The 144179-nt window shown below is 41.2% G+C and overlaps 1 protein-coding gene across 2 annotated transcripts; it reads right to left on the reverse strand.

Moving 5' to 3' along the window:
• Window positions 1–41740: 41740 nt before the first annotated feature.
• On the reverse strand, window positions 41741–109723 carry syt14a (synaptotagmin XIVa). Of its 2 annotated transcripts, none has more exons than XM_031830533.1 (8): window positions 109681–109723; window positions 95243–95395; window positions 91395–91610; window positions 76406–76677; window positions 66427–66483; window positions 65651–66100; window positions 64802–64991; window positions 41741–42707 (listed from the first exon to the last, which is right to left on the reverse strand). In XM_031830533.1, the coding sequence occupies exons 2-8, from the start codon at window positions 95340–95342 to the stop codon at window positions 42394–42396; spliced, it is 1599 nt and encodes a 532-aa protein (XP_031686393.1). In that variant the 5' UTR covers window positions 95343–95395; window positions 109681–109723; the 3' UTR covers window positions 41741–42393. The 2 variants fall into 2 exon arrangements, with proteins under 2 accessions (XP_031686393.1, XP_031686392.1); XM_031830532.1 differs by having other exon boundaries at window positions 64802–64994.
• Between the last annotated feature and the right edge of the window lie 34456 nt (window positions 109724–144179).

The following is a 144179-nucleotide window of genomic DNA, read 5'->3' on the forward strand; positions in this document are numbered from 1 at the left end:
TAATTTTGCTGGAACCTGCCAAGGCAGCAGCTAATGGGGATCCATAATAAATGCAAATACAAAATACAAAAGTATTTGTCATCGTCAATACTTATCACAATCAAAAAGTCATAATTATTTCTAAACTCTGCCTATTTCCACAATGTATCTTATTCAAATGTTATTTCAAACCTAACCCTAACTAATGAAGGCCAAGTTTGATGCAATGGTCAACCAGACCTTCTGTTCATTTGGGGGAAGTGTCTGAGATTAGGTGTAATGCGAATAACATGACATCACTTTAGAGCGTGTGCCATCCTTCAGCATAACATGTCACCCTTTATAAAGCACATGTTTATATCATATTCAACATAGTAGGATATGTCACACTTGACATTGGTGATTATGTCACACAGTTATGCAAAATGATGAACCCTTTATAAAGCATGACACACGGATATAGATGCTTTGTAACACATTTATGTAGTGCTTATGAAGGCATTATGAAAGATTTATAAAGCATTTATAAGTTGAACGGCATTTAAAACGGGACCCAATTATCTGTAAGGTTCCTCAGTCGAGTAAATTTCAAGCAGTGATTCGTCAAAAAGGACCAAGGAGCTTTTCCAATGTCTCAGTAAGAAAGGGGGGAAAAACAGACACTGAATATCCCTTTGAGTGTGGTGAAGCTATTAATTAGGCTTTGAATGGTGTCCAACTAGTCATTACAAAGATACAGCCGTCCTTCCTAAATGAGTTGCTGGAGAGAAAGGAAACTGCTTAAGGATTTTACCAGTAGGCCAATTTTAAAATAGCTACAGAGTTGAATTGCTGTATTTGTATTTAAGGATCCTCATTAGCCTGCTCCCTGACAGCAGCTACTCTTCCTGGGTTCTAAACACAATAATGTACTTACATTACACATAAAACAAAAGATAAAACAGTACATCATGTAACATTATTACACCACTACAACACAAAATGCATCATACCACCATACAACAGTATTCAAATATACGTGTGTGTAGAGTACTTGTGCTATAGCGCCTGTGTGCGTATGCGTGTGTCTGTACCTGTTTATGTGTGTCTCTTCACAGTCCCCACTGTTCCATGAGGTGTATTTGTATCCTTTTCTTGTCGGATTCTACTGCTTGCATCAGTTACCTAATGTGGAATAGAGTCCCATGTAGGCTGTGATAGTAGAAAACTGAAGATGGATCAACAACATTGTAGTTACTGTACAGAATATTCCATGCAACCTGTTTGCAACAAGGCGCTATGGTAATACTGAAAAATATGTGGCAAAGCAATGTCCTGAAGACAAAGTGTTCTGTTTGGGGCAAATCCAACACAACACATCACTGAAAAAAATATGTAAGCATGGTGGTGGCTGCATCATGTTATGGGTATGCTTGTCATCGGCAAGGACTGGGGGGGGTTTCAGGATAAAAAGAAACAGAATGGATTTTAGAAGAAAACCTTGTTCAGTTGTAGGGCGGCCCAGCCCCTGAAATGACTCTTATCAACTGTATGCAACGATTCTTCTGTTTTATCTTAGGAATACTGTAACGATGTTCGTCTGAGGAAGAAGCAGTAAACCAAAGCGCAGCATGGTATGTGTTCATATTTCCTTTAATTAACTGAACACTAAATACAAAAGAACAAGAGAATAAATGAAAACTGAAACAGTCCCGTATGGTGCAAACACTGAAACGGAAAACAACTACCCACAACCCATAGTGGGAAAACAGGCTGCCTAAGTATGGTTCTCAATCAGAGACAACGATTGACAGCTGCCTCTGATTGGGAACCATACCAGGCCAAACACCTAGAAATATAACACACAGAACCAAAACATAGAATGCCCACCCCAACTCACGCCCTGACCAAACTAAAATAGAGACATAAAAAAGGGACTAAGGTCAGGACGTGACAAATACTGCATTATTATTATTTTTGTCACACCTCTTGGTAGCAGAGGTTATGTTGTCTTTACAATTTAACTTTACAGTACCCTATTGGTCAACAACTCAGATTTGAAATCCAAATAAGTCAGATGTTATAAAAGTGTCTTAGCTTCATTGTCTCTTTCTGTTCTTTGTTCCTAACATGCTGGTGAGATATTCTCTCTTTCTTTCTCTCTCATCCCCATGGACTCTTGGGGCATAGCCTTTTAGGCAATGATTTTTTTCTCTCTACCTCTCTGACCATACCTATAATAATGTATTGTAATGCTACTTTTGTCTTGTAACTTAAGCGTTATGCCTTGTATAATGTCATCATTCATTTTATAATGATATTAAATAATACTTGAGTTTTGCATTTTCTTCTCATTACAATTTCTTGATCTTAGTCAGCTAAATGCATAAGACCTGATTGCACTTGGTTTTACTATAATATTAAATGGAGTCAGAAAGTCATGTTTATCAAATGTAGATTGTTAAATTTGATTTAGCACTACACAGTCTGCTTTCCACCAGACACAGGGAGATAAATTAACCTTTCAGAAGTACAGTAACCTATGACTCAAAGCCAAATCTATACAGGAGTTGCTTACCAAGAAGACAGTGAATGTTCCTGAGTGGCCGAGTTACAGTTTTGGGACTTAAATCTGCTTGAAAAACTATGGCAAGACTTGAAAATGGCTGTCTAGCAATGACCAAAAAACAATTTGACAGAGCTTGAATAATTTAGAAAATAATAATGGTAAAAAATTGTACAATCCAGGAGTTTCAAGTTTCAAGTTTTATTACTCGTATGTACAGGATAGACATGGTATACACTGTACAACAAAATTCTTACTTGCATGCTCCTTCCAGACAATGCAACAACAATAAGAAATTGTACAAAATAAGAACATACACAATATATAGTCCAATATATATTATAGGGGGGGATTCGGTGGCAAGTGTTTAAGTTGTGCAGCACTGTGTGTGTGTGTGTGTGTGTGTGTGTGTGTGTGTGTGTGTGTGTGTGTGTGTGTGTGTGTGTGTGTGTGTGTGTGTGTGTGTGTGTGTGTGTGTAAATACACCAACCAAGTCGTATTCCTGATCGTAATGATGGTGAGTTGACGTTGCTCTTATATCGAATAGTTCCTTCCGACTGTATGTAATAAAACCTAAGATTACCTGGGGTAACAATGTAAGAAATAACACATAAAAAAAACAAAATACTGCATAGTTTCCTAGGAACGTGAAGCAAGGCGGCCATCTCTGTCGGCGCCGGAAGTAGCTCCCCTAGCTCCACAATGAAATAGGGTGCAGGCCAGGCAGCAGGCTGTTAGCCAGCCTGCCAGCTTAGTGGAGTCTGCCACTAGCACAGTCTGTGTCGTCAATTCAGCTATCCCCATTGAGACCGTGTCTGTGCCTCAACCTAGGTTGGGCAAAACTAAACATGGCGGTGTTCGCCTTAGCAATCTCACTAGAAAGAAGACCTCCTCCATTCCTGTCATTATTGAAAGAGATCGTGATACCTCACATCTCAAAATAGGGCTACTTAATGTTAGATTCCTTACTTCAAAGGCAATTATAGTCAATGAACTAATCACTATCATAATCTTGTTGTGATTGGCCTGACTGAAACATGGCTTAAGCCTGATGAATTTACTGTGTTAAATGAGGCCCCACCTCCTGGTTACACTAGTGACAATATCCCCCGCACATCCTGCAAAGGCAGAGGTGTTGCTAACATTTACAATAGCAAATTTCAAATTACAAAAAAAATATGGCGTTTTCGTCTTTTGAGCTTCTAGTCATGAAATCTATGCAGCCTACTTAATCACTTTTCATAACTACTGTACAGGCCTCCTGGGCCATATACAGCGTTCCTCACTCAGTTTACTGAATTCCTATCGGACCTTGTGGTCATAGCAGATAATATTCAAATTTTTTGTGACTTCAAAATTCACATGGAAAAGTCCACAGACCCACTCCAAAGGTCTTTCGGAGCCATCATCGACTCAGTGGGTTTTGTCCAACATGTCTCCGGACCTACTCACTGCCACAGTCATACTCTGGACCTAGTTTTGTCCCATGGAATAAATGTTGTGGATCTTAATGTTTTTCCTCATAATACTGGACTATCGACCACCATTTTATTACGTTTGCAATCGCAACAAATAATCTGGTCAGACACCAACCAAGGATCACCAAAAGCTGTGCTATAAATTCTCAGACAAGCCAAAGATTCCTAGATGCCCTTCCAGACTTCCTCCACCTACCCAAGGACGTCAGAGTACAAAAATCTGTTAACCACCCAACTGAGGAACTCAATTTAACCTTGCACAATACTCTAGATGCAGTCGCACCCCTAAAAACAAAAAACATTTGTCATAAGAAACTAGCTCCCTGGTATACAGAAAATACCCGAGCTCCGAAGCAAGCTTCAGAGACTGAAGTAATATTATATCTCTTGACACATTGATGAAAATAATCATGGCCTCTAAACCTTCAAGCTGCATACTGGACCCTAATTCCAGCTAAACTACTGAAAGAGCTGCTTCCTGTGCTTTTATTAAATGTTTATTTCACCTTTATTTAACCAGGTAGGCAAGTTGAGAACAAGTTCTCATTTACAATTGCGACCTGGCCAAGATAAAGCAAAGCGGTTCGACACATACAACAACACAGAGTTACACATGGAGTAAAACAAACATACAGTCAATAATACAGCAGAAACAAGTCTATATATGATGTGAGCAAATGAGGTGAGATAAGGGAGGTAAAGGCAAAAAAAGGCAATGGTGGCAAAGTAATTACAATATTGCAAGTAAAACACTGGAATGATAGATTTGCAGTGGAAGAATGTGCAAAATAATGGGGTGCAAAGGAGCAAAATAAATAAATTAAAAAAATACAGTAGGGAAAGAGGTAGTTGTTTGGGCTAAATTATAGATGGGCTATGTACAGGTGCAGTAATTTGTGAGCTGCTCTAACAGCTGGTGCTTAAAGCTAATGAGGGAGATAAGTGTTTCCAGTTTCAGAGATTTTTGTAGTTCGTTCCAGTCATTGGCAGCAGAGAACTGGAAGGAGAGGCGGACAAAGAAAGAATTGGTTTTGGGGGTGACCAGAGAGATATACCTGCTGGAGCGCATGCTACAGGTCGGTGATGCTATGGTGACCAGCGAACTGAGATAAGGCAGGGCTTTACCTAGCAGGGTCTTGCAGATGACCTGGAGCCAGTGGGTTTGGCGACGAGTATGAAGCGAGGGCCAGCCAACGAGAGCATACAGGTCTCAATGGTGGGTAGTATATGGGGCTTTGGTGACAAAACGGATGGCACTGTTATAGACTGCATCCAATTTGTTGAGTAGGGTATTTTGGAGGCTATTTTGTAAATGACATCGCCGAAGTCGAGGATTCGTAGGATGGTCAGTTTTACAAGGGTATGTTTGGCAGCATGAGTGAAGGATGCTTTAATGCGAAATAGGAAGCCAATTCTAGATTTAACTTTGGTTTGGAGATGTTTGATGTGGGTCTGGAAGGAGAGTTTACAGTCTAACCAGACACCTATATATTTGTAGTTGTCCACGTATTCTAAGTCAGAGCCGTCCAGAGTAGTGATGTTTGACAGGCGGGCAGGTGCAGGCAGCGATCGGTTGAAGAGCATGCATTTAGTTTTACTTGTATTTAAGAGCAATTGGAGGCCACGGAAGGAGAATTGGATGGCATTGAAGATTGCCTGGAGGGTTGTTAACATAGTGTCCAAAGAAGGGCCAGAAGTATACAGAATGGTGTCGTCTGCGTAGAGGTGGATCAGAGATTCACCAGCAGCAAGAGCGACATCATTGATGTATACAGAGAAGAGAGTCGTTCCAAGAATTGAACCCTGTGGCACCCCCATAGAGACTGCCAGAGGTCCAGACAACAGACCCTCCGATTTGACACACTGAACTCTATCAGAGAAGTAGTTGGTGAACTAGGCAAGGCAATCATTTGAGAAACCAAAGCTATCGAGTCTGCCGATGGGGATGTGGTGATTGACAGAGTCGATAGCCTTGGCCAGATCAATGAATACGGCTGCACAGTAATGTTTCTTATCGATGGCGGTTAAGACATTGTTTAGGATCTTGAACGTGGCTGAGGTGCACCCATGACCAGCTCTGAAACCTGATTGCATAGCAGAGAGGGTATGGTGAGATTCGAAATGGTCGGTAATCTGTTTGTTGACTTGGCTTTCAAAGACCTTAGAAGTGCTTGGCCCTCCTATGTTGAACATAGTTAACGGCTCTCTATCCACCGGATGTTTACCGAACTCACTTAAATGTGGCAGTAATGAAGCCTCTCTTGAAAAAGCCAAATCTTGTCCCAGAAAATATAAAAAAACTATCGGCCTATATCGAATCTCCCATTCCTCTAAAAACGCGCAGCAACTCACTGCCTTCCTGAAGTCAAACAATATATACAAAACTCTTCAGACCCCATCATAGCACTGAGACTGCACTTGTGAAGATGGTAAATTACATTTTAATGGCTTCAGACCGAGTCTCTGCATCTGTCCTCGTGCTCCTAGACCTTAGTGCTGCTTTTGATACCATCGATCACCACATTCTTTTGGAGAGATTGGAAACCCAAATTGGTCTACACGAACAAGTTCTGGCCTGGTTTAGATCTTATCTGTCGGAAAAATATCAGTTTGTCTCTGTGAATGGTTTGTCCTCTGACAAATCAACTGCAAATGTCGGTGTTCCTCAAGGCTCCGTTTTAGGACCACTATTGTTTTCACTATATATTTTACCTCTTGGTGATGTCATTCAGAAACATAATGTTAACTTTCACTGCTATGCGGATGACACACAGCTGTATATTTCGATGAAACATGGTGAAGCCCCAAAATTGCCCTCCCTGGAAGCCTGTGTTTCAGACATAAGGAAGTGGATGGTGGCAAATGTTCTACTTTTAAACTCTGACAAAACAGAGATGCTAGTTCTTGGTCCCAAGAAACAAAGATATCTTCTGTTGAATCTGACAATTATTCTTTATGGCTGTACAGTTGTCTCAAATAAAACTGTGAAGGACCTCGGCGTTACTCTGCACTCTGATCTCTCTTTTGACGAACATATCAAGACTGTTTCAAGGACAGATTTTTTTCCATCTACGTAACATTGCGAAAATCATAAACTTTCTGTCCAAAAATGATGCAGAAAAATGAATCCATGCTTTTGTCACTTCTAGGTTAGACTACTGCAATGCTCTACTTTCCGGCTAAGCAGTAAATAAACCTATGTTAGTGCTAAACACAGCTGCCAGAATCTTGACCAGAACCAAAACATTTGATCATATTACTCCAGTGCTAGCCTCTCTACCCTGGCTTCCTGTTAAGGCAAGGGCTGATTTCAAGGTTTTACTGCTAACCTACAAAGCATTACATGGGCTTGCTCTTACGTATCTTTCCGATTTGGTCCTGCCGTACATACCTACATGTACGCTACGGTCACAAGACGCAGGCCTCCTTTCTGCTCCTAGAATTTCTAAGCAAACAGCTGGAGGCAGTGCTTTCTCCTAGAGAGCTCCATTTCTATGGAATCGTCTGCCTATCCATATGAGAGACACGGACTCGGTCTCAACCTTTAAGTCTTTATTGAAGACTCATCTCTTCAGTAGGTCCTATGATTGAGTGTAGTCTGGCCCAGGAGGTGTGAAGGTGAACGGAAAGGCACTGGAGCAACGAACCGCCCTTGCTGTCTCTGCCTGGCTGGTTCCCCTCTCTCCACTGGGATTGTCTGCCTCAAACCCTATTACAGGGGTTGAGTCACTGGCTTAAAGGTGCTCTTCCATTCCGTCCATAGGAGGGGTGCGTCACTTGAGTGGGTTGAGACACTGATGTGATCTTCCTGTCCAAGTTGGCGCCCCCCCTGGGTTGTGCCGTGGCGGAGATCTTCATGGGCTATACTCAGCCTTGTCTCAGGATAGTAAGTTGGTGATTGAAGATATCCCTCTAGTGGCAAAGTGGGTTGGGTTATATCCTGCCTGTTTGGCCATGTCCAGGTGTATCGTTGGACGGGACCACAGTGCCTCCCGACCTCTCCTGTCTCAACCTCCAGTATTTATGCTGCAATAGTTTGTGTCGGGGGGCTAGGGTCAGTCTGTTATATCTGGAGTATTTCTCCTGTCTATCCGGTGTCCTGTGTGAATTTTAGTATGCTCTCTCGCATCCTTCAGATCTATGGGCGTGAACCAATCGCTGGGATGCACCTACTGTAATAGCCAGCGAAGTGTGGGCATTTTGACCTTGCAAACGTTGAGTTGCTTGTTTACAACATGCAAGTCCAGGATGGGACATAAATGCTCCATCACTCTTGGGAACTAAGAAGTACCGGCTGTACCAACTGCTCTGTACTTCTGACACGGAAACCACCCAAATAGCCTGCTTTTTGGGTGGTTTCAAGACAGGCGCTAGGACCTTGTGGACCATTGATGTAATGATGCCACAAAAGGAGTAAGCACAGCGAACTGCAAACCCTGCCTTCTTGTCACCGTCTTTATAACCCATGGTGAAACTGCTCATGCTCGCCATTGAACAGAGCACACTGCCAATGTCCCATATGTGACCCGTTTCAGGAAACAAGGTGTATGACGCAGGACATGAATTCTCAGGAGAGCTATTTGAATGTTTTTTTTTTATCAAATTGCATTTATTGGCAGAAATGCCTTCTAGAACATGTGAAATTTCATGAGCCTTAATAACAAAAGTGTATGCCATCTGTAAATACAAATACAATACAATTGATCATGGACGACGGACCTGGTGCCTTGTAAGGATCCGTTGCAGAGAGGGTAAGCCACAGAAAAAGGGAGAAACCTTCCCACTAGCCAGGAAAATATTAAATAAAAGTAACAAATCATTAAAGAGTAGCAGTAAAATAACAATAGTGAGGCTATACACAGGTGGTACCGGTACAGAGTCAATGTGCGGGGGCACCGGCTAGATGAGGTAATTAAGGTAATATGTCCATGTAGGATGAGTTATTAAAGTGACTATGCATAGATAATAACAGAGAGTAGCAGCAGCATAAAAGAGGGAGAGGGGGCTAGACTTGGAACTAGACTTGGAGCTCCGCTACCGCTTGCTGTGCAATAGCAGAGAGAACAATCTATGACTAGGGTGGCTGGAGTCTTTGACTTGTGGTCGGAGGCCGAGCAGTTGCCATACCAGGCAGTGATGCTCTCGATTATTCAGCTGTAGAACCTTTTGAGGATATGAGGACACACGCCAAATCTTTTCAGTCTCCTGAGGGGCAATAGGTTTTCTCGTGCTCTCTTCACAACTGTCTTGGTGTGCTTGGACCATGTTAGTTTGTTGGTGATGTGGACGCCAAGGAACTTGAAGCTCTCAACCTGCTCCACTACAGCCCAGTCGATGAGATTGGGGGCGTGCTTGTTCCTCCTTTTCCTGTAGTCCACAATCCTCTCCAGTCTCTGACCTCCTCCCTATAGGCTGTCTCGTCGTTGTCGGTGATCAGGCCTAACACTGTTGTTTCATCGGCACACTTAACGATGGTGTTGGTGTCTTGCATGGCCGTGCAGTCATGAGTGAACAGGGAGTGCAGGAGGGGACTGAGCACGCACCTCTGAGGGGCCCCTGTGTTGAGGATCAGCTTGGCGGATGTGTTGTTACCTACCCTTACCATCTTGGGGCGGCCCGTCAGGAAGTCCAGGATCCAGTTGCAGAGGGAGGTGTTTGTCTCAGCCTCCAGTATTTATGCTGCAGTAGTTTATGTGTCAGGGGGCTAGGGTCAGTTTGTTATATCTGGAGTACTTCTCCTGTCCTATTCGGTGTCCTATGTGAATCTAAGTGTGCGTGTGCTAAAGAGATGGAGAAAACACCTGTTTCCGGATTACATCTTCAAACTAAGGGCAACCATGGCATGGCATCCATTACAGGGAGAAGCGTCCATCATCCATTTTTATGGAACGGTCTGCCTACCCATGTCAGAGACGCAAACTCGGTCTCAACCTTTAAGTCTTTACTGAAGACTCATCTCTTCAGTGGGTCATATGATTGAGTGTAGTCTGGCCCAGGAGTGGGAGGGTGAACGGAAAGGCTCTGGAGAAACGAACCGCCCTTGCTGTCTCTGCCTGGCCGGTTCCCCTCTTTCCACTGGGATTCTCTGCCTCTAACCCTATTACAGGGGCTGAGTCACTGGCTTACTGGGGCCCTCTCATGCCGTCCCTGGAAGGGGTGCGTCACCTGAGTGGGTTGATTCACTGATGTGGTCATCCTGTCTGGGTTGGCGCCCCCCCTTGGGTTGTGCCATGGCGGAGATCTTTGTGGGCTATACTCGGCCCTGTCTCAGGATGGTAAGTTGGTGGTTGAAGATATCCCTCTAGTGGTGTGGGGGCTGTGCTTTGGCAAAGTGGGTGGGGTTATATCCTTCCTGTTTGGCCCTGTCCGGGGGTGTCCTCGGATGGGTCCACAGTGTCTCCTGACCCCTCCTGTCTCAGCCTCCAGTATTTATGCTGCAGTAGTTTATGTGTCGGGGGGCTAGGGTCAGTGTGTTATATCTGGAGTACTTCTCCTGTCCTATTCGGTGTCCTATGTGAATCTAAGTGTGCGTTCTCTAATTCTCTCCTTCTCTCTCTCAGAGGACCTGAGCCCTAGGACGATGCCCCAGGATTAACTGACATGAAGACTCCTTGCTGTCCCCAGTCCACCTGGCCGTGCTGCTGCTCCAGTTTCAACTGTTCTGCCTTCTTATTATTCCAACATGCTGATCATTTATGAACATTTGAACATCTTGGCCATGTTCTGTTTTAATCTCCACCCGGCACAGCCAGAAGAGGACTGGCCACCCCACATATGCTCTCTCTAATTCTCTCTTTTTTCTCTCTCTCTCTGAGGACCTGAGCCCTAGGACCATGCCCCAGGACTACCTGACATGATGACTCCTTGCTGTCCCCAGTCCATCTGACTGTGCTGCTGCTCCAGTTTCAACTGTTCTGCCTTATTATTATACGACCATGCTGGTCATTTATGAACATTTGAACATCTTGGCCATGTTCTGTTATAATCTCCACCCGGCACAGCCAGAAGAGGACTGGCCACCGCACATAGCCTGGTTCCTCTCTAGGTTTCTTCCTAGGTTTTGGCCTTTCTAGGGAGTTTTTCCTAGCCACCGTGCCGCTACACCTGCATTGCTTGCTGTTTGGGGTTTTAGGCTGGGTTTCTGTACAGCACTTTGAGATATCAGCTGATGTACGAAGGGCTATATAAATAAATTTGATTTGATTTGATTTGATTTGATGATGATGATGTATGATGTAAGATTTTCAGATATTGCACGTTTCTAATTTTGACAAAGTGGTTTCAATTCAAGCTAAAGTGTATTGTTAGCTAGCTAGCTAGCTAATGAGCTAATGCTAACTTACGTGTATGACGTTATTATTCGTATCCAAGAATTGTTTGCTTTGCTAGTTAGAGCCTAATGTTAGCTAGCTAACATTGAACCTGGTTGGTTAGCTCCCAGCAGATTCATGCAGGGTAGTAATTGTCATGATTTGGCACTATGTTTATTTTTGTTGAACTAGATAAAGTTAGCTGGCTGGCTCGTTAGCTTACGTGACATGCGTGATCTTACACTTTGTTTACCTAGCTAGCTTGTTACATGTCTTAAGCTAAAGTGTACTGTTAGATAGCTAGCTAACGTTAGCTGACTGGCTCTCTAGCTAACATTACTTGTATGACATTATTATTCATATCCCAGAGCTGTTTGCTTTGCTGGTTAGAGACTCATTTTAGCTAGCTTACATTGAACATGGCTGGTTAGCTCCCAGCAGATTAATTCAGGGTAGTAAACGACATGATTTGGTAGTATGTTCGTTGTTGTTTAACTAGCTAAAGTTAGCTGACTGGATCATTGGCTAACGTTACGTGACATATGTGATCTTACACATTGTTTACCTAGCTAGGTTCGTTGTTTACCTAGCTAGCTATCTACATGTCTTAAGCTATTGGTAGTATTCTATGGCTTGGGATTATAGTTCACTATTTAGCTAGCTACACGCCTAAACTAAAGACCTCAAGTTAATGTTTGCTGTTAGCTAGCTATCTTTTTCTCAAGTTAGGTGGCTGGCTAGCTAGCTAACATTTAGTGTATGAACTGTGTGTAGTGATATCTCAGAATGCCATTTCACATCTATTGTATAATAAGGTTAAATATTTGTTTAGGCCCTTTGATTTTACTAAGGACATGCCACTGACTTTGAGTAAAGACAGAGTTTCTATGTATGTGGATGACTCAGCACTATACACGTCAGCTACTACAGCGACTGAAATGACTGCAACACTCAATAAAGAGCTGCAGTTAGTTTCAGAGTGGGTGGCAAGGAATAAGTTAGCCTTAAATATTTATAAAACTAAAAGCATTGTATTTGGAACAAAACACTCACTAAGCCCTAAACCACAACTAAATCTTGCAGTAAATAATGTGGAAATTGAGCAAGTCTAGAGGACTAAACTGCTTGTAGTAACACTATATTGTAAACTGTCATGGTCAAAACATATTGATGCAGTAGCAGCTAAGTCTATAATAATGCGATGCTCTGCCTTCTTAAAAACACTATCAACAAGGCAGGTCCTACAGGCCCTAGTTTTGTTGCACAAAAACGGACTTAGGAAAATTGCAGTTGGCTCAGAACAGGGCAGCACGGCTGGCCCTTGAATGTACACAGACAGCTAATATTAATCATATGCATGTCAATCTCTCCTGGCTGAAAGTGGAAGAGAGATTGACTTCATCACTACATTTATTAATGAGAGGTATTGACATGTTGAATGCACCGAGCTGTCTGTCTAAACTACTGGCACACAGCTCGGACACCCATGCATACCCCACAAGACATGCCACAAGAGGTCTCTTCACAGTCCCCAAGTCCACAACAGACTATGGGAGGCACACAGTACTACATAGAGCCATGACTACATGGAACTCTATTCCACATGAAGTAACTGACGGAAGCAGTAAAATTAGATTTAAAAAACAGATGAAATAACACCTTATGGAACAGCGGGGACTGTGAAGCAACACAAACATTGGCACAAACATTGGCACAAACATAGGCACGCACGCACACGCACACGCACACACACACACACACACACACACACACACACACACACACACACACACACACACACACACACACACACACACACACACACACACACACACACACACACACGCACACACACACACACACACACACAATAACATACGCACTAATACATACACATGGATTTAGTGGTGGAGTAGGGGCCTGAGGGCACAAAGTGTGTTGTGAAATCTGTGAATGTATTGTAATGTTAAAAAATTGTACAAACTGCCTTAATTTTGCTGGACCCAGGAAGAGTAGCTGCTGCTTTGTCAGCAGCTAGTGTGGATCCATAATTAATAGAAATACAAAATACTGTATCTGATCTGGCAGACTTACCAAACACAAATACTTCATTTGTAAATTATGTCTGAGTGTTGGAGTGTGCCCTGGCTATCCGTCAATAAAAATAAAAAATAAAAAATTGTGCCGTCTGGTTTAATATGAGGAATTTGAAATTGTTTAGCACTTTTTCCACCACTGGATGTGGCTGGGGGTTATAGCATTTCTTTCACATGAGCCATCAATTTAGACAAGTATGTCTGGGTAAGATTCATCTAATATTTATATAATCATTTTATCTGGACACTTTCTGTTTACCTGGGATTTTTTCCTTATTGTAGTCTGCTACCACTTTTAGTCTTAATCTTTACTACACTACTCACTGTTTAGCATATGGCCTCACATGTGCATCCTTAAAGAGATGGGTGGGGCTGGTTTAAGAGGGTGTGAATAATGCTGAAATGGGTGTAGACAAAGGAGAGCTCTCCAGTAGGTACCAAAAATATTCAAAGGCCCTTTTCTCAGTGAGTGAGTTTACAAGTTTATCAACTTTCAAAGCAGAACTACTTTCCCATTGTTCCTCAAAAATGCAGTGTATAATATACCATGTTGTAGCTCTGAGTCTCTTCTTTTATTTAATGTAAAAAAAAATAAGAATCAAATTTTGCTACGTAAGACCGATTTGAGCCGCTCAGTCACATATTATCTCCTGAAGGGGCAGAGCGCCACCCTGAGGACTGGGATCATTAGTTAATTTTGTCATGCTTGTTTTCATATCCACCACTCTTGACAACCGTGTGTCTGAAATTGGGGACGGAACTGTGTTTATTTTGCCCACAACTGGACAATACCGCACTCTCAATACCCCTGAACACTGAGGAACCTTGGGTAGAAACTCTGTGTATTCGCGTTACTGCTGTTCTGATTCCCGGCCCACAACGTTTACTTCGGCAACCAGTAATGTGCCCCCATTGACCAAGCCACTTGATGGGTGTGGAGTCAGACGCAGAGAGCAGAAGGTAGACGGGAGAAAACGCTTTAATGTCCTCAATCACAGTAACAGGTACAAACATGGGTGAAGCCCAAAACACAGGCGCAACAAACCCAAAACCATTGTTACAAAAATACAGGACAGCGAAAACCCAAAAGTCAACACCACTAACGTAAACCCCCAGACGCTCTATAAAAGCCTTCCATACTCGGGATGTATACTGGGGACCCCGATCAGAAACGATATGCTCGGGCACCCCGTAGTGCCGGAAGACATGGGTGAACAGTGCTTCCGCAGTCTGTAGGGCCGTAGAGAGACCGGGCATATCGTTTCGGGATAAGACGGAAGGACTTCGAGAACCGATCCACAACGACCAGGATCGTCGTGTTCCCCTGAGACAGGGGAAGATCCGTAAGAAAATACACCAATAGATGGGACCACGGCCGTTCTGGAACGGGGAGGGGTTGTAATTTCCCTCGTGGCAAGTGCCTAGGAGCCTTACTCTGGGCGTACACCGAACAGGAGGAGACATAGAATCGCATGTCTCGCAACAAGGTAGGCCACCAGTACTTCCCTCTAAGACCTCGCACCGTCCCCGAAATACCCGGGTGACCTGACGAGGGTAGACTATGAGCCCACCGAATCAATTGATCACGAACAGCGAGCGGCACGTACCTACGACCCCCCGGGCACTGTGGAGGCGCAGGTTCCTCCCTTAGTGCCCGCTCATACTACCAGCTTGGCAGCCGGAATGATTGGAGTAGGATCGCTGGACCGGTAATCAGTGTCGTATAGGCGGGAGAGCCTTAGTATTGAGGGAACCTGGTTGATACGAGATCGTAAAACGAAATCAGGTGAAATACATGGCCCACCTTGCCTGACGAGGATTCAGTCTGATCGGATATACTCCAGGTTACGGTGGTCAGTCCAGATGAGGAAAGGGTGCTTAGGCCCCTCAAGCCAGTGTCTCCACACCTTCAGGGCCTTAACCATGGCCATCAACTCCCTATCCCCCACATCATAATTCCGCTCTGCTGGCCCGAGCTTCTTTGAAAAAAAAGCACAGGGGCGGAGCTTCGGTGGCGTACACAAGCTCTGTGAGAGCACAGCTCCAACCCCAGCCTCGGATGCGTCCACCTCTACTATGAATGCCAAAGAAGGGTCCGGATGCGCCAACACTGGCGCATTGGTGAACAGCGCCTTCAACCGACAGAAAGCTCCGTCTGCCTCTGCCGACCAATGCAAACGCACCGCCCCCCCTTCAGCAGTGAGGTAATAGGAGCCACTACTTGACCAAAGCCCCGGATAAAACCTCCGGTAGTAATTGGCAAACCCTAAGAACCGCTGCACCTCCTTTACCGTGGTCGGAGTCGGCCACGAAGGCCATTTACGCACGGCCTTGAAGTGGTCACCCTCCATTACCACCCCCGAGGTGGAAATGCGATAACCCAGGAAGGAAATGGCTCATTTGGAAAACTCACATTTCTCCGCCTTCACGTACAGGTCATGCTCCAGCAGTCGCTCAAGAACCTTGCGCACCAGAGACACATGCGCGGCGCGTGTAGCAGAGTAGATCAAGATGATGTCAATATATACCACTACACCCTGTCTGTGCAGGTCTCTGAGAATCTCATCAACAAAGGATTGAAAGATGGCTGGAGCATTCTTTAACCCGTACGGCATGATGAGGTACTCATAATGGCCAGATGTGGTACTAAATGCGGTTTTCCACTCATCTCCCTCCCGAATACGCACCAGATGATACGCGCTCCTGCGGTCCAGTTTTTTTAAAAACATTTTTTTACCTTTATTTAACTAGGCAAGTCAGTTAAGAACAAATTCTTATTTTCAATGACAGCCTAGGAACAGTGGGTTAACTGCCTGTTCAGGGGCAGAACGACAGATTTGTACCTTGTCAGCTCGGGGATTTGAACATGAAACCTTTCGGTTACTAGTCCAACGCTCTAACCACTAGGCTACCCTGCCGCCCTTCACGAGTTTCGTGAAGAATCGCGCCCGTGAAAGGATGTGGTTAACTAAAACCCACAGTGATGGAATTTAGACCTCAATAACCAATACACGAACGCAAACCACCTTCCTTTTTCTTCACAAAAAATAAACTCGAGGAGACGAGTGACATGGAGGGCCGAATGTACCCCTGTCCCAGGGCTTATGTCTCCATAGCCAACGTCTCCTCCTGGGACAAAGGATACACGTGACTCCTGGGTAGTGCAGCGTTTACCTGGAGGTTTATCACGCAATCCCCCTGTCGATGGGGTGGTAATAGGGTCTCCTTCTTCTTACTGAAGGCGATAGCCAAATCGGCATACTCAGCAGGAATGCGCATGGTGGAAACCTGGTCTGGACTCTCCACCGTTGTCGCACCGATGGAAACTCCTACACACCTGCCTGAACACTCATCAGACCACCCCTGGAGAGCTCCCTGTCTACACGAAATCCTAGGATTGTGTATAGCCAGCCAGGGAATGCCCAGCACCACCGGAAACGCAGGTGAATCGATAAGGAACAGACTAATCCGCTCCTTATGATTCCCCCGTGTAATCATTTCCAGAGGAATCGTGGCCTCCCTGACCAGCCCTGACCCTAACGATCGCCCCCTAAGGAGTGCATGGGGAAGGGGGGGTCTACTTTAACTAATGGAATCCTCAACCTCTGGGCAAGTCCGCGATCAATAAAATTCCCCGCTGCGCCTGAATCGACTAGCGCCTTATGCTGGAGAGAGGGGAAAAACTTCAGGAAGCAAATGAACAAAAACGTGACCAAGGAAGCTCTGGGAGAGTGTGGTGCTGACTCACCTGGGGTGACCGAGGAGTGTTCTTCCTGCCCTCTCGACTCCCAGGTGGACTCCTCCAGCACCGACCGGAAGTGTGCCCTCTCCGGCCACAATGGGGAGCCTCCTACTCCGGTCTCCCTAGATGCAGCACCTCCTAGCTCCATCGGGATGGGAGCGGGGGGGCCAGGAGGTGGAACTGACAGGACCCTTTCAGAACGTCCGCGAGCAGCCGGCAGATGGTCTAGCCGGATTGACATGTCGATCAGCTCATCCAAGCTGTGCGTAGTGTACCGACAAGCCAGCTCCCCGTGGACGTCCTCTCTTAGGCTACACCTGTAATGGTCTATCAGGGCCCTGTCGTTCCACCCCGCTCCAGTGGCCAAGGTCCGGAATTCCCGTGCGAAGTCCTGCGCGCTCCTCGCCCCCTGCCGGAGATGGAACAACCTCTCACCTGACGCTCGGCCCTCCGGAGGATGATCGAACACGGCCCGGAAACGGCGGGTGAACTCCGGGTAGTGGCCCCTCGCTGAGTCGGGCCCGTTCCAGACTGCATTGAACCACTCCAGGGCTCTACCCGTCAGGCAGGAGATGAAGACACTCACGCTCTCCTCGTCCAAGGGAGCCGGCCGAACGGTGGCCAGGTACAGCTCTAGTTGTAACAGGAATCCCTGGCACCCCGCCGCCGCTCCATCGTACTCCCTCGGAGGCGTGATACGCAGAGCACTTTTAAAAACAAGCATACATAAAACTTAAAATCCATACATGCACATTAATAAAATCATTGAGGATAACACACAATAAATTCAGGGACTTATTTCCATTGTGTTCCTCTTGACACAAGATGGCTAGACAAGATCAAACGGCAGTGAAATAATGAAACAAAAGCATAGAAGAAGAACATCTATCTCATCATTCCAGTTACATCATAGGGGTTATTCATATGGGCACAGAAGACATCAAACATATTTTTACTTTATTTTTAAACCTGTCCAGAGTAGACGTTGTTTTTATAGGCAGAGGCAACTCATTCCATTATGAGGCTCCAGTATACAAGAAAGTACCTTACCCAGCATTACTCCTGAACCTGTATAAGCACACATCAGCAACACCTGATCTGGTGCTGTGATTGTGTGCATCCCTAACATGAGGAAAGTAATCACTTAGATATCTGGGCGCAGGACCATAAATACTCCTGTAAACCAAACCTAGTCTAATCTGGGACACCATAGCCTCAACAGGCAGCCAGTTTAGTTCCTGAAAGCAGCTCCTGCCTATGTGAGTACGTAGACTCACCTTCAATACTACCCTGATCAGCTTATTCTGGGCTATCTAGAGCTACCCCTTCATAAGTTTAGAAATTGAATGTTTCTCGGAGGGTATTGTTCTATTTCTGAATGTTTTTTATTTTATTGTGTATATTTTCTTTCTCAGGTCACCACTGGTCTCAATTTGGCTGAATAAATAAAAGTAAATCATTTTATATACAGTGCATTCGGAAAGTATTCAGACCCCTTGGCTTTTTCCACATTTTGTTATGTAAGGGAATACCCCCCTGAAATGGACAAAAATGAATGGGAAAACATTGGCATCGGACAAATCATATACACGATGTCCAATACCACCCAATTCGGCGTTGATTCATGCAAAGTGTATTGCAAATGGCAATTGCCAGTTGTAACACTTTAAAAATCCAACAGGTGGTGAGTGCGTTCCACCTTGGTTTTCAAATTGGAAATGTAACCCAAGTCAACATCCAAAAGCAACATTTTGAAAAAATGATTTTTTGGTCAAAAACGTATCACCCCTTAAAAAAGTGCTTTCTGGACCGTTTTTCGAAATTCTTTCGATTTTTTTTGTCAATTACACATGTGTAAGAACTGTATGAATATACTTTTGTCCAATTTTATTAGCATATTTTTTTTTTTACAATTTTACATGCGCATAAGTAATATGTTTTGTCCATTTGCAATAAGATTTCATAGGAAGTCAAAAGTCAAAAATTGCAAAATTGTATAAAACATTTCACACACCCCTAAAAAAGTGCTTTCTGGACCGTTTTTCAAAATTCTTTCGATTTTTGTGTCAATTACACATGTATAAGAACTGTATCAACATACTTTAGTCATATTTTATTAGCATATATATATATATTTTTTTAAACTTGTGCATAAGGGATATGTTTTGTCCATTTACAATATGATTTCATAGGAAGTCAAAAGTCGAAAATGTGAACTTTTTTTAAAAAACGTATCACCCTCGTAAAAAAGTGCTTTCTGGACCGTTTTTCGAAATTGTTTCGATTTTATGTCAATTAATCATGTGTAAGAACTGTATGAATATGTATGAATTACTTGTGCATAAGGAATATGATTTGTCCATTTGCAATATGATTTCATAGGAAGTCAAAAGTCACTTTTTTGGGGGCCAAATGTCACACTCAAAATTGACTGGCCTGATGAACTCGGGATGGCCGGGCAGTGATAGTTGTTCCTTTCCATCACTCGTTGTGTTGATTTCATCATGTCTATTTGGTGATGTTTTTTTCACTATAGAATCATATTGCAAATGCACGTGAATTTGCAATATGTTTCAATGGGCATTTACCATCACGAATTTGACATGCTCAAAAATCCTGCAGAAATGCAAAATTGACTGGCCTGATGAACTCGGGATGGCCGGGCAGTGATAGTTGTTCCTTTCCATTACTCGTTGTGTTGATTTCATTATGTCCATTTGGTGATGTTTTTTTCACTATAGAATCATATTGCAAATGCACGTGAATTTGCAATATGGTTCAATGGGCATATTCCATAAGAAATCTGACATGCTCAAAAATCATGCAGAAATTCAAAATTGACTGGCCTGATGAACACAGGATGGCCTGGCAGTGTTAGTTGCTCCCTTCCATCGCTCGTTGTGTTGACTTCATCATGTCCATGTTTTCTCACTTTTGCAAAGTCACTGTGCATTTGCAATATGGTTCAATGGGCATTTACCATCACGAATTTGTCGTGATCAAAAATCCTGCAGAAATGCTAAATTGACTGGCCTGATGGACACAGGATGGCCGGGCAGTGATAGTTGTACCTTTCCATCACTCGTTGTGTTGATTTCATCATGTCCATTTGGTGATGTTTTTTCACTATAGAATCATATTGCAAATGCACGTGCATTGTTGTGCAACTGGTAACCCAAAAAATTTAAATAAGGTTGTAAATGCATTTATCGGGACTCCTATTGTCCATGCCCGCTATGGGAGTACCCTACTACGGCCCTCTATCCATGGGGGCCGTCCTGAGTGCTTTATGGACTGTTTAAAATAGGCACCTGGTAACCCAAAAATAAAAATATGGTTGTAAAATGCATTTCCGGTCATTCTGATATTAATGTCCGCTATGGGAACACAGGATGGCCGGGCAGTGATAGTTGTTCCTTTCCATCACTCGTTGTGTACACTTCATCATGTCCATTTGGTGATGTTTTTTCACTGTTGAATCATATTGCAAGTGCACGTGCATAAGAAATTTGACATGCTCAAAAATCCTGCAGAAATGCAAAATTGACTGGCCTGATGAACACAGGATGGCCGGGCATTGATAGTGGGTCTTCTCCATCGCTCGTTGTGTTGATTTCATCATGTCCATTTGTTTATGTTTTCTCACTTTTGCAAAGTCACTGTGCATTTGCAATATGGTTCAATGGGCATTTACCATCACGAATTTGTCGTGCTCAAAAGTCCTGCAGAAATGAACTCGGGATGGCTGGCCAGTGATTCTGGTTCATCTCAATCGCTCGTTAGGGTTGATTTCAGAATGTCACTTTGGTGATGGTACCTCACTGTTTAAACATATTGCAAATGGACAAGAGACACCAGCAAGTCACCGTCCATTAGTCAATTAGATATCATTCTGACACCAAACTGCTAAAAACTGACACCAAACCCACTTTTTCCAACTCGTTTAGTAGCCAACTATCACATACTTCAGAGCTGGCCCAAAATTCACAACGCCTTCGGTTCAAACCATAAAAAAACCATAAAACACGTAGTTACGTTCTAGCTGCGGGTCCAATTCTGATGTTATGTATAGGCCTAGCTGAGGCGACCCCGAATCCCAAGTTTCGGCTCGATAGGTCATTTGGTGTCCGAGCAAAACCCTAATTGGTGCTGAAAATCCACTTTTTTCCATGACTTGCGACGGGGTCCTTGAATGAGCTATCGGACAGAAACGTTGGGGTCCGTCTATATGGGCCGAGACGGTCGCAATGCACCTAGTCTTGTGACTCTGGGACATTTCTAAATGTCGTCATTTTCGTGATGCAAAAATGAATTGAAGTCATTGCAAATGTACGAGGCTGTTTCTCGGTCCGAGAACCTTCTAGAGCCACGTAACTCACCACGACCTATCGACCTGAGGTCTAGAACAGGATTCTAAAGTTTCGGAACTCTAGGTCTGACGGTTCTTTAAAAGTTCCAACAAGGTTAACTAATGCAGGCAGTGTATGTCTCTACGCATCCCAATACGTCCCTCATTCATAACCCATATAGGCTTCAGGTTGAATTTAGGGGTGCATGCAATGTATTCCTATGGGGAGAGAAGTCAATGCAAACTCTTTGAAGTAAACACCTTATTTTACCTATTAAGGGTTAATGCCACACGGTCAAGGTTAGGCTTGCACAGATCGGGAGGACCTTAGGAACATTCCTGTGGTTGAATTGTCCTTCTAAACCTAACGGTTCCGCCGCTGTCACCCAAAAGCAAATGATGTTATGGGGCAGGCTTCATTTTGGGCCTACTTTTCTCATGGTCGGTGCGCTCAGACCGAGCGAGCTACGGTCAAGCGGGATATGTCGTTGAACTCGGCACGGCCTAGAGATTATGTTTATGCCATTGCCTGCTCCCTGTGTCTTTCAGCACCGCACTTTTTCACTCCATCCTTGCTGTGTGTGTGTGTGTGTGTGAGAGCTTTTCTTTGACATCTGTTGGGAGAAATGACTGATTTACAGTTCAGGAGGGTTACCTAGTCACACATATGAATTTTAAAAAATATGTGACTTTTTTAACCCTTCAAAACAGACAGTGTGACCCAATTAAAGGCACTTCCGGTTGGCACAGGAAGCTATAAGTAAACACATGTCTTGATTGACATAGCCACTTACAGAATCCTGAGTTTTAAGTCTTTAAGTTAAGAATTGACTGATCTACACAGGTTTGAATACAGTGATTTTCATAATGACAGGTTATGTGTTTCAAAACACTTTTAGGGTGATTTTAACCACTTCCGGTTGCTTCAGGAAGCTTAGAATTGACACAGGTAGACCTCATAGTGGTCTGATGGACTGTCATAGAAGACAGGTCTTAACCCACATAGGCTTCAGGTTGAATTTAGAGGTGCATGCAATGTATTCCTATGGGGAGAGAAGTCAATGCAAACTGTTTGATGTAAACACCTTCTTTTAACTGTTAAGGGTTAATGCCACACGGTCAAGCGGGGTGTCTCGTTGAACTCGGCACAGTCTGGAGACTATGGTGATGCCATTTTTTTGTGTTGATTTCAGAATGCCATTTTGGTGATGGTCCCTCTCCGTTTAAACATATTGCAAATGTACAAAAGTCAACTAGCAAGTCAGTGTCCGTCAGTCAATTAGATGTCATTCTGACACCAAACTGATATCAATTGACACCAAACCCACTTTTTCCAACTTATTTAGAAGCCAACTATCACATATGTCAGAGCAGGCCCATAATTCACAGCGCGTTCAGTTTAAAACATAATAAAAATGTAAAACACATAGTTACGTTCTAGCTGCGGGTCCAGTTCGGACATTATGTGTAGGCCTATGTGAGGCGACCCCGAATCCCGAGTTTCGGCTCGATAGGTCCTTCGTTGCCCGAGCAAAACCCTAATTGGTGCTGAAAATCCACGTTTTTCCATGCCTTGCTACGGGGTCCTTGAATGAGCTATCGGACAGAAATGTTGGGGTCCATCTCTATGGCCGAGCCGGTTTCAATGCACCTAGCCTTGCGTCTCTGAGACTTTTCTAAATGTCGTCATTTTCGTAATGGTCAAAATGAATTGAAGTCATTGCAAATGTACGAGGCTGTTTCTCGGTCCGAGAACCTTCTAGAGCCACCTAACTCACCACGCACTATCGACCTGAGGTCTAGAACAGGTTTCTAAAGTTTTGGAACTCTAGGTCTGACGGTTCTTTTTTAGCTCGAACAAAGCTAACTATTGCAGGCACTGTCTGTCTCTACGCACCCCAATTACGTCCCTCCTTCCAAGTTGTGTGTCTGTGTGATTTAATTTTCCTTTGAAATTTTATGGGAAAAATGACTGATTTACAGTTCATGGGGGTTGCCTAATTACACATATGAAGTTTTGGACAGATCTGACTTTTTTAACCCTTCGAAACAGCCCCTGAGACACCAATTATGGCACTTCCGGTTGGCACAGGAAGCTATAAGTCAACACATATCCTCATTGGGGTATGCTTTTACAGAATCCTGAGTTTTAAGTCTTTGCGTTAAGAACTGACTGAGTTACACAGGGTTGAATGCACTATGTCTATCAAACTGCAGGCAGGGTATGGATATACACTTTTAGGGGGATTTTAACCACTTCCGGTTGGTCCAGGAAGCTTAGAATCGACACAGGTAGACCTCATAGTGTCTTGATGGACTGTCATCGAAGACAGGTTCATAAGGCATTATCATAAGGCACCCACATAGGCCTCAGGTTGAATTTAGCGGAGCAGGCAATGTATTCCTATGGAGAGAGAAGTCAATGCAAACTGTTTGAAGTAAAACACCTTCTTTTAACTGTTAAGGGTTAATGCCACACGGTCAAGGTTAGGCTTGCACAGATCGGGAGGACCTTAGGAACATTCCTGTGGTTGAATTGTCCTTCTAAACCTAACGGCTCCGCCGCTGTCACCCAAAAGCAAATGACGTTGTGGGGCAGGCTTCATTTTGGGCCTACTTTTCTAATGGTCTCTGCGCTTAGACCGAGCGAGCTACGGTCAAGCGGGATATCTCGTTAACTAACTCGGCACGGCCTAGAGATTATGGTAATGCCATTGCCTGCTCTCTGTGTCTTTAAGCACCGCACTTTTTCACTCCATCCTTGCTGTGTGTGTGTGTGTGAGAGCTTTTCTTTGACATCTGTTGGGAGAAATGACTGATTTATACAGTTCAGGAGGGTTACCTAGTCACACATATGAAGTTTTGGAAAGACGTGACTTTTTTAACCCTTCAAAACAGACAGTGTGACCCAATTAAAGGCACTTCCGGTTGGCACAGGAAGCTATAAACTCATATCCTGATTGGGGTATGCCTTTACAGAATCCTGAGTTTTAAGTCTTTAAGTTAAGAACTGAGTTATTTACGGAGGGTTTAGTGAGTGTGTGTTATTTCAGAAAATCATAGAAAATCACAGAAATCTCGCAGAGCTCCGCAGCACACTTTAAAAAGATTCGTATGAACACCCTGCAACTGGATCTGTAAAAACACCTATCTTTGAACATCACCAATTTGTCAATGTATGATTTCTCTTAAATGACGATAGATAAATGGCTGGTTCTTTTTTTATTGACACCGGAGGCTCCTTGACTTTGACGTGAAGTGGAAAAATAATTTCTCTATTTTCATTTTGGACCTTTAATCCCAGAGAATGGCCATAACTCAAAAACCGTTGAGGCCTAGACGCCATCTTGTTCGGGGCCAACTGCCCATTATGCCAAACCTACGCTCACCGAGTTTCGGCTTCGAAATATTTTCAGTTTTCGAGATAAGGCCCTGTCGTGATTTGTGATGTTTTGTCCAATAGCAATATGATTGCTTATGTCCTCTTGTGGGATTTTCCGGGACAGCGGAAAAATGACCAAAATTTGATTATTTTATAAAACGGAAACCGAATGTCCGACAAAGTTCATTTGACGCCATCCGCGAATTTTACAAACGTTTTCGGACATCTAGTAAGGGACCGTACATTTGCAATATGGAGTTTCTCACTAACCATACAGCAAATGTCAAAATGTTCCCTTAAGGTATGTTACAACACCGAAGGGATGGTGCCAAGTATCCTACAGACGTGGCACTTAGCCATAAGCCCAAAGAGTTCAATCTTGGTTTCAACAGACCAGAGAATCTTGTTTCTCATGGTCTGAGAATCCTTTAGGTGCCTTTTGACAAATTCCAAGTGGGCTGTCATGTGCCTTTTACTGAGGAGTGGCTTCCATCTGGAAACTCCACCTGTTTGGTGGAGTGCTGCAGAGATGGTTGTCCTTCTGGAAGGTTCTCCCATCTCCACAGAGGAACTCTAGAGCTCTGTCAGACTGACCATAGGGACCTCAGACTGGGGCAAAGGTTCACCTTCCAACAGGACAACGACTCTAAGCACAGCCAAGACAGCGCAGGAGTGGTTTCAAGGACAGTCTCTTAGTCCTTGAGTGGCCCTGCCAGAGCCCGGACTTAAAAATCTGATCGAACATCTCTGAAGAGGCCTGAAAATAGCTGTGCAGCAATGCTCCCCTTCCAACCTGAAAGAGCTTGAGAGAATCTGCAGAGAAGAATGTGAGAAACTCCCCAAACACAAGTGTGCCAAGCTTGTAGCGTCATACCCAAGAAGACTCGAGGCTGTAATCACTGCCAAACGTTCTTTAACAAAGTACTGAGTAAAGGGTCTGAATACTTATGCAAATTAAATATTTAAGTTAAACATTTTTAATAAATTAGCAAAAAAAATTAGAAACTTGTTTTTGCCTTGTCATTATGGGGTATAATGACTCACTAAAATGTATTAAATGATCAGAGGCAGTGAGGATGACCAGGGATGTTCTCTTGGTAAGTGCGTGAATTTGACAATTTTCCTGTCCTGCTTAGTATTCAAAATATAATGAGGACTTTTGGGTTTCAGAGAAAATGTGTGGTACATTAAAAAGTGCATTATCTTATTTAGGAATGTAGTGAAGTAAAAATAAATATGGTAAAAAATATAAATATTAAAGTAAAGTACAGATACCCACCCAAAAATAACTAATTATAAAATATTTTAACTAAAGTACTTTACACCACTGCAAACCCACCCTCCCGAGGCTGGCGACAACAGCCAGGCATTGTCAAAACTTGTAAAGAAAGTTGTTTATTTTGATGGACGGGGGAAAGATCCATTTATCGTTTGGAGAAACAACTTGTAACTAATTACCTATTGGTAACCATCTGGATGTCACCGTGACATGACATTTAGCTAACATACCTGTGCTCAGGAAGCACGACAAGCTGTTGTGAATGACCAGTGCCACTGGTGTTGAATCAAGGTGAACACTGAAGTCATTTGCTTCCTGCAGCTGTTTCACCTTCCGCTGGTGGTAACTAGCGTGGCCAATTGTTTCCAGCACACTATTTGGAGAAGGATAGCAGCCTACATGAAAAATAACTTGTAATATTGGTAGTAACAACCTCAACGTCACAGTGATAGTCTATTGCTCAATGGGGGGAGTATGCTCTGCAAACTGAGGCACAATTTGTCCCGCAGTATGGAGAGGGAAGTAGCTATCTAGCAAGTATAGCCAATATCAGGGTGACAGATAAAGCACAGTTATTGCAGTGATTTTCACCCCCCAAAAATTTATTACTCCATTCAAAACAGAATTATTCTGAACCTGTTGATAATGCTGCCAAATATTTTACGTTGAACAGGAAATTACGGTCTTGTCACGACTTCCGCCGAAGTTGGTGCCTCTCCTTGTTCGGGCGGCGTTCGGAGGTCGACGTCACCGGTTTTCTAGCCGCCACCGATCTATTTTTCATCGTCCATTTGTTTTGTCTTTATTGTACACACCTGGTTCCTATTACATTATTAGTTATTCCCTATTTAACCCTCTGGTTCCCACATGGTTTTTGTGCGTGTTTGTTCTGTGTTTAGCGGTCACAAATATATGGTGAGCTGGATTGTTTTCCCTACGTGGAATTTATTTTATGGTCGTCTTGAATAAAGTCTGTTATTACTCATCCTCTGTGTCCTGCGCCTGACTCCGTTACACCTGCTGCACATCGACCCATTACAAGTCTTGGGACCAAGCCAAGACCTCATTGGTTACATTGATAGAGGTCAATGCGATTGAGTATCGATTGTGTGGATTGAGTTGTATCGGCAGAGCCTACCTCTGTGACCGTCCTCTCCTTATAATGAAAAGCTCATCTCTCGAATTGAAGAGGCACATCACAACATAGCTCGAATGTTATATGCACTTGACATAATCGTTGGCACCGCTTAATACAAGCATTGTGATTTAGACATCCGAGGTGTGCTTATGTTGTTTGTAACTCGACACAGCCCATTCCTAGCACCAAGTTTTCATTATACAATGTTTCAATTATATAGTTGAAAAAAAAGCCATAGTCCTGGAATATATGCCCTAGCATGCTTAATGGAGAATCTCCATTGAAATAGCTTTTTATGATAGAATAGGTGTATTCGGTGTCCAGAAAACCAGCCGGTAAAGTAAGAAATCATTTAAAGGGATGTCCTATTGAACATATGATATTGTATCTAATGTAGGGGAAGTAGGGGAAGTTGAATGAATGGGCTGCTGCATAAGATAACTCTAAATGGTTAAACTAGTGAGAAATATATGTGATTATTGAGTCTGTTTCCTTCATCCTAAATTAAGATATTTAATTATTTTTGCCATGTCTAATGAATGTATATGATGCTACTTTTCATGATGTGGACAGTATGTGTTATACAAGCTGATGTTTGAACACATATAATTGGGCAGAATTACACATCCTTTTTACCTCAGATATGTAATGTTAGCATAAAAGTTTATAGTCAACACAATGACACAAGATAAATAGCTTAATATGGATCAATATCTTTGTTTTGTTTTTACTTAAATAGCAGCCTACCATTGTCAACAGCGATATCCTATGGCGGTTGGTAATTCGTTGAAGTTAACAGAAAAAAGTGGTTTGTTCTGTTTTCCTTGAGAAAAGCCTCCCGAAATCAACATCTGCCAATCCAAAATATAGAGATAAGCATTCTACAAGTTCTAATCTAACCAACCATATATAGTTTATTCCAAGTTACAGGACGTGCAACCTCATCTCTCTCATCTTGCACAATTGTCAATTTTTGACATTTGGCTATTTATCAATATGTCTTGTCAAAAGGAAGCAGCGACAGCATCATTTTCAACTTACCTTTTAGAAATATAAATGGAACTTTCAACATTAATTTCCAATGGTATTGTACTTATTCAGGTAAAAATAGCTGAAATAGTGTAACACTCAATGAGTGAATGGGTGTGGAGTCAGGCGCAGAGAGCAAAGGATGCGGGAAAAAACACGCTTTAATGTCCAAAATCAAAAGAACAAAATAGTATTACCCAACACAGGCGTAACTATAAAAACAAATAGTACCCTTAGGTAAAATACCAGGACAGCGAGAAAACCCAACAAAACACTAACACCTCTCACAAATACAGAAGAACAAGCCCGCACAAACAAAAGCGGGCTAAACGAACTTAAATAACCCCACCCTAACAACCAAACAATGAACAGGTGAAACCAATTAGACAAAACCAAATGAACACGGAACAAAGGATCGGTGGCAGCTAGTAGACCGGCGACGACGACCGCCGAGCCCGAACAAGAAGGGGAGCCACCTTCGGTAATATTCGTGACAGTACCCCCCCCCCCCCCCCCCCCGCCCCCCGACACGCAGCTCCCGCAGCGCGCCGGCGCCGGCCTCGGGGACGACCCGGGGGCCGTGGCGCAGGGCGATCCGGATGGAGGCGATGGAACTCTCTCAACATAGATTCCCACCGGGACCCAGCACCTCTCCTCCGGACCGTACCCCTCCCAGTCAACGAGGTACTGCAGGGCCCTCACCCGGAGTCCAGAATAGCTCGTATCGTGTACGCCGGGGACCCCTCGATGTCCAGAGGGGGCGGAGGGACCTCCGGAACCTCACCTTCCTGCATGGGACCAGCTACCACCGGCCTGAGGAGAGACACATGAAACAAGGGGTTAATGCGATAATACGAAGGAAGTAATAATCGATAACAAACCTTGTTTATTCTCCTCGGCAGGGCAAGCGGAGGGGCAGGTTTCGGGTCGAGAGCCAGACCCGGTCCCCCGGTGCAAACACGGGGGCCTCACTGCGGTGACGGTCAGCGCTCTTCTTCTGCCGTCCACTTGCCTGACGTAATGACTCCTGGACGGCCCTCCAGGTCTCCTTAGAGCGCTGCACCCACTCCTCCACCGCAGGAGCCTCAGTCTGGCTCTGATGCCATGGTGCCAGGACCGGCTGGTACCCCAACACGCACTGAAACGGTGACATGTTGGCTTAGTGAATTCTGGGCTATTTCAGCCCAGGGGATGTATCTCGCCCACTCCCCTGGCCGGTCATGGCAATACGACCGCAGAAACCTATCCACCTCCTGGTTCACTCTCTCCACTTGCCCATTACTCTCCGGGTGATACCCTGAGGTCAGGCTGACCGAGACCCTCAGACGTTCCATAAATGCCCTCCACACTCGGGAGGTAAACTGGGGACCCCGATCAGAAACAATATCCTCGGGCACCCCGTAGTGCCGGGAGACAGGTAGGGAGACCGGGCAACGGGATAAGACGGCAGGACTTAGAGAACCGATCGTCGTGTTTCCCTGAGAGGGGGGAAGGTCAGTAAGAAAATCCACCGATAGATGGGTCCACGGCCGTTGTGGAACGGGGAGGGGTTGTAACTTCCCTCGTGGCAGGTGCCTAGGAGCCTTACTCTGAGCGCTCACCGAACAGGAGGAGACATAGAATCGCACATCCCTCACCAAGGTGGGCCACCAGTACTTCCCCCTAAGACCTCGCACTGTCCTTGAAATACCTGGGTGACCCGACGAGGGTAGACTATGAGCCCATCGAATCAATTGATCACAAACAGCGAGCGGCACGTACCTACGACCCTCTGGAGACTGTGGAGGCGCAGGTTCCTCCCTTAGCGCCCGCTCGATGTCCGCGTCCACCTCCCATACTACTGGTGACACCAGCTTAGCCGCCGGAATGATGGGAGTAGGATCGATGGACCGGTCCTCAGTGTCATAGAGGCGGGACAGCGCGTCGGCCTTAGTGTTGAGGGAACCTGGTCGATACGAGATCATAAAACGAAATCTGGTGAAATACATGGCCCACCTTGCCTGACGAGGATTCAGTCTCCTAGCTGATCGGATATACTCCAGGTTACGGTGGTCAGTCCAGATGAGGAAAGGGTGCTTAGCCCCCTCAAGCCAGTGTCTCCACACCTTCAAGGCCTCAACCATAGCCAACAACTCCCTGTCCCCCACATCATAATTCCGCTCCGCTGGCCCGAGCTTCTTCGGAAAAAAAGCACAGGGGCGGAGCTTCGGTGGCATACCCGAGCGCTGTGAGAGCACCGCTCCAACCCCAGCCTCGGATGTGTCCACCTCTACTATGAACGCCAAAGAAGGGTCCGGATGCGCCAACACTGGCGCCTCGGTGAACAGCGCTCTCAACCTACGGAAAGCTCCGTCCGCCTCTGCTGACCACTGCAAATGCACCGGCCCCCCCTTCAGCAGTGAGGTAATAGGAGCTGCTACCGGATAAACCTCCGGTAGTAATTGGCAAACCCTAAGAACCGCTGCACCTCCTTTACCGTGGTCGGAGTCGGCCAATTACGCATGGCCTTGACGAGGTCACCCTCCATGAAACCCACCGTGATGGAATTGAGACCTCGATAATCAATACACGGACGCAAACCACCATCCTTTTTCTTCACAAAAAAGAAACTCGAGGAGACGGGTGACATGGAGGGCCGAATGTACCCCTGTCCCAGAGCTTCCATGACATATGTCTCCATAGCCAACGTCTCCTCCTGGGATAAAGGATACACATGACTCCTGGGGAGTGCAGCGTTTACCTGGAGGTTTATCACGTAATACCCCTGTCGATGGGGTGGTAATTGGGTCGCTTTCTTTTTACTGAAAGCGATAGCCAAATCGGCATACTCAGCGGGAATGCGCACGGTGGAAACCTGGTTTGGACTCTCCACCGTTGTCGCACTGATGGAATCTCCTACACACCTGCCTGAACACTCATCAGACCACCCCTGGAGAGTTCCCTGTTTCCACGAAATCGTCAGATTGTGAATAGCCAGCCAGGGAATCCCCAGCACCACCGGAAACGCAGGTGAATCGATAAGGAACAGACTAATCCGCTCCTTATGATTCCCCTGCGTAATTATCTCCAAAGGAATTGTGGCCTCCCTGACCAGCCCTGACCCTAACGGTCGACTATCTAAAGAGTACACGGGAAAAGGGGGTTCTATCTTAATTAACGGAATCCTCAATCTCTGAGCGAGTCCGCAATCTATAACGTTCCCAGCTGCGCCTGAATCGACTAGCGCCTTATGCTGGAGAGAGGGAACTAATTTAAGGAAACAAATTAATAAAAACATGTGACCAACAGGAAACTCTGGGAGAGTGTGGTGCTGACTCACCTGGGGTAACCAAGGAGTGTTCTGCCTGCCCTCTCGACTCCCAGATGAACTCCAGCACCGACCTGAAGTGTGCCCTCTCCGGCCACAACTGGTACAGGAGGAGCCTCCTCCTGCGGCCCCTCCTAGCTCCATCGGGATAGGAGCGGGAGGGTCAGGAGGTGGAACTAACAGGACCCTTTCAGAACGTCCGCGAGCAGCTAGCAGATGGTATAACCGGATCGACAGGTCTATCAGTTCATCCAGGCTGAGCGTAGTGTCCCGACAAGCCAGCTCCCTGCGGACGTCCCCTGCGGACGAGCGCCGAGCGCCACCTGAACAAGAAGGGGAGCCACCTTCGGTAATATTCGTGACAAATAGTCCAAAAACATGCTGCAATTGATTTATTTTGATGATATACCAGAAATCACCAAAATGGGTTTGCCCTGCCTACTAATGTCTTGGTTAATGTTCTAAGAATGGACTGAAAGTATATACAAAATTAAACACTAAGACAAAGTAGTTGTGTTTGATGCCATAGAAATCCTTTTTTAATCAATAAAAATCATAAAATACATTCTTACAAATCAAATCTGATCTCTAGTACACAGGTAAGTACAGAAGTACATTTACACACAGTGACACAAAGTCGTAGTAATTCCCAAGAGAAAAATGTATAGAGCCGATCGAATCGGTGGTATAGGCAGTTTTTTAAAAGCAAGAAAATGAATCAAAAACTGAATTAAAACTTCTATGTAAATCAACTAATTGACAAAATAATAATAATGCAAAGCATATAACATACCTGTAAACATGTTACGTTTCAAGCCATGGTAGTGTGAAAGATTTACAAAAAAGGGTGCCAAACCTAAATGTTTTCCATATTTTACAGAGTCACTGTGCTGTGTCCTTTGTGCTATCAACTGCCAGCCGTTGCACTTTCTATGCACCACCAGTGCAGTGGTGGAAAAAGTACTCAATTTTCATACTTGCGTAAAAGTAAAGATACCTTACTGGAAAATTAGTCAAGTAAAAGTGAAAGTCTACTTGAGTAAAAGTCTAAAAGTATTTGGTTTTAAATATACTTAAGTATCAAAAGTAAATGTAGTTATTAAAATATACTTTAAAAAAGTACAAGTACGAATAATATAATTCCTTATATTAAGCAAACCAGACGGCACCATTGTCTTGTTTTTATTTATTTACGGATAGCCAGGGTCACACTCCAACACTCAAACATAATTTAAAAACAAAGCATTTGTGTTTAGTGAGTCAGCCAGATCAGAGGCAGTAGGGATGACCAGGGATGTTCTCTTGATAAGTGTGTGAATTTGACAATTTTCTGTCCTGCTAAGAATTCAAAATGTAATGAATACTTTTGGGTGTCAGGGAAAATGTATGGAGTAAAAAGTAAAGTACAGATACCCCAAAAAACTACGTAAAGTAGTAGTTTAAAGTATTTTTACTTTAGTATTTTACACCACTGCATAATGCATTATTAATAGTTTATAGTGACTTACAGTATATCACTCCATGCTGCATTATGAGCCCAAATTCCAAAGTGAATTATAAGACTATAAGCATTCATAACACCTTTTATAAAAACATATAGGCCATCAATATATTCAGAAAGAATTACATTCTGCATTCTAAAAACGTTATATACGCTTTTATCACAGTTTATGGCTCCCTATGGCAGCATGTATACTTTAAATACCTATAAATGCATTCGCATTGCGTTACACACAGGCGGGTTGTTGAGTGCAAGACCCTGCAGGCTAATTCAGATGTATCTGTTGTAATGCTGGTGAAAATCTGTGAATTCTGTCATAACATGACACAAGCAGATGTCTTCTTAGTTGATATTTCTTTGGTAACAAAACATTTAGGTCAATGGTGTTATCATTCGGAATGTCTGTCAGTGTCTGACAAAATTTGCTGACACTAGAACTTGTCTAACAATTATAAAATGTATAGGAAATGTTTGAAAGGTGTATCATCAATGTTTCTCATGCATTGTAATAACAAAGTGTGCCATGGGATTTCAGTGCTGGTATTTGTGGAGTCTAAAATTTGAGTAGAGTTTTTTTACTAATCTAAGTAAAAGCCTTCTTGAACTGCATTACTGAAATTTGATCAAATCCTACATATATGTTGTTTACACACAGTAAATAGGCAAATACCAGTATTAACTGTGCAAGTGTGTACATACAGTGGGGCAAGAAAGTATTTAGTCAGCCACCAATTGTGCAAGTTCTCCCACTTAAAAATATGAGAGAGGCCTGTAGTTTTTATCATAGGTACACTTCAACTATGACAGACAAAATGAGAAAAAAAATTCCAGAAAATCACATTGTATGATTTTTTATTAATTTATTTGCAAATTATGGTGGAAAATAAATATTTGGTCAATAACAAAAGTTTATCTCAATACCTTGTTATATACCCTTTGTTGGCAATGACAGAGGTCAAATGTTTTCTGTAAGTCTTCACAAGGTTTTCACACACTGTTGCTGGTATTTTGGCCCATTTCTCCATGCAGATCTCCTATAGAGCAGTGATGTTTTGGGGCTGTTGCTGGGCAACACAGACTTTCAACTCCCTCCAAAGATTTTCTATGGGGCTGAGATCTGGATACTGGCTAGGCCACTCCAGGACCTTGAAATGCTTCTTACGAAGCCACTCCTTCGTTGCCCGGGCGGTGTGTTTGGGATCATTGTCATGCTGAAAGACCCAGCCACGTTTCATCTTCAATGCCCTTGCTGATGGAAGGAGGTTTTCATTCAAAATCTCACGATACATGGCCCCATTCATTCTTTCCTTTACACGGATCAGTCGTCCTGGTCCCTTTGCAGAAAAACAGCACCAAAGCATGATGTTTTCACCCCCATGCTTCACAGTAGGTATGGTATTTTTGGATGCAACTCAGCATTCTTTGTCCTCCAAACACGACGAGATGAGTTTTTACCATCTGACCATATGACATTCTCCCAATCTTCTTCTCTCTAAATGCTCTCTAGCAATCTTCAGACAGGCCTGGACATGTACTGGCTTAAGCAGGGGGACATGTCTGGCACTGCAGGATTTGAGTCCTTGGCGGTGTAGTGTGTTACTGATGGTAGGCTTAGTTACTTTGGTCCCAGCTCTCTGCAGGTCATTCACTAGGTCCCCCCGTGTGGTTCTGGGATTTTTGCTCACCGTTCTTGTGATCATTTTGACCCCATGGGGTGAGATCTTGCGTGGTGCCCCAGATCGAGGGAGATTATCAGTGGTCTTGTATGTCTTCCATTTCCTAATAATTGCTCCCACAGTTGATTTCTTCAAACCAAGCTGCTTACCTATGCAGGTTCAGTCTTCCCAGCCTGGTGCAGGTCTACAATTTTGTTTCTGATGTCATTTGAAAGCTCTTTGGTCTTGGCCATAGTGGAGTTTGGAGTGTGACTGTTTGAGGTTGTGGACAGCTGTCTTTTATACTGATAACAAGTTAAAACAGGTGCCATTAATACAGGTAACGAGTGGAGGACAGAGGAGCCGCTTAAAGAAGAAGTTACAGGTCTGTGAGAGCCAGAAATCTTGCTTTTTTGTAGGTGACCAAATACTTATTTTCCACCATAATTTGCAAATAAATTCATAAAAAATCCTACAATGTGATTTTCTGGATTTTTTTTCTTCTCATTTTGTCTGTCATAGTTGAAGTGTACCTATGATGAAAATTACAGCCCTCTCTCATCTTTTTAAGTGGGAGAACTTGCACAATTGGTGGCTGACTAAATACTTTTTTGCCACACTGTATGTGTTAAAAATGGCAATAGGATTGGGGTGTTACCTCATAAAAAATATTGACATCTTGAGAGACTGCCACTGGATGATTGAAACATTTGGTGGAGGACTGACACTTTCACTCTCGTCTTATTCTGGACAAGAAGCCTACACCTCTGATTGAAAAGCTTTGCTTTGATCAGACCAAGTCATTTCCATGCACCAGAGAGAGAGAGAGAGAGAGCGAGAGAGAGAGAGAGAGATAAAGAGATATAATGTATAATGTGTTGGCGTACTGTGGGACTTCTTGTGGAAGTTGACTTGACATATTTACCTTTCTTTTTTCTTTATCCTTTTTTGGGGGGGGAGATGGGGGTTACAAGCTAAAGAACTGTACAAGAAATACACATTGCTACTCTAAGTAATGCTGACAACAGCACTTAGAGACAACATCACAGTTAGCAATAACATTCCCCCCCAGACATTTAGTTTTTATTTATATTATTCAATTCCCTACAGCATCTTATTTTGACAACAGCAATAAAACAAGAAAAGTGTGTTGCTTTGCTCTACTGTTCAACTGTTAAAATTATTTATCCATATATAAAGAAATAAATCAACTAAAGTGTTTGAACAACGTGTGACTAAAAACAACTTATCACAGAGCTATTTCCCACTATCAATACAAAAATAGATCAACATTTTCTTTAATTTATTGTATACAGGATATAACAATCAAGAAGTGAGAAGTATCTTTGCTGTAGTCAAATAGAACAGTTAAGTAGTGGAACATATACAGGAATTGTGATACTCCACGTACCAGCCATACCAGTTGTGCACTTTGAAATGTAATGCAAAATGATTTAATTCTGTCCGGAGTGATCGGTAGTTTCTTTTGTCTACTTTATTAAGTTGGACTTTTCCTTTAAGTTATATGCTTTTTGCAAATTTTGCCACTGTAACATTGCGTGAGAGTTGTGTATGTGCTCCATTTGTCCTTTACCCCTACAAGAAAGCTCACTGGACTCCATTGGCCTTTGAATGGATCTTACACCAACAGGAGGATCAATAACGGGTAGAACAAGAGCTATGGCCCAATTATCTCTCCTCCCAATGTGTGCACTTGTTCACTTCCCTTCAATGAATTGAAATGAAATGACTCGTATAAGAAATATGGTGGAAACTCCCACTAGCCCATGTCTCCACCAATCCAATGCTTTTATATTTGTCGGAAGTAGTAAACAACTGCGCGCTTTAGGAGAAAGGAGAAACCTAGAGTGTACGGCAAGTGAATGGGATTCTTGTTGTGCCACCACAGCACACAGCACCAGGGGTTAGGGAAAAGATAAATAATAAAGAACAGATGAGTGACAATGCTATATTAGACAGACAACGGTGTGCAATGTTGAATTCAACTGAAACGGTACTGAACAACCAGTTGAAAAGGGTTGAGATTATGGTGGCCCAGAGGGTGATTACTGTATGGTGCGCTGCACAAGGTTTGCGATGTGAAATGGTCACATCCATATTTTTGGACACAGCCTGGGATCAACCCACAGGGTGTAGTGGCGCCTCAACACTGCAACGCATTGTCTTAGACAGCTGTGCCTGGCACAGGTCACACCCATATTGATCAGGCCACACCTCGCCACCCCCACCAAACGGGTGCAAACATACCTCAAAAGCTGTTGAAGAACAGTGCACACCATTCAAGGAAAATATGTCGTTCAGTACAATCCGTCACACAACGTAGCAAATGTTGAAGCAAATTGAATGCAGGTACAAAGAACCAAGTGACACATCATTAGATAAGGCTGCTAAAGATCCCTATCCATCATCATTCAACGAAGGCTCAGAATTCCCTTGGTTTCGTGAAAAACTTGCTTAGTTGAAGGGCATGTGTGTTACTTGCACCTACTTGATTGACCACCAACAATTCTTCACAACTCCAATTTGCTATTGTTATTAAAGTAGAAGCTCAAATATCTCCTACTAATATTGTGCACTCAAAGCGTCACTTTTTGGTAATATGACAACACACATCAGGAGTGCTATTCCCCAAGCACTTCCAATTAGGAGATGTGTGGAGAGTACATGTGCAATTACATCTGGATCAAAATATGCCACCTTTCTAACTCCAACTCCCCACATACATTAGGCCAGTAACGTCATTGTGAGAAACAAGCAATGCTTAAAAGTTTAGACCAACCAGTCAGATTGGTATGTGAGAGTGCAGTCACTTAGCTTAGAGCAGGGTTCTCCAACCCTGTTCCTGGAGAGCTACGGTTCTGCAGGTTTTCGCTCCAACCCTGATTCTAATAACTAACTGGTTGATAATCTGAATCAGGTTAGTTACAACTGTGGTTGGATTGAAAACCTACAGGAGGGTAGTTCTCCAGGAACAGGGTTGGAGAGCCCTGGCTTAGACCATTCACTCATCAAGACAGTTTCCTCTTTTTCCATTGTTAATCCCGGTACAGGTACAACAGCTGAGACGAGACGGTTTTATGCTGTTTTAAAACAATGTTTTCTTGATCTGAGCAGTCTAGTTTTAGAACAACTCAAGTCGGCTTCTGGAGTTTCCAAGATTCAACATGTCAAACCTTGGCTAAAGACTTGAGATGAGACGGGTCTTTTTAGCCAATCAGAGAACAGTGTGCTGAAGTTATGTGTTTAGCCAAGCAGCTAGCTAGTTAGCCAAGCAGACAGCTAGCTAGCTGTTTTGCTGCAATCAGTTAGCCTAGTCTCAAAGTGGGCCCTGTTTCTGGTGCATGTATTTCATGATACTCGTTTGTTACAGCACCTTGCTACAACAAATTGCAATTTTGTTTCAAACTTTTATTACGTCATTGTAAAGAGGGAACGTTACCGTGGAAATGGCCTTAACCGCATCTCTTATATTCTTTTACCTGAATGCCCCATCTTTAGTCTGCTGTTCTACAACACAACATTTTAAAATGGGCTAGTTTTTCTAATCTTGCCTCTCATTATGTCGGCTGTTGTATCTGTACCGGGCTTTAGTCTGTTATCCTATTTATAAGCATGTTTATATAGGCATATTTGGATCAGATATTTCACTCTGGGAAAGGGACTAGGCAAGCGCTAGTCAGCAATCATCAGACAGCATGCAGTTTTTCTAAACAAGTTGCCACACTTGCTGAAAATTAGCCAGCTGTATGTTGGTCTTGACTCAAAGTGAACCTGTGTATAGTTGGTCCCATCTTTCATGAGCTCAAATCAAAGATCCCAGAAACTTTCCATACACACAAAAAGCTTATTTCTCTCAAATTGTGTGCACACATTTGTTTATATCCCTGTTAGTAAGCATTTATCCGTTGCCAAGATAATCCATCCACCTGACAGGTGTGGCATATCAAGAAGCTGATTAAACAGCACGATCATTACATAAGGAAATAAAAGGCCACTTTAAAATGTGCAGTTTTGTCACACAACACAATGCCATAAGTGTCTCAATTTTGAGGGAGTGTGCAATTGGCATGCTGAGTGCAGGAATGTCCACCAGAGCAGTTGCCAGAGAATTTAATGTGAATTTCTCTAACATATGCCACCTGAAACGTTGTTTTAGAGAATTTGGTAGTATGTCAAACCGGCTTCACAACCACAGACCATGTGTATGGCGCCATTTCTGCTAGCAGCTTGCTGATATCAATGTTGTGAACAGAGTGTTCCACGTTGGCGGTGGGGTTATGGTATGACCAGGCATAAGCTACGGACAATGAACACAATTTAATTTTATCGATGGCAATTTGAATGTACAGAGATACCGTGCCGAGATCCAGAGGCCCATTGTTGTGCCATTCATTTGCCACCATCACGCCATCATGTTTCAGCATGATAATGAAACACCCCATGTCACAAGGATCTGTACACAATTCCTGGGAGCTGAAAATGTCCCAGTTCTTCCATGGCCTGCATACTCACCAGACATGACACACTGCATACTCACCAGACATTGAGCATGTTTGGGATGCTCTAAATCGACATGTACAACATCCTGTTCCAGTTCCTGACAATATCCTGCATTGTGCTTACTTACTTTATCGTGTTCTTCTTATTTGTTATTTTTTGTATTACATTGTTATTGATTACTGCATTGTTGGTGTTAGAGCTTGCAAAAAAGCATTTCACTGTAGTTGTGCATGACATTAAAACTTGAAACTAGTTCTCTGTATCTGGGCCATTCTTGAATTCTGGTGGCATTTGGGCATGGAAAATATACTTATTTTTTATGCATTCTGGTACATCTTTACATTCTAAATAAACTAATATGGCAGCTTAATTACATTAAATAATATTGACAAATTATGAATACATTGGAACAATTTACTAAAGTGATATGATTCAATTTAGCTTACAATGTAATTTACCTTCATTTAAATTGAGTAACACCAATGGCATTTTGTATTTAGACATACTAGAAGGTTGTGATTAGCAGAGAATGCTCAAAATCCTTGTCTATCTTTGCATTGATCGATTTTCAAGGAATAACACCAATGGCATAAACTTTAGGGACACACTGTATTTGTTATTAATAAAAATAAAGGTATTTTAATAGCCTTGTTTTTATTTATCTATACAATATGTTAAATCATTTTGTTTACTTTCTAGAGTAATAATTGATCGCTATCTCTAAATCCCCAAAACATGTCACTACAACTCTACCAGGTCACTGCTTGGAGAAGCCTATTTGCTTGCCTATGTACAATAAACTATGCATAAACATAAAGTTCTGCAATATAAAGGACTTGCATTATATGTTATGATTGATAAAGAGTTCAATATAAAAAACATGTATGATGTGCAACTATTTGCAATTTTAAAGGGTTTTCATGGTTGCAAATGCAAGAGCCCAAATGCCACCACAATTCAAGATCTGTTCTTGATGTCAGAATGCAAGCTCACAACTCAAAACACACTGCAAAACACACTGCAAGTTTTCAGACCACTAGACTTTTTCCACATTTTGTTACGTTACCTTACTTAGCCTTACTCTAAAATTTATTCAATTGATGTTTTCGACTGTCTACAAACAATACCCCATAATGACAAAGAAAAAAGAGGTCTTAGAAATGTTTGCAAATGTATACAAAAATACAAAACTGAAATATCACAAACTACATAGGTATTTAGACTCAGTACTTTGTTGAAGCACCGTTGGCAGCAAAAGCAGCTTAGAGTCTTCTTGGGTATGACACTAAAAGCTTGGCACACCTGTATTTGGGGAGTTTCTACAATTATTCTGTGCAGATCCTCTCAAGCTCTGTAAGGGTGGATGGGGAGCGACGCTGCACAGTTCTTTTCAGATCTCTCCAGAGATGTTTGATCTGGTTCAAGTCCAGACTCTGGCTGGGCCACTCAAGGACATTCAGAGACTTGAAGCCACATTCAGAGACTTGAAGCGTTTTCTTGGCTGTGTGCTTAGGGTTGTTGTCCTGTTGGAAGGTGAACATTCACCCCAGTCTGAGATCCTGAGTGCTAAGGGGCAGGTTTTCATCAAGGATCTCTCTGTACTTTGCTCCGTTCATCTTTCCCTCGATCCTGACTAGTCTCCCACTAACTGCCGCTGAAAAACATCCCCACAGCATGAAGCTGTCACCACACTTCGCTGTATGGATGGTGCCAGGTTTCCTCCAGACGTGCAGCTTGACATTCAAGCCAAAGAGTTCAGTTTTGGTTTCATCAGACCAAAGAATCTTGTTTCTCATGATCTGAGTCTTAAGGTGTCTTATGGCAAACTCCAAGGGGGATGTCTTGTGCCTTTTTACTGAGGAGTGGCTTCAGTCTGGCCACTCTACCATAAAGGCCTGATTGGTGGAGTACTGCAGAGATGGTTGTCCTTCTTGAAGGTTCTTCCATCTCCACAGAAGAACTTTGGAGCTCTGTCAGAGTGACCATCGGGTTCTTGGTCACCTCCCTGACCAATTGCTCAGTTAGGCCAAGCAGGCAGCTCTAGGAAGAGTCTTGGTGATTTCAAGTTCTTCCATTTAAGAACGGATGCCATTGTGTTCTTGGGGACCTTTCAATGCTGCAGAATTTTTTTGGTAGCCTTCCCAAGATCTGTGCCTCGACAAAATCCTGTCTCGGAACTCTATGGACAATTCCTTGGACCTTATGGCTTTGCTTTTGCTCTGACTTGCACTGTCAACTGTGAGACCTATATAGGCAGGTGTGTGCCTTTCCAAATAATGTCCAATCAATAGAATTTACCACAGGTGGACTCCAATCAAGTTGTAGTTATTTCTGTTTTTTATTTTGAATACATTTGCAAATATTTCTAAAAACCTGTTTTTGCTTCGTCATTTTGGAATATTGTATATAGATTGATGAGGAAAAATGTTTATTAAATCAATTTTAGAAAAAGGTTGTAAATGTAACAAAATGTGAAAAAAGTCAAGGGGTCTGAATACTTTCCGAATGCACTGTAAGTACTTAACAATGCAAAAGAGCACTGCTATTGTCAAAACAGAATGTATTCATATTCCTCTCATTGTACAATTACGTGAGAGAATCGATGATTCATCCAGGTTTAGCATTAAACAGTGCAGATATGCAATACATACTGTATCTATCTTTGCTTCCCAAATACATGTGGAAACAATAGATGGAGCAGTAAGCACTTGAAGTAATATGATCTCTTTCAATTACAGCACAGATTTTGCACTGTAAATATTTCACCCAATGTGTCAAATTGTAAATGTATTGCAACCATGACAAGATGCTAGGACCCTGCAGGGAATTTCGTATCAGCTTTGACAAGTGTTCATCCTAATCAGAGACGATTTAAAAAATCTGGCATATTAAGTAACACTGTCAAGTCATTTGCCATCGCCTAGACCACATAACGCCACCCACCATGCCCAACCCATCAACCTAGTCCACATAAAGAATGTTTCACCTGAGCGCAGAGACCTATGGGCTTAGCCGTGCCCCTGTTCTCCATCCCTCTCTTCCTTCTTCTCAGCCACCTTTGCTTCCTCCTGTATTCTGTCGGTCTATGATTCCAACAGACTGTGCCACCGGCAGACCTGCTGTCCTTTGGACTCTTTCATCTGGGTCCAGTGAGTGAGTTCCTCCTCTCCAGAGCTGTTGAGGCCTAGCGAGATCCAACCGATCATCTCCTTGCGCTTCATGCTGCGCTTGTTGTACACGGAGAGGATGAGCGTCACGTCTGACAGCTGGAAGAGGGCAACCTGGAAGACAAACGTCTCCTTGTATGTAGGGTTGGGCTGGCCATGACAGATCGACGTCTTACACTTGGACATCTCCTGGCCCATTGAGTTCAATAAGGTCAGCTTGACATATGTATCTAAGAGGAAGAAATGGGGAGAATGATTAAGGACTAGAAACAAAACAATTCTATATCTCAAATGCTGAGATACAGTCCAAAAATAACAATTGTGTTCATTTTAGGAAATGCTAGCATTACATACTTTTTATTCAAATTAATGAGTTAGATTTCTTGAGGGGTGACAAATATGAAGAAAAAAAATGGGGGGGGGGGTACATAATAGAATAAATGGATAAGCTACAGCACGGCAACATGCAAAACTGAACATACCCCCATGGGAAAGCAATTACGGAAGCATAAAAAAATGTATTAAATCATATCACTAAAGTTATTCCTAGATCATTCCTTATTCAATTACCTCCCAGAAAAACAATGTAGGGATTCAACTCCAACTATTAGAAAGTGAATAGTCATCACTTACTTTATTTAGTATTTTATCTACAGGCAAAAAACCCTGAGACAACAACTGATGACATCCAAGGCTGCAAACCAAATTGGAAGAAACAGCGGCAAGCATAGCAATCACAAAGGCTTTGATCATGTTTCGCCTTTGGCCACGTCATAACCATTTTCCATAACGTTCCATATTTCTACTGCTGTGAATGAGTGGGTAAGGCATGAATTGACAGGGCTTTTATAATGATCAGTGCCATCTGCTTTTGAAGGCCTATACTGTAGCTCTTTGCCTTGAATTCAGGGGATCTCTTGCGCTCTTTGACACTACCAAAATAGACTTCTTTTTTTTTTTTAGCTTGCTGTAGAATGGCTTAAACTGTAAAACTGTTGGTGTCTTAAGAGGCCAGTCGTGGTGGAGAAGTTCTTGTACCATATTGTCAATGAATGAGAGGGGTTGTGACAGCTGATTAATGTGCCATTTCCACTCTACCTGTGCACTTTGCATACAAATTCAAAACATAATTCATGGCCTGACTGACTTCACAGCTTTTAGATTTGTCAGTGTATCCAGATGTTGCTATTTCTGTAAAGTCAATCACATCTGAATTTAGTCAATATTCAGAAGACAAAAACTCCCCAGAACACCTGCTGACCGCACAAATAAATTCCCATGTGAATAGCGATATACTGTACCATCAAATGAATGTAATAGAGCAATTACAATTACTTTTGGTTGACTGATGCTTTATTGTCAATAGATTTTCAGAAGCTTTAACTTCACTGGGAAAGCAATTACGCAAATCTCCAGGATTAAAATGGCTGTTCGTAACATATTGTAAAATATAACGTTACAATACTATAATAAAACAAAATTGTATGGAGAGACAGACAATTGTTATGAAGTACAGTGGGTTCCCAAATTGACACCTTTGATAAAGATAAGCAATAATGACTGTATAAAATAAATAGTTCAAATACTGAGCTATATTATATGCTCCAAAAATTGTGAAATTACAATGAACAAAAATATAAATGCAATATGTAATGTGTTGGTCCCATGTTTCAATAGCTGAAATAAAAGATCCCAGAAATGTTCCATATGCACAAAAAGCTTATTTCTCGCAAATTTTAAGCACAAATTTGTTTTCATCCCTGTTAGTGAGCATTTCTCCTTTGCCAAGATAATCCTTCCACCTGACAGGTGTGGCATATCAAGAACCTGATTAAACAAAATGATCATTAGAGGTGCATCTTAAATAAAAGGACAAGAAAGGCCACTCTAAAATGTGCAGTTTTGTCACACAACACAATGTCACAGTTTTGAGGGAGTGTGCAACTGGCGTGCTGACTGCAGGAATGTCCACCAGAGCTGTTGACAGTGAATTTTCTGTTCATTTCTCAACCATAAACCGCCTCCAACATCATTTTAGATCATTTGGCAGTATGCCCAACCGGTCTCACAACTACAGATCACATGTAAGTGTCATGTTGGCGAGGAATTTGCTGATGTCAACATTATGAACAGAGTGTTCCATGGTGGTGGGGTTATGGTATGGGCAGTCATAAGTTATGGACAACGAACACAATTGCATTTTATTGATGGCAATTTGAATGAACAGATACCGCGCCATTCATCCACTGCCATCACCTTATGTTTCAGCATGATAATGCACCGCCACATGCCGCAAGGATCTGTACACCATTCCTGGAAACTGAAATGTCCTAGTTCTTCCATGGCCTGCCTATTCACCAGACCAGACCTATTCATCCATTGAGCATGTTTGGGATACTCTGGTTTGACATGTATGACAGCGTGTTTCAGTTCCTGTCATTATCCAGCAACTTCACACAGCCATTGAAGATGAGTGGGACAACATTTCACAGGCCACAATCAACAGCCTGATCAACTCTATGCAAATGTCATGCTGCATGAGGCAGATGTTGGTCACACCAGATACTGACTGGTGTTCTGATCCACGCCCATACCTTTTTTTAAAGGTATCTTTGACCAACAGCTGCATACCTATATTCCCAGTCATGTAATATCCATAGATAAGGGCCTAATACATGTATTTGAATTGACTGATTTCCTGAAATGAACTGTAACTCAGGAAAATCTTTGAAATTGTAGCATGTTGCATTCATGTTTTTGTTCAGTATATATTATTTTATACTAATACAATTGCTCAGAGAAACAGATTTTGTTTAACAAGTAATACTTTTTTTCTCAAAAAAGGTTGGGGGCTAAATTATTGACACCCCTAAAACTTATTATAAATAAGTAGTCAAAAGCTTAGTATTTGGTCCCCTTTTCCTAGACTACATCAAGCTTGTGACTATAAAATTTTTGGATGCATTGCAGTTTGTTGTGGTTGTGTTTCAGATTATTTTGTGCCCAATAGAAATGAATGGTAAATAATACAATAACAATAATAATAATCGTACAAAAAAAAAGTATGAAAATGTATGCGGTCATTATTTTAAGTCACTCTGGTTAAGATCGTCTGCTAAATTACAAAATGTTTTAATAATATATTGTGTCATCTTGGAATCACTTTTATTGTAAATAAATGTGACACTTCTACATGAATGTGATTGCTACCCTGTTAATGAATAACCCTGAATGAATCGTGAATAATGATGAGTAAGACATTTACAGAGGGTCAAAGATCATACCCCCAAGACATGCTAACCTCCTCTGTTATTGGTAATGGCGAGTGGTTAGCATGTCTTGGGGGTATGATTTTCGACCCATACTCATCATTATTCACAGTTAATTCAGTATTATCTATAAGCATGGTAGCATCCACATTAATGTAGAAGTGTCTTATCTTACTTACAATAAAATATTATTTCAACAAAATATTTTACTCTGGGTAATTAAATGAGTATAAAATAATATAATTTCCCAATTTTTGGAGCATACAATATAGATCTGTACTTGAATTATTTATTTTATACAGTGATTATTGCTCATCTTTATCAAGGGTGTCAATAACTCCGGACCCGACTGTAGAATATGTGCCAAAAGACTGCATTGTTTGTCACCAAAAGCCACCAAAGTCACCAAAAGCAAAAAGTTGGCCTGAATTACTCTTAATATGGAGAAGCAAGCTATCATGATTCCCACAAGCCCACATACAATGAAAAAAAGCAGGGAGCAAGGCTCAGGGCTGGACGGGGAAATACATACATGAAAAATAACCAGGAATGGGGAGTAAGTGAAACACACACACACACACGCACACGCACACGCACACACACAGATACATATACTGTTCAAAGCTTTGAATTAGCAATGTTCGGTAGCACTTTATAATAACTCCACGTAATAAAGCATTTATAATGGATTAGTAAATAGTTTATTCCTCATTTATGTATCATTACTCCCACATTTGTAAATGTAGGTAACATAGTTATTCACACATTTAGAAACAACTTTTAAAATATTGAATAATGATTCATAAGAAAATTAATAAGATATTTACTATAGGTCCCTATAAACAATTTACTACTCATTAGTGCACTAAATCTAGCAGATTCATTACTCACCAACAACAGCTGCAAATTCCAATAAAAACTACAAAATGTTTTGAAGTTCACTTTCCTTGCTTTGTTTAACCACACTATCATGAATCAAGCAAAGGATTTTTGTGCGTCAGAGAGCAGTATTTATTTAGTTTCATAGAACAAACGTACATCGTATTCGGAAAGTATTCATACCCCTTGACTTTTTCCACATTTTGTTACGTTACAGCCTTATTCTAAAATTGATTCAATTGCTTTAGTCTTCATCAATCTACACACAATACCCCAATGACAAAGAAAAAACAGGTTTGTCTTCACATAAGTATTCAGACACTTTACTCAGTACTTTGTTGAAGCACCTTTGGCAGCGATTATAGCCTAGAGTCTTCTTGGATATGAAGCTACAAGCTTGGCACACCTGTATTTGGGGAATTTTTCACATTCTTCACTGCAGATCCTCTCAAGCTCTGTCAGGTTGAATGGGGAGCGTCGCTGCACAGCTATTTTCAGGTCTCTACAGAGATGTTCGATTGGGTTCATGTCCAGGCTCTGGCTGGGCCACTCAAGGACAGTCAGATTTGTCCCGAAGCCACTCCTGCGTTGTCTTGGCTGTGTCCTTAGGGTCGTTGTCCTGTTGGAAGGCAAACATTCACCCCAGTCTTGAGTGCTCTGGAGCAGGTTTTCCTTCAAGAATCTCTCTGTAATTTACTCCGTTCATCTTTTCCTCAATCCTGACCAGTCTCTACAGAGGAACTCTGAAGCTCTGTCAGAGTGACAATAGGGTTCTTGGTCACCTCCCTGACCAAGGCCCTTCTCCCCCGATTGCTTAGTTTGGCTAGGGGCCAGATCTAAGTAGAGTCTTGGTGGTTCCAAACCTCTTCCATTTAAGAATGATGGAGGCCACTGTCTTCTTGGGGACCATGAATGTTTCAGAAATGTTTTGCTACCCTTCCCCAGATCTGTGCCTTGACACAATCCTGTCTCGGTGCTCTAAGGGTAGCCTAGTGGTTAGAGCGGTGGACTAGCAACCGGAAGGTTGCAAGTTCAAACCCCGAGCTGACAAGGTACAAATCCGTCGTTCTGCCCCTGAACAGGCAGTTAACCCACTGTTCCTAGGCTGTCATTGAAAATAAGAATTTGTTCTTAACTGACTTGCCTAGTTAAAAAAATAAAAGACAAAAAAATAAGGACAATTCCCTTGGTTTTGGCTCTGACATGCACTGTCAGCTGTGGGACCTTATATAGACAGGTATGTGCATTTACAAATCATCTCAAAGATGATTAATGGAAACAGGATGCACCTGAGCTCAATTTCGAGTCTCATAGTAAAGGGTCTGAATACTTACGTAAATAAGGAATTTCAGTTTTTTATTTGCAAAAATGTATTTATGTATGTACAGTACCAGTCAAAAGTTGACACCTACTCAATCAAGGGTTTTTCTTTATTTGTACTATTTTCTACATTGTAGAATAATAGTGAAGACATCAAAACTATGAAATAACACATATGGAATCATGTAGTAACCCACAAAAGTGTTAAACAAATCAAAATATTTTTGTATGTTTGAGATTCTTCAAAGTAGCCACCCTTTGCCATGATGACAGCTTTGCACACTCTTGACATTCTCTCAACCAGCTTCACCTGGAATGCTTTTCCGACAGTCTTGAAGGAGTTCCCACATATGCTGAGCACTTGTTGGAAGCTTTTCCTTCACTCTGCAGTCCAACTTATCCCAAATATCTCAATTGTGTTGAGATTGTGTGATTGTGGAGGAAAGGTCATCTGATGCAGCACTCCATCACTCTTCTTCTTGGTCAAATAGCCCTTACACAGCCTGGAGGTGTGTTGGGTCATTGTCCTGTTGAAAAACAAATGATAGTCCCACAAAGCACAAACCAGATGGGGATGACGTATCACTGCAGAATCCTGTGGTAGCCATGCTGGTTAAGTGTGCCTTGAATTTTAAATAAATCACAGACAGTGTCACCAGCAAAGCACCTCCACACCATCACACCTCCTTCATGCTTCACTGTGGAAACTACACATGCGGAGATAATCTGTTCACCTACTCTGCGTCTCACATTTCCAACGGTGGTTGGAACCAAAAATCTCAAATTTGGACTCATCAGACCAAAGGACAGATTTCCACCGGTCTAATGTCCATTTCTCATGTTTCTTGGCCCAAGCAAGTCTCTTATTTTTATTGGTGTCCTTTAGTTGTGGATTCTTTGTGGCAATTCGACCTGATTCAAGCAGTCTCCTCTACCCAGTTGATGTTGAGATGTGTCTGTTACTTTTATTTATTTGAGCTGCAATTTCTGAGGGTGGTAACTCTAATGAACTTGTCCTCAGCAGCAGAGGTAACTCTGGACTTCCTTTCCTGTGGTGGTCCTCTTGAGAGCCAGTTACATCATAGCACTTGATGGTTTTGCGACTGCACTTGAAGAAACTTTCAAAGTTCTTGAAATTTTGCACCTTGACTGACCTTTATGTCTTAAGGTAATGATGGACTGTTGTTTCTCTTTGTTCTTGCCATAATATGGACCTGGACTTTTATCAAATAGGGCTATCTTCTGTATACCACCCCTACCTTGTCACAACACAAATTACTGGCTCAAAGGCATTGAGAAGGAAAGAAATTCCACAAATGTAGGCCCACCTGTAAATTGAAATGCATTACAGGTGACTGCCTCATGAAGCTGGTTGAGAGATTGCCAAGAGTGTGCAAAGCTGTCATCAAGGCAAAGGCTGGCTACTTTGAATAATCTCAAATATAAAATATATGTTTTATTTGTTTAACACTTTCTTGGTTACTACATGATTATGTATGTGTTATATGTCTTCACTACTATTCTACAATGTAGAACATAGTGAAAATAAAGAACAACTCTGGAATGAGTAGGTGTTTCCAAACTTTTGACTGGTACTGTATATATATATATATTTTTTATACAAATGCGAAAATAGTTGTTGCATAAGTATTCAGCCCTTTTGTCTTGGCAAGCCTAGTTCAGGAGTAAAGTTTGGCTTAACAAAATCACATAATAAGTTATATGGACTCACTATGTGTGAAATTATAGGGGTTGACATGATTTTGAGTGACTAAACCTTTCTCTGTCCCCATACATACATCTGTAAGGTCTGTCAGGTATTTAATACCAAGCACATATTTAACTACAAAGACCAGGGAGCTTTTTTGAAAGCCTCATAAAGAAAGGCAGTGATTGGTAGATGGGTAAAAATAACAAAATTAGACAATGAATATCTCTTTAATCATGGTCAAGTTAATTCCCACAATAAGTTGGGTGAACTTTGGCCCATTCCTCCTGACAGAGCTGGTGTAACTAAGTCAGGTGTGTAGGCCTCCTTGCTCACACAGGCTTTTTCAGTTCTGCCCACAAATTTTCTATAGGATTGAGATTGAGGCTTTGTGATGGCCAATCCAGTACCTTGACTTTGTTGTCCTTAAGTCATTTTGCCACAACTTTGGAAGTATGCTTGGGGTCATTGTCCATTTGGGAGACCCATTTGTGACCAAGCTTTAACTTCGTGACTGATGTCTTGAGATGTTGCTTCAATATATCCACGTAATTTTCCTCACTCATGATGCCTGATGCCATCTATTTTGAGAAGTACACCAGTCCCTCCTGCAGCAAAGCACCCACACAACATGATACTGCCACCTCCGTGCTTCACGGTTGTCCACCTTTTTCCTCCAAACATAATGATGGTCATTATGGCCAAACAGTTCTATTTTTGTTTCATCAGACCAGAGGACATTTTTCCAAAAAGTACGATCTTTGTCCCCATGTGCAGTTGCAAACATTAGTCTGACTTTTTTATGGTGGTTTTGGAGCAGTGTCTTCTTCCTTGCTGAGCGGCCTATCAGGTTATGTCGACATAAGACTTGTTTCACTGTGGATATAGATACTTTTGTACCTGTTTCCGCCAGCATCTTCACAAGGTCCTTTGCTGTTGTTCTGGGATTGATTTGCACATTTCGCACCAAAGTATGTCCATCTCTAGGAGACAGAACGCATCTCCTTCCTGAGCGGTATGACAGCTACGTGGTCCATGGTGTTTAAACTTGCTTACTATTGTTTGTACAGATGAACGTGGTACCTTCAGGCGTTTAGAAATTGCTCCCAGGGATGAAACAGACTTGTGGAGGTCTATAATTTAGGTCTTGACTGATTTCTTTTGATTTTCCCATGTTGCCTTGAAATACATCCACAGGTACACCTCCAATTGACTCAAATGATGTCAATTAGCCTATCAGAAGCTTCTTAAGCCATGACATCATTTTCTGGAATTTTCCAAGCTGTTTAAAGGCACAGTCAACATAGTGTAAGTAAGCTTCTGACACACTGGAATTGTGATACAGTGAATTACAAGTGAAATAATCTGTCTGTAAAAAATTTTGGAAAAAATTACTTGTGTCATGCACAAAGTAGATGTCCTAACCGACTTGCCAAATCTATAGTTTATGACAAGAAATTTGTTGGGTGGTTGAATAACGAGTTTTAATGACTACAACCTAAATGACTTCCGACTTCAACTGTATATATATATATATAAATATAGTTCGAATTTTTCTTCCCCAAAAATTCAATTAAATTAATTTTAATCCCACTTTGTAACACAATAAAATGTGAAGAAATCTAATAGATGGTCGGCCAAAGCCGAAAACGTGAAGTTGATCGATCCCTGTTGAGGGAGGAGCAGAGTTCCTTTATATGACAGCAAAACATTCTTTTGATGACAAAAATGTGTTGGCACCATCAATTCTTGCACATTTTCTCATAAAAAGTATATTTCAACACTATCTGCTCAGGCAAAATTGCCAAACTGCTAACCTTGGAACCAATCAACTGCTATACCTAGAACCAATCATAACTCTCTGTAGCTGTAGGTTTAAAGAAACATTATTTTATTTAACCAGTTAAGTCAGTTAAGAACAAACAAATTATTTACAATGATGGCCTACCCCGGCCAAACCCGGAAAATTCTGGGTCAATTGTGAACCGCCCAATTGTGAACCGGTTGTGATACAGCCTGGAATCAAACCGGGCCCTGTAGCGATGCTTCTAGCACTGAGACGCAGTGCCTTAGACCACTGCGACACTCAGGAGCCCCCTATTCAATCATACACTTTGCATAGAAACCCATATAAAAGCACGTAGATGTGTGTGTGTCATGTATGCTAGAATTAATGTTTAAAAATGACAGCTGCATACAGTGCATTTGGAAAGTATTCAGACCCCTTCCCTTTTTCACCATTTTGTTGTGTTACAGCCTTATTCTAAAATGTATTAAATAAAAAAGAATCCTCATCAATCTACCAACAATACCCAATAATGACAAAGCGAAAACAAGTTTAGACATCTTTGCAAATGTAATAAAAAATAAAATGTATTCAGACCCTTTAAACCAAGCCATGAGTGTCACGAATATTACCGAAGGTGACTCCCCTTCTTGTTCGGGTGGCGCTCGGCGGTCGTCGTCGCCGGTCTACTAGCTATCACCGATCCGTTGTTCTGTGTTCCTTTGGTTTTGTCTGATTGGTATCACCTGTTTCTTGTTTGGTTGTCAGGGTGGGGTTATATAAGTTTGTTCAGCCCGCTTCTGTTTCGTGCGGGCTTGTTTGTCTGTTCTGTGTTTGAGTGTATTTTGTTTGCATTTTCGGGTTTCGCGCTGTCCGTTATTATTTCTGATCATTTGTTTTCCTACTTTTGTTCATGTTATTTTTCCTGGACATTAAAGCGTGTTTTTCCCACATCTTTTGCTCTCTGCGCCTGACTCCACACCTCTTCACTAATTTATCGTAACAATGAGGTTGAAGCAATTGCCTGTAGAGCTCCGAGACAGGACTGTGACGAGGCACAGCTGTCTATCGTTGTCTCTGATTGAGAACCATACTTAGGTAGCCTTTCCCACCTGTGTGGTGTGGGTAGTTATTTTCTGTTTAGTGTGTTTCGCACCTGACGGAGCTGTTTCAGTTGTTCTTTTGTTGCTTGTTGTATATTGTTCAGCTTTACCATTAAAATGACAAACACGTACCACGCTGCACCTTGGTCCTCACCTTCTTCCACCAACGGCCATTACAGGGGCCTCCAGCATTCTTAAATGCAAGTTTAGAACCACCAAGACTCTTCTTAGAGCTTGCCACCCAGTCAAACTGAGTAATTGTGGAAGAAGGGCCGAGCTCCAGAGTCCCTCTGTGGAGATGGGAGAACCTTCCAGAAGGACAACCATCTCTGCAGGAGCAACAACATCTCAGCCACGAAATGGTAGGCCACACAAACGGAACGGGAACGGAACGGGACCGCAGTTCTGAAACGAGTAGTGAGTAAAAATCGTCTGTCCTCGGTTGCAAAACTCATTCTGAGTTCCAAACGGCCTCTGGAAGCAACGTGAGTACAATAACTGTTCGTCGGGAGCTCCATGAAATGGGTTTCCATGGCCGAGCAGCAGCACACAAGCCTAAGATCACCAATGCACAATGCCAAGCGTTGACTGGAGTGGTGTAAAGCTCGCCGTCATTGGACTCTGGAATAGTGAAAATGCGTTCTCTGGAGTGACGAATCACGCTTCACCATCTGGCTGTCCAATGGATGAATCTGGTTTTGGCGGATGCCAGGAGAACGCTACCTGCCCCAGTGCATAGTGTTAACTGTAAAGTTTGGTGAAGTAGGAATAATGGTCTGGGGCTGTTTTTCATGGTTCGGGCTCAGTCCCTTAGTTCCAGTGAAGGGAAATCTTAATGCTACAGCATACAAAGACATTCTAGATGATTCTGTGCTTCCAACTTTGTGGCAACAGTTCTAGGAAGGACCTTTCCTGTTTCAGCATGACAATGCCACCGTGCACAAAGTGAGGTCCATACAAAAATTGCACAGAGCCCTGACCTCAAACCCATCAAACACCTTTGGGATGAATTGGAACGCTGACTGCGAGCCAGGCCTAATCGCCCAACATCAGTGCCCGACCTCACTAATGCTCCTGTGGCTCAATGGAAGCAAGTCCCTGCAGCAATGTTCCAACATATTGTTTCATGTGAGACAAAAATAAAATAATTAATAAAATAAATCATCACAGCAAAGGAATGTTTGTGAGCTAGAAAATGAACATCCTGACAGTCTGAGGCAGGGTGCTCTGTAATCCTCTGACTCTAACTATTGACAAGGATAATAATGTGGCATTTTCTATTTGTTAGTATGAATGAAATGGGTCCTGCCTTGACGACTGTATTAGATTTACACTATAGACACTATAGATTTACACACTATAGATTTTTGTAGTCTTAAATTATTACTTGAAATAAACTGTTAGCTAAAATGTTCATTTTTTCTGGAATGACATGCTAGCTAGTGATAAAGCTATCTGCTCCTGCTAGCAAACAACAGTTCTACTTGATGTAACTAGCTAGCAAACTAGTAAGCTAGCTATATTATTAAGGTTGCAGTGTTCTACGTTGGGAGTAATTGTACGGCTTGCAATGATGGTATCACGTTTCTTCTGGTATACTTTACCTGATAGCAGTTTGTCGAACGAAGAACTATCTCGAGATGTCGGCAGCTGTCTACTACTGTACCTTAGATACAGATAATGTGATTGGCAGACGTGATCAGCAGAGATAGTACCATATATAGTACAGAGTTTTGATTGGTTCACAGTTTAGTACTCTACGGTGTTTGCCTGTCCAACTAGCAGACTAATAAATAATAAATATTTTGAAACAAATTGCAAGAATTTACATTTCCAAAAAAAGAGGGAGATCGATCATCTCGAAAACCAAAGCATATAGCTTGCCAAGTCCCACCACCTACAAGGGGTCTGAATACTTTTGCAAGTCACCGTAAAATTGAGATGCTGCTACATTTGTGGATAAAATTCTAATTTACTCAACCTTTTAAGTATTTTTATGTGGCCTCATCTTAATTTGGGGCTTTTATACGTTATACATACTTTATAAATGTTTTGAGTGTTGTTGATATATAAAATTGTTGCTATATTTCTTTTAACATGCAGTGTTGTGTGCTTATTCTTTTACCAATGATATGTTCTAGGCCAGGGGTGGGCAATGATTTTGGCTTGATGGCCACAATGGGTTTTCCAAATTTCCAAAAGGAGGGCAAATTTTTTTGCGACCAATTTCTTAGTCAAAATCAATTTGCGGCATATAAAAAAAGGCAGTTACTTGAAAACATACGGGTCCATTATAATTTCTACATACTTTATATCTAGTGTTAGACGTTCAAGAGTGGCCTGTTTTGCTAACCCAAAATAATCACCCAACCCCCCCCAAATAAAGTTTTTAGTCAAACCTCTCCCATATGTTGCCCTCCACTGTTCTAGGCTATTTGGAGACCTTAAGGGGCATGTCCATCTTTTTGTGAGAAATTACACTGGTCACTCAAAACATTTATAAAGTACTTATAAAGTATAAATAGCCCACACTTTAGATGAGGCCATGCAACAACACTTAACTAATGATTATTAAATAGTTTACAAGGACCTAAATGAAATCTAAAGGAATGGAGTAAAGATTAATAAATTATGAATAAACAATTTACAAATCCATAATAAATGCTTTATTACATGGAGTTATTATAAAGTGCTACCCAATGTTCTTCATGGATGAGTCATTTTTACAATTTAGTCATTGAGCAGATGCTCTTATCCAGAGCCACTTACAGGAGCAATTAGGGTTAAGTGACTAGCTCAAGGGCACATTGACAGATTTTTCACCTAGTTGGCTCGGTGATTCAAACCAGCGCCCTTTCAGTTACTGGCCCAACATTCTTAACCACTAGGCTACCTGCCGCGTTATATGCAGTAGGATAAGGTTAACAAATTAAGGCCAAGTATTGCCTATATCTGGTCCTAGTCAGTGATCTTTATCATTTGTGGTTGGGTGACATATAATATAATGGTGAGCTGTAGTTTTTTTTGGTACGTTTTGTAGGTTCTCTCATCTTAGATGTGCCACTGTCAAATCAGAATTATTCACTAAGAATTGACATTGAAATTGTATATATTTTATTGGCAGCCTGACAACCTGCATCCATGAGAATACATTGCGACTTTCTAGTCAACTTACATCTCAGTGCACAGAGAGAGAGAGAGAGAGAGAGAGAGAGAGAGAGAGAGAGAGAGAGAGAGAGAGAGAGAGAGAGAGAGAGAGAGAGAGAGAGAGAGAGAGAGAGAGAGAGAGAGAGAGAGAGAGAGAGAGAGAGAGAGAGAGAGAGAGAGAGAGAGAGAGAGAGAGAGAGAGAGAGAGAGAGAGAGAGAGAGAGAGAGAGAGAGAGAGAGAGAGAAAGAAAGAAAGTACGAAAGAAAGTATGAAAGAAAGTATGAAAGAAAGAAAACTAAAGAAAGACAGAGACAGGTAGACAGTGTCCAACACTGATAGTTGGGAGCTGGCAGACACCTCAGTCTGTTAGCCAAAGAGACTCACCTCTGATAATATAAACCTGGCCACCTATCAAGTGTTTTAGGCAACAGAACAGCCCATCTGACAACAAGGGTTGGTAAGCAGTAAGAGAAACAATGGACCAAGATGTCAATAGTTGGCGTGAGAGAGTTCAGGAGCAGACAAAACAAAGAGAGATAACGTGGGAACACAAACAACAGCAGGAGAGAGAAACAGGGTCAGAAGGTCATCAGTATCACACAAACTTGCTGGAGCCTCTGGTCATTTTGGGGAGTTGGAAGGGAGATGAAGGGTAAAGGGGGTAAAAACAGGGGGAAAGTTTGCAGCAAGGTAGTGCTCAGACAACTTCATACGGCCTACATTTTTGAGAATTTCCTGAAATTTAAGAGGTACATGAACTAAATATTTTCAATTGTGGCATAATAATAATAAAACAATAGGAAATGTCAATTTTCAGAGGTGGGGGGGGTCCCTCGATGACATGATCTTGCAAGGAATTTGATGGATGTGACCCAAGACACACTAACCTGAGATTGTCAAACTCAAGTTCATTTTTTTTTACATGAATAAAAAAGAACAATAACTTATACCGTATATTCTTCAAAAACAGCGTTTACCCTGAATGCGAAGGCAGGGATATTGGTTTTGTTCGAATACCCGTACTTGGGTTCTAAATAGTAGGCATTTTGGGTACGCGAAAATAGAAAGCTTTATATTATGTACAATTTTCTAAATGTTGTATGCTTTAAATGCCAGAATGTCTTTACTAATTTTGTCTTTTCATCTAGTAGAATGAACGAATAGCGGGAATCAACTGCATTATTTTATCTAACCTTTATTTATTCAGTGGAACCCATTGAGACCAGGGTCTCATTTACAATTGTGCCCTGAAGACAACAATTCAACAATATCAATGGATATTTCCAATAAACCAAAAAAAATTATCATATTACTCCAGTGCTAGCCTCTCTACACTGGCTTCCTGTCAAAGGTTCTGTTCAAGGTTTTACTGCTAACCTACAAAGCATTACATGGGCTTGCTCCTACCTATCTCTCTGATTTGGTCTTGCCATACATACCTACACGTACGCTACGGTCACAAGACGCAGGCCTCCTAATTGTCCCTAGAATTTCTAAGCAAACAGCTGGAGGCAGGGCTTTCTCCTATAGAGCTCCATTTTTATGGAACGGTCTGCCTACCCATGTCAGAGACGCAAACTCGGTCTCAACCTTTAAGTCTTTACTGAAGACTCATCTCTTCAGTGGGTCATATGATTGAGTGTAGTCTGGCCCAGGAGTGGGAAGGTGAACGGAAAGGCTCTGGAGCAACGAACCGCCCTTGCTGTCTCTGCCTGGCCGGTTCCCCTCTTTCCACTGGGATTCTCTGCCTCTAACCCTATTACAGGGGCTGAGTCACTGGCTTACTGGGGCTCTCTCATGCCGTCCCTGGAAGGGGTGCGTCACCTGAGTGGGTTGATTCACTGATGTGGTCATCCTGTCTGGGTTTGGCGCCCCCCCCCTTGGGTTGTGCCATGGCGGAGATCTTTGTGGGCTATACTCGGCCCTGTCTCAGGATGGTAAGTTGGTGGTTGAAGATATCCCTCTAGTGGTGTGGGGGCTGTGCTTTGGCAAAGTGGGTGGGGTTATATCCTTCCTGTTTGGCCCTGTCCGGGGGTGTCCTCGGATGGGTCCACAGTGTCTCCTGACCCCTCCTGTCTCAGCCTCCAGTATTTATGCTGCAGTAGTTTATGTGTCGGGGGGCTAGGGTCAGTTTGTTATATCTTGAGTACTTCTCCTGTCCTATTCGGTGTCCTATGTGAATCTAAGTGTGCGTTCTCTAATTCTCTCCTTCTCTCTCTCGGAGGACCTGAGCCCTAGGACCATGCCCCAGGATTACCTGACATGATGACTCCTTGCTGTCCCCAGTCCACCTGGCCGTGCTGCTGCTCCAGTTTCAACTGTTCTGCCTTCTTATTATTCGAACATGCTGATCATTTATGAACATTTGAACATCTTGGCCATGTTCTGTTATAATCTCCACCCGGCACAGCCAGAAGAGGACTGGCCACCCCACATAGCCTGGTTCCTCTCTAGGTTTCTTCCTAGGTTTTGGCCTTTCTAGGGAGTTTTTCCTAGCCACCGTGCTTCTACACCTGCATTGCTTGCTGTTTGGGGTTTTAGGCTGGGTTTCTGTACAGCACTTTGAGATATCAGCTGATGTACGAAGGGCTATATAAATAAATTTGATTTGATTTGATAAACAAAAATGGATTCATGAAGTGATCTTCTGACCTTCTGATACAGGATGCAAGAATGTGTACTAAACATGTAAACCTGTCACTTGTGATAAAATGAAGAGTGCATCTAAGGGTTTTAGAGTAGTGGCTGCTGCATTCTGATAGATGGTGTCACCATAGTTGAGAACTGGCAGGACGGTTGGCTGTACACTCTGCTTCCTGGTGTTAAGGGAAAGGCATGATCCATAAAGAAAAGCTTTAAATCCGTATGTATTTTTAAAGTTACATTTTTGTCAATCGAAATGCCCTGGGCCCGACTTCCCAAAAGCATCTTAAGGCTACGTTCATCGTTAGAACCTTTTAGGAGCATTGTTAACTCTTCGAGCTGTTTCCTAAAACCATCTTTACAAGGCCTTTACTTGCAAACTCCAAAAATAAGGGGTACAGCCATATACAAATGGTAGAAAACAGGAGTGCGATATTCACAACTCAACATGAGGTAGAGTCCCATTAATGCTGTGCCAAATCTGGGTGATGGATGTCATATAAAGGTCACCACCAATGTCCATAATAACCATACTCCCATGAATAGTAATTTTTACCTCGACTATCCGGTACATTGACTCTGTACCAGTACCCCTTGTATATAGTCTTGCTATTGTTATTTTACTGTTGTTCTTTAACTACTTGTTACTTTTATAATTTTTGAAAACAGCATTCTTGGTTAGGGGCTTTTAAGTAAGCATTTCACTGTAAGGTATACACCTATTGCATTTGGAGCATGTGACTAATAACATTTGATTTGATTTGATAGTAATAATACTATACTGCAGTTAAGTACACCCCCTATTCAGTAGGAATTATTTATATAGCGTCCACACTATAACACCAACGTTACTAAAGTTGCTCTTCAAAATGCTTGTTACTTAACAACTGCCTCAGACCACTCTTAAAATAGCTAAGTAAGTCGTTAGATGCGTTTTTGCCCTTCCTTTACACACAAGATCCGCTAAACACAAAATCTAAATGTTTGTCTTTCTGTGACCGCTGATAACTTCAGAACGAATGTTACAGTAATACATTAGCATCCACAGTTTTTTTGCAAGGAAAGTCATACCATATAAAAAACCTGTGAGCTGTTGGCTAGAGCACATATGCCAAGACGATGTAGGCACATTTACTATTTAACGCAACAATTTTTGTAACAAAACTAGCGGTAGAGATGAAAATGTGATGGAAACACTTTGAAACGTAATTTTTTTTGAGGGATATTAAAACGTAGGCGAAAATGTACATTTTGTGTGCACTACCTCATCACGCACTGATTTTTATCTGCAACAAGTTTGTTTGGTGGAAACACAAAATATGCAGATTATAGAATATATGGAAAACTAGCAAACTTGCCCAAACTTGCCCAACTTGCCCATTCTTTGCATAACAAGTGAAGATGCTTCAAAACAAAACCGAGATGAGTGTATTAAAAGATAAATATTATAATATTATAATATTAAAAGACCGAATATCCAAAACATTACGGACATCTGCTCTTTCCTTGACTTTTCCACATTTTGTTACGTTCCAGCCTTATTCTAAAATCGATCAAATTAAATACAAATCCTCATCAATCTACACACAATACCACATACTGACAAAGCAAAAACAGGTTTTTAGAAATGTTTGTAAATGTATTACATATAAAATAAGAAATACATTATTTAAATAAATATTCAGACTCTTTGCTATGAGACTCGAAATTGAGCTCAGGTGCATCCTGTTTTCATTGATCATCATTGAGATGTTTCTACAACTTGATTGGAGTCCACCTGTGGTAAATTCAATTGATTGTACATGATTCGGAAAGGCACAAACCTGTCTATAAAAGGTCCCACAGTTGACAGTGCATGTCAGAGCAAAAACAAGCCATTTAGATTGAAGGAATTGTCCTTAGAGCTCCAAGACAGGATTATGTCGAGACACAGATCTGGGAAAGAGTACCAACACATTACTGCAGCATTGAAGGTCCCCAAGAACACAGTAGACTCCATCATTCTTAAATGGAAGACATTTTGGAACCACCAAGACTCTAACTAGAGCTGGCCGCCTGGCCAAACTGAGCAATCGGGGGAGAAGGGCCTTGGTCATGGAGGTGACCAAGAACCTAATGGTCACTCTGACAGAGCTCCAGAGTTCTTCTGTGGAGATTGGAGAAACTTCCAGAAGGACAACCATCTCTGCAGCACTCCACCAATCAGGCCTTTATGGTAGAGTGGCCAGACGGAAGCCACTCCTCGGTAAAAGACACAACACTGCCCAAAAGGTACCTAAAGGACTCTTAGAGGACTCTTAGACCATGAGAAACAAGATCCTCTGGTCTGATGAAATCAAGATTGAAACTTTGGTCTGAATGGAGGAAACCTGGCACAATCCTTGTGGTGTAGATTGATGAGGAAAAAATATTTTAGAATAAAGCTGTAACGTAACAAAATGTGGAAAAGGTCAAGGGGTCTAAATACTTTCCCGAATGCATTGTATGTAGCCAGGTGAATCCAGGTGAAAGCTATGGTCCCTTATTGATGTCTCTTGTTAAATCCACTTCAATGAGTGTAGATGAAAGGGGAAGAGACAGGTTAAAGGATTTTTAACTGAATATTAGGAAGGTGTTCGTAATGTTTGGTTTACTCAGTGTATTTGAAGGATATTGAAATCAGTTTAATGTTAATTTATTTTATTGAGTTTTATTTATCTATTTGTACGCTACTGTCACTTTTTTGGCTCAATATAATTCATGATGTGTAATGTATGCAATGATGCAGCATCTTGATTTAGTTCATTATTGTAGGGCAAGCATTAAAATAAGCCGCCTCAATATTTGTAGCCATAGGTGATTATATCTCTATAGGAGCTGATTCGTCGTCAGTATTGTGGAATAATTCTAATGTTAAGGTAAGATTGGAAAGGTAGAACACTAATCAGAGAGCAGCCCTGCCTTTCTGTCGATCCTATCAGTATCGACACATGCCTCAACAACGCACTTATCAAACGTTCTCTCTGCGTGTTGTTTTGGGAAAGGCATATTACATCTTTGGCAGTTGTAGGAAAGATGCATCGTTAAAACACTCTAAGCCTAAATTCCATCACTATTGGGAAAACGGGCCAAGATATTTTTAGGTGGGAACTCAATCCTTGAGAGAACCATCCAATGAATAAATGTGTAATCCATTGGAGACATTTTTGCCTGAATAAGAGAACAACATAAGTCCTCAACTGGCAGCTTCCTTAAATAGTACCCGCAAAACACCAGTCTCAACGTCAACAGTAAAGAGAAGACTTCGGGATGCTGTCCTTCGAGGCAGAGTTCCTCTGTCCAGTGTCTGTGTTCTTTTGCCCATCTGTTCTTTTTATTGACCAGTCTGAGATATGGCTTTTTCTTTGCAACTCTGCCTAGAAGGCCAGCATCCCGAAGTCTTCTCTTCACTGTTGACGTTGAGACTGGTGTTTTGCGGGTACTATTTAATGAAGCTGCCAGTTGAGGACTCATGAGGACTTATGCTGTTCTCTTATTCAGGCAAAAATGTTGGTCGCGTACACAGATTTGTAGATGTTATCGCAGGTGCAGCTAAATGTTTGTGTTTCTAGCTCCAAAAGTGTAGTAATACCTAGCTCTGCCTGCCCTACGTACACTCACCTACGCCGTCTAGACTGCCTCATAAGTTCGTTTTTTTCACGTTTTCTTGCATTATTCAACAAGTGTTTCAATAGCAGGATACCCTCAGACAAAAAATCAACACGCATGGCTCTAGGTTACACCTATCGAAACATATTTTACATTGTTTTGCGAGATCAGACATAATATCACTCACTATAATCCGAGTGTTCATTTTCGGAAGTGTGTAATCTAATTTGTAAACATTTCAACTGTATTAATAATACAAATTCTACACGCTTGGCTCGAGATTACACCTATCAAAACATACTTTACTGTTTGCGAGATCAGACATAATATTACTCATTATAATCCGAGTGTTCATTTTCAAGTGTGTAATCTAATTTGTAAACACTTGCATTAATAATACAATTGTATTAATAATAAAAAATAAAATTACCTTTCTTCTGTTTCTTGTGATGTAAGTGTCAAGACGGAGCGTTAAATCTTCGACAAAGCTTTAGCATTCTAATAAATTCAACGGTTAGACAATATACTCTATTTAGCACATTTCAGCCATTCACAGGGTGTGTTTGACAGGTCATTACAATCTAGAGGCGAAAGAAACATACACCTATTTAGGAGAGGTGCTGGCTAGCGGAATGAAACACTTAAAAATAAAGGAGAGCCGCACACTCTAGGAGTTCAGATGCAAAAACATTTATGTCCAACGTTTTGACAGACAAGCTGTCTTCATCAGGGTATAATGACAGGTCATTACAAACAATTCCACGGTCATAATGTTAACGGGGGAAAATGAAAGGCACAAGCAAGAGTACGAAAGAGTCACAGGAGTAAATTTAAAGCAATCAATCCAGCGAGATTTAAGTGACAAGTGGATTTTGCACTCCTCAAAAACAGGAAAATAGATGGCTGAAAAAGTCAGATCCTCAGGTGGGCAGGGCATGAGCGTTGCTCATAATATTGTTGTATATAGACTCGGAAGTTTTAAAATTGATAAATTAAGGGCAGCTAAAGGGGAGAGTCAATTTAACCAACCATGGAAGTAGAGTTGAAGTCGGAAGAATACATACACGTGTTCTGTCTCCTAGAGATTAACGTACTTTGGTGCAAAAAGTGCAAATCAATAACAAAAAAACAGTAAAGGACCTTGTGAAGATGCTGGAGGAAACAGGTACAAACGTATCTATATCCACAGTAAAACGAGTTCTATATCGACATAACCTGAAATACCGCCGCAAGGAAGAAGTCATTGCTACAATTCCGCCATAAAATAGCCAGACTACGGTTTGCAACTGCACAAAGATCGTACTTTTTGGAGAAATGTCCTCTGGTCCGATGAAACAAAAATAGAACGGTTTGGCCATAATAATCATCATTATGTTTGGAGGAAAAAGGGGGACGCTTGCAAGCTGAAGAACACCATCCCAACCGTGAAGCACGGGGGTGGCAGCATCATGTTGTGGGGGTGCTTTGCTGCAGGGGGGACTGGTGCACGTCCCAAAATAGATGGCTTCATGAGTGAGGAAAATTATGTGGATATATTGAAGCAACATCTCAAGACATCAGTCAGGAAGTTAAAGCTTGGTCGCAAATGGGTCTTCCAAATGGACAATGACCCCAAGAATACTTCCAAAGTTGTGGCAAAATGTCTTAAGGACACCAAAGTCAAGGTATTGGAGTGGCCATCACAAAGCCCTGACCTCAATCCAACAGAACATTTCTGGGCAGAACTGAAAAAGCATGTGCAGGCAAGGAGGCCAACAAACCTCAGACTCAGTTACACAAGCTCTATCAGGAGGAATGGGCCAAAATTCACCCAACTTATTGTGGGGAGCTTGTGGAAGGCTACCTGAAACGTTTGAACCAAGTTAAACAATTTAAAGGCAATATGCTACCAAATACTAATTGAGTGTATGTAAACTTCTTACCCACTGGGAATGTGCTGAAATAAATCAATCTCTCTACTATTATTCTGACATTTCACATTTTTAAAATAAAGTGGTGATCCTAACTGACCTAAAACAGGGCATTTTTACTCGGATTAAATGTCAGTAATTGTGAAAAACTAAGTTTAAATTTATTTAGCTCAGGTGTATGTAAACTTCCAACTTCAACTGTATGTAGATATAATTTAAATTAAAAAACTGAATATCACTTAAAACATTTTTTTTATCCTAATAAATTGGTTCCTGAAAGCGTTTTTTATACATGGCAGCTAAATTCTAAATTGCTTATACAATTCAGCATATACTGCTGATGACAATGGTGCTATATATCAACAGACATTTCATTTATAGTCAATCCATATGGTTAGGAATTTATTTAGGATAATTTGATAATTACTTTGGATGATTATGGTATGCACGTGACAATTAGTTCACACGTGGTGTAAGAAGGTGCTATATCTGCCTTGTAAGGTGGGATGGAAAGAAATCCCCAAAATAAAGGGCCATACCTATAAATGCTGTTTCTGATTGAAAAATAACCTACACACTGAGGAATGCTGTTAGGCCGAAACGTCTGTGTATGCTATCCTGGTGCAGTAAAAAGTAAGCTTTATGCAACATCTTGAGTGTGGACCCATCACACTTTTTTTTGCTTAAATCAACAGTTGCACAGAAATGTATGATCTTGACAAACACATATAACTGCTAGTTACAAGGAAATTCCTCATTCAATGTTGCTTCACTTGATCTATCCAGTGCTACTCTGGTCCTTCAAGTGACCGAAACCAGATCTGAAAGCAAGGACTCTCATTATCATTAAATGAAAACTGGACTCGGGTGACACTGACTATAATTGACAAAGTGTTGACAAGCAACCAGAAGAATGTCTTAGTGTACTTACTGGGTGGCTTGTTGGCAGCCAGATTTTTGAAGTGACTGCCTTTTATGATCTCCACTGAGAGACGGCCCGTGGTGGCATTGTAGACGAGTCCTACCAAGATCTCTGGTGTGGAGCCTTGGCTGGCTGACTGGAATGAAGAGGCACTTTCGCTGCAGGACATCTCCGATATACTAGGCTGGGATTCACCGCCCTGCTAGCACGTGGGTGGACAGATGGACCAACAAGAAGGTCAATTAATTTTCAGGGTCTGCATCTCAGAGTAGGAGTGTTGATAAAGGATCAGTTTTGCCTGAATTTGTCATAATTAATACAAAGGAATCAGCATCTGATGTTTAGCGTAAAGAAGTGACATGAAAACAGTGCCATTCTGTTAAACAGAGACAGAACCAAAGTGGACATTCCTTCAGCATTACATGGACAGGGGGTGACTTGATCCTAGATCTTTATAAATACGGGCCCAGGATTCTTTGTAAGGAAGTAAGGTAAGGAATTAACATTCTTATAATAAAAATGCAGAGATGCTGTAATAACTGGCAGACATGCTCTGACAAACCTTTGAGACAGCATTGGACAGTAAAATGTGAAAGTTGTTAGAGTTTGTACGAGTTTCTCTGTTTTGGACTATGTTCATTTACAACGAGCTACATAACTCAAATCAAATAACTGATGTTTGCAATGTGGAAAAGAATCCAGGCAAATACCAGAATGTCAGAAATAAAGTCTTCATGTATTATCCGGGTAGGTTCTTAGTAAGTACATGACAAAACTACCCCAGGAACAGCATTCTACCATCACAGCTGTTGTGTATAGTAAATGCTTGAGGCCTAGCTTTTACTTTGATCTACTCACAGGGAAGGCACAGCAGGGGTCCAGTATGACCGGCACCGACATCTTGCCCTGCAAGTTGAGCTTGGTGAGGTAGAACACCTTCTCTCCCAGCACCTTCTCTTTCTTCATCCGCCGCACGCTGTAGAGACGGAATCGAATGGAGTAGTTGCCGATCATCTCTGACTCTACGTGACTGAAGCGGAAGGTCTCTGTGAAGACCGGGCAGGGCCCTTTCTGGATGCACGTCTTCGCCCTCTGCTTTTTTGTGGGCAGCAGCACCAGATGTACCTGCCAGGCAACGTTGCCTGTACGCTTGAGGGCCGGGATGTCTGTTGCGGCCGTGACCGTCACCGCCAGCCGCTGGTCCTGGGAGTTGTAGTCAAACACCACATCTAGAGTGCCATATTTGGCCAGGGGTTCCGGTTCGTAGCCCTTGGGGAGCTGAGACGCTGACCCCCGGGCTGACATGTCCTAAAGAGACACATTACACCACACAAGAAGTAATGTACAAAAGATTGGCAAACACAATACATTTTTTTAAGTCTACACCGCCATACGTATGATCTATCATACGTTATACAGTCATCACAGCTCTTGGACTATTTCTACATTGCTAGTCACTTGAACTAGAGAAGTACTGAACGTTTGCTTGAAACTGAAAAGCCTCTACTATCACAAACACCTGAGCTACGAGAGAGATCCTAAAGACTCAACCTCTAGTTTCTACTTGGGTGAACAGGGTGAATTGGAGGATTTGAACTATGGGAGGTGGAATGGATCAGGACGATCAAAGTTACCTTATGTTTTCGACGTAGTTTATCGTTGCTCTTGTACCATGACCTGTATAAGGGCTTCTGTCAGATAAAAACATTACACACATTTATGAAGGAAATATATCAGACAAAATCATGACAGTGGTGTAATTGTTTATAAGGCTGTTTCAAAGGCAGGATTACAATCTGATAATTTAGTTCCTCCTTCTGCCCTTGTAAGCTCCCCCCTCGCAGATCTGAAAATACTTCTTGGTAGCAATATAGCAATAGCTCAACAATGTGGGGTGCCGTTATCAACATCTTGTTTACATCCATCCAATCCTTCCCAATCTCTGAGGGTGAAGGGTTAACAGGGAATATATTGGATTGGAATTCAAGCAAAGAAAGTGGGACATTTATTGGGAGAAATAGAGGTTGAGAGACTTTGGCTATCTGTGTGCATGTGTGTGTGGTCGTGAAGCCCAAAATAAGTGTTTCATTCCGATCATTTCTTCCCACCACGGTAGTCTCATGCATGACAAATCTACAGGTGCAAAAAGGAACTTTAGAATCATATTCTATAGACCACACACCCATTTGCAAAAATCAAATTACCGAAACAACTATACATCATCCTCTGAGCTCCAGTCTTGTCTAAACCATAAGGTTTCTCAATCAAAAGACTTCAATAAGTCTTAATTTAATTTAAACAAGACCACTGATAATCTCTCTCGATCTGGGGCTCCACGCAAGATCTCACCCCGTGGGGTCAAAATGATCACAAGAACGGTGAGTAAAAATCCCAGAACCACACGGGGGGACCTAGTGAATGACCTGCAGAGAGCTGGGACCAAAGTAACAAAGCCTACCATCAGTAACACACTACGCCGCCAGGGACTCAAATCCTGCAGTGCCAGACATGTCCCCCTGCTTAAGCCAGTACATGTCCAGGCCCGTCTGAAGTTTGCTAGAGAGCATTTGGATGATCCAGAAGAAGATTGGGAGAATGTTATATGGTCAGATGAAACCAAAATCTAACTTTTTGGTAAAAACTCAACTCGTCGTGTTTGGAGGACAAAGAATGCTGAGTTGCATCCAAAGAACACCATACCTACTGTGAAGCATGGGAGTGGAAACATCATGCTTTGGGGCTGTTTTTCTGCAAAGGGACCAGGATGACTGATCCGTGTAAAGGAAATGGGGCCATGTATCATGAGATTTTGAGTGAAAACCTCCTTCCATCAGCAAGGGCATTGAAGATGAAACGTGGTTGGGTCTTTCAGCATGACAATGATCCCAAACACACCTCCCGGGCAACGAAGGAGTGGCTTCGTAAGAAGCATTTCAAGGTCCTGGAGTGGCCTAGCCAGTCTCTAGATCTCAACCCCATAGAAAATCTTTGGAGGGGGTTGAAAGTCTGTGTTGCCCAGCAACAGCCCCAAAACATCACTGCTCTAGAGGAGATCTGCATGAGAGGAATGGGCCAAAATACCAGCAACAGTGTGTGAAAACGTTTGGCCTCTGTCATTGCCAACAAAGTATTGAGATAAACTTTTGTTATTGACCAAATACTTATTTTCCACCATAATTTTTAAATTCATTAAAAATCATACAATGTGATTTTCTGGATTTTTTTTTCTCATTTTGTCTGTCATAGTTGAAGTGTACCTATGATGAAAATTGCAGGCCTCTCCTCTTATAAAGTGGGAGAACTTGCACAATTGGTGGCTGACTAAATACTTTTTTTGCCCCACTGTATATATATTTTTCCCCCATGAGGTTTCCATGGCAGTTGGTCCTTATTTTCCACATTATTTTCATGGTTTCAGTAATGTATAGAGTGCATTTCTCTTTTATTTTGTTGTTTTGTTGTTTTTTAACTATCGTTTGGCGTACTAAAATATCTGGTAACACTGTATTTTAAGGTACACATCAATTTGGGTCTAATGTAGATGAACTAATTTAAACAACTGAACTTCCATATATACTTTCATATACACTGAGAGTAAAACACTACTAATATTGAGTTTTGCCCTCAGAACAGCCTCAATCCGTCGGGCTGGACTCTACAAGGTGCTGCTATGGTGACCAGTGAGCTGAGATAAGACAGGACTTTACCTAGCATAGACTTGTAGATGACCTGGAGCCAGTGGGTGTGGCAATGAGTATGAAGCGAGGGCCAGCCAACGAGAGCATACAGGTCACAGTGGTGGGTAGTATATGGGACTTTGGTGACAAAACGGATGGCACTGTGATAGACTGCATCCAATTTGTTGCTATGGTGACCAGTGAGCTGATAAAGGCAGGGCTTTACCTAGCAAAGACTTGTAGATGACCTGGAGCCAGTGGGTTTGGCAATGAGTATGAAGCGAGGGCCAGCCAACGAGAGCATACAGGTCACAGTGGTGGGTAGTATATGGGACTTTGGTGACAAAACGGATGGCACTGTGATAGACTGCATCCAATTTGTTGAGTAGAGTGTTGGAGGCTATTTTGTAAATGACATAGCCGAAGTCGACGATTGGTAGGATAGTCAGTTTTTCGAGGGTATGTTAGGCATCATGAGTGAAGGACGCTTTGTTGTGAAATAGGAAGCCGATTCTAGATTTAATTTGGGATTGGAGATGCTGGATGTGAGTCTGGAAGGAGAGTTTACAGTCTAACCAGACACCTAGGTATTTGTAGTTGTCCACATATTCTAAGTCAGAACCGTCCAGAGTAGTGATGCTGGACGGGCGGGCAGGTGTGGGCAGCGATCGGTTGAAGAGCATGCATTTAGTTTTACTTGTATTTAAGAGCAATTGGAGGCCACGGAAGGAGTGTTGTATGGCATTGAAGCTCGTCTGGAGGTTTGTTAACACAGTGTACAAAGAAGGGCCAGAAGTATACAGAATGGTGTCGTCTGCATAAAGGTGGATCAGAGAATCGCCAGCAGCAAGAGCGACATCATTGATGTATATAGAGAAGAGAGTCGGCCCGAGAATTGAACCCTGTGGACCTTCCATAGAGACTGCCAGAGATCCGGACAACAGGCCCTCAGATTTGACACACTGAACTCTATCAGAGAAGTAGTTGGTGAACCAGGTGCAGCAGTCATTTGAGATACCAGGGCTATTGAGTCTGCCGATAAGAATGTGGTGATTGACAGAGTTGAAAGCCTTGGCCAGGTCGGTCGATGAAAACGGCTGCACAGTAATGTCTCTTATCGATCGCGGTGATGATATCGTTTAGGACCTTGAGCGTGACTTAGGTGACCAGCTCTGAAACCAGATTGCATAGCGGAGAAGGTACGGTGGGATTCAAAATGGTCGGTAATCTGTTTATTGACTTGGCTTTCGAAGACTTTATGAAGACAGGGTAGGATAGATATAGGTCTGTAGTAGTTTGGGTCTAGAGTATCATCAGTGTCATCAGCTATCTGGATTTGGGTGAAAGAGAAAAAGGGGGAGGCTTGGGCAAGTTGCTGTGGGGGATACAGGGCTGTTGACCGGGGTAGGGGTAGCCAGGTGGAAAGCATGGCCAGTCGTAGAAAAATGCTTATTGAAATTCTCAATTATCGTGGATTTATCAGTGGTGACAGTGTTCCCTAGCCTCTGTGCAGTGGGCAGCTGGAAGGAGGTGCTCTTATTCTCCATGGACTTTACAGTGTCCCAGAACTTATTTGAGTTTGTGCTACAGGATCCAAATATTTGTTTGAGAAAGCTAGCCTTAGCTTTCCTAACTGCCTTTGTATATTGGTTCCTAACTTCCCTGAAAGGTTGCACATCATGGGGGCTATTCGATGCTAATGCAGTAAGCCTCAGGATGTTTTTGTGCTGTTCAAAGGCAGTCAGGTCTGGAGTGAACCAAGGGCTATATTTGCTCCTGGTTCAACACATTTTGAATGGGGCATGCTTATTTAAGATGGTGAGGAAGGCACTTTTAAAGAATAACCAGGCATCCTCTACTGACAGGATGAGGTCAATATCCTTCCAGGATACCCGGGCCAGGTGGATTAGAAAGGCCTACTTACTGAAGTGTTTCAGGGAGCGTTTGACAGTAATGAGGGGTGGTCATTTGACTGCAGACCTGAATTATAAATCAAACGTACCGGTGCACATCGGCCATTGGACATAAACATTACAAAACAAGTTGGAAATCGAAATAGCCCATGTGCCTCACCCTAATAATTAGGTCCCTTCCCACCTCATAACTTAGCCTATTGTTCTGACTTGGTGGTGCACATGTAGCCTATAGCCTGTTTTAGAGAAATGTCATCATAAAATATTGTAAGAGCTTTCAATGTCTGCTTATTTATCCCCTTTATTTATCCTACAGTTCTTACTTTGTGTACAGGCAAAATACTGTAAGAATGGCTCATGTTCTGAACTCTGTCGCTGTACAAATAGTAATATTGACTACGTCCGTTTTAGCTCGCTCGTTAATGTCTTAATCGACATTTCAGATTGCCTCTTTTCCGCTCATCATTCCCTTATGCCATAGTTTGTACATTTCAATTGTCAGTAGAAACCACATTTGTTTAAGCAATCAGCCATACAAGCAAGATTTTTTTAAAGGCAGTAAATGAGGTTGAATGAACTGTTTCGTTGTCAGGGAAGGCTCCACTGATCCCAGGTGTTAAAAACTTATTTAGGTATAGGGGGCAGCATTTTCACTTTTGGATAAATAGCGTGCCCAATTTCAACTTCCTGCTACTCATGCCAAGAATATAAGATATGCATATTTATTAGTAGATTTGGATAGAAAACCCTCTGAAGTTTCTAAAACTGTTTGAATCATGTCTGAGTATAACAGAATTTATGTAGCAGGCAAAACCCAGAGGACTAACCATTCAGAATAAAACCATTTTTGAGGTCTCTGTCTGTTCATTCGGTTCTCATTGGCAAACGATATTTCTTAGGAACTTGTTTTCAGTTCCTACCGCTTCCACTGGATGTCACCAGTCTTTGAAATTTGGTTGAGGTTATTCCTTTGTGCAATGAAGAAGTCTGGCCATCTAGGAACTGCGTAACACTGTTGAGAGTTGCGCAAGACTTGAAAAGTAGCTTGGTTTGTTGTGTTCCTGTATTGAACACAGATAGACCCGTCTTCATTTTGATCGATTATTAACATTTAAAAATACCTAAAGTTGTATTACAAAAGTAGTTTGAAATATTTTGGCAAAGTTTATAGGCAACTTTTTAAATATTTTGTAGCGACTGTGCGCAATTTGGAAGCAGTTTTTTCTGGATCAAACGGGCCAAATAAATTGACATTTTGGATATATATGGACGGAATGAAACGAAAGGAGCAATTGTGATGTTTATGGGACATATTGGAGTGCCAATAAAAGAAGCTCATCAAAGGTAAGGCATGTTTTATATTTAATTTCTGCGTTTTGTGTAGCGCCTGCAGGGTTGAAATATGCTTGAAATATGCTACCCTCTTTGTTTACTGTTGTGCTATCATCAGATAATAGCTTCTTATGCTTTCACCGAAAAGCCTTTTTAAAATCTGACATGTTGGCTGGATTCACAACGAGTGTAGCTTTAATTGAGTATACGTGTGATTTATTGAAAGTTTGATTTTTATATAATTTGTTTTGAATTTGCCGCTCTGCATTTTCCCTGGCAAGCGTCCCCTATACCATAAGAAGTTAAAGATTCACTCCATGGTACTGAAATGAAGCTCTGCTGTTGGGATAGCTTTATGTAGGCCGGCACCGTTTGTCACCGCTATAGTCCAATTAATATATTGTTTAGTGTTGTGTTGTGTAGTGGGTTTGCTGGCATGCATCGAAAACCATTTTTTTGCCCCACTAAGATTTACATGCTAAAATTGTCACTGGCCAATATATACTTTGTAAATACTTGATAAATATTTTGAGTGACCAGTGTAATTTCTCACTAAAAGATGGACATGCCATTGGTAGACATTCCAGCAGTACCTGTTGTTCCTTAAAACTTCTTCGGGATAGGGGGCAGTATTTGGAAGTTTGGATGACTGAGGTGCCCAAAGTAAACTGCCTGTTACTCAGGCCCAGAAGCTAGGATATGCATAAAATAATGTCTGTGAGTATAAGAGAACTGATATGGCCAGAGGAGAATCCATCCAGATTTTTTATTTTGAGCTCACCACTCATTGACATGGCTGTCTATGGGAATATCAATGGAATACCTCCTTTATTGCAGTTCCTAGGGCTTCCTGTAGATGTCAACAGTCTTTAGAAAGGTTTGTTTTTTGAAAAAAAAAATTGTAGTTTTTCTAGGTGGCTCCCATTTTGGCTGTAGTGTTGTGACGTGTATCAGTGAGGGCGCACATTTAGTTATTTATCTCCAGTAATGTAAATAGCGCTGTCCTGTATGCTTTCGCTGTAAAGCCTTTTTGAAATCTGACAAAGAGGCTGGATTAACAAGAAGTTATGCTTTTAAACGATGTAAGGCACTTGTATTTTCATGAATGTTTAATATTCTGAATTTTGTATTTTGAATTTCGCGCTCTGCAATTTCACCGGATGTTGTCGAGGTGGGGCGCTAGCGGCACGCCTATTCCAAAGTTAAGGTAAGGCCTAGAACAGGGACAGGCATTTTCGATGGGGGTCGGAGCCACAAAACAATGGAACTCAGAACTCTGGGGCAGCAGTGGCTCATGGGTCTGCGTACCCACATCCATACCCCATTTTTTTAATGAACATCCATAATGTACTTTTTACTCCATACATTTTCCCTGACATCCAAAAGTACTTGTTTATATTTTGAATGCTTAGCAGGTCAGAGACATTTTCCAATTCACGCAAGAGAGCATCCTTGGTCTGCCCTACTGCCTCTGATCTGGTGGACTCACCAAACACACATGCTTAATTTGTAAATTATGTTGTGGTGTGCCCTTGGCTATCTGTAAATAAAATAAAAACAAGAAAATGGTGCCATGTCGTTTGCTTAATATAGTCTTAGAAGTCTAAGCCGTTGAGGGAGGGGGGTTCTAAGCAGACATATATAATTGTTTTAAGAAGGTCATACCATGGATCATCATCCATTTAGGACCCCTTTAGATATAAAAAATAGATATTGAATTTGGCCTTCACTACTATAGCCCATAAAAACACATTGAATAACACATTCATAAATGGCAAAAAAGACATAAGGATTTGAAGCGTCTGTCCTATATCTCGGAGTTTTAGAAAGGAAATAAATATTTTTTATTTTACACAGGAATTATAGGTAAATATATATTATTTTCGCACCTATTCATTTGTATGCGTTACCTTAGACGAGTCGGAGAACACCATCGTGTTCGTGAGACTCTCCTTTTCCTACAGGGGGTCATATTTGGTTTTTCTAGGTCTAACCTGTCACAGATCCCCCCAGTACTGCTGCTCATTCCCTACACCATCTCTGGAGGACTACGTCACCAGCCTCTAGGCGTCACTGAACTGTTTCAATACGCACACCTGGTTCCCATTTCCCCTGATTAGTAATTGTATACAGTATTTATGCCCTCTGTTCACCATTGTCTTGTCGGTTATTGTTCCCATGTCCGTTGGTCTATGAGTACCTGTGCTTTGTTATTTCGTGTTGCGTGTACTGTGCACTTTTTATTACAGGTCTTGTCCTGTGTATTGTTGTGCATTTGTTATTACGGGTTTTGACACCTTGTAGTGTATTGCGGGTCTCGCCCCGTGTATTTATTAGGTTTTACCTCGCTCTTTTGTTTGGGTTACATCCCTGTGTTTTTGTATACGTGTTTGTTTTGGGCTTCGTCCCTGTGCCTTTCAGGGCAGGTACTCATCACACTGTTTTCACATTGCACGAGGGTGGAGAGAACTTTTGCGTAAATGCACAAATGCTTCACAATATCTGTGACAAGATCAGCCTCTTGTTTAGCACTCTCTCTGTACTTTCCTTGTTTGCACCACTGTTTATGGTCATGCCATATCACTGAGTCTCAGTTTACACCTTTTTATTTTATGTTAGTGTCTGATCTCATCTCTGATTCAGACACTTTACACCTACATATTGTGAGAGGACCACCAGAGGGCAGGCTGGGCTCACAGATAGTAGCCCGACAGGCATGGGACACAAGGTAACCAGAGGCAATTAAGCACAGCTGATGGTGCAAATGACATATTCTCCTTCCCCTATAAGAGAGAGTAAGGAACCAGCACCAGCAGAGGGGGGGTAACTATCTCTGGAAGATGGCCACCGAGACAGAGGAGCTATCCATGAAGAACCACTAAGACGGTGACATTCCCGTAACTTTTGTTGTAGTTTAAAGATAATCGTATTGTGTTCCTATTTGATCTGAAGAAGATGTATGTTTTTTCCTTGGGAGATTTTCATTGATTATGTTGGAGTGTTTGTGTTGACCAAATGCCCTCAATAGAGACCTGTGTTCAATCAAGAAAATCTACTCCTGACTCGTTTATTCCACCTTTCCGCTTTAGATTGACTCCCAATTACTTGCTCCGCTCACACAATATGATAATCACAAACATGCCTCCCATTTATTTATTTTATTTTATTTTATTTTTTTCACCTTTATTTAACCAGGTAGGCTAGTTGAGAACAAGTTCTCATTTGCAACTGCGACCTGGCCAAGATAAAGCATAGCAGTGTGAGCAGACAACAAAGAGTTACACATGGAGTAAACAATTAACAAGTCAATAACACAGTAGAAAACAAAGGGGGAGTCTATATACAATGTGTGCAAAAGGCATGAGGAGGTAGGCAAATAATTACAATTTACAATTTTGCAGATTAACACTGGAGTGATGAATGATCAGATGGTCATGTACAGGTAGAGATATTGGTGTGCAAAAGAGCAGAAAAGTAAATAAATAAAAGCAGTATGGGGATGAGGTAGGTGAAAAAGGGTGGGCTATTTACCAATAGACTATGTACAGCTGCAGCGATCGGTTAGCTGCTCAGATAGCTGATGTTTGAAGTTGGTGAGGGAGATAAAAGTCTCCAACTTCAGCTATTTTTGCAATTCGTTCCAGTCACAGGCAGCAGAGTGCTGGAACGAAAGGCGGCCAAATGAGGTGTTGGCTTTAGGGATGATCAGTGAGATACACCTGCTGGAGCGCGTGCTACGGATGGGTGTTGCCATCGTGACCAGTGAGCTGAGATAAGGCGGAGCTTTACCTAGCATGGACTTGTAGATGACCTGGAGCCAGTGGGTCTGGCGACGAATATGTAGCGAGGGCCAGCCGACTAGAGCATACAAGTCGCAGTGGTGGGTGGTATAAGGTGCTTTAGTGACAAAACGGATGGCACTGTGATAGACTGCATCCAGTTTGCTGAGTAGAGTGTTGGAAGCCATTTTGTAGATGACATCGCCGAAGTCGAGGATCGGTAGGATAGTCAGTTTTACTAGGGTAAGCTTGGCGGCGTGAGTGAAGGAGGCTTTGTTGCGGAATAGAAAGCCGACTCTTGATTTGATTTTCGATTGGAGATGTTTGATATGAGTCTGGAAGGAGAGTTTGCAGTCTAGCCAGACACCTAGGTACTTATAGACGTCCACATATTCTAGGTCGGAACCATCCAGGGTGGTGATGCTAGTCGGGCATGCGGGTGCAGGCAGCGACCGGTTGAAAAGCATGCATTTGGTTTTACTAGCGTTTAAGAGCAGTTGGAGGCCACGGAAGGAGTGTTGTATGGCATTGAAGCTTGTTTGGAGGTTAGATAGCACATCTTTCAAAAATAAATATATTCCAAATACATGTTGAACAAATGACTATATTATGTTTGATTCACTATTCAATTTGCATCATTGGCATACAAACTCAAGTGGTCATTTACCTTAGACGTAGCCTACATCCTTTATATGGTATGTTTTATAGAAATGTGGCAAAACACATTGGAGCGGTTTCCTGGACACAGATTAAGCCTAGTCCTAGACTAAAAAGCTAAGAATATCCAATGAAAATAATTTTGAGTCCAGGACTAGACTTAATCTGTGTCCGGGAAACTGGCCCTCAGGAAAAACTCTTTCTCCAATATGTTACTGGTTACGTCTTTCCGGTATGTCCTGTGGTGTCTCTCACCTCTGGGCTGAGCACAGCTGTGCTGTCGCTGGGTATGTCCTCCTCATACCCCTTGTTTAGGTAACTCTCTGTCTCCTGTCCATTGCTGGCCTCGCTCGGACACTTGCCGTAGGAGTGATGGGGACTGTCGCTGTTTTGGGACAGGTTGCACTTGGCGTCGCCCAGGTCTGATGGTGTGTAGGACATCCGCGGGGAGCCGTCCTCGTCCTGGTACGGTGGTGGTTGAAGCTCATCCAGCGGGGGCGTTCGCCTCATCCTCTGGATGCAGTTCGCTGGTTGGCGGGGAAGGAGAAGAGATCATCAAACAGAAACAAAATTACTTTGGCAGGCTCAAGCCCAAACCTGTCTCTTCCTGTACCCTTGTTGAGTGACAATCTCCTACAATTGTAAGGGATTGATTTGGTGTATTGTCACATTCAAGCCAATCTTAAAAATTAGTTTGACAGTTCTATCTAATTTCTGCTAGTCCTTTCTTGGATCACATTTTCAGTGTGAAACACTGATATTCAGGCAGTCCCTCCAGGATTTTAAAAATATATGCCCCCCATAGATTATTATGTTAATCTTTTTTGTACCTACAGATTGTAGGTACTAAAAAGATTAACATACATATCAAATCAAATGTTATTTGTCACAGACCTTCCAGTGAAATGCTTACTTACAAGCCTTTAACAAACAATGCATTTTTAAGAAAAATACCACAAAAAAAAAGAAATAAAAGTAACAAATAATTAAAGAGCAGCAGTAAAATAACAATAGTGAGGCTATATACAGGGGGTACTGGTACAGAGTCAATGTGCGGGGCACCGGTTAGGCGAGGTAATTGAGGTAATATGTACATGTTGGTAGTTATTAAAGTGACAATGCATAGATAAAAACAGAGAGCAGCAGCAGCGCAAAAGAGCAATGCAAAATAGTCTGTGTAGCCATTTGATTAGATGTTCAGGAGTCTTATGGCTTGGGGGTAGAAGCTGTTTAGAACCCTCTTGAACCTAGACTTGGCGCTCCGGTACCGCTTGTCGTGCGGTAGCAGAGAGAACAGTCTATGACTAGGGTGGCTGGGGTCTTTGACAATTTTTAGGGTCTTCCTCTGACACCGCCTGGTATAGAGGTCCTGGATGGCAGGAAGCTTGGCCACAGTGACGTACTGGGCCATACGCACTACCCTGTAAGTGCCTTGCAGTTAGAGGCCAAGCAGTTGCCATACCAGGCAGTGATGCAAACCATCAGGTTGCTCTCGATGTTGCAACTGTAGAACCTTTTCAGTCTCCTGAGGCGGAATAGGTTTTATTGTGCCTTCTTCACGACTGTCTTGGTGTGCTTGGACCATGTTAGTTTGTTGGTGATGTGGACGCCAAGGAACTTGCTCCACTACAGCCACGTCGATGAGAATGGGGGCGTGCTCGGTCCTCCTTTTCATGTAGTCCACAATCATCTCCTTTGTCTAGATAACATTGAGGGAGAGCTTGTTGTCCTGGCACCACACAGTCAGGTCTCTGACCTCCTCCCTATAGGCTGTCTCGTTGTTGTCGATGATCAGGCCTACCACTGTTGTGTCATCGGCAAACTTAATGATGGTGTTGGAGTCGTGCCTGGCCGTGCAGTCATGAGTGAACAGTGGAGGATCAGCATGGTGGACGTGTTGTTACCTGCCTTTACCACCTAGGGGCAGGAAGTCCCTAGGAAGTCTAGGATCCAATTGCAGAGGGACGTGTTTAGTTTCAGGGTCCTTAGCTTAAGGTATGTGATGAGCTTTGAGGGTGCTATGGTGAGTTGTAGTCAATGAATAGCACTCTCGCATAGGTGTTCCTTTTGTCCATGTGTGAAAGGGCAGTGTGGAGTGCAATAGAGATTGTGTAATCTGTGGATCTGTTAGTGGTATGCAAATTGGAGTGGGGTCTAGGGTTTCTGGGATAATTGTGTTGATGTGAGCCATGACCAGCCTTTCAAAGCACTTCATGGCTACAGACGTGAGTGCTACGGGTTGGTAGTCATTTAGGCAGGTTATTTTGGTGTTCTTGGGCACAGGGACTAAGGTAGTCTGCTTGAAACATGTTGGTAATACAGCCTCAGACAGGGAGAGGTTGAAAATGTCAGTGAAGACACTTGCCAGTTGGTCAGCGCATGCTCGGAGTACACGTCCTGGTAATCTGTCTGGCATGTAATCTGTCTGGCCTTGTGAATGTTGACCTGTCTTACTCACATCGGCTACGGAGATCGTGATCACACAGTTGTCCAGAACAGCTGATGCTCTCATGCATGTTTCAGTATTACTTTCCTTGAAGCGAGCATAGAAGTAATTTAGCTTGTCTAGTAGGCTTGTGTACATAAAAACCAAGAAAAACACCTGCGGTCCAATCTGCAATTAACCCTATCAGTCCAGAGACCCCTGCAAAAAAACCGTGTTATTTTTCTGACTTTCATTTATCTACATGTCCGCCCTTAAACATAGCCTCACAATTATGCGTTTTACAATTTTATTTTCATGATAACCAGGGCTACAAGTAGAACACCATACAATTTGGCATACGGTCTAGTAAAAGGAAAAACCTGGTAAAAACTAATTTATATGAATGCTGAAATAGTTTACACATTGGGAAATAAATATCCAACTAGTCAGTGACAGCTTTGTGGAGTTTGTGACAGCAACCAAGATTGTTTTTTTATATTGAAATAAATCATGCCTTAGTTTTAAAATTAGGAGAAAGATTGTTCAAGCAACGTTTTTTCTTGTATTGGATGTTGGTGAAATTGTTAACTTGCATGCAGAAACCTCTGTTTTAAAACCCTTGGACGCAGTCTACCATTCCGCAATACGTTTTATCACAGGGGACAATTTTAGGACTCATCATTGTAGTCTGTTCAAAAATGTGGGATGGACCTCTTTGTCTGTAAGAAGAAAGCTGCATTCCCTTTTATTTATTTCAAAGCAATCTTACAGAAACTCCATCTATATGTAACATCATTCATTAAGATAAGAATCATAAGTTACCAAATCCATTCACAGGAATGAATAACACTAGAGATCCCTTCAGTCTCCACAGATGTAGGAAAATCCACATGTAGTTTTTTTGCCCCTAATTTGTGGAACAATATGCAGAGTTAACTGCAGCTAGATGTACTGTTGCCACTCAGGCAGTTTAAATTGATTGAGGACTTCTATGTAGTTGAATGTGATTGCTTTTATTAAATGTTTATTTTTGTTAATTGTGTGCTGAATTACATTGTTTTATACACTTGTATGTTTTAATATTCTGTTTTTATTGTAATGTGTACAGGGCTCTCTTGCAAAATAGATGTTTAATCTCAATGTGACTCCCTGTAAATAAAGGTTAAATAAAATAATAAAAACATAAAACTATGAGCCTATTAAAGTATTATAGACACTATGTCCTAGGATTTCCTATGATCTTCTATCTAACGACTCTTGTGTAGCTTGTCAGCATCATAGAGCAAAATATGCATTACTTGTGCGTGTTTGTGAGAGTCTCAGCATTTCATACATAGCTTTTAATAGTTTGTAGCTCAAACCATTCAGGCACTACTGTCACCCCTGATCTGTTTCACCTGTCTCTGTGCTTGTCGCCCCCCATCTTCCCCATCATCCCCAGTGTATTTATACCTGTGTTTTCTGTTTGTCTGTTGCCAGTTTCTCTTGTCTCGTCAAGCCTACCAGCGTTTTCCCCGTACTTTCCCCGTGTTTTTCTCTAGTCCCTGTTTTCTAGTTGTCCTGGTTTTGACCATTCTGCCTGCCCTGACCCTGAGCCTGCCTGGCGTTCTGTACCTTTCGGACTCTGCCTGTCGTTTTCCTGCCCCCTGTTTATGAAATAAACTTTTGTTACTTCAAACTGTCTGCATCTGGGTCTTCTCCTGAGCTGTGATAGCTACAGTTATGTTTTTAAAGACCCCTTCGGGATCCGCCCTTGTGTCACAACCATCGCTCTAGCTCAGACCCCGTTAATCACACTTATGATGTTGTTATCTACAGATGCAGAAGAAATAGACAAATTCAATGGTACAACCCAGAAGTCTGTAACCCATTTTAAACACAAAATGTTTAAAATGGGTTACAAGTTCAAAATGCTCCAGAATTATTGTGGGACTCATTGGGTTAAGACATGAATCTTAATTACATCGTCCATGATAACAATAAGAGACTAAATGCTATTTTGGGCTGTTTCTTTTTTTGAACAAACACAACTCTTTTTTGGAACATAACAGTTGGTGAGAGCCTAGCTAATCTAGGCCTAAATTTCAATGTCATTATATATTTCATTGTCCATTTCATCCTCCTTATCCTCCTCCATACCAATAGCTCCACTGCATAGTTGTTGGTTGTGGTACATGAAGACTCAAAAACCTTTTTGAGTGTTGCCAAACCAATAGCTTTGCTGTCTAGGCACACAATGGCAGTTCAGAGAGAGAGTCAAAAGCTTCTTACGAAAATCTTTTTTGATCAGGGCTAGTCCCAAAAAATAAAATCTTGAGCGCAGACTAGCCTATTGCATATGTTCTGTTCAGTTTTTGAAGGACAACACAACGATTTAAAGGAGGACTGGAGGTCAACTTTGATAAATTGCTACTACTTTAATTTATTAAAAGGTATATGTTTCTTGCCCATGATATACAGTGTCTTCAGAAAGTATCCATACGCCTTAACTTATTCCACATTTTGTTGTGTTAGTCTGAATTCAAAATGGATTAAATATGTTTTACCTATCTACACACAATACCCCATAACGACAAAGTGAAAACATGTTTTTAGAAATGTTTGTAAATGAAATACAGAAATATGTCATTTACATAAGTATTCACACCTTTGAGTCAATACTTTGTAGAAGCACCTTTGGCAGCGATTACAGCTGGCAGTCTTTCTGGGTAAGTCTCTAAGAGCTTTCCACACATGGATTGTGCAACATTTGCCCATTATTCTTGCTAGTTAACAATTTCCAGTTCTTGTCATATATTTTCAAGGAGATTTAAGTCAAAACTGTAACTTGGCCACTCAGGAACATTCACTGTCTTCTTGGTAAGCAACTCCAGTGTAGATTTGGCCTTGTGTTTTAGGTTATTGTCCTGCTGAAAGGTGAATTCACCACTAGTGTCTAGTGGAAAGCAAACTAAACCAGATTTCCCTCTCTGATTTTCCTGTGCTTAGCTCCATTCTGTTTTTTTTTTATCAGGAAAAACTCCCCAGCCCTTAATAATTACAAGGATACTCATAACATGATGCAGCCACCAGTATGCTTGATATTGGGCTTTTCCCCAAACATAATACTTTGTATTCAGGACAAAAAGTGAATTGCTTTGCAACAGTTGTTGTAGTACAGTATTACTTTAGTGCCTTGTTGCAAACAGAATGCATGTTTTAGAATATTTGTATTCTGCACATTATTTGTTCTTTTTACTCTGTCAATTAGGTTAGTATTGCGAAATAACCATAATATTGATCCATCCTCAGTTTTTTCCTATCACAGCCATTTAACTCTAACTGTTCGAGAGTCAACATTGGACTCATGGTGAAATCCGTGAGCGGATACCTTCCTCTCCGTCAACTGAGTTAGGAAGGACGCCTGTGTCAAAAAGCAGGCGGCGGGTAGCCTAGTGGTTAGAGCTTTGGACTAGTAACCAAAAAGTTGCATGATCAAATCCCCGAGCTGACAAGGTAAAAATCTGTCATTTTGCCCCTGAACAAGGCAGTTAACCCACTATTCCTAGGCCATCATTGAAAATAAGAATTTTTTCTTAACTGAATTGTCTAGTTAAATAAAAAAAATTGTGACTGGGTGAATTGATACCCAATGTACTGGTATCCATCTCATTCCACAAAGGGCTGGTTTTCGCGTCTCCCTTGTACTAGATTAATTAAGGTCACTAATTGGTAAGGAACTCTCCACGCCTGGTTGTCTAGGGCTTAATTGAAAGGAAAAACAAAAACCAGCAGACACTAGGCCCTCCATGGAATGAGTTTGACACCCCTGGTCCAAAGTGTAATTAATAACTTCCCCATGTTCAAAGCGATATTCAATTTCTGCTTTTTTACCCATTTACCAATAGGTTCCCTTCTTTGAGAGGCATAAGAAAACCTCCCTGGTCTCTGTGGTTGAATCTGTGTTTGAAATTCACTGCTTGACTGAGGGACCTTACAGATAATTGTATGTTGGGGTACAGAGATGAGGTAGTCATTCAGAAATCATGTTAAACACTATTATTGCATACCGAATGAATACATGAAACTTATTAGTTGACTTGTTAAGCAATTATTTACTCCTGAACTTATTTAGGCTTCCATAACAAAGGAATACTTATTGAATACTTATTGACTTAAGATATTTTAGCTTTTTACTTTTTTTATATATATATTTTTTTACCTCTTATTTCTTTCTTTAAGTTCGTGGTATCCAATATGTAGTTACAGTCTTGTCTCATCGCTGCAACTCGCGTACGGACTCGGGAGAGGCAAAGGTCGAGAGCCGTGCGTCCTCCGAAACACGACCCAGCCAAGCCGCACTGCTTCTTGACACAATGCCTGGTTAACCTGAAAGTCAGCTGCCCCAATGTGTCAGAGGAAACACCATACACCTGGCGACCGGGTCAGCGTGCACGCGTCCGGCCCACCACAGGAGTCGCTAGAGCATGGATGGGACAAGGACATCTCTGCCAGCCAAACACTCCACTAACCCAGACGATGCTGGGCCAATTGTGCGGCGCCTCATGGGTCTGCCAGTCAAGGCCGGCCCCACGACAGAGCCTGGACTCAAACCTGGATCCCTAGTGGCACACAGCTTAAAATGTTTTATTGATTTGGAACATTTTCAAAAAACATAATTCAACTTTGACATTATGGTGTATTGTGTAGGCCAGTGACAAAACATCTCGATCTAATCCATTATAAATTCAAACTGTAACACAACCAAATGTGGAAAAAGTCAAGGGCTGTGAATACTTTCTGAAGGCACTGTATTTATTAGAGTTATTGACCTCACAATAAGCCAGATTTCGAGTAACTTACACTGTGGTGATGAAACTTGAAGCAGCAGCCATGGCACAATCAATTGGAAATGGACAGCTCATGGTGCTGAAATAAAATTTGAGTAGGCATAATTCATTTCAACTAGCTGTCAAGACCCGGCTACGAACTCGGGTCTCCGGTGTGAGAAACAGTCACTTAGCAAACTGAGCCACTAATAGTCGGCAGAACCCAGAAGATGAGGCAGACACAGCAGTACTTGAGACGGTGTTTTAATAAGGTAAAAAGGAAAGTTCTTTAGGCAAAAATATAAATCCACAACGTCAAAAGTAATTCAAAGAGAAAGAGGTAATCCTCCAAGTCAAAAGGTAAATCCACAAGGTGGTAGGTACAGCAGGAAAAAGCCTCAAAAGATAATCGAAATAAATAAACGAGAACAAAAGCCGAGTACCACAAGAGAGTCCAACTGGAGCAACAAATGTTCACAAAATCGCTGGGGCTGGGTGCTAACATTCAAACACAGAGCAAAGAACTGAGGAAAACTAAGCGTTTAATTACATTCAAGGGAAACGAGGCACAGGTGCAAATAATAACTGGAAACAAGGGAAAACAAAAGGGTCAAAAAGCACAATGGGGGCATCTAGTGGCCAAAACTGGAACAATCCTGGCCAAATCCTGACGCTAGCTTCATTTTAATTTGATTTACAAACAACAGGGCTTTGTGTTGGACCCCATTTACGAAATAAGAGGTAGGCCTACCTGTTTGACAGACAAAATTAGGCAATAGGCTACTACAGTATATGTATACCCATAGATTTGTCAGTCAATTCCTCTAACCACCATACACTCTTTAAATAGTCTACCGTGTCAGTGAAGGGCTGTCAAGTTATAAACCAATGCTCGAATTGAGGGGTTATGAAAGGGGATGCCATAGGTCTACCTTTTATAAAAAAATAGTGCAAAAAGCACAGGACTACCTACCCCTTGTTAGCTTAAGGTTTTGAAGAAAATTAAACAGAGTACTTTTGCTCTCAATTCCAAGTTAAATTGACCATAGAGCCACAAATGATTTTAAGGATGGCACAATTATCAACCAGCTGTTAAACAATAAAACCCAATGCAGACATCTTAGAGTGGCTCAAAGCAAACTTGCTCGCTCTTTGGAGTCCATCTCATGCAGACTGGAGTAGGATCATGGCCTTTAAGCAGGGCACAAGAGAATATTTCAAATATGATATTGAATCTAGCACAAGAATCTTAACCAGGCATGTTCCATTGCATCTAACTATGTTATGCCTAAACAGCACACTAAACAGTGTACTCACTGCAAGCGAACAGGACATGTAGTGAAAACTTGTTGGGAGGGATCGTGCCCCCAGGCATTGCAGAATAATAGAATAATAATATCTTACAGTTGCAAGATGCCTGATCTAGGCCTATTTCAGACAACCTTTGAACAAGTAAGAAATGGTCATCTGTATCAAACGCCTTCGACAAGTCAATAAATAAGGCAGCAGAATGATTTTTGTGGTTTAAACAATATAGCACATCATCAAAGACAAGTGAAAATGGCACGGACAGAGAAGGCTGCCTCGCTTCTTGCTCGTATTATTTCTTACATTGTTTTTATGTTATTACACACAGCCAGTGAGAACTATTGGATATCAGAGTGGCGGTAACTCACTACCAGCATCACAACCAGGAATACGACTTTCCCAAAACTCACCAGCACTACATGCATCACAACCAGGAAGACGACTTTCCCGAAGCAGATCCTTTGTTCGCACCCCCCAAGGCAATTGAACTGATTCCAGAAGCCAACCCAAAACAACGGGTTTAGGAGGCGCGCACAACACGGCTCTCTAGGGATATACTGTCTGAATCGGTCCAGCCAGCTGGATTCTCAGTTCATCACGCAGACAGGAATAAACATCTCTCCGGGAAGAAGAAGAGCGAGGGTATATGATTCATGATTAACGACTCATGGTGTAATTGTGATAACATACAGGAACTCAAATCCTTATGTTCACGCGATCGAGAATACCTCACAATCAAATGCCGATCGTATTATCTCTCCAGAGAATTCTCATCGGTCATAGCCACGGCTGTGTATATCCCCTCTCAAGCTGATACAAAGACAGCCCTCAAAGAACTCTAATAACTGGTGCATCAAAAATGATTATTTTGCAAAGATCACAAACCAAAGTAATCTTAGCGACTGTTCAAGCAAGAATCATCGTAAGCGTATGAGAACCCCAACAAATAATACAAACGTAAATGTAGGCTATGTTGAACGGGCGAAGATGGCAATGGCTTTCTTACTGCCGCCAAGAGTCGTGCGCATCTGTGCGTGATGTCAGTGTGTTGTGTACAGGAAAAAGGTCTATTACCAAGGCACACATTTAGGACATTTCAGACATTCAAATTGCTTAGGGACAGAGGAAATGAGAGATACTTCTGTAAATATGGTGACACCTCCCCTCTGCCAACTCTGTCAGATCTAAAAACATTATAACCAGTTAGAGACACATCAGTATCCAGCACATAATTATTTAAATATGTTTCAGATGTTACCAGAATGTCTACTTTAGTTTGAGAGGCCAGAGTTATAATAAAGTCAATTTTTGAATCAAACTTCTGGCATTTACATGAATCAGTCCAATGCCACAGCTGCGGGATTTCAAATCAGACGTAGTCTCTAATACAAACATACTATTCTCAGTTGGTAACCCCTAATTTTTAAATACCATAGGGCTAGCTTGAATTGGTAAAATACAATATTTTCTAGAACTGTACCATTGGCCCTATGCCTCGAGTGAGGATGTGGGTTAAAACAAGAGTCAATGATGGGTACCTGTTGCAGGCCTGCAGTATGATGATAATTGTTGGTTGGGATTACCTGAGTGGGACTTGGGGTGTTGGTAAGTCAATGGCTCAGTGCAGCCTTAAAATGTGAGGACCGAGTCCAGGCACAAAGGTGATTTGGATGGACTCCATCTTCTCTGTAAAGCATCTTCTCTTTCCGAAAGTTGTCAAAGTTATTCACAAAAGTAACTCCAACAGAGCTGCAGTAGACTCGTAGCCAGTGTCAGCAACCAACTGAATCTTTCGCTGCCACGACTCAGTGATGGCACTGAAATACACTGCTCAAAAAAATAAAGGGAACACTTAAACAACACAATGTAACTCCAAGTCAATCACACTACAATAAATGTCACATGCTGTTCTGCAAATGGAATAGACAACAGGTGGAAATTATAGGCAATTAGCAAGACACCCCCAATAAAGGAGTGGTTCTGCCGGTGGGGACCACAGACCACTTCTCAGTTCCTATGCTTCCTGGCTGATGTTCTGGTCACTTTTGAATGCTGGCGGTGCTTTCACTCTAGTGGTAGCATGAGACAGAGTCTACAAACCACACAAGTGGCTCAGGTAGTGCAGCTAATTCAGGATGACACATCAATGCGAGCTGTGGCAAGAAGGTTTGCTGTGTCTGTCAGCGTAGTGTCCAGAGCATGGAGGTGCTACCAGGAGACAGGCCAGTACATCAGGAGACGTGGAGGAGGCCGTAGGAGGGCAACAACCCAGCAGCAGGACCGCTACCTCCGCCTTTGTGCAAGGAGGAGCAGGAAGAGCACTGCCAGAGCCCTGCAAAATGACCTCCAGCAGGCCACAAATGTGCATGTGTCTGCTCAAACGGTCAGAAACAGACTTCATGAGGGTGGTATGAGGGCCCGACATCCACAGGTGGGGGTTGTGCTTACAGCCCAACACCGTGCAGGACGTTTTTCATTTGCCAGAGAACACCAAGGTTGGCAAATTCGCCACTGGCACCCTGTGCTCTTCACAGATGAAAGCAGGTTCACACTGAGCACATGTGACAGACGTGACAGTCTGGAGATGCCGTGGAGAACGTTCTGCTGCTTGCAACATCCTCCAGCATGACCGGTTTGGCGGTGGGTTAGTCATGGTGTGGGGTGGCATTTCTTTGGGGGGCAGCACAGCTCTCCATGTGCTCGCCAGAGGTAGCCTGACTGCCATTAGGTACTGAGATGAGATCCTCAGACCCCTTGTGAGACCATATGCTGGTGCGGTTGGCCCTGGGTTCCTCCTAATGCAAGACAATGCTAGACTGGAGTGTGTCAGCAGTTCCTGCAAGAGGAAGGCATTGATGCTATGGACTGGCCCGCCCGTTCCCCAGACCTGAATCCAATTCAGCACATCTGGGACATCATGTCTCGCTCCATCCACCACAGACTGTGCAGGAATTGGCGGATGCTTTAGTCTAGGTCTGGGAGGAGATCCCTCAGGAGATCCACCTCATCAGGAGCATGCCCAGGCATTGTAGGGAGGTCATACAGGCATGTGGAGGCCACACACACTACTGAGCCTCATTTTAACTTGTTTTAAGGACATTACATCAAAGTTGGATCAGCCTGTAGTGTGGTTTTCCACTTTAATTTTGAGTGTGACTCCAAATCCAGACCTCCATGGGTTGATCAATTTGATTACCATTGATAATTTTTGTGTGATTTTGTTGTCAGCACATTCAACTATGTAAAGAAAAAAGTATTTAATAAGTTTAATAATATGTTTTTTTTTGAGCAGTGTAATTGGACAATTGTTGGAGTCTTTCATAGTTCCAATCAGTTCTTTAAAAGCCGGCTGCAAAACCCTTGTGGCTGGCGGAGGAGCTAGTGTGTTAGACACCCTTGAGGTCTGATGAGAGGAGGAGCACAGCTGATCCGAGGCCGAGTCCCCCCGGGAATGTGGAGGATGGGAGTCCGAGGCAGAATCTCGCTGGAAAGGAGTCCGGATAGGGGGCAATGGCACAGGAACATCCAAAGCCAAGAGGCCGAAGCTATTAGACAACTATGCTTACTATAGAATTCTGTAGTATACTGTAGAATACTATACTACACACTATAGTATACAGTGCATTCGGAAAGAATTCAGACCCCTTGTCTTTTTCCACATTTTGTTGCGTTACAGCCTTATTCTAAAACGGATTACATATTTTTTCCACCTCATCAATCTACACCAAATACCCCATAATGACAAAGCAAAATCAGGTTTTTAGAAATGTTTGCAAATGTATAAAAAAAAAAAAAAAAGGAAATATCTTATTTACATACAGTGCCTTGCGAAAGTATTCGGCCCCCTTGAACTTTGCGACCTTTTGCCACATTTCAGGCTTCAAACATAAAGATATAAAACACAAAAGAGAGGGTGAACAGGCTAGTCATAGGGGTTGCAACAATTGCGGCGGATAATTTTAGAAAGAGAGGGTCCAGATTGTCTAGCCCAGCTGATTTGTAGGCGTCCAGATTTTGCAGCTCTTTCAGAACATCAGCTATCTGGATTTGGGTGAAGGAAAAGCAGGGGGGTCTTGGGCAAGTTGCTGCGGGGGGTGCAGAGCTGTTGGCCGGGGTAGGGATAGCCAGGTGGAAAGCACGGCGAGCCATAGAAAAATGCTTCTTGACATTCTCGATTACCGTAGATTTATCGGTGGTGACAGTGTTTCCTAGCCTCAGTGTAGTGGGCAGCTGGGAGGAGTTGCCGGGAGGAGTTGCTCTCCATGGACTTTACAGTGTTCCAAAACATTTTGTAATTTGTGCTACATGATGAACATTTCTGTTTGAAAAAGTTAGCCTTTGCTTTCCTAACTGACTGTGTACATTGGTTCCTAACTTCCCTGAAAAGTTGCATATCGCAGGGGCTGATCCAGAGTGGCAGGAATCTGGTGATGTGGTAGAGAGAAGCAGTCTGATATGCTCTGGGTTGATATCGCGCTGTGCAGACTGGCAGGTATTGTCTGAGCTAAGACTGGCTGGTGTCCGAGCTAAAGGTGAAGACCTCTAGCCGTGGCTAACAAAGACTATTAGCTAGTTAGCTGAATAGCTCCTGATGGAGGTTCCAGTTCTAAGGAATAAATATAACAGATCCGTACCACATTGGGTGAGGCGGGTTGCAGGAAAGTATATTTAGTTCGTAGATAGAAAGTGTGATTAAAATATATGAAAAAGACTGGCTATTTACAAGGGATAGGACACGGGATAAGACAAAGACAAACACACGTCCGACTGCTACTTCATCTTGGTTCTAAGAAATGCTCACTAACAGGGATGTAAACAAATTTGTGCTTTTTGTGCGTTATGGAACATTTCTGGGATCTTTTATTTCAGCTCACGAAACATGGGGCCGACACTTTACATGTTTGTATTTTTGTTCAGTGGCAAATTAATATCCGCACTAACACTACAGTCTGCATAAACACAACAGTAATTACTATAGTACTATAGTATATACCAGAGGTGTGGACTTGAAGCACATATATGATGACTTGCAACTCAACTTTGACTTTAACACCAATGACTCGTGACATAACTTGGACTTGAGCCTTTTGACTCGAACTGACTTGATACCCTCCCCAAGCCCAAATATTAAAAGTGATGCTATTAAAAAAAATGTGCAGCGCATCCACTCTTCATTTAATGGATTACAGTTTGAATCGGACAGCAGGAAATCAAATTGAGCCAGCTGAGAAATATTTGCACGTGGCAGTGCAGAGGAACGTCGGCGGGTGAATTCAAATGAGCCCTTGGAAAGATGATACCACAAATTATTATTTTCGGATATAAAGACTACGCTGCATCAACAAAAAACAGATTGCAACTTGCAAAACATGCGGGAAGAATATGACAGACGGAGGCGCAACAATTTCCAAATTTGTGGAAGCAGCACAAAGAAGGGTAAGTCGTGGCTAATATAGCTGACAGCTATATGATTCATAACTTTGATAGTGTAGCATGTTGGCTAACGTAACATTAAATCAATGAGCCCCCACACAGTCAGTCAGTGCGGGAACGTGATCAACTGGCGAGGCAGTTGGTAGCCTAAATCCTAAAGCCATTGACATATGTTAGCCTATTGTAACCACACACACAGTGTGTGTGTGTTATTGTTGGGCGATTGTGTACAAGCCTACATCGCTCGATTGCGCCCCATAGCGATCCTCGATAGTCCATCGCTATTGGGGTGGGGGGGGGGGGATCTTACTTATAGCTACTCATGTATTTCCATGGAAATATAAAGTTTATTTGGAAAGTAATAAATATATTTTTAAAAGCATTCATGATTTTCGTAAATGTAATATACTATTACTCTTGTTAAAAACATGAAATGGTATTACATTTGGTGAAGAGTACATTATGACTTGTTTAGGACTCGAAACTCAAGGTTTAGGACTTGAGATTTGACTTGAGACTTGTTGGTCTTGACTTGAGACTTGACTTGGGACTTGAGGGCTAAGACTTGAGACTTACTTGTGACTTGTAAAACAATGACTTGGTCCCACCTCTGGTATATACTACAGTTTTTAATTTGCATATACCCTGCCCATTCCCATCCCCATGTGCACATTTGTGCCACCTATCAGTGAGAAACCTACATGCTAAGTAAAGCCATATATTGTGTTGCCAGGTTATAAAAAAAGAGCTAAAGCTTTGAACTATCTGTTCAGACCTCAGTTCTCCCTACCTACAGGTTATGGAAAATTAGCTCTTTGAGTATTTTGTCCAGTAGGTTTCCTCAAGGACAAAGCCCCACTGCTATGTCAAAGATCATAAAATACAAACATTATAGTAAATACTACAGTCCGCAAAAACAGTTATTACTATAGTACTACAGTTTTTTTGTTACTAAAGTAACTGTAAATACTACAGTAAAGACAGCAAAAAATGTAACTATAGTGTACTATAGTATTTCTTCATGTGGGAGGTGTACGTGATCTCCTCATTATGAATGCTATTGGGGGCTGGGCGTGGCCTGCAGAAGAATGGCACTCCCCACTGCCGGGTGGTTCTGAAATAGAATCTACAGTGCACTGTTTGATGGCTCCCGCAGGTTAACATATAATTTTTTTGTGACGCTTTTCAATGTAGTTACAAAAGACAGCACCCACACTGTGCCCACCGTTGCCCTAAGATTGCCCACCTTTGCCTTATAGACATAACCTACCGTCCTCTGCCGAGGCCTCGCTGCTGTAGCCGTCATACTCGGCTGATAGGGGGCTGTACTTCTGCCTCATCTCCCAGCCGTAGCCATTCGACTGGCTGCCGCTAGCCCCGCCTCGGAGACCCTGCGAACGGTTGACTGCTTCTTGGTACTGGCCCATCACCTCATCCTCGCTGTCTGACGACGAACCCTTCAGGTCACCGTCAGGGTAGATATTTTCTAGAGGTGGAAGATAAAAAGGGAAAGAGATATGTTCCGGTGGATTTCTGTACTTAAGATCAAATGTAGGATCAGCTTTAATGACAATTTTTTCATTTTTATTTGAACCTCTACTTGATCGCTGCCCCCTCCCCCGCGTTACGGTTAGGCTAACGTAGGCTAATGTGATTAGCATGAGGTTGTAAGTAACAAGAACATTTCCCAGGACATAGACATATCTGATATCGGCAGAAAGCTTAAATTCTTGTTAATCTAACTGCACTGTCCAATTTATAGTAGCTATTATAGTGAAAGAATACCATGCTATTGTTTGAGGAGAGTGCACAGTTATGAACTTGAAAATGTGTTAATAAACCAATTAGGCACATTTGGGCAGTCTTGATACAACATTTTGAACAGAAATGCAATGGTTCATTGGATCAGTCTAAAACGTTGCACATACACTGCTGCCATCTAGAGGCCAACATCTGAATTGCACCTAAGTCATATATTGGCCTTTCTCTTGCATTTCAAAGATGAAGAAAACAATTAAGTAATGTTTTTTCTTTGTATTATCTTTTACCAGATTTAATGTGTTATATTCTCCTACATTAATTTCACATTTCCATAAACTTCAAAGTGTTTCCTTTCAAATGGCATCAAGAATATGCATATCCTTGCTTCAGGTCCTGAGCTACAGGCAGTTAGATTTGGGTATGTCATTTTAGGGGAAAATTTAAGCAAAGGGTCCGATCTTTACAACAAACGGGCCTCAGGATCTTGTCACGCTATCTCTGTGCATTAAAATGGCATTGGTAAAACGCAATTGTGTTCGTTGTCCATAGCTTATGCCTGCCCAGACCAGAACCCCACCGCCAGAGTGTGCTCTGTTGACCTGAGCATTCTGACCTAACAACAGCAGTCAAGCACCCAAGTTAACTGGCTAACGTTGGCTAGCTTGCTAGCTACTTCCATACCCAAATGAGAGAACAGCTCACTCTGACCATTTTACTTATCCTAGCAGAGCTGGTTAGACTGCTTTTATGTTATCCAGAGTGTTGGTGTCTGCAACTGTGCTGCTGGCGACAATTTAAAATGCTTTTTATCTTTAGTATGAGAGGTAGTACTTTTTGCTACCACTGATCATATGAGGGAAAAAATGGCAGCACCCAATACTACTCTACCAAGCAAAAGAGCAGTACAGTGAAACTGAGAATAATGACTTCAAAGTTTTTTTTATTGTCCAGCTAAATTTATTGTAGGCAGATCAATGGAGATGTGGTTATCTGATCTCTTACTATGACATAATAGTTCATATTAGTTCATATTGACCCTGACCACTGACATGACCTTTGACCCTAGAAGGCAGTTACTGCCTTCTTGCTTGGTACAGCCACTGGAATACGTTTCCATGATGTAACGGCTGTCTTCCTCCTCCGTCCTCCGACGAGTAGTAAGGATCGGAGGACCAATGCGCAGCATGGTACGTGTTCATGCTCTTTATTAAAACAAGCGAACACTGAAACAAAACAATAAACGACATGTGAAATAACCAACCAACAGTTCCGTGTGGAACACACAGACACAGAAAATAAACACCCACGAAACACAAGTGGGAAAAGGATATATAAGTACAATTCTCAATCAGAGACAACTAACGACACCTGCCTCTGATTGAGAACCATACCAGGCCAAACTCAAAACACAAAATAGAAAACGGAACATAGACAAACCCACCCAACTCACGCCCTGACCATACTAAAACAAAGACATAACAACAGCCAGTGAAAGTGCAGGGCTCCAAATTCAAAACAGAAATCTCATAATAAAAATTCCTCAAACAGAAGTATTTTACACAATTTTAAGATAAACTTGTTTTTAATCCCACCACCGTGTCCGATTTCAAAAAGGCTTTACGATGAAAGCACACCAAATTATTATGTTAGGTCTGCACCTAGTCACAGAAAAACACAGCCATTTTTCCAGCCAAAGAGAGGAGTCATAAAAATCAGAAATAGAGAGAAAATGAATCACTAACCTTTGATGATCTTCATCAGATGACACTCAGGACTTGACTTAATGTTATACAATACATGTATGTTTTGTTCGATAAAGTTCATATTAAATACAAAAATCTGAGTTTACATTGGCGCGTTATGTTTAGTAGTTCCAAAACATCCTGTGATTTTACAGAGAGCCACATCAATTTACAGAAATACTCATAATAAACAGTGATAAAAGATACAACTATTATGCATGGAATTATAAATACACTTCTCCTTAACTTCTCTAGGGTAGGAATTTTGGATGAAAAGCGTGCCCGAATTAAACTGCCTTCTACTCAGGCCCAGAAGATAGGATATGCATATAATTGGTAGATTTGGATAGAAAACACTCTAAAGTTTTCAAAACTGTTAAAATAGTGTCTGAGTATAACAGAACTGATTTGGCAGGCGAAAACTCAAGAAAAATCCATTCAGGAAGTAGGATTATTATTATTATTTTTTTTTTATTCAACGCCATTACAGTATCCATTGACTTAGGACTCAAATTGCAGTTCCTATGCCCTCCACTAGATGTCAAAAGTCTTTATAAATTTGTTTCAGGCTTGTATTCTGAAAAATGATGGAGTAGGACCACTCTGAATGAGTGGACCCTGCCGTGTCACAGAGCTTTTTCATGCGCGCGACCGAGAGAGTGCCTTACTTGTTTACCTTTTATATTGACGACGTTATTGTCCGGTTGAAATATTATCAATTATTTAGGCCAAAAACAACCTGATGATTGAATATAAACATTGCTTGACATGTTCCTATGACCGTTACAGATAGAATTTGGATTTTTTTTGTCTGCCTGTTGTGACTGCGTTTGAGCCTGTGGATTACAGAAGAAAAAGCGCGAACAAAACAGAGGTTTTTGGATATAAAGAGAGACTTTATCGAACAAAAGGAACATTTATTGAATAAATGAATGTCTTCAGAGTGCAACCATATGAAGATCATCAAAGTTAAGTGATAAATTTTATCTCTATTTCTGACTTGTGTAACTCTTCTACTTGGCTGGTTACTGTTTAATGATTTGTCTGCTGGGCAAAATGATCGTGAGGTATGCTTTCGCCGTCAAGGATTTTTGAAATCTGACACCGTGGTTGGATTCACAAGAAGTTAATCTTTAAACCTATGTAAAATAGTTATATCTTTTCAGAATTTTTATAATGAGTATTTCTGTATTTGAATTTGCTTTGTGAAGCCTCAATATAATATGATTTAGAAGACCATTATTAAGCAGTGTTTAAGCCACCCTTTATAAAGCACAGGTTTCTGTCATATTTGACATAGTGGGTCATGTCACACAGTTATGCCACATTTAAGAACACTTTTTATAAAGCATGACATAAGATTATATATGATTTGTAACATTTAGTAGTAGTATTTATAAAGGCATTATGAAGGCTTCATGAAGCCTTTATAAGCAGGACCAAAAGGGTCATTCAAAAAGAACGAATCGTTGACAAACTAAACATCACTACTGCACATAATACAGCTGCTCATTTGCACTCCCTGTGTCAAACATATGAACATGCCCTCAAGGCATTGTCAATTCAACCCAGGGTTTCTTTACAGCTCACACACACACACAGAGTTAAGATTTACCTTGCAACTCCTTGGTTTTCCTGAACTCGTCTAGGCATGGCCGGCTCCCAGCATTCTCAAGTGACAGCTTGTTGTTGAGGTATAAGAACAGGATGATCATCAGAATGAGGAAGAGTCCGATGGCCGTCAGAAACCCCAGCGTCTCTGGAGAGACTGCAGGGAAAAGAGAAGTAGAGCAAAATGGTGATTGTATGAATGGACTGGGCCTCTCAAAACATCTATTTCTCAACTCATTTACGAAGCCTAAGGTGTGTACAATGATTATTGCTGCTGCAAAAATATCCAGGTTTGTTTCATTAGCTAGGTTTCCATCAATTCAAGCTAATATTCTAATATTTGAACAAAGAAATATACACATACACCGGCAATGGTGTGCTTGAGTCAAACTGGCTTCTTGAGAATAAAAAGCTGTGCATAATGATGAACAGCACATAAAAAGCACTTTTTTCGTCATATAACTACCCATTTTCTACTCTGCCGATGGTTTTGCAACAAAAAGTCTGCAATAAACAGCTAATGTTCCCAGTCTGTTCTTGGCATGTGCTCTGCCAAACACTTGCAGATTCAGTGCAGAGGGTAAATAATGAGATTATGGATAAGAGCAAGGTCATTTTTATTTGTCAACTGACATCCAAGCACCGATCATCATGTCACCAGCATACAGTACCAGTCAATAATTTGGACACACCTACTTATTCAAGATGTTTTCTTCTTTACATCACATTTGGTATGTTATGTATTAATTTGTGGCTGTCCATCATCCATTATGTTACAAATTCCAATTTGTTTTGGCTAGGTGGCTAACATTAGCTAGGCTATGGGTTAGAGGTTGGGGTAGGAGTTATGTTTAGCTAACATGCTAATTAGCTGAAAAGTTACTAATGCACTAAAGTTGTCCGTGATGAGATTCAAACACACAACCTTTGGGTTGCTAGACGTTTGCTTTATATGATCACCCATTCTCCCTGACCAAGCCCCCATTCATTTTTGTCTTTTGCCTTCTATCTTATGTAATCAAACCAAATGTAACACATACTAATTTGAGTGTGCCCAATTTATGTTTACTATGTTATGTCTAGTCTATGAGACCGGCCTTAGAAAATGTTCAAGTTCATAAAAAAACATAATTGCATAACAGTATGAAATGAGACGCTCTTTATATGAAGAGGACACATACAAACACAAAACGATAATTTAAAAAGGTGAGTATTTTGTTGTTGTTAAGTTCATAAAGCTGTAACTTGATATCAGTTTTTGTGAAAGTACTGGCCATTTCTCAACTTCTTGTATGAGGTCAGATTCAGAATTTCAGGTCAGACTTTTCTCAAGATTCTAGTATACTATTTGCCTTTGTCAATAGTTCTCTTACATTTTTTGTATAGACCCTAAATGGATACAATTAGGAAACTTCTTACTATGTCCTCACCAGAAATGTTGTATTTATCCCCATTGCACTGCCTGAAGATGACTGCTATATGGTTGAAATGCATGCCAGTAAGTCTTTCGAGTATTCCATTAATATTGTTGACGATAACATAGGGCTCTATTCAATCCATATCACTGAAGCATTGCAGATTTCACTATAGAAATTTAAAGGCAATTTCCGATTGAGCCAACATAAGCAGCATTTACCGTGAATTTCAATTGGGCTTTAGCGGGAAATTTCCACGATACGTATTGAATATAGCCCTTTATTTTTTATGGGAGTACTTTATTTCAATAAAACCTTTTTTCCCCCCTTATTGTGGATTAAGACTTTTTAGCTCTCCTGGCTCACGCAAAAGTCGACACACCTAAAAGAACGCTTATTCGCGTTTAACTATTCGATACAAGCTGTCACACCAGACATAGCCCTAGAACCACAGACGAAGACGGATACACTAAAACTATTGCACTGTATTCTACACAGTACAACATGTTAAACAACATGACAGAGGACTAGGAGACATCTTTAGTCAGTAATAGTCTACATTCTGACAACAGGAGATGATCTGCGATTACACTGTTACACTGGCATAATAAATACAGTACCTTTGGAAAGTATTCACACCCCATGGCTTTTTACAAATGTTGTTGTGTTACAAAGTAGGATTCAAATGGATTTCTTTGTAATTCATGGTCAACAATCTACACAAAATACTCTGCAATGTCAAAGTAGAAGAACATTTTTAACATTTGTAAATAAAAAAGAATTGTAAAAAATAAATCTTAATTAGATAAGTATTCAACCCACTGAGTCAATACAGTACATGTTAGAATTACACCTGTGGGTCTAAGATTTTTCCACACCTGGATTGTGCAACATTTGCCCATTATTATTTTAAAAAATCTTCAAGCTTTGTGAAATTGGCTGTTGATCATTGCTCGACAACCATTTTTGGGTGTTGCCATAGTTTTTCAAGTAGATTTAACTCGGCCACTCAGGAACATTTGCTGTCTTCTTGGCAACTCCAGTGTAGATTTGGCTTTGTGTTTTAGGTTATTGTCCTGCTGAATGGTGAATTATGCTCCCAGTGTCGGGTGGAAAACAAACTGAACCAGGTTTTCCTCAAAGATTTCCCCCTATCACAGCCATTAAACTCTGTAACTGATTTAAAGTCACCATTGGCCTCATGCTGAAATTCCTGAGCAGGTTCCTTCCTCTCCGGCATCTGAGTTAAGGATGCCTGTATCTTTGTAGTGACTGGGTGTATTGATAGACCATCCAAAGTGTAATTCATAATTTCACCATGCTCAAAGGGATTGCTGTCTTATTTTTACCCATCTATCAATAAGTACCCTTCTTATCAAGGCAATGGAAAACTTCTCTGGTCTTTGTGGTTGAATTTGTGTTTGAAATTCACTGCTCGACAGAGATCTTACAGAATATTGTATGTGTGGGGTACAGAGATGAGGTAGTCATTAAAAAGTCACGTTAAAAACTATTATTGCACAGTCAGTCCACACAACTTATGTGACTTGCACATTTTTACTCCTGAAATTATTTAGGCTTGCAATAACAAAGAGGTCGAATACTTATTGACTCAAGACATTTCAGTTTTTCATTTTGCATTCTTTTTGTAAAGATTTAGAAAAACATAATTCCACTTTGACATTGTGGGGTATTGGGTGTAGCAAAGTGACAAAACATCTCGATTTAAACCATTTGAATTCAGGCTGTAACAATATAAAATGTTAAAAAGTTAAGGGTTGTGAATACTTGAGGGCACTTTATACCATCTACTGGATCTTGCCATCTTGATCTAATGTATCACTAGCCACTTTAAACAATGACACTTTCTATAATGTTTTCATACCCTACATTGCTCATCTCATATGTATATACTGCACTCTATACCATCTAAATCAAATCAAATTTTATTTGTCACATACACATGGTTAGCAGATGTTAATGCGAGTGTAGCGAAATGCTTGTGCTTCTAGTTCTGACAATGCAGTAATAACCAACAAGTAATCTAGCTAACAATTCCAAAAACTACTACCTTATAGACACAAGTGTAAGGGGATAAAGAATATGTACATAAAGATATATGAATGAGTGATGGTACAGAGCGGCATAGGCAAGATACAGTAGATGGTATTGAGTACAGTATATACATATGAGATGAGTATGTAAACAAAGTGGCATAGTGATACATGTATTACATAAAGATGCAGTAGATGATATAGAGTACAGTATATACGTATACATATGAGATGAATAATGTAGGGTATGCAAACATTATATTAGGTAGCATTGTTTAAAGTGGCTAGTGATATATTTTACATAATTTCCCATCAATTCCCATTATTAAAGTGGCTGGAGTTGAGTCAGTGTGTTGGCAGCAGCCACTCAATGTTAGTGGTGGCTGTTTAACAGTCTGATGGCCTTGAGATAGAAGCTGTTTTTCAGTCTCTCGGTCCCAGCTTTGATGCACCTGTATGGACCTCGCCTTCTGGATGATAGCGGGGTGAACAGGCAGTGGCTCGGGTGGTTGTTGTCCTTGATGATCTTTATGGCCTTCCTGTGACATCGGGTGGTGTAGGTGTCCTGGAGGGCAGGTAGTTTGCCCCCGGTGATGCGTTGTGCAGACCTCACTACCCTCTGGAGAGCCTTACGGTTGTGGACGGAGCAGTTGCCGTACCAGGCGGTGATACAGCCCGACAGGATGCTCTCGATTGTGCATCTGTAGAAGTTTGTGAGTGCTTTTGGTGACAAGCCAAATTTCTTCAGCCTCCTGAGGTTAAAGAGGCGCTGCTACGCCTTCTTCACGATGCTGTCTGTGTGGGTGGACCAATTCAGTTTGTCTGTGATGTGTACGCCGAGGAACTTAAAACTTACTACCCTCTCCACTACTGTTCCATCGATGTGGATAGGGTGGTGTTCCCTCTGCTGTTACCTGAAGTCCACAATCATCTCCTTAGTTTTGTTGACATTGAGTGTGAGGTTATTTTCCTGACACCACACTCCGAGGGCCCTCACCTCCTCGTCGTTGTTGGTAATCAAGCTACTGGATCTTGATAATGCCGTTCGGCATCACTCATTCATATCTTTACATACATATTCGTATTCATTCCTTTACACTTGTGTGGGTATAAGGTAGTTGTTGTGAAATTGTTAGGTTATATTACTTGTTAGATATTACTGTATGGTCGGAAATAGAAGCACAAGCATTTCGCTATACTCGCATTAACATCTGCTAACCATGTGTATGTGACAAATACATTTGATTACCCCCTCCAAAATGTTTGATTTTCACCAACAAATGCAGGTTTCCGGCTTTTCTTCAATATTTTAATAGCTTCATTTTTGTGTTCAAAAAGCATGACATTCTAAAATAAATTTAATTTAATTTCTAAATCCTAACAATGTACTTTTTTGTAAAAAACACAATAAGGGAAATTCTGTCAAATTTTTTCCTTTTCATCATATTTTTGAACTTCGATCAACATCTTGTCATGTGGATACATGTTTAGAGGATTGTGGGCAATGCAAACATTTTTGACATTATGACAAACAATGTTACATGCATGTTTAAAGAAAAAAAGTATATTTCTATATCAGTATTAAGCTGTTTTTGTGCTATGAGAAGTAATGGATCACGATGAATGGATATCAAGACAGCCGGTCAAATTGATGTTCAAAGATGACAACCCATTCCCAACATCAGTAAGGTCATGCACAAAACACTTTATTATAAAAGGCAAATGCAGCATCCTACAATGCTTGCAGCTCTACCGCCACTCACTGCTAGTGGAATAAGGACAACGAGGCCTGTGAAAGTCAGTTAAAATGGCTAATTATCAACAACAGAACAATGTTAAACAATATCACTGAAAATAACTAATCAAAAATATGAAGTATTTTACGTTTTGGAATTGATCAAATTAAGTTGTATGTTAGTCATGTTTTAGATGCTGGACTTAATATATTAGTGTTTGTGAAATCCCAAAAGGTACAGTTGAAGTCAGAAGTTTACATACACCTTAGCCAAATGCATTAACTCAGTTTTTCACAAATCCTGACATATAATCCTAGTAAAAATTCCCGGTCTTAGGTCAATTAGGATAACCACTTTATTTTAAGAATGTGAAATGGAAGACCCATTTGCGACCAAGCTTTAACTTCCTGACTGATGTCTTGAGATGTTGACTCAATATATCCACATAATCTTCCTCCCTCATGATTCCATTTAATTTGTCTTTTTTTTAATCCTCGAGCTGACAAGATAAAAAAAACAGTCGTTCTGCCCCTGAACAAAGTTACCCACAGTTCCCCGGTAGGCCGTCATTGTAAATAAGAATGTGTTATTTACTGACTTGCCTAGTTAAATAAAAAATAAAAAGGGCTATTTTACCAAGGAGAGTGATGGAATGCTGCATAAGAAAACCTGGCCTCCACAATCCCCCGACCTCAAGCAAATTGAGATGGTTTGGGATCAGAGTGAAGGAAAAGCAGCCAACAAGTGCTCAGCATATGTGGGACTGTTGGAAAAGCATTCCAGGTGAAGCTGGTTGAGAGAATGCCAAGACTGTGCAAAGCTGTCATCAAGGGTGGCTATTTGAAGAACTTCAAATATAAAATATATTCCATATGTGTGTGTGATGTCTTCACTAGTATTCTACAATGTGGAACATTTTAAAAACCTTGAATGAGTAAGTGTTCAAAAACTTTTGATCGGTAGTGTTTTAGAAAAATAAATATTACTTGTTAAAAAAATCTATTTTCTCTGAGGAATTGTATTCGTATAACTAATAACTAACTACATTTTCCATTTTTTTTAGCAAACAATATAACTCACTATTTGATTTTTTATACAGTCATAATTGCTCAACTTTATCAAGGGTATCAATCATTTTTGATATCACTGTATGTTACCTTAAGAGTTGTGCAAAGTTGGTAGAATATTATGATTCAGAGCTCTAATGGCTGCCAAAGGTACCACAAGGGGGTTTGAAGCTGGTGTTCAAAACCAAAAATAAAATATGCAGAAATGACACTTAAGAACGGGAACCATAGAAATAGTGCACATAGAACAGATCTACCACTTCTTAGACTTTCATTGAGAATGACAGATCGATAACTCAACATTTCTATGAATTTGGTCAGGTAGCCCAAAAAAGTTACATATTGTAGCGTTTCGTACGCATATCGTACGTTTTGCAAATTCGTAACATATCATACAAAAATGGATGATGGACATTCTCAAATGAATACATACCATACGAAACACAATATATCATACTAAATGGAAAGATTTACACACAGAATAACCAGGTTTCAGAGGGGGGCTATATGGAAAGCCACTGAGTGGTTAGGTATGACTTTTTGGGGTTTCCCAATAACAACAAAAAAGCGGGAAAAAGGCTTCTCAACTCTGTGGTAAGCTAAGTGAATAACGTGATATGCCTCCGCCTGTAATATTCGATTTTGATTTACAAGGGCGGGGTCAGGTTAACCGTTGAAGCTGCTTCACTCTTAGCTATAGCTGTAAAAAGTAGCCTATTTAGCTAGCACGAACCAGCTAATCTGCCTCAATGGATATCAGAAATTGGCTTCAACAAAGTACCCAAACAAAGGAGTGGAGCGCGATGAGCATCAAACCACTGAGGCCGCCGCCAAGCTCAGTTAGCTTAGCTCCATGTGCAAAATCTACCCACCCTTCCACAAGCGCTGCCAAATTGGCTCCACAGCCGCCTCCACCTCTGACAGTTCCTGATGATCTACGAAAAAAGGAGCCAGCCCAAGTTAGCCTAGAATCGTACCTTAAACGCAGGTTTTCTGTCCAAAAACGTTCATTTAATAGCAACTAGTTCATCGGAAGAGAGTAGCTGGAATACTCTGTTACTGCAGATGCTCCATTTTGTTTCCCATGTCGAAAGATCTGTGTTGGGTGGGTCCAATGCTAACACAGACAATGCCTTCACCCAAGCTGGGTATTCTAACTGGAAGAATGCTATTGATAGTACCAAAGGATTTGCTAGGCACGCAACAAGCAAAGAGCATTTGCGAGCTGATTCAGGAAACTAGGCGTATGTCGCAAGTCACGACTTCACAGGAGCCATTTGAAAGTAAAAAAATGTTTTTATCAAAATGCATTTTTTGGGGCGGAAATGTAGTCTTGATCATGTGAACTAAATAGCTTCATTAAATAGTACCCGCAAAACACCAGTCTCAATGTCAACAGCGAAGAGGACACTCCGGGATGCTGGCCTTCTAGGCAGAGCAGCAAAGAAAAAGCCATATCTCAGAAAGGCCAATAAAAAGAAAATATTACGATGTGCAAAAGAACACAGACACTGGACAGCGGAACTCTACCTAGAAGGCCAGCATCCCGGAGTCGCCTCTTCACTGTTGAAGTTGAGACTGGTGTTTTGCGGGTACTACTTAATGAAGCTGCCAGTTGAGTACTTGTGAGGCATCTGTTTCTCAAACTAGACAGAATGTACATGTCCTCTTGCTCAGTTGTGCACAGAGGCCTCCCACTCCTCTTTCTATTCTGGTTAGGGCCAGTTTGCGCTGTTCTGTGAAAGGAGTAGTACAAAGCGCTGTTCGAGATCTTCAGTTTCTTGGCAATTTCTCGCATGGAATAGCCTTCATTTATCAGAACAAGAATAGACGGTTGAGTTCAGAAGAAAGTTATTTGTTTCTGGTAATTTTGAGCCTGTAATCAAACCCACAAATGCTGATGCTCCAGGTACTCAACTAGTCTAAAGAAGGCTGGTTTTATTGCTTCTTTAAATCAGCAAAACAGTTTTCAGCTATGCTAACATAATTGCAAAAGGGTTTTCTAATGATCAATTAGCTTTTTAAAATTATAAACTTGGATTAGCTAACACAGCGTGCCATTGGAACACAGGAGTGGATGCTGCTGATATTGGTCCTCTGTCCGACTATGTAGATAATGCATAAAAAAATCTGCCGTTTCCAGCTACAATAGTCATTTACAACATTATTAACAATGTCTACACTGTATTCCTGATCAATTTTTTGTTATTTTAATGGACAAAAAATGTGCTTTTCTTAAAAACGAGGACATTTCTATGTGACCCCAAACTTTTGAATGGTAGTGTATATATTTGATACAAGAGAGACTGGGTTCACTTCACAAAATAGATGGCATCATGAGTCAGGAAAATTATGTGGATATATTGAAGAAACATCTCACGACATGTCAGGAAGTTAAAGCTTGGTCGCAAATGCGTCTTTCAAATGGACAATGACCCCAATCATACTTCCAAAGTTGTGGCAAAATGGCTTAAGGACAACAAAGTCAAGGTATTGGAGTGGCCATCACAAAGCCCTGACCTCAATCCTTTAAAATATTTGTGGGCAGAACTGAAAAAGTGTGTGCGAGCAAGGAGGCCTACAAACCTGACTCAGTTACACCAGCTCTGTCAGGAGGAATGGGCCAAAATTCACCCAAATTATAGTGGGAGGCTTGTGGAAGGCTACCTGAAATGTTTGACCCAAGTTAAACAATTTAAAGGCAATGCTACCAAATACTAATTGATTGTATGTAAACTTCTGATGCACTGGGACTGTGATGAAAGAAATAAAAGCTGAAATAAATCACTCTATTATTATTATTCTGATATTTCACATTCTTAAAATAAAGTGGTGATCCTAACTGACCTAAGACAGGGACTTTTTACTAGGATTAATTGTCAGGAATGGTTAAACACTGAGTTTAAATGCATTTGGTTCAGGTGTATGTAAACTTTCGTCTTCAACTGTATTTGGGGGTCTGTGAGACACGGATATTCTAAAAAAAATCTATTTTAATTTCAAGCCAGCCTTGGAGAACACTAAGACCTCAATCGCTGCTTGACACTCACCATAACACTCACTGGCAGTCAACTCGGTAAAGATAGTCATCATGCCAAGATTCCGGTATCTGTTTCAGACTATTCCCCATCTTTATAGCAAAATCATTTTTTAAAGACCTGGATAGACATATATCTACTTTCATTTGGAATAAAAAGGATCTCACGGTTGCGTAAAGCGTTTTTGGAGAGACAGAAAGGGGAGGGAGGGTCTTTCCCTAACCAATTTCCTCCATTACTTTTGGGCTGCTAATATTCACAAGATAAACTTTTGGGTCTCTACATTTTTAGAGGGGGAAGGACCGGTGGGGAAAATCACTCATGTCATAAATCATCCCCAGTCTCCTTAGTCTGTGTCCCCCTACCATTGAGTAAGCAATACCACTCAAACAACCCAATTGTGAAAAGTTCACTCAGGATATGGTCTCAGTTTAGGATACACGTTGGAGACTGACAAGCTCTCTCATCCATGCATTTCATTTCCAACCCACTCTTCACACCCTCCCTCCTCATAAACACAGCCTTCCAGCTATGGTTTCAGAAAGGATTGAAGAATGTAAAATACCTTTTCCATGAGCGTGTATTTACCTCCTTTGAATATCTAGTTAGAGACCACAGTATACCCCAGACACACTTCTTCAGGTATCTGCAGATTCGTTAACTTCACAATAAAGATTTTCCTCTCTTTCCCATCTCTACCCACCCACCAGCTGGCTTGATCTGTCTGAACCTGGATCCTTATGTAAAAGGGACACATTTCTATGCTGTATGACATTATTCAGAATTTTGCATGCCCTAGTTTTGACCATGTAAAGTGTTCATGGGAGGAGAGTTTGGAAGCGAGATTTCCGATATCACCTGGCATTCTGCAATTGACAGGATACACTCATCCTCTATCTGAATTACAGTTTAAAATATTTAATCGCCTACACTTTTGCAGGAGTAGACTTGCCAGATTGTATCCAGATACAGTGGGGCGTATTTAGTCAGCCATCAACTGTGCAAGTTCTCCCACTTAAAAAGATGAGAGAGGCATGTAATTTTCATCACAGGTACACTTCAACTAAAAAAAAAAATCACATTGTAGGATTTTTTAATGAATTTATTTGCAAATTATGGTGGAGAATAAGTATTTGGTCAATAACAAAAGTTTCTCAATACTTTGTTATATACCCTTTGTTGGCAATGACAGAGGTCAAACGTTTTCTGTAAGTCTTCACAAGGTTTTCACACACTGTTGCTGGTATTTTGGCCCATTCCTCCATGCAGATCTCCTCTAGAGCAGTGATGTTTTGGGGCTGTTGCTGGGCAACACAGACTTTCAACTCCCTCCAAAGAGTTTCTATGGGGTTGAGATCTGGAGACTGGCTAGGCCACTCCAGGACCTTGAAATGCTTCTTACGAAGCCACTCCTTCGTTGCCCGGGCGGTGTGTTTGGGATCATTGTCATGCTGAAAGACCCAACCACGTTTCATCTTCAATGCCCTTGCTGATGGAAGGAGGTTTTCACTCAAAATCTCACGATACATGGACCCATTCATTCTTTCCTTTGTCTGTCATAGTTGAAGTGTACCTATGATGAAAACTACAGGCCTCTCTCATATTTTTAAGTGGGAGAACTTGCACAATTGGTGGCTGACTAAATACTTTTTTGCCCCACTGTATATGTTAAATAACCTGTCTGTAAACAACTGTTGGAAAAATGACTTGTGTCATGCACAAAGTAGATGTCCTAATCAACTTGCCAAAACTATAGTTTGTTAACAAGAAATTTACAGAGTGGTTAAAATACAAGTTTTAATGACTCTAATCTAAGTGATGTAAACTTCCGACTTCAACTGTATGTATATTTAGCAGAAAAGCTGTAAAAATGCTAAATATATGTGTCCTCTCGTGGATAGGTTAATAAAAATATAAATAATTTAAAACAAAACTTGATATCCTATGGACTCGCCAACCATTTACTAGAGTTGCTCATTGAACCTCTGCTAGCAAGCTAGCTACATGCCAATGATTTGTTTAACATATCAACATGGGATGAATAGAATGTACGACTGGGTCAAAACATGAGAAGAGAACGGCAACCAGCTCATTTGGCTAGGAACCTCAGAATCCCAGAACTAATTACTGGCTTTTGCCTGAACTATTTTGTATGGTGGAAGGATGAAATAAAACAAAATGTACTCATTAAAATAAACTTTTTAATGAAAACATGTCGTTAATCTTTTTAATATGTTGGCAACCATTTTATAAGAGCAATAAGACCCTCGAACCCGCAAATTATGATGTGATAACTCCCTCCGAATGGCTGTTTTCCGGCCCTCGGCTTCGCGTCGGGCATTAGAACAGCCCTTAGTCGGGAGTTATCACAACATAATTCCCAGGTTCTCATGGCTTATTGCTTAGTTCTTTGATGAAGCCAAATTAACTCAGTGATAAAGTCAGAATGTAGGCCTGTGTCCATTTGCTTTTCTCAATGGTGACTGTTTTTTCCATTAATGCTTGTTCCTTCCTTTTTAACTCCGCTTGCCTCGCTTTATTCTGTTGGCATGGTAACAGTTGCCATCCGGAAGGTCAGAAAGCACCAATCATCTCCACGCAGACACCCACATACAGCGAGTACATAATCACTCTCATAGTGCCCCCACACTATATCCCACTCACCACGCACGCACACTGTCCCTGGCATCTCCTACATACAGACAAAACAAATGGTATAAAACAAACACCATTTCAATAACACACAACCAAAAGCAGTTGGTTGTGTGTTATAATAAACAACACAAGCTTACAGAACCAGACCACACAAATAATAATACACGTCCTCCGGCACACACTTGTGAGCATACTCAGTGTCCAGTTGCGGCTATTAACTTGGGTCTTTGAGTCATTACAGTGAACTGCATGAAAGATGGAGGAAGGCATTGCATTAGCATTAGCATTACATAGGACATGCTGCCTCATATGACGTTGATTTAACAATGTCTGCTGGAAATGAGCTTTGTCAGACTAGACAAACTGCAACAAGTAAAAGAGTTGGGCACGCTTTGCAAGATCTCATGTATTTTCATCTCTCACTGAAACACTGTAGAGACTTTTTTGTTTACAAGTAAACATTATGTACGATTGATGCATGCACATCATTGCAACAAAAAGTTATTTAGCAGGATGGCTAATGATGGTGTCGGTATCTTGACAAACTTCACAGTGAGTGAGTGACGACCATGAAAACACGCAAGACTGTTGGCTATAGCTATGTTTAACAACTATATTATTCTTCTGGCTTTATCTAGCTCTATGTGATGTTTTACCTTGCCTCGTTGGCTTGCTAACTTGCTAGGTAATCAAATCCTCCGACGACACCTTTGATGTTGTAGATGACAACCATCTGATTACTTGTGTTAATTTTTTGTACTTGCATGAGCTGCATTTGAAGTCAGAGCATTGTAAACAATAAACAAACTAGTTTCTGATTCGGAACTGGGCACGCAACTTTTCATGATGCGGCCAGGATAGGGTCTATAGGATGAGGGTCCACAAAGACCATTTTAACAGATGGTGTTTGTTTTCAAGCTTTCAATGCCCTTTTGAGTAAATAAATAGTTGATCCTGGAGTTGTGAGATAGAAGTAAGAATTTCATTATAACTGACTAAGTAGAGGCAGTGGCAATTTTAGCATGTAAATCTTGGTGGGGCAAAAGAATAATAATGTGGGATGCATGCCAGGAAAGCCACTATACAACACAACACTAAACAATACATGAATTGCACTATAACGGTGACCAGAAACAGGACCTACATAAAGCTGTCGCAAAAGCAGAGTACCAACACCTTACCACTGCTACACCTGGCTATCAGCGGAGAGTTGTCTGGCATCGAAACAGTTCATTCAGTCTCATTTACTACCTTTAAAAAAAACATATCTGATATCTGACTTGCTTAAACAAACGTAGTTTCTACTGACAATGGAGATGTACAAACTATGGCATAAGGAGATGAAAAACGGATAAGAGGCAATCCGTAATTTCGATGAAGACATTAATGAGCGAGCTAGGACGAACATAGTCAATATAAGTATTTGTTCAGCACTTTTGAAATGTACAGCAACAGAATTCAGAACATGGGCCGTTCTTACAGTGTTCTCCCTGTACACCAAATCAAAACCGTAGGATAAAGGGGGCATATACAGTGCCTTGCGAAAGTATTCGGCCCCCTTGAACTTTGCGACCTTTTGCCACATTTCAGGCTTCAAAACATAAAGATATAAAACTGTATTTTTTTGTGAAGAATCAACAAGTGGGACACAATCATGAAGTGGAACGACATTTATTGGATATTTCAAACTTTTTTAACAAATCAAAAACTGAAAAATTGGGCGTGCTAAATTATTCAGCCCCCTTAAGTTAATACTTTGTAGCGCCACCTTTTGCTGCGATTACAGCTGTAAGTCACTTGGGGTATGTCTCTATCAATTCCCATGAATAAAAACATTTTTATTTTGCTGTGATTTAAGCATTGACATGGACTCAGAACATCCAATTGTATTAATTCTATAATTGTCATTTTTAAAGTGAAAACAAACAAAAAAATCTGAACCCAGGAAAACTAAGACAGATTAAAAAAATTAAAACAGATTTTATAGGGCCACCTGGAGTTGTTTATTAAGAATGTGCCTATTTGAAAGCAGAAAATGTGGAGCTTGCAACGTTTCATTTTTTTAAAAGTACTTGTTGCAGTAGCTGTCATGCTAGAAAAGGTTGTTGACCCCTGTTCTAGGCCCATTGTTACACCATATGTGATGTTTAGGAGGCTTATTTATTTCCTGGTTAACCCCAACCTCTCACCTCTCACCTCAAACCACTAAAACCTTCTCTCTTCATTATCTTCTAAAACAAAACAAAAACAAACAAAAAACCAGGGCGAAGAGGCCGAACACACACAGGACAGGCACAAGGAAACACCAAGTTTTTCTTTGTAAAGCAAAACAAATAGAACCAGACAAATGGACCATAAAATAAGGCAATAAACAGTGAAACAGGTGGAATTTCCACATCGACAACATGACCAGACATTATACAGTGATTCATGGGAATGGTTGTGGTACAGGGAGGTGAGGTGGGGAGTGCCCCTACCTTTTCTGATGCAGATGAGCTCATGTACTCCGCAGTTGCGCTCACCACCTGGAAAGACAATGCATTTTAAATGGCCTGTAACGCATAATGGAAGACAAACAAATAATAACCATACATGGATATACAATAAAAACAACAGGGTAGGAGTCAATGACACAGATATGCTGACAAAAATCTGGATTTCACAAGAAGAGAGGGAATACACAAGACAACAGAAATGCGGTCAAACACGCATATGGAACTTCTATATCTGTCGTGATTCCACGACTAAACAATATTGACAATAATGTGTGGCATTTTAGGAAATATGTACACTTTCAGACCTTCATTTGCAATTTCAGAATCCAAAGGAAAGCCTGGGCCCTATGCATGGTATCTTGAACATGCACACGTTATACGATTAAATATGAACACATTTATAGTTACACTAAACTCAATGTTTCCATGGATATGTTACAAATTAAGGTTAAATGTTATGTAACATTATGTAATGTAATGTAAATGTGTGTAACATAGCCTTAACTTTAGGCTACTAACTGTATTACAAAAGTAATATTGAATTTTGTCTGGTTGATAATGCAACCAAATATCACCATTTAAAGAAGATGTACTGTATCTACTGCTTGGAGAGTTCCATCTGGGTCAATCCCATTCTTTAACATGTCATTGTTAACTTAATAGGCTATTTCTTGTATTTCAAAAGTGATATTGAATTGTGTTTGGTTGTCAATGCAAGCAGAAGATACATTTCCTTGATATTGATATTTAGTTGCGTTGACAACCAAACATAATTCAATATCACTAAATACACTGCTCAAAAAAACAAAGGGAACACTTAAACAACACAATGTAACTCCAAGTCAATCACACTTCTGTGAAATCAAACTGTCCACTTAGGAAGCAACACTGATTGACAATACATTTCACATGCTGTTGTGCAAAAACAAGACTCCATGAGGGTGGTATGAGGGCCCGACGTCCACAGGTGGGGGGTGGGTTGTGCTTACAGCCCAACACCGTGCAGGACGTTTGGCATTTGCCTGAGAACACCAAGATTGGCAAATTCGCCACTGGCACCCTGTGCTCTTCACAGATGAAAACAGGCTCACACTGAGCACGTGACAGACATGACAGAGTCTGGAGACGCTGTGGAGTACGTTCTGCTGCCTGCAACATCCTCCAGCATGACCGGTTTGGCGGTGGGTCAGTCATGGTGTGGGGTGGCATTTCTTTGGGGGGCCGCACAGCCCTCCATGTGCTCGTCAGAGGTAGCCTGACTGCCATTAGGTACCGAGATGAGATCCTCAGACTCCTTGTGAGACCATATGCTGGTGCGGTTGGCCCTGGGTTCCTCCTAATGCAAGACCTCATGTGGCTGGAGTGTGTCAGCAGTTCCTGCAAGAGGAAGGCATTGATGCTATGGACTGGTCCGCCCGTTCCCCAGGCCTGAATCAAATTGAGCACATCTGGGACATCATGTCTCGCTCCATCCACCAACAGTGCACCACAGACTGTCCAGGAGTTGGCGGATGCTTTAGTCCAGTACTTATTTTCCACCATAATTTGCAAATAAATTCATAAAAATCCTACAATGTGATTTTCTGGATTTTTTTTCTCATTTTGTCTGTCATAGTTGAAGTGTACCTATGATGAAAATTACAGGCCCCTTCTCATCTTTTTAAGTAGGAGAACTTGCACAATTGATGGTTGACTAAATACTTTTTTGCCCCACTGTATTTACAGCACAGATTACATGTCACAATACGTTGACAAATTACATTGAAATAACATTAATTCAACCAGTTGGTGACCAGTGGGAAGCCTCCTTAGTCATAAGAGTCAAACATATAATTTGACAGATAGAGTCCTCAAGAGCTGTCCCAACCAGTTAAGCATTACCAGCAGGTGCAATGATTATAGAAAAAGGCAGCGAGTCAGTGGTTCCTGCGCCATAGACTGTCATTTTCTTTTGAGTTGATTTTTTGTTGTTGTTGATATATCTGTATGATAATCTAGACATGGCCTACATGCAACAGTATCTCTTGCACGTTTGACTATTTTTACATGAGGCTTAACTCACATGAAAGGCCTATGCCTAAATACTTATAACAACTACTGTTGGCAAATTAATAATAAAATATATTTTTCTTTCGATTATTTCATTAACATTACAGTACAGTGGCGTGCGAAAGTATTAACCCCCCTTGGCATTTTTCCTATTTTGTTGCCTTACAACCTGGAATTAAAATAGATTTTTGGGTGGTTTGTATCAATTGATTTACACAACACTTCGAAGATCCAAATATTTTTAATTGAGAAAAAAACAAGACAAAAAACGCACAAACTTGAGCGTGCATAACTATACACCCCCCCCCAAGTCAATAATTTGTAGAGCCACCTTTAGCAGCAATTACAGTGGCCAGTCTCTTGGGGTATGTCTCTATGAACTTGAAACATCTAGCCACTGGAATTTTTGCCCATTCTTCAAGGCAAAACTGCTCCAGCTCCTTCAAGTTGGATGGGTACCGCTGGGGAACAGCAATCTTTAAGTCATACCACATATTCTCAATTGGATTGAAGTCTGGGCTTTGACTAGGCCATTCCAAGACATTTAAATGTTTCCCTTAAATCACCCGAGTGTTGCTTTAGCAGTATGCTTAGGGTCATTGTCCTGCTGGAAGGTGAACCTCCGTCCCAGTCTCAAATCTCTAGAAAACTGAAACAGGTTTCCATCAAGAATTTCCCTGTATTAGCGCCATCCATCATTCCTTCAATTCTGACCAGTATTCCAGTCCCTGCCGATGAAAAACATCCCCAGAGCATGATGCTGCCACCACCATGATACACTGTGTGGATGGTGTTCTCGGAGTGATGAGAGGTGTTGGGTTTGCGCCAGCCATAGCGTTTTCTTGATGGCCAAAAAGCACCTTCTTCCAGTACCTTCTTCCATATGTTTGGGGAGACTCCCACATGCCTTTGGAGAACACCAAATGTGTTTGCTTATTTTTTTCTTTAAGCAATGGCTTTTTTTCTGGACACTCTTCCGTAAAGCCCAGCTCTGTGGCGTGTACGGCTTAAAGTGGTCCTCTCTTGGCAGGTTTGTTGTGGCGCCATATTCTTTCCATTTTTTTTATAATGGATTTAAATGGTGCTCCGTGGTCAAAGTTTCTGATATTTGTTTATAACCCAACCCTTATCTGTACTTCTCCAGAACTTTGTCCCTGACCTGTTTGGAGAGCTCCTTGGTCTTCATGGTGGTTGGTGTTCCTTGGCTTGCTTGGTGGTGTTGCAGACTCTGGGGCTTTTCAGAACAGGTTTATATATACTGAGATCATGTGACAGATCATGTGACACTTAGATTGTACACAGGTGGACTTTATTTAACTAATTATGTTACTTCTGAAGGTAATTGGTTGCACCAGATATTATTTAGCGGCTTCATAGCAATGGGAGTGAATACATAGGTACGCACCATTTTTCAGTTTTATTTACTTAAGTAATTTTTTTCACTTCACCAATTTGGACTATTTTGTGTATGTCCATTACATGAAATTGAAATAAAAATAAATTTTAATTACAGGTTGTAATGCAACAAAATTGGAAAAACGCCAAGGGGGATGAAAACTTTTGCAAGGCACCGTACATCATGTTATTTCAAGTTATCCCTTTGGAGCGCAATATCACGTTGTTAAAAAAGATGCCTAAATTGGGCATGCCTATAAGTTGGGCAATTGACAGCATTTAAAGCATATGCGTTCAGTGATTAATGATACCTGTAAAATATTTTATGCAATATTATCATCAAGTTATTTGATGCCTACTGTGCCAGAAGCTATTTCGAGAGTTGTTAAACGGGAGTGACGTGTGTTAATATTAACGCACATTTTATTTTTTTGCCCTAGCACTACACAACTGATTCAAATAATGAAATAATGAAAACGTGCAATCTTGGGGTTTTCGAGGACCGAGTTTGGGAAACACTGAAATAACGGTAATAAAAATTCCGCTTTTAACAACAATTCAGTACCATATGCCTGTCATGCCATTTAAAATACCAGAATTTGAACAAAAAATGATTATGAATGCCAACATATTAGACATACGCATGTGATTTATTGTTTTATTATTTATTGTTTATTTCACTAATAATTCACTGTATCACAATTCCAGTGGGTCAGAAGTTTACATACACTAAGTTGACTGTGCCTTTAAACAGCTTTGAAAATTAAAAATATTATGTCATGGCTTTAGAAGCTTCTGATAGGCTAATTGACATCATTTGAGGTGTACCTGTGGATGTATTTCAAGGCCTACCTTCAAAACCAGAGCCTCTTTGCTTGACATCATTGGAAAACAAAAGAAATCAACCAAGACCTCAGAAAAAAATTGTAGACCTCCACAAGTCTGGTTCATCCTTGGGAGCAATTTCCAAACGCCTGGCTTAAGGACTTAAGGAATGGCTTAAGGTCAACAAAGTCAAGGTATTGGAGTGGCCATCACAAAGCCCTGACCTCAATCCTTTAAAAGATTTGTGGGCAGAACTGAAATAGCGTGTGTGAGCGAGGTCTACAAACCTCAGTTACACCAGCTCTGTCAGGAGGAATGGGCCAACATTTACTCAACATATTGTGGGAAGCTTGTGGAAGGCTACCCAAAATGTTTGACCCAAGTTAAACAATTTAAAGGCTATGTTACCAAATACATATTGAGTGTATGTAAACTTCTCACCCACTGGGACTGTGATGAAAGAAATAAAAGCTCAATTAAATCACCTCTCTCTACTCTTATTCTGAGATTTCACATTCTTAAAATAAAGTTGCAGGGAATTTTTACTAGGATTAAATGTCAGGAATTGTGAAAAACTGAGTTTAAATGTATTTGGCAGAGGTGTATGTAAACTTCTGACTTCAACTGTATGAGTGAGATGTGAGCTATTCTTTCGAGCAATTTTTTTAAACTACAGACATTTGGAAGTGTCTTTCAACATAAAACATTTTGATCCTGTGGATGGTGATCCACAATGTTTTCACAATGACATTATACGAAGAAAGATAAACCCCATTTTATCTTTCTTCATGTGCTGTTTTACTTTAAGCCGATACTAATCTACAGATATAGGATCTTAATTTGAGCCAGTTTGCTAATGCAGGAAAATAATCCTGCAGAAAAGGAAATGTTAATTGCCATTTTGTTTTAGGTTGATACATTTTTCGTAAAGGAAAATCAAGTCTGAAATTTCTATGTGTAAATTACAAACTTTAGAAGCTTTTAAAAAACCTCAAATACACTATACATTTTACATTTCCTGAAGAAATCCTGGAACAGGGTGATCAAATCAAGATCCTACACCTGTAATCGGCACATTATGTGTTTGTCTTGAACCAGCGGAAAGGACAGAATTTAAAAGACCACTTTATTGCTCCCTTAATGAGCACTGATGGGGCATGCAATTGTATTTTTCCAAAAATACATACTGTATGTTCTCCATTCCCTGACGAATAGCCAAATTGATCACCCTCCACACTTAGCAAGAAACATGAAGTCTTCCCACTATTGTCTTTTGGACACCATGTTGTCTAAAGCAAAGTATTAATTCAAATGTTCATCCATCTTAAAGAGAAGAGGAGGAGCCTTGAAAAATTAGTGCCAGTTGTGACCGACCGGCTCAAATCGGTCTTATGTAGCAAAACATTTTTTTTTTTTTACATTGTGTAAAAGTAGAGACTGAGAGATACAACATGGTATATCATACACTGCAGTTGGGAAAGTAATTCGGCTTTGAAAGTTGATAAACTTGTAAACTCACTTTTGAGAGTTTTACGGCCTCCTAACCAACTGTGATATTTTGTACATTTTTTTGCGATGTTTGTATAATTTTTAAACTTATTTTGTACATAATTGATACTTTTAATTTATTTTTACTTTAGTTTATTTAGAAAATATTTTCTTAACTCTTTCTTAAACTGCACTGTTGGTTAAGGGCTTGTAAGTAAATATTTCACAGTAAGGTTGTATGTGGTTGCAAGGTTGCATGTGAAAAATCAAGTTTGATTTTGTTATGTTATCCAGATTGTTGGTGACTGCAACTGTGCTGTCAGATTGTCCATTCGTAAATTCAGAGCGTTTCTGTCACACTCAGATGAGCAAATGGCTCTGAGATCCGAATAATAAGACCATACACGTAACGTTATCTAGCAAGCCAGCCAGCTAACGTTATCTAGCTCGTTAACCGTACAGTTGAACTTGAAATTAAAATACATTGTTAAAATTAGAAATGTGTAATATTTGAAAATGTAGCTAGCTAGACTATCTTACCCATGGTCTGAATTCGGAGTAGATAGCCAGAGCGAATTTACCAGCTAGTACGTCTATCAAAAGTTGTTGCAGTGACATTCTATTGAAATGGGTAATTGCACAGTGGAATCTTTTGTTAAGATATGTAGCTAGCTAGCTAAACAATTAACCATAATCTCAGCTCATGACTTTACTACCCTGCATGAAACTGCAGGTAGCTAACCAACCATGTTTCAATGTTAGCCAAGAAAATGGCTCAGAGATACGAATAATAAGTTCATATACGTAACGTTAGCTAGTGAGCCACCCAGCTAACATTAATTAGCTCACTAACATTACACTTTAACTTGAAATGAAACCATTTCCTGTCAAAATTAGAAACGTGTAATATCTGAAAATGTAGCTAGTTAGACTATCTTACATCACGTATACATCATGAATGGACGCTTATCTTGTCGGATGCCATGGTTGCCCTTAGATTGAAGATTAGAAGTCGACCGATTATGATTTTTCAACGCCGATACCAATTATTGGAGGACCAAAAAAAGCCGATACGGATTAAATCAGACCGTTTTGTATTTATTTGTAATAATGACAATTACAACACTACTGAATGAACACTTATTTTAACTTAATATAACACATCAAAATCAATATAGCCTCAAATAAATAATATAACATGTTCAATTTGGTTTAAATAATGTAAAAACACTGTGTTGGAGAAGAAAGTAAAAGTGCAATATGTGCCATGTAAGAAAGCTAATGTTTAAGTTCCTTGCTCAGAACATGAGAACATATGAAAGCTGGTGGTTCCTTTTAACATGAGTCTTCAATATGCCCAGGTAAGAAGTTTTAGGTTGAAGTTATTATAGGAATTATAGGACTATTTCTCTCTATACCATTTGTATTTCATTAACCTTTGACTATTGGATGTTCTTATAGGCACTTTAGTATTGTCAGTGTAACAGTATAGCTTCCGTCCCTCTCCTCGCCCCTACCTAGACTCGAACCAGGAACACATCGACAACAGCCACCCTCGAAGCAGCGTTACCCATGCAGAGCAAAGGGAACAACCACTCCCAAGTCTCAAAGCATTTCACATCGGTTACTCCAGCCTAATCTAGGGAGTTGATAGGCTTGAAGTCATAAACAGCGCAATGCTTCGAAGAGCTGCTGGCAAAACGCACAAAAGTGCTGTTTGGATGAATGCTTACGAGCCTGCTGCTGCCAACCACCGCTCAGTCATACTGCTCTATCAAATCATAGACTTACAGTGCCTTGCGAAAGTATTCGGCCCCCTTGAATAATTTTGCACGCCCAATTTGGGCACCCGATTTGTTAAAAAAGTTTGGAATATCCAATAAATGTCGGTCCAATTCATGATTGTGTCCCACTTGTTGTTGATTCTTCACAAAAAAATACCGTTTTATATCTTTATGTTTGAAGCCTGAAATGTGGCAAAAGGTCGCAAAGTTCAAGGGGGCCGAATACTTTCGCAAGGCACTGTAGTTATAACATAATAACACACAGAAATACGAGCCTTAGGTCATTAATATGGTCGAATCCGGAAACTGTCATCTCGAAAACAAGACGTTTATTCTTTCAGTGAAATACGGAACCGTTACGTATTTTATCTTATGGGTGGCATCCCTAAGTCTAAATATTCCTGTTACATTGCATAACCTTCAATGTTATTACATAATTATGAAATATTCTGGCAAATTAGGCAGCCCAAACTGTTACATATACACTGACTCTGCGTGCAATGAACGCAAGAGAAGTGACACAGTTTCACCTGGTTAATATTGTCTGCTAACCTGGATTTCTTTTAGCTTAATATGCAGGTTTAAAAATATATAGTTCTGTGTATTGATTTTAAGAAAGGCATTGATGTTTATGGTTAGGTACACATTGGAGCAATGACAGTCCTTTTTCACGAATACGCACCGCATCGATTATATGCAACGCAGGACACACTAGATAAACTAGTAATATCATCAACCATGTGTCGTTAACTAGTGATGATTGATTGATTGTTTTTTATAAGCTAAGTTTAATGCAAGCTAGCAACTTACCTTGGCTTACTGCATTCGCATAACAGGCAGCCTCCTCGTGCAGTGCAATGTAATCAGGTGGTTAGAGCGTTGGACTAGTTAACTGTAAGGTTGCAAGATTGAATCCCCAAGCTGACAAGGTAAAAATCTGTCGTTCTGCCCCTGAACAAGGCAGCTAACCCACCGTTCCTAGGCCGTCATTGAAAATAAGAATGTGTTCTTAACGGACTTTACAAGTTAAATAAAAATTAAATAAAGGTGTAAAAAAATAAATAATATATATATATATATATATATATATATATATATATATATTTTTTTTTAATCGGCCAAATCGGTGTCCAAGAATACCGATTTGCAATTGTTATGAAAACTTGAAATCGGCCCCAATTAATCGTCCATTCCGATTAATCGGTCAACCTCTTTTGAAGATGTAATCCGGAGGCAATTTTTTTTCTCCATCTCCTTATACACGAATTACGCTGATTCAAAGCTTGGTCCTCCAGAAGTGATGAGCAACACCTTTTTTATTTTTTTTAAAGCCGTGTTAGAACAGATTACCTACACATACTGCCCATCGCAAATAGACAGAAACGTGCTATATGGCAGACCAATCCAAACTCATCTTTCGGCATGTCCAGCCCACTCATTATCTCAGCCAATCATGGCTAGCGGGAAGGTTGGTGACTTTTTCTGTGGCTAAAACAACTAGGCTCAACATTTAACAACTTCATTTGTGTTTACATATGGCATTTACAGTTTATTATTTAGGCACATGAAAGTTCATGTTCGAGAAGGCACCTCTGCCAAAAAAATGCATTTTGAAGTAGTGACCCGCAACATGAGCTTAGTTTCCTTTAACTGGTCACAATTGTCATGTCGGGGAGAATCTGATCATTCAGAGATCAATAGACCTAAATAAACCATATTTCATGACAAAGAACTTAAATACCGTGCATTTGGAAAATATTCATACACCTTGAAAATTCCACATTTTATTACATTCCAGTCTTATTCTAAAACGTATTTAAAAAATAAATAAATAAATAAATAAATATCAATCTACACACAATACCCCATATTGACAAAGTCAAAACAGGTTGACATTTTTGCAAATGTATTAATAAAAAAAAACGAAATACCTTTTTTCCTCATAAGTATTAAGACACTTTGCTATGAGACTCGAATTTGAGCTCAGGTACATCCTGTTTCCATTGATCATCCTTGACATGTTTCTACAACATCATTGGAGTATACCTGTGGTAAATTCAATTGATTGGACATCATTTGGAAAGGCACACACCTGTCTATGTAAGGTCCCACAGTTGAAAGTGCATAACAGAGCACCAAGCCATGAGGTCAAAGGAATTGGGGAAGAGGAACAAAAACATTTCTGCAGCATTGATGGTCCCCAAGAACACAGTGTTCTCCATCATTCTTAAATGGAAGAAGTTTGGAACCACCAACACTCTTTCCTAGAGCTGGCCGCCTGGCCAAACTGACCAATCGGGGGATAAGGGCCTGGTCAGGGAGGTGACCAAGAGCCCAATGGTCACTCTGACAGAGCTCCAGAGTTATTCTGTGGAGATGGGAGAACCTTCCAGAAGGACAACCATTGAGTGGCCAGATGGAAGCCACTCCTAAGTAAAAGGCACATGACAGCCCACATGGAGTTTGCCAAAAGGCACCTATAGACTCTTAGGCCATGAAGAACAAGATTCTCTGGTGTGATGAAACCAAGATTTGAACTCTTTGGCCTGAATGCCAAGCGTCACGTCTGGAGGAAACCTGGCACCATCCCTATTGTGAAGCATGGTGGTGGGACTGGGAGACTAATCAGGATTGAGGGAAAGATGAACGGAGCAAAGTACAGAAAGATCCTTGATATAAACCTGCTCCAGACACTTAGGACCTCAGACTGGGGCGAAGGTTCACACCGTCCAACAGGGCAATGGCCCAAAGCACACAACCAAGACAATGCAGGAGTGGCTTTGGGACAAGTCTCTGAATGTCCTTGAGTGGCCCAGCCAGAGCCCGGACTTGAACCCGATCGAACATCTCTGGAGAGACCTGAAAATAGCTCCCCAGCAACGCTCCACATAAAACCTGACAGAGCTTGAGAGGATCTGCAGAGAAGAATGTGAGAAACTCACCAAATACAGGTGTGCCAAGGTTGTAGCATCATACCCAAGAAGACTCTAAGCTGTAATCGCTGCCAAAGGTGCTTTATCAAAGTAATGAGTAAAGGGTCTGAATACTTATGTAAGTGTGACATTTACGAGGGATTTTTTTTATATGAACTTGCAAAAATGTATAAAAACCCGTTTTTGCTTTGTCATTATGGGGAATTGTCTGTAGATTGACGAGGGGGGACGACGACGAAATTAATCCATTTAAGAATAAGGCTGTAACGTAACACTTTCAGACGGCACTGTATGTCCTCTACCATTAGCAACTGTAATTTAATTTCTACGGTAAACTAGTTTAAATTAAATAGACAGAGAACAGAACTACCGCAACGTTACTTTTGTACCTGATGGTGGGGCGGGAGTAACACAGCCTTGAGACAGAAGTAACAGCTAGTGAAAAGTGCACACTATCTGTCTTACCTTCATGTTTCAGGTTTGTAATGCTTGTTATTGTCAACAAATGTACTATCAGCCATAATTTCATGTTTGTGTCGATTTGAATAATTAATGCTATAGGTTAGAAATTTAAATTAACCATAATTTTCTCATCTCACTTTAATTTGAATGTAGTAGATGTTTTTCACCATTTTCAATGACTATTCATGCTTAGCCTTACCAATTAGGTGCACTTCAACTGTCCTTGTCATGCATGCTCCTTGTGTCATGATATATTACATGTTTTTATTCTCTTCACAAATAGCAAACTCATCATGCTTATCACATTTCCATGGCTTGACACAAGGTAATTGCACCCCAGAATAATAAAGATATATATTTTTAACCACTAACCTGGCAATAGATGCTTATGTGAGAAGCTGATCCATCAAGTCAATGAAAGTATAATTCCAATAATTCCATAATTTTAAAACATGAAATCATTTCTTGATATTTTGCTAACATTCTAAAATAAATATGAACTAGAGGAGTTCTGGCCTGTTCTTAAGAATAAAAAAAAATGTTATTCCAGGTAATCAGTTTACATTGTGTTACTTTCATCCTACCCGTCTCCCCTGAAACTTCTCCCAGGCTAACCCCCGAGACTAGCTAGTATGATAGGGTTTCTGTTAGGGTGGAATGGAAAATATGGCACTGTACAACGTGACGGTCGGGTGTAGGCTACAGTACTAAGCATAACATTTCCACACCCTAATTGCAAACTGGCTCTAACCAGAATAGAAACGAGGAGTGTGAGGCTACAGTGCACAACTGAGCAAGAGGACAAGTACATTAGAGTGTCTAGTTTGAGAAAGACGCCTCACAAGTCCTCAACTGGCAGCTTCATTAAATAGTACCCGCGAAAACACCAGTCTCAACGTCAACTGTATAGGTGACTATACAGTTGTATAGGTGACTCAGGCATGCTGGCCTTCAAGACATAGTTCCTCTGTCCAGTGTCTGTGTTCTTTTGCCCATCTTTTATTTATTGGCCAGTCTGAGAAAAGGCTTTTTCTTCGCAACTCTGCCTAGAAGGCCAGCATCCCGGAGTCGCCTCTTCACTGTTGATGTTGAGACTGGTGTTTTGCGGATACTATTTAATGAAGCTGCCAGTTGAGGACATGTGAGGCGTCTGTTTGTATTTCTGATCAATTTGATATTATTTTTATGGACAAAAAAAGTTGATTTTCTTTCAAAAACAAGAACATTTATAAGTGACCACACATTTTTTGATCGGTAGTGTATATTTTAGGAATATCATGGAATATAATTTAACATTTCCGTTTCTCCATACTTGTCTCAGAGCAGCACGAAACGGTGCTGAAATAGTTGACCACAGTGGGTAGGCTATATATAACAATATTTTTTAGATTATTTTGTTAAAAAAATTAAAAAACAAAGTGAGTGATTGTAATCTGAATAAAGGCCAAAATAATTGTTTTTATGTTTTTAGAGGGAGAGAAACCAATAACATCCCGGCCAGCCAAACCCTCCCCTAACCCAGGTGACGCTTGAGGCGATCTGCACCAATGTGTTCAGTCCACCATCTTACCTTGAATTGGATCTTAAGCACTTACACATTTGTAACATATTGTATGAATTGCATTCGTTTTTGATGCAGGATGTAATATATCGTATGAAATAAATGACGCTGTGCACAATTTTCGGGGATCCGGTTTTGGCTCGTGAGCACAAATGTTCAACTACTGGCTGAAATTTATAACGCACCAATAACTCACCTTTATAATGCATCTTCAATTAATAAATCAAGGTAGTTCCCACTTCAAATATTTTTAATGGAACTCTTATTTCTTACATTTTGTTTTCTTTAAAACAGATATATAGATATTTATAGAGACAGGGAGAGAGATTGGATGGGAAGGACAGAACAGAAGGCGAGTTAATCCCCCACCGTAGGAAGCTATGTAGTCAAGAAGGAATAATGGTACTTGATGCACATTTGACTGCTGTTTCGAGGACAAAACATGTAGCCCAACGAGTGTTTTATATAGTTAAAGCCAGTATTTGAAACCTTTGAATTTACTTCAATGATTATAATCTGAATAAAAGGCCAAAATAATATTTATAAAGGCCAAAATAATTGTTTTTATGTTTTTAGAGGGAGAGAAACCAAGAACATCCCGGCCAGCCAAACCCTCCCCTAACCCAGGTGACGCTAGGCCATTTAAGTGCCGCCCTATGGGACTCCCAATCAAGGCTGGATGCGATACAGCCTGGAATCGAACCAGGGACTGTAGTGATGCCTCTTGCACTGAGATGCAGCGCCTTAGACAACTGTGCCACTTGGGAGCCATGACCAATATATATTGTCCTGCTAATTGCCCATCCTAGAAATGTTGTTTGCAGAATTCAGTCTGCTATGCTGGTGAAAAACAGGGTTAATAATATAATGTTAGATTATTTTAGAGGCTTTTATAAAATTCTAAATTAATTAATAATAATAACAATAGCTTTCTTTAAAAAAATAATGCTATTTTAGCTATTTGTTTTCAAAGTGAGCAAGAAAAAGGCCATTCTTGAACATGGGGTAAGACATTGTTACTAATTTGTAAATAAAGCCAGTTTGTTATTTAGAATGATTTATTTCTGTTTTTAGAGGGAAATAAATCAAAAGCCTACCATCACCTAATGGGTCTCCCTGTCGCAGCCGGCACGGTATTGAACCAGCATCTGTACCAACACAATTTGCACTGTGATGCAGTGTCTTAGACCGCTGTGACTCTCAGGCACTGTACAACGTGACCGGTCGGGAGTAGGCTACAGTACTACAGTAAGAGCAAAATAATCCTAACATTTCCACACCCTAATTGTAGTCAAAATTTCTCTTTGAATAAAAACCTTTGTTTAACAACAGTTTTAGTAAGTAATACTAACAAGTAGTAACAAAAAAATTAAGTGTATTTTTACAGACCCAGTAGCACCTTGGGACCCACAAAAGCATAATCAGTGCTCTAACTCCCCCTCGTCTGGAGCAATGAAGTAGTGATGCAGGGTACCGTACTAAACCACAAATGAACTCTAAGCAGTATAATCACAAAACTTTTAGTTGAGCAACCACTGTACTCATACACACTTTCCCCCACAAACAAGCTCAGATGTTCAACAGTTGTTCCATCCCCAAGCCAAACTCAAGAAAGGACTTGATGTGCGAATGCATATACATTTGCAGCAGTTTGAGAAGGCATGCAAACTTGAGCAAAAATTTGATTCACAAATTTCAAGTCCTAGGTGATCATGATATATAAACTATAAACTACATTTATAATTTATTATAAATATTTGCATAAAATTGAAAGCTCTCTCTCACAACTCCTGCTCTCAGACACACATGTGCTCTGGGATTTGCAAGCATGATCCTTTTTCACTCACTTAACTCCACACTTTTCCAAACACAAAAACACACACCCCACCTTCCAAAACAATACACCCACACACTGTGCCTTCTTATGTCCTCTGTTTGCTGTGTTTTATCCCTACCATGTTGATTGAGTACTTTTTTGTTCCAGTTCCTGATATTTGAAGATGTATTATTTAGCTAATTATCCTTTCTTATAATACTGTCTCATCCATTTATAAAATACTATAAATAGAAAGTTGAAAACAAATTATTTTGCAAAATTCCCTATTTTGAATGGTATAGTGTAGTTTATTACTACATCAACTGTTGTATTTTATTGTTTTCTACTTTTTTATTACAATCCCCACCATGGATAGTATTGGGTGTTCCATTATTCCAAGTTCCCTCTATGGGAAATGTAATTTTTAAAATAGTCTTGTTGTCTCTGAACATTTGGTTATCAGTATACAGTTTTATCGACTACGAGTGTAACACGTTTCACTTTTAATCTATTTTCCTTGAAGATTGGGTACAGAACTTGGCGTCGTTCTGCTATTTCCTTCGGAAACTGATCATTCATGCCTATTTTTGTGCCAGCAAGTCTTTAACCCAGGCTTTTAACTATTATTTTATCTTTAAAGAATGCAAATTTGGCAACGATTGGGCGCTCATATCTCTGGCTGAAGCGGTGTACATGTTCGAGTAGGATTTTGTCGACAGCATCGCCTGGGATCTGTAGCGCTGTAAGAAAAAATTCCTTCACCACACTTTCATGATCTTCACTCTGTTTTGTCTTTGATACCAGTAAGTACCAGATTTTATCTCATAGATCTAGTCTGTATATCAAGTAAGGCTTCAAGTTAATTAACATCATCTCGAGGTTCGCCTTCAAGTCCTTTATATCTTTACTGACTAATTAAAGTATGCCCAGTTTATCATTTCTCAACTAACAGATTGGTTTCCAACCTTACCATTCCCGGAGGTGAAAAGCTGGAGTATGCGTCCGTTGAGTCGCGTTTTCTTTTGAGGATTGGTTCTCCATGTTCACTCTCCGTCATTTGGGTGTTGATTGTTTTTGTAATATTGGTCGATAAATTTCTATAGCCTTATAATATGTTTTGTGTTTTCCAGATTGAAGGTTATTACCCACATGTATGTGGAGTAGTGCTAATATTTAGTCAAACAGATATTGAATATTACATTTTTATCTTGAGGCGATCTGCACCAATGTGTTCAGTCCACCATCTTACCTTGAATTGGATCTTAAGCACTTACACATTTGTAACATATTGTATGAATTGCATTCGTTTTTGATGCAGGATGTAATATATCGTATGAAATAAATGACGCTGTACACAATTGTGCACAATTTTCGGGGATCCGGTTTTGGCTCGTGAGCACAAATTTTCAACTACTGGCTGAAATTTATAACGCACCAATAACTCACATTTATAATGTATCTTCAATTAATAAATCAAGGTAGTTCCGACTTCAAATATTTTTTATGGGACTCTTATTTCTTACATTTTGTTTTCTTTAAAACAGATATATAGATATTTATAGAGACAGGGAGAGAGATTGGATGGGAAGGACAGAACAGAAGGCGAGTTAATCCCCCACCGTAGGAAGCTATGTAGTCAAGAAGGAATAATGGTACTTGATGCACATTTGACTGCTGTTTCGAGGACAAAACATGTAGCCCAACGAGTTTTTTATATAGTTAAAGCCAGTATTTGAAACTTTTGAATTTACTTCAATGCAATATCTTCTTGATCTACAACAATTGACGTTCAGATTCATTTTTGATAAAGCTATGAAATAGAAAACAAACCAATAATAAACTGTGAAGAATGCTGTTTTGTATCACTCCTGAAACATTTAGCTACCAATTCTGATATGCCTCTCTTGATATTGTAAGCCATTAAAGGGGGGGGGGGGGGGTGATTGTACATTTTCGATTTTGTCGATTTTTATGAATTGTTCAGCAGTCAAATGACTTGGGGCCCGAAGCTGTTGAGGAGCCTTTTGGTCCTAGACTTGGCGCTCCGGTACCGCTTGCCGTGCGGTAGCAGAGAAAACAGTCTATTACATTTCTATTACAGCAGTGCAATAGACTGGCCAGATTTCCTCTTCTCAGGGCTATTCATATCCCAGTCTTACTGTGAGGCGATATGTTTCTCACCTAAAACAGTATTTTTAAATTCTATGAAGAGTGCAGTGCATGGGGGTGAATGAGTGACCACACACTGAGTAGGTCAACTACATGCTTAGGGCAGTGCAATTTCGTCAATAGTGTATTTCGTTGCCCACTTTACTAATTTAGTATTCTATAACTAAATCATATTCTATACATTCATTGCATTTCCATTGCAGGAAAAGTCGTCTTTACTTCATTATATCCGTCAATCAGTGTTCTGATTAACTGCATTGTGAAAATAAATCCATCATGTCAACATTGACAATTTTTCCTATGCATTTTGAGGAAAAGGTTAAGATGCTATCCATCTTAACAGGCAGTTGAGTCTGACATTGCACAAATTCATAAGGGTAAAATGTTTGAGCCTCGAACACAAGGATATCAATCTTGATATCCACCGTAAAATAAGGCACAATGTTCACGAGAAAATACAGAAATCAATGAATGAAAGATTTTTTTATTTTACCTTTATTTCACCAGGTAGGTCAGTTGAGAACAAGTTCTCATTTACAACTGTGACCTGGCCAAGATAAAACAAAACCGTGCAACAAAAACAACAACACCGAGTTACACATAACCAAATATACAGTCATTAACATAATATTAAAAAAATCTATGTACAGTGTGTGCAAATGTAGAAGAGTAGGGAGGTAAGGCAATAAATAGGCCATAGAGGCGAAATAATTACAATTTAGCATTAACACTGGCGTGATAGATGTACAGATGATGATGTGCTGATGAGGGGTGGTCGTTTGACCACGGACCCATTACGGACGCAGGCAATGAGGCAGTGATCGCTGAGATCCATTTTTACGGATTTGGGGTTGTACCTGGTAGGTTCCTTGATAATATTGTGTGAGATTGAGGGCATCTAGCTTAGATTGTAGGACGACCGGTGTGTTAAGCATGTCCCAGTTTAGGTCACTTAACAGTACGAACTCTGAAGATAGATGGGGGGCAATCAATTCACATATGGTGTCCAGGCCACAGCTGAGGGGGGCCTATAACAAATGGAGAGAGACTTGTTTCTGGAAAGGTGGATATTAAAAGTAGAAGCTCAAATTTTTGGGGCACCGACCTGGATAGTATGACAGAAGTCTGCAGGCTCTCTCTGCAGTAGATTGCCACTCCGCCCCCTTTGGCAGTTCTATCTCGGCGGAAAATGTTGTAGTTGGAGATGGAAATTTCTGGATTTTTGGTAGCCTTCCTAAGCCAGGATTCAGACATGGCTAGGACATCCGGGTTGGCGGAGTGTGCTAAAGCAGTGAATAAAACAAACTAAGGGAGGAGGCTTTTAATGTTAACATGCATGAAACCAAGGCTTTTACGGTTACAGAAGTCAACAAATGAGAGTGCCTAGGGAATGGGAGTGGAGCTGGGGGCTGCAGGGCCTGGGTTAACCTCTACATCTCGAGAGGAACAGAGGAGGACAAGGAGAAGGGTACGGCTAAAGGCTATAAGAACTGGTTGTCTAATGTTTTCGGAACAGAGAGTAAAAGGAGAAGACTTCTGGGCATGGAAGAATAGATTCAAAGCATAATGTACAGACTAGGATGTGAGTACAGTGGAGGTAAACCTGGGCATTGAGTGACGATGAGAGAGGTTTTGTCTCTAGAGGCCAGGTGAGGTCACCGGATGTGTGGGGTGTGGAACAAAAAGGTCTATCTAAGGCAAATTGGGCAGGGCTTGGGGATCTACAGTGAAATAAGACCATCACTAACCAAAACAGCAATAGACAAGGCACATTGACATTAGTGAGAGGCATGTGTAGCTGAGTGATCATAGGGTACAATGAATAGCAATAGATGAGTCAGGGAGCCGATTCAGTAGTCACTACTACGCTAGGCAAGCTGGACACGGCAATTCAGACAGCTAGCGGGCCGGGGCGAGCAGATGGGCCTCCGGCGACGTCGCAACGGAAGAGCCTGTTGAAACCACCTCGGACGATTACGTCGCCAGACCAGTCGTGATGGATCAGCAGGGCTCCGTGTCGACAGTAAAGGGTCCAGGCCAACTGGCAAACAAGGTATTGTAGCCCAAGAATTGGCTGGTGGACCTTGTCGGCTAGCCGGGAGATGGGCCTAGCTCTAGTACCCAATTGGTAGTTACAGTCTTGTCCCATCGCTGCAACTCCCATTTCGGACTTGGGAGAGGCGAAGGTCGAGAGCCATGCTTCCTCCATGACCCAGCCAAGCCGCACTGTTTCTTGACACAATTCCCGCTTAACCCGGAAGCCAGCCGCACCAATGTGTCGGAGGAAACACTGTACACCTGGCGACCGTGTCAGCGTGCATGCGCCTGGCCCGCCACAGGAGTCGCTAGAGCGAGATGGGACAAAGACATCCCAGCCGGCCAAACCCTCCCCTAACCCAGACTACTCTCGGCCAATTGTGCGCTGCCCCATGGGTCTCCCGGTCGCGACAGAGCCTGGACTCGAACCAGGGGCTGTAGTGGCACAGCCTTAGACCACTGCGCCACTCGGGAGGCCGAAAATACAATTTTGACATTTGACATTGCATGTTCATTGTTTATCTGTTTTGGGATGATTTAAGCCCTCTAAGACTTAAAAAGACCCATTATACTGTGTCATTGAGTCAATCACCCTGACAGATTCCTACACTTAAGAAAATATATTGCGGGCTGTTGTTTATGCATATAGCCTAGTTCATCAGGATGTATGATTGAAAGTGATGAATGCCGAAACACAATTGTTACAGATCTTCTAGTCAACGTTCATTGTCCCCCAATATTTACTGACATTAACATTATCAATTTGCACCTTCATTCTTGCACCCTGATTGGAAAGTGAGGTAGTGACCAAGCTACAGTAGGGTATACGTTTTCTCTGGTGGCTGATGAAAATCCATGTTGGGGTTGGTAAATAACATTTAAATTCCTCAATATCACACCTGTTTAACATTATAATAACAATTTGCATGTCAAATTGATTGCCTGAATTGACAAACAAAAGAGATTTTAAATTGACCTCAACAAGTTGAACATTTAAAACAATATAGAAGTTTTGAACTATAACCAACCAATATCACAGTGTGGTACACTCTCCAAACATCCTTCTGACCAAAAGTTTCAAACAACCATTACATGTTCTAACACCTTGCCTCTTAGCTAGATTTAGAAATACTCCCAAAAAAGAATGGCTGTAATACACACCCAGACCAACTATTGTTTGCAACCAATACTCCCAAGTGGGCTCCCAAGTGGCGCAGCGGTCTAAGGCACTGCATCTCAGTGCTAGAGGAGTCACGACAGACCCTGGCTGATTCCAGGCTGTATCACACCCGGCCGTGATTGGGAGTCCCATAGGGCGGCGCACAATTGGCCCAGCGTCGTCCGGGTTAGGGTTTGGCCGGGGCAGGCCGTCATGGTAAATAAGAATTTGTTCTTAACTGACTTGCCTAGTTAAATAAAGGTAAAATACAGTGCCTTGCGAAAGTATTCGGCCCCCTTGAACTTTGCGACCTTTTGCCACATTTCAGGCTTCAAACATAAAGATATAAAACTGTATTTTTTTGTGAAGAATCAACAACAAGTGGGACACAATCATGAAGTGGAACGACATTTATTGGATGGTTGGTTCAAAAATAAACATATCCAGGTGTTAGAATGGCCAAGTCAAAGTCCAGACCTGAATCCAATCGAGAATCTGTGGAAAGAACTGAAAACTGCTGTTCACAAATGCTCTCCATCCAACCTCACTGAGCTCGAGCTTTTTTTTGCAAGGAGGAATGGGAAAAAATGTCAGTCTCTCGATGTGCAAAACTGATAGAGACATACCCCAAGCGACTTACAGCTGTAATCGCAGCAAAAGGTGGCGCTACAAAGTAAACTTTTTAAGGGGGCTGAATAATTTTGCACGCCCAATTTTTCAGTTTTTGATTTGTTAAAAAAGTTTGAAATATCCATTGTTGTTGATTCTTCACAAAAAAATACAGTTTTATATCTTTGTGTTTGAAGCCTGAAATGTGGCAAAAGGTCGCAAAGTTCAAGGGGGCCGAATACTTTCGCAAGGCACTGTATATATATATTTTAAATACAAACTAAGTCAAGCTGAAGTGTCTGCCAGACATACTGGTCCCACCTGCAGACAGTCGAGCTTGTATTTATAGGGCTTGTCCCAGTTTCCTTGAGGAATCTCCACTACCTGCAGAGCAAAATCAGGCCACAGTTGTTGTTTGCTATTGAGGACACTGTAGAGCGATGGACTCAGGCCAAAAGCTAGTAATACAAAGACAAGTCTAAGGTACAAGAAGTAGGGTATTATATATATAACCATATAGAGGAAATGCCTAGCAACTATCACTATATCTGAAGCAGTACTGGAATGGTTACTATGTTGAATTAGGCCTAGTCAATAGAAATCACTAGCAAATAAGAACATAGACTTTTAAAGAGATGGCTTGAAATTAGGGTGCTATTAAAAAGTTCACAAAGCACTTCATCACATTTTTTCTCCTCACTTTCTTTCTATCCCTCGTGGTCTTTCTCCACTCCAACCTCTTCCTGCTATGAAGTTCATTGTCAGTTGGATGGCAGATTGATTAATCTGTAAAACAAACAGATCTGAAAAAAATCTATTAGTTGTGGTTAATTTATTGGGTTGAATGGCATCACATCATCTCGATGGAGATAAATTGCATTGTGATGTTGATTGCTTGTAGTTGCTCTGTAATAAGAATGACATGAAATCTGTTATTTTGGGAAAAAAATGGGGGGAAAAATGTCACCTTTATTTAACCAGGTAGGCAAGTTGAGAACAAGTTCTCATTTACAATTGCGACCTGGCCAAGATAAAGCAAAGCAGTTCGACACATACAACAACACAGAGTTACACATGGAGTAAAACAAACATACAGTCAATAATACAGTAGAAAAATAAGTCTATATACAATGTGAGCAAGTGAGGTGAGATAAGGGAGGTAAAGGCAAAAAAAAGGCCATGGTGGCGAAGTAAATACAATAAAGCAAGTAAAACACTGGAATGGTAAATTTGCAGTGGAAGAATGTGCAAAGTAGAGATAGAAATAATGGGGTGCAAAGGAGCAAAATAAATAAATAAATACAGTAGGGAAAGAGGTTGTTGTTTGGGCTAAATTACAGATGGGCTATGTACAGGTGCAGTAATCTGTGAGCTGCTCTGACAGTTGGTGCTTAAAGCTAGTGAGGGAGATAAGTGTTTCCAGTTTCAGAGATTTTTGTAGTTCGTTCCAGTCATTGGCAGCAGAGAACTGGAAGAATTGGTTTTGGGGGTGACCAGAGAGATATACTTGCTGGAGCGCGTGCTACAGGTGGGTGCTGCTATGGTGACCAGTGAGCGGTCCTCCTTCTCATCTTCTCATCCTTCTCATACAGCGAGAAAAGAATGATCACTCGCAACAAGTCGTTCAGATGAATGTGGAGGTAATGAAAAAGCAAACATTTAGCGCAAAAAACTAAGCCTCACAATTTTTCCAATTAATAATCTAGTTATTTGGGATGGATTGAAATTGACAGAATTGTTATCTGGAAGAAAATGGGGGAGGTCCATGCTTTTTCAAATTAAATTAAAGGGGAAGTATTTATTTTTTAATCTAGTCCAGGTTTGGATTATGTCATTTGTAATTTATCAAATTTCAACATTTCTCAGTGTTTAAGAAAATAGTTGCTTATTATGCTACATATTGATGTGAAACCGATTATGACGCTCATCTCTGATTCTCCGCTGGGCGTGCAATGTCAAGTGCCCCTTTTTGGCAAATTAGTGTGGTCTCAATCAAAAGCTATAGGCTACGAAGGTCATGCTCAGAGAAGAACAGAGGAAAGTTATATTTCTAAGATAGCCGCTGAGATGGGGTAAATACAAAAAGGCTGCATTACACACAGCAATTGATATTCCAACTCTGAACCCCCTGGCCTGCTCTACTCTTGCTAATCAAAACCGTTTTTGTGTGCTTCCATGGCTGTGCTGTGTCGGCCTACGGTGGCAGTTCAGGAGGAGAGTCAAAGGCTTCTTCACCATTTTTTTATTTATTAGGCCTAGTCCAAAAAATGCACTATATTGCGCATGGACTAGCCTATATTCTGTTCAGTTTGAGGAGACCGCAAAGATGAGAAGGAGGACCGTAGGTCAACTTTGTTAGCTTGCTACTACGATAATTTCTTGCCCATGATGAATTTATCAGAGTTATTGACCTCACAATAAGCCAGATTCGAGTAACTTACATTGTTGTGCTGAAACTTGAAGCAGCTGCAGCGGAACAATCAAATGGAAATTAGGGGTAGGGTAGGCATAAGTCGAGTAGGCATTATTCATTTCAACAGTCTTCATTTTAATTAGACATTAACAATAAGAGGATTTTGTGTTGGAGCCTATTCCTTCCTATTTAAGAAATAAGAGGTAGGGCTACCTGTTTGAAAGATGAAATTAGGCTATAGGTTACGACAGTGTATTCCACATTTTGTTATGTTACATCCTTATTTTAAAATGGATTCAATTGTTTTTTCCCTCCTCAATCTAGACACAGTTCCCCATAACGACAAAGCAAAACAGGTTTTTAGAAATGTTTGCAAATGCATTCAACACAAGAAATGTAAATATCACATTTACATTAGTATTCAGACACTTTACACTCAGAGTACTTTGATGACACACCTTTGGCAGCGATTACAGAGTTGAGTCTTTTGGGGTATGACACTACAAGCTTGGCACATCTGTATTTGGGGAGTGTCTCCCATTCTTCTCTGCAGATCCTCTCAAGCTCTAACAGCGTCGCTGCACAGCTATTTTCAAGTCTATCCAAATATGTTCCATCGGGTTCAAGTCCGGGCTCTGGCTCGGCCCCTCAAGGACATTGAGAGTTGTCCCGAAGCCACTCCTGTGTAGTCTTGGCTGTGTGATTAAAGTCATTTTCCTGTTGGAAGGTGAACCTTCGCCCCCAGTCTGAGGTCCTGAGCGCTCTGGAGAAGGTTTTTAATCAAGGATCGTTCTATAGTTTGCGCCATTCATCTTTCCCTCGGTCCTGACTAGTCTCCCAGTCCCTGCCGCTGAAAAACATCCCCACAGCATGATGCTGCCAACACCATGCTTCACAATAGGAATGATGCCAGGTTTCCTCCAGACGTGACGCTTGGCATTCAGGCCAATGAGTTCAATCTTGGTTTCATCAGACCAGAGAATCTTGTTTCTCATGGTCTGAGTCCTTTTGGTACCCTTTTGCAAACTCCAAGCGGGCTGTCATGTGCCTTTTACTGAGGAGTGGCTTCCGTCTGGCCACTGTACCATAAAGGCCTGATTGGTGGAGTGCTGAGGAGATGATTGTCCTACTGGAAGGTTCTCCCATCTCCACAGAAGAACTCTGGAACACTGTCAGTGACCATCGGGTTCTTGGTCACCTCCCTGACCAAGGCCCTTCTCCCCGGATTGCTCAGTTTGTCTGGGTGGCCAGCTCTAGGAATAATCTTGGTGGTTCCAAACTTCTTCCATTTAAGAATGATAGAGGTCACTGTGTTCTTGGGGACCTTCAAATCAAACATTATTTGCCAAATACAAATGTAGACTTTACCGTGGAATGCTTACTTACTTAACCAACAGTGCAGTTCAGGAAGAAGAAAATATTTACAAAGGAGGCTAAAATAAAAAGTAATAATGAAAAGTAACACAATAAGAATAAGAATAACGAGGCTATATAAAGGGGGCACAGGTACCGAGTCAGTGTGCTGTGGTACAGGCTAGTTGAGGAAATCTTTACATGTAGGTGGGGGCGAAGTGACGATGCATAGGTAACAAACAAACGGCGAGTAGCATCAGTGTACAAAGGAAAGGGGATGGTGCAGGGGGGGTTGGGGATAGAAGCTTTTGAGGAGCCTTTTGGTTCTAGACTGGCACCACTTGCCGTGCGGTAGCAGAGAAAACAGTCTACTTGGTTGACTGGAGTCTCTGACAATTTTATGGGCTTTCCTCTGACACCGCCTATCATATACAGTTGAAGTCGGAAGTTTCCATACACTTAGGTTGGAGTCATTAAATCTCGCTTTCAAACACTCCACAAATTTCTTGTTAACAAACTATAGTCCTGGCAAGTCGATTAGGACATCAACTTTGTGCATGACAAGTAATTTTTCCAACACTTGTTTACAGACAGATTATTTCACTGTGTCACAATTCCAGTGGGTCAGAAGTTTATATATATTAAGTTGATTGTGCCTTTAAACAGCTTGGAAAATTCCAGAAAACGATGTCATGGCTTTAGAAGCTTTTGATAAGCTAATTGGCATCATTTGAGTCAATTGGAGGTGTACATGTGGATGTATTTCAAGGCCTACGTTCGAACTCAGTGCCTCTTTGCTTGACATCATGGGAAAATCAAAAGAAATACGCCAAAAATTGTAGACTTCCACAAGTCTGGTTCATCCTTGGGTGCAATTTCCAAACGCTTCAGGTACCACGTTCATCTGTACAAACAATAGCACGCAAATATAAACACCATGGGACCGCGCAGCCGTCATACCGCTCAGGAAGGAGACGCATTCGGTGTCCTAGAGAACATACTTTGGTGTGAAAAGTGCAAATCAATGCCAGAACAACAGCAAAGGACCTTGTGTAGATGCTGCAGGAAACCGGTACAAAAGTATCTATATCCACAGTAAAACGAGTCCTACATCGACATAACCTGAAAGGCAGCTCAGCAATGAAGAAAGCGCTGCTCCAAAACAGCCATAAAAAAGCCAGACTACAGTTTGCAACTGCACATTATTTTTGGAGAAATATCCTCTGGTCTGATGAGACAAAAATAGAACTGTTTGGCCATAATGACCATTGTTATGTTTGGAGGAAAAAGGGGGATCTTGCAAGCCGAAAACGGCCCTAATTAATCGTCCATTCCAATTAATCGGTCGACCTCTACTAATTACATAACCCTGAGAGGCCCCAGAGTTAAGGCTCAGCGTGGCAGACGTGTAGTTGCCTATCCTTACCACCTTGGGGCGGCCCGTCAGGAAATCCAGGATCCAGTTGCAGAGGGATGTGTTTAGCTTAGTGATGAGCTTCGTGGGCACTATGGTGTTGAATGCTGAGCTGTAGTCAATGAACAGCATTCTCACATAGGTCTTCCTTTTGTTCGGGTGAGAAAGGGCAGTGTGGAGTGCGATTTAGATTGCATCATCTGTGGATCTGTTGAAGCGGTATGCGAATTGGAGTGGGTCTAGGGTGTCCGGGAGGATGCTGTTGATGTGAGCCATGACCAGCCTTTCAAAGCACTTCATGGCTACCCACGTGAGTGCCAAGGGGGCGGTAATCATTTAGGCAGGTTACCTTAGCTTTCTTGGGCACAGGGACTATGGTGGTCTGCTTGAAACATGTAGGTATTACAGACTCGGTCAGGGAGAGGTTGAAAATGTCAGTGAAGGCACTTGACAGTTGATCCGCGCATGCTTTGAGTACACATCCTGGTAATCCGGCTGGCCCAGGGGCCTTGTGAATGCTGACCTGTTTAAAGGTTTTGTTCACATCGGCTACCGAGAGCATTATCACACAGTCATCCAGAACAGCTGGTGCTCTCGTGCAAGCCTCAGTGTTGCTTGCCTCGAAGCAAGCGTAAAAGGCATTTAGCTCGTCTGGTAGGCTCGCGTCACTGGGCAGCTCGCATCTGGGTTTCCCTTTGTAATCCGAAATAGTTTTCAGGCCCTGCTACATCCGACGAGCGTCAGAGCCGGTGTAGTACGATTCAATCTTAATCCTGTATTGACGCTTTGCTTGTTTGATGGTTCATCTGTAGGCACAGCGGGATTTGTTATAAGCGTCCGGATTAGTATCCCGCTCCTTGAAAGCAGCAGCTCTAGCCTTTAGCTCGATGCAGATGTTGCCTGTAATCCATGGTTTCTGGTTGGGATATGTACGTACAGTCACTGTGGGGACGACGTCATCGATGCACTTATTGATGAAGCCGACGACTGAGGTGGTGTATTCCTCAATGCCATTGGATGAATCCCGGAACATATTCTAGTCTGTGCTAGCAAAACAGTCCTGTAGTGTAGCATCAGCATCATCTGAGCACTTCCGTATTGAGCGAGTCACTGGAACTTCCAGCGACTCGCTTTTTGCTTGTAAGCAGGAATCAGGAGTATAGAATTATGGTCAGATTTGCCAAATGGAGGGCGGGGGAGAGCTTTGTATGCATCTTTGTGGCCTAGGAATTTTTTTCTCTGGTTGCACATTTGACAACTGTTAAAAATTTGGTAAAACGTATTTAATTTGCCTGCATTAAAGTCCCCAACCACTAGGATCATCGCTTCTGAGTGAGCATTTTCTTCTTTGCTTATGGCCATAGAGTTGACTGAGAGCGGTCTTCGTGCCAGCTTCGTTTTGTGGTGGTAAATAGACAGCTACGAATAATACAGATGAGAACTCTCTTGGTAGATCATGTGGTCTGCAACTTATCATAAAGTACTCTACCTCAGGCGAGCAATACCTTGAGACCTCTAATATTAGACCAAAAAAATACAAAATAGCACAATTGGTTGGGAGAATGTAAAACGTCAGCAAGTTCTTCGGGCACCATTTTTCAATGCTGCAGAAATGTTTTGGTACCCTTCCCCAGATCTGTGCCTCGACACAATCCTGTCTCTGTGCTCTTGGGACAATTCCTTTGACCTCATGGCTTGTTTTTTGCTCTGACATGCACTGTCAATTGTAGGACCTTATATAGACAGGTTTGTGCCTTTCCAAATCATGTCCACTCAATTGAATTTACCACAGGTGGACTCCTATCAAATTGTACAAACATCTCAAGGATGGGCAATGGAAACAGGATGCACCTGAGCTCAATTTTGAGTCTCATAGCAAAGTGTCTGAATACTTATGTAAATAAGGTTGTGCTGTTTTTGAATTTGACAAAATTTGCTAAAATTTAAAGAAACCTAGTTTTGCTTTGTCATTATGGGGTATTGTTTGTAGATTAATGAGGGGGGAAAAGATATTAAAAAACTATTTTAGAATAAGGCTGTAACGTAACAACATGTGAAAAGGAAAGGGGTCTGAATACTTTCCGAATGCACTTTATATCCATAGATTTGTCTGGCAATTCCTCCACCCACCATGCACTCTTTAAATAACACGGACTGTCACTGGTGTAGAGGAGTAGGCAGGAGGTAGTCGCAGGTTTAGAACCATAGGACGAAGCAGGACGAAGCCCAAACGCTGTTGTGCTCAAAATATATCTTCATAAACAAAAAGGCACAGGGCGAACCCAAAGTATTAAGTACTCAGGAAAATGTAGGACATTTCTCTCAGGAAAACAAGTAACATTTACAATGATAGACAAAGACAAATGGTAAAGGGAGTATATATACAGTGATAGAGTGAGGATTGGAACCAAGTGTGTGTAATGATGATGAGACAAGTCTGGGGTTGATGAGTGAAGGGCGTTTGCCAGCAGTAGGTTCGCCACTTTTGACGGCGCTTTTGTTCGAGATGCTTTATGCTAGAAACAAGCTGTAAAACACATGAATCCGATGCATATGGGAATATAAATCGTTCCTTATCTGACATTCAGAGGATGACCTACAGCCTTCTATAGCCGAGACAAAAAAAATAGACTTTGCTTGGTGAGTACTCAAATTCTGTCACTAGCAATTGATTATGCTATTCACTTTAAGTACAATAGAAGATCTTTAAACCTAGACAGCTTTTAGGGAAACACTTGTGACCTTCTCTCATTGGGTTAAGCCACAGAAGAGTAGCCAGCAGTTAAAGCTTCCACTTTTCTGTCGGTAGGCCTACTGTCTGGGGCAGAAAGGTAGGCCTACCTTTTGACAGTACCATGCTCAGATCCCTAATAACGTCTCAACTTTCATTATTTCCAAACAGGGAGTTTCATTGCAAAGAAAACACACTGATTTGGCATTGGAGAAATATGATAAAATGAACACATACTGTAGGCCTACCTCTGCCCAATCTTAGCTTGCAATTTGGGTAATTTGTGTGGTAATAAAAAAGATTCCGCTAATATGTAAAATGGCTAACCAAGAAATTAGGGTAAATGGTTGTTTTCTTTCAAGCGTTCAGGGAAGTTGTAGGTAAAATATACATTTACTAAAGTGAGGGCCTCCATTTTAATTTCAGAGGTCTGATTTTCTCCATGTAACGGTTATTATAAATAACATTCACTCCTTTATCCATGAAGAAGTGACAACAGCAATACAGCACCAAAAGACAGGGGGAGAGAGAGCGAAACAGAGAGATGAGAAAAACAGTCCTTTCTTCAGTTTTAACTTGGCTCTCTCAAAAAGACCCAGTAAAATCAATTAAGAGGACGCAGCTCATGTCAAAGATTAGTGGACTCTTTGATGGGTTCCACACAGGTGCCAACAATGACAAAGACAGGAGGACCTTTTTTTTTCTTCCAGCCAAACACCCACAATGTCTAAAAATCACTAACTCCATTGCCTCGCTTGGCCTATATGTTACATAGAGAAAAATATTTCATAACTATAAAGCAGTAATCTATTGAAGGGTAATCCAGTTGGGTTAAGTCTTTAAATCATCATTATGGCAATTGGCCTCAAGCTTTACTTTGCACTAAATACTTAAAAATACTACTTAAAAAAAACTTCTGTATACTTTATTATTTATACTTTTGACAACTTTTACTCCATACATTTTCCGACACCCCAAAAAAGTACTTGTTACATTTTGAATGCTTAGCAGGACAGAACAATGGTTCAATTCACGCACTTAAGAGAACATGCCTGGTTATCCCTACTGCCTCTGATCTGGCAGACTCACTAAACACAAATGCTTAGTTTGTAAATTATGTGTCAGTGTTGGTGTGACCCTGGCCATCCGTAAATAAAATTAAAAAGAAAACCGTGCCATCTGGTTTGTTTAATATAAGGAACTTTAAATGATTTATACTTTTACTGTCAATACTTAAGTTTATTTTAGCAATTACATTTACTTTCAATTATTTTTACTCCCCTTTCTTGCCAATTGGTAGTCCAGAACAGACTATGGGAGGCACACAGTACTACATAGAGCCATGACTACATGGAACTCAATTCTTCATCAATTAACTGACGCAAGCAGTAAAATTTGATTTTTAAAAAACTGATAAAAACACTTAATGGAACAGCGGGGACTGTGAAGCAACACAAACATTGGCACAGACACACACATACAATAACATACGCACTATACATACACATGGATTTAGTACTGTAGATATGTGGTTGTGGTAGAGTAGGGGAGTGAGGGCTCACAGTGTGTTGTGAAATGTTTTGTAATGTTTTAAAAATTGTATAAACTGCCTTCATTTTGCTGGACCCCAGGAAGAGTAGCTGCTTTAGCAGTGGCTAATGGGGATCCATAATAAATACAAATACAGTATTGTCCCATTGCTGCAACTCCCATACGGACTCAGGAGAGGCAAAGAGCCATGCATCCTCCGAAACACGACCCTGCCAAGCCGCACTGCTTCTTGACACACTGCACACTGCTTAACCCGGAAGCCAGCCGCGCCAATGTGTCCATGCAACTGGTGTCCGTACAACTGGTGACCGAAGTCAACGTGCATGCACCCAGCCCGCCACAAGGAGTCGCTAGAGCACAATGGACCGGCCAAACACGACACAGCCTTTGGATCAAACCCGGGTCTGTAGTGATGCCTTAGACTGCTGCGCTACTCGGGAGGCCCATGATTTGTACTTTTACTTTTGATAATTAAGTATATTTTAGCAATTACATTTACTTTAAGTAGATTTAAGTACGGACAACAGTAAGTAGATGTAAAACCAAATACTTTTAGACTTTTCCTGAAGTAGTATTTTACTGGGTGACTTTCCCTTTGAGTCATAAATGACAATTGGGTCTTTTTTCCACCACTGAATATTAGACACTGTATTCATTAGTGAAGCATAATGGCTATCCTGAGTGTCTTTGCCTTCTTATTGTGTTCATTAATGAATAAAGTTAATAATGTTATTGTTATTTGCAGGATATTTTTCATGAAATCTGTAGGTCTTAAAAGTGTGAGAGTTCCAAACACTCTTCTCCCCAAATCCCTGAGGCTCTTTGAAAGTAGTCCAATTGACACACAGCTTTTTAGAACTGACAAATCTATGCATTATTGCATCAAGACTGACATTTTGACATCTAACAATAACCATAGAGAAAGTCTAACTCAGAAACAATCTGCCTAATTATGTATTGCATGAGTTAAAAACATGCGCACCAAATATATTATAATATTCACAGAGCTTACAGTGGACTTAGTTACATTATGGTTTCATTAGCAAAATCATTGGTGTTGGAGTATCAATTACCAAACTCAATTGAATTTAAACCAGTATCCACACCCATCGGATGTAGTGATATAGTGTCCATATCTATAAAAAGCCAAAGTTGCAAAGGTTGGGCCTAAAAGAGTGTATAACAGATCATTCAAGAGGTTTTGTAGTGATTTCTACATTGAAGATGTAAAAAATATTTGCTGGTCTGTTGTGTGTAATGAAGAGCAACCAGACACCGCACTTGACCCATTTGTGAAATTGCTACTTCCAGTTACTGACAAGCATGTACCCATTCCTCACAAATAAATCCTGGTCGGATCATCAGTCTGGTGTTTTCTGTAATGACCTTAGTGATCACTGTTTTACAGCCTTTGTTTGCAATGACTGCTCAGTGAAACGACCTGTCCTGATTTGTCAGACACTTGCTAAAACCCTTTAATGAGCAAGCCTTCCTTCATGACCTGGCCCCAGTAAATTGGTATAGAATCAGCTTGATCCCCTCTGTCGAGGACGCTTGGACCATCTTTTTTTATATTTTCAGTGGTATTGTTAACAGGTTCAGCCCCTGGTTTGACCGTGATCCGGCAGAGTTACTCCACCACAAGAATTCCATTTGGCGAAAGGGTCGGCAGACGCATACTCAGGCTGACTGGTTCTCGTTCAGGCAAATGAGAAATCAGTGCACTCAGGCTATCCGGAAGGCTAAAATGATTTACTTTAAAAGGAGCAGTTCTCTCTGGAAAATGGTTAAAGCCCTGGAGAATAAACCCTCTTCCTCACAGCTGCCCATGTCCATTAATGTTGATGATGTGGTTGTTACTGACAAGGAGCACATGGCGGAACTCTTTAATCACCACTTCATTAAGTCAGGATTCCCATTTGACTCAGCCATGTCTCCTTGCCATCCAACATTTCCTAATCTCCCACCCCTTCTAATGTGACTATCCCAATGCTCCTCCCACTTTTCCCCTGCCCCACTGCCTGCAGGGAGAAACTTTGCAGTCACTGAGTCCGAGGTGCTAAAAAAGCTCCTTAAACTTGATGCCAAAAAAACATTTGGGTCAGAAGGTTTAGACCCTTCTATAATCTCTCTGTGATATGTGGGACGCTAGCATCCCACCTGGACAAAAGCCAGGGAAAATGCAGAGCACCAAATTCAAATAAATTACTATAAAATCAAACATCAAACTTTCATTAAATCACACATGTAAGATACCAAATTAAAGCTACACGTGTTGTGAATCCAGCCAATATGTCAGATTTCAAAAAGGCTTTTTGGCGAAAGCAAACGATGCTATTATCTGAGGATAGCACCTCCTTAAACATAGAGAGAGAAGCATATTTCAACCCTGCAGGCGCGACACAAAACGCAGAAATAAAAATATAAATCATGCCTTACCTTTCTTGGAACTCCAATATGTCCCATAAACATCACAAATGGTTCTTTTGTTCAATTAATTCCGTCGATATATATCCAAAATGTCCATTTATTTGGCGCGTTTGATCCAGAAAAACACCGGTTCCAACTTGCACAACGTGACTACAAAATATCTCAAACGTTACCTGTAAACTTTGCCAAAACATTTCAAACCACTTTAGTTATTTTCTAAAGTAAATAATCTATAAAATTGAAGACGGGATGATGTTCAGGAAAAACCTCAACCAATTTCTAAAGACTGGTGACATCCAGTGGAAGCGGTAGGAACTGCAACAAGGTCCCTTAGAAATCTGGATTCCCAATGAAACCTTATTGAAAAGAGAGTGACCTCAAAAACAAAAAACCTGAATGTTTTTTCCTCGGGTTTCGCCTGCTACATAAGTTCTGTTATACTCACAGACATGATTCAAACAGTTTTAGAAACTGCAGTGTTTTCTATCCAAATCTACTAATAATATGCATATCTTATCTTCTGGGGATGAGTAGCAGGCAGTTGAATTTGGGCATGCATTTCATCCGGACGTGAAAATACTGCCCCCTGTCACCAAGAAGTTAAGGTTGCTGCCCCTAACATCACCAAGCCTATCTCTGACGTGTTAAACCTGTCCTCTCTGGAGAGGTTCCCATTGCTTGGAAGGCAGCCATGATGCACACTTTATTTAAAAGGGGGAGATCAAGCTGATCCTAACTATTATAGGCCAATTTCTATTTTGCCCTGTTTATCAAAAGTGTTGGAAAAATGTGTCAATAATCAACTGGCTGGCTTTCTTGATGTCTATAGTATTCTCTTTTTATTGACTTGGTCAAATCTTTTAATACGGTAGGGCATTCCATTCCTATGGGCCAGCTAAGGAGTATTGGTGTCTCTGAGGGGTCTTTGGGCTGGTTTGCTAACTACCTCTCTCAAAGAGTGCAGTGTATAAAGTCAGACATTCTGCTGTCTCAGCCACTGCCTGTCACCAAGGGCGTACCCCAAGGTTCGATCCTAGGCCCCACGCTCTTCTCAATTTACATCAACAACATAGCTCAGGCAGCAGGAAGTTCTCATACATTTATATGCCGATACAGTTTTATACTCTGGCCCTTCCCCGGACTTTGTGTTAAACTTCTTATGGCTTGGGGGCAGTATTTGACGTTTGGATGGGAAGCGTGTCCAAAGAAAACTGCCTGTTACTCAGGCCCAGAAGCTAGGATATGCATGTAATTGGTGGATTTGGATAGAAAACATTCTAAAGTTTCCAAAACTGTTCAAATTCATGTCGGAGTATAACGGAACAGATATGGCAGGCGAAAACCTGAAGAAAATCCATCAGGAAGCGGGATTTTTTTCTGTGGGTAGTTTTCAATTGAATGCCTATAGAGTATCTAATGGGTTAGGACCCAGATTGCAGTTCTTATGGCTTCCACTACATGTCAACAGCCTTTAGACATTTTGTTTAGGCTTGTTTTCTGAAAAATGAAGAAGAATGAGACATTTCTGTCAGTGGACTGTAGAATCATGCAGTGCTGGTTTGCGCACGTGCCCTAGTGCGTGCCCTTCTTTGTTTTTCCTGTCTATTGAATACGCTATTGTCCAGTTGAAATATTATCGATTATTTAGACAATTGACAACCTGAGGATTAATTATAAACATCGTTTGACATGTTTCGACGAACTTTACCGGTACTATTAGGATGTATTCATCTGCATGTTTTGAGTGCCTTTGAGCCAGTGGATTACTGAACAAAACGCGCCAACAAAACTGAGTTTTTGGGATAGAAAGAGGGACTTTAACGAACAAAACACACATTTATTGTGTAGCTGGGACTACTGCAACCAGAGGAAGTTCTTCAAAGGTAAGTGATTCATTTTATCGCTATTTCTGACTTTCGTGACTCCTCTACTTGGTTGGAAAATGTTTGTATGCTTTTGTAAGTGGGGCGCTGTCCTCAGATAATCGCATGGTATGCTTTCGCCGTAAAGCCTTTTTAAAATCTGACAAAGCGTCTGGATTAACAAGATGTTCATCTTTAAACCGATGTATAACGCTTGTATTTTTTATGAATGTTTATTATGACTATTTCTGTATTTTGAATTTGGCGCTCTGCAATTTCACCGGATGTTGTCAAGGTGGGTCGAAAGCGGAACTCCTGCGCCAGAAAGGTTCAACGCTCTACAACAAAGCTTTCTTAGTGTCCAACAACTTCTCTGCCCTTAACCTTGTTCAGGAACACCTCTGAAAAAAAGGTCATGTGGTTTGGAAAGAACAATGCCA

The sequence above is a fragment of the Oncorhynchus kisutch genome, linkage group LG8 (genome assembly GCF_002021735.2).
Source record: "Oncorhynchus kisutch isolate 150728-3 linkage group LG8, Okis_V2, whole genome shotgun sequence".
Classification (NCBI taxonomy): domain Eukaryota; kingdom Metazoa; phylum Chordata; class Actinopteri; order Salmoniformes; family Salmonidae; genus Oncorhynchus; species Oncorhynchus kisutch.

What these genes read in the sequence shown, in the direction of transcription:
- syt14a (XM_031830532.1), bottom strand. Translation starts at nt 95,342, where the DNA reads ATGATCATCCTGTTCTTATACCTCAACAACAAGCTGTCACTTGAGAAT. An exon ending in CAGCTGTGCTCAGCCCAGAG is followed by an intron (nt 66,484 to 76,405) that starts GTGAGAGACACC and finishes TTTATCTGACAG; the next exon opens with AAGCCCTTATACAGGTCATG. An exon ending in ACCCCTGCTGTGCCTTCCCT is followed by an intron (nt 64,995 to 65,650) that starts GTGAGTAGATCA and finishes CCCACGTGCTAG; the next exon opens with CAGGGCGGTGAATCCCAGCC.